This window comes from Liolophura sinensis, chromosome 6 (genome assembly GCF_032854445.1).
Source record: "Liolophura sinensis isolate JHLJ2023 chromosome 6, CUHK_Ljap_v2, whole genome shotgun sequence".
In the NCBI taxonomy this organism is placed as follows: Eukaryota; Metazoa; Mollusca; class Polyplacophora; order Chitonida; family Chitonidae; genus Liolophura; species Liolophura sinensis.
Genome location: NC_088300.1, coordinates 13723484 through 13855979, shown reverse-complemented (window position 1 = coordinate 13855979; position 132496 = coordinate 13723484). Strand labels below are relative to the sequence as shown.

General features: G+C 39.1%; 1 protein-coding gene across 1 annotated transcript; it reads left to right on the top strand.

The window, feature by feature from the left end:
* Nucleotides 1–22507: 22507 nt before the first annotated feature.
* On the top strand, nucleotides 22508–91335 carry LOC135466798 (B-cell lymphoma/leukemia 11A-like). The gene is made up of 3 exons (XM_064744490.1): nucleotides 22508–23120; nucleotides 59157–59588; nucleotides 87156–91335. The coding sequence occupies exons 1-3, from the start codon at nucleotides 23069–23071 to the stop codon at nucleotides 89174–89176; spliced, it is 2505 nt and encodes an 834-aa protein (XP_064600560.1). The 5' UTR covers nucleotides 22508–23068; the 3' UTR covers nucleotides 89177–91335.
* Nucleotides 91336–132496: the final 41161 nt, after the last annotated feature.

Below are 132496 nucleotides of genomic sequence, written 5' to 3'. Positions count from 1 at the left end.
TCTGGCTCTCTGAGCCCATCTGGTTCAGGTGGTTAAAGCTCTGGCTCTCTGAGCCCGGCTGGCTCAGGTGGTTAAAGTTCTGGATCTCTACGCCCCGCTGGTTCCTGTGGTTAAAGCTCTGGCTCTATGAGCCCCACTGGCTCCGGTGGTTAAAGCTCTGGCTATCTGAGCCCCGCCAGTTTCTTCCAGTCATAAACCTGCATGATCGCCGTCAAATAACGAGCAATTTTAGTGTCTTTGAACCACACAGTCTTCCGATTTACATATTCTTATGTATAAGCGGAAATTGCCTCCACAGAATATGTGGAGACAAACAGGATTTTACAAAAAATGAAATATTTAGCACTGCAAGTAAAAGTTGAAAGTTGCAATGTTTCTAAAGATATAATGCTTGCATATAGATTGGCCTTATAGGCAAGTTATGTAACTGTAAAAAATATATACAAATCTTTGATATACAGAACGTGCAATATGATAAGAGCAAGTGAGCACGTAACATTAGATGTCGAATTTATGTCAGATAAGCCACCTTTTAGCCACGTGCTTGTCACAAAAGGCCTTCGGAAAAGCACCGTGTCAAGGATATACAATATTCTACAATGTATATAATATACATGAAAAGAATTTCTCTTGTGCAATCACACGTAAAAGTGACTCTCGCCCATTCATTTTCGTTGCATTCGGCTTACAGTGTGAAGACAAGAAGAAAAAACGATAAAAAGGAAAAAAATGGCTATATGCATGTATAAATAGCGCTTTCCACATGAGATCAATGGAAGAAAACTTATGATTGCTATCGATCGGTTGTGTTTACGATATTGTGAAGTTGTTTTAGATAAGACAACAAGTGACACTATTTTGGGATGATTTTCTCCTTACATCTAACAAGTCAAGGTATTCAAGAGAAAAAAGGACAGCACGATGTATAGATTAGTTTTTGCCTTGTCCGTATTGATACAAATCGTTTTCTTTCCCGCACACACAGCCAGCGAATCTGTCTACACTGGCCGAACGCCTACCGTATGTCTGTACAGAAATGCAATAAAAAACTCACCTCCTGTTCATAACTTTTTTTAAAATGGTCATAAACTTATCTGTTTCACTATACAAGTATACATCTATGTTTAATGTATACAGTATTGAGCTTATATATACATTTATCCTGAAAATCAGATTGGTTAGGTGGATACCGTGATTTTTTGTGATTTTTGTGACGATAGGTAAAGTGATAATACTGAAGACGAGGACTGTCTGGTGACGTGAACAATGATGATATGTGATTATGGCTGTGGTAAAGTGACACCGTGTCTACTTGAATGGTGTGGTAATGGGCAAAGTGACACCGTGTCTACTTCAACGGTGTGGTAATGGGCAAAGTGACACCGTGTCTACGTGAACTGTGTGGTAATGGGCAAATTTGACACCGTGTCTACTTCAACGGTGTGGTAGGGGAAAGTGACACCGTGTCTACTTGAATGGTGTGTTAATAGGCAAAGTGACACCGTGTCTACTTGAATGGTGTGGTAATGGACAAAGTGGATACCGTGACTAGTTCAGGTGTGTGGCGATGGGTAAGTGGATGTCGGTGGAATGATACCGTGACTACTTGGGGTGTGTGGTGATGGATAGGATGATACCGTGACTACTTGGGGTGTGTGGTGATGGGTAGAATGATACCGTGACTACTTGGGTTGTGTGGTGATGGGTAAGATGATACCGTGACTACTTGGGGTGTGTGGTTATGGGTAGAATGATACCGTGACTACTTGGGCTGTGTGGTGATGGGTAGGATGATACTGTGACTACTTTGGGTGTGTGGTTATGGGTAGAATGATACCGTGACTACTTGGGCTGTGTGGTGATGGGTAGAATGATACCGTGACTACTTGGGGTATGTGGTTATGGGTAGAATGATACCGTGACTACCTGAGGTGCGTGTGATGCGTAGGATGATACCGTGACTACTTGGGGTGTGTGGTGACGGGTAGGATAATACTGTGACTACCTAGAGTGCGTGTAATGGGTAGGATGATACCGTGACTACTTGGGGTGTGTGGTGACGGGTAGGATGATACCGTGACTACTTGGGGTGTGTGGTGACGGGTAGGATGATACTGTGACTACTTGGGGTGTGTGGTTATGGGTAGAATGATACCGTGACTACTTGGGCTGTGTGGTGATGGGTGGAATGATACCGTGACTACTTGGGGTGTGTGGTGATGGGTGGAATGATACCGTGACTACTTGGGCTGTGTGGTTATGGGTAGAATGACACCGTGACTACTTGGGGTGTGTGGTGATGGGTAGAATGATACTGTGACTACTTGGGTTGTGTGGTGATGGGTAGAATGATACCGTGACTACTTGGGCTGTGTGGTTATGGGTAGAATGACACCGTGACTACTTGGGCTGTGTGGTTATGGGTAGAATGATACCGTGACTACTTGGGTTGTGTGGCGATGGGTAGAATGATACTGTGACTACTTGGGTTGTGTGGTGACGGGTAGGATGATACTGTGACTACCTGGAGTGCGTGTGATGCGTAGAATGATACCGTGCCTACTTGGGGTGTGTGGTTATGGGTAGAATGATACCGTGACTACTTGGGCTGTGTGGTTATGGGTAGAATGATACCGTGACTACTTGGGCTGTGTGGTGATGGGTAGAATGATACCGTGACTACTTGGGGTGTGTGGTGACGGGTAGGATGATACCGTGACTACTTGGGCTGTGTGGTGACGGGTAGGATGATACCGTGACTACTTGGGCTGTGTGGTGATGGGTGGAATGATACCGTGACTACTTGGGGTGTGTGGTGATGGGTGGAATGATACCGTGACTACTTGGGCTGTGTGGTTATGGGTAGAATGACACCGTGACTACTTGGGGTGTGTGGTTATGGGTAGAATGATACTGTGACTACTTGGGTTGTGTGGTGATGGGTAGAATGATACCGTGACTACTTGGGCTGTGTGGTTATGGGTAGAATGACACCGTGACTACTTGGGCTGTGTGGTTATGGGTAGAATGATACCGTGACTACTTGGGTTGTGTGGCGATGGGTAGAATGATACTGTGACTACTTGGGTTGTGTGGTGACGGGTAGGATGATACTGTGACTACCTGGAGTGCGTGTGATGCGTAGAATGATACCGTGCCTACTTGGGGTGTGTGGTTATGGGTAGAATGATACCGTGACTACTTGGGCTGTGTGGTTATGGGTAGAATGATACCGTGACTACTTGGGCTGTGTGGTGATGGGTAGAATGATACCGTGACTACTTGGGGTGTGTGGTGATGGGTAGAATGATACTGTGACTACTTGGGTTGTGTGGTGACGGGTAGGATGATACTGTGACTACCTGGAGTGCGTGTGATGCGTAGAATGATACCGTGCCTACTTGGGGTGTGTGGTTATGGGTAGAATGATACCGTGACTACTTGGGCTGTGTGGTTATGGGTAGAATGACACCGTGACTACCTGAGGTGTGTGGTGATGGGTAGAATGATACTGTGACTACTTGGGGTGTGTGGTGATGGGTAGAATGATACTGTGACTACTTGGGTTGTGTGGTGACGGGTAGGATGATACTGTGACTACCTGGAGTGCGTGTGATGCGTAGAATGATACCGTGCCTACTTGGGGTGTGTGGTTGTGGGTAGAATGATACCGTGACTACTTGGGCTGTGTGGTTATGGGTAGAATGATACCGTGACTACTTGGGCTGTGTGGTTATGGGTAGAATGATACCGTGACTACTTGGGGTGTGTGGTGATGGGTAGAATGATACTGTGACTACTTGGGTTGTGTGGTGACGGGTAGGATGATACTGTGACTACCTGGAGTGCGTGTGATGCGTAGAATGATACCGTGACTACTTGGGCTGTGTGGTTATGGGTAGAATGATACCGTGACTACTTGGGCTGTGTGGTGACAGGCAGAATGATACCGTGACTACTTGGGGCGTGTGGTTATGGGTAGGATGATACCGTGACTACTTGGGCTGTGTGGTGATGGGTAGAATGATACTGTGACTACTTGGGCTGTGTGGTTATGGGTAGAATGATACCGTGACTACTTGGGCTGTGTGGTTATGGGTAGAATGATACCGTGACTACTTGGGTTGTGTGGTGATGCGTAGAATGATACTGTGACTACTTGGGTTGTGTGGTGACGGGTAGGATGATACTGTGACTACCTGGGGTGCGTGTGATGCGTAGAATGATACCGTGACTACTTGGGGTGTGTGGTGATGGGTAGAATGATACTGTGACTACTTGGGTTGTGTGGTGACGGGTAGGATGATACTGTGACTACCTGGGGTGCGTGTGATGCGTAGAATGATACTGTGACTACTTGGGGTGTGTGGTGATGGGTGGAATGTTACCCTGACTACTTGGGGTGTGTGGTATTGACATAACGATACCGTGCCTACTTGGGCTGTGTGGTTATGGGTAGGATGATACCGTGACTACTTGGGCTGTGTGGTGACAGGCAGAATGATACCGTGACTACTTGGGGTGTGTGTTGATTGGTCTAATGATTCCGTGTCTACTTGAGCACTGTAGAGTGTGGACAAAAAGTGTCGTAGAACTTTTTGTCCATTGTGCTTTACATGATCGAGTAAAATTCCACAACTGAAAATAGATAAATTGACGTTTTCTTTCAAGTGGTTGGAGGTGGTTCGATACCTTGTAGCGTAAGGGTTTTTCCGCCAGATTCTGCCGTTTAATAATGAAGTCATCATAAATGTGACAAATGTTCTTAGGCACAGCATATAACACAAATCAAATGAACAAATAGAAATCAGTCGGGCATTTTTTTTTCTTTTCTTTTCTGCGTCATATTTGTTACAGTTGTACAAGCAGCACAATAACACCCATAGCCCCTAATGAATTCTGCACCACTACATGCTCAAAGTATATAAAATATGTACTATACATTAAATACACGATGTGTATAAAATATAGACTGTACCGGTATATAAAATATATACTGTAAAGGTGTATAAAATATATACTGTACCGGCATATAAAATATATATTGTACCAGTATATAAAATATATATTGTACCGGTATATAAAATATATATTGTACCGGTATATAAAATATAGACTGTACCGGTATATAAAATATATACTGTAAAGGTGTATAAAATATATACTCTACCGGCATATAAAATATATATTGTACCAGTATATAAAATATATATTGTACCGGTATATAAAATATATATTGTACCGGTATATAAAATATATATTGTACCGGTATATAAAATATGTACTGTACCGGTATATAAAATATATACTGTACCGGTATATAAAATATATGCTGTCAAATAAAGGGTATGACTTCAAATCCTTAACTTCACAAACGTCTTGAACAAACGCTACACAGCGTCAAGAAGGGACATAATACAAGAGCAAGTGCTATTCTACACTCAGGTGTGTTTGTGTTATTCTTACAAAAAAGGTGTTATATATGCACAGACCGGTAGCAACAACAGTTGACAACAGCAAGGTATTCTACATGTCATATGTCTGTGTGGTAATGTACCCGCCGTTGACTGGCCAGTCAAGCAGAACTGAGTTCCAGGAAGGGCTGTACATAGATGTACTGTTAACAACTGTGTAACAAGTATACACTTACATATAATGTATAGCCTTACACTGGCCAGCACCCGTCTTACATGCGCTATAACATGCTGTAAATATATATACAGGTATTAGAAAAAAGAAAATGACCAGGTATATTAAGCTCTCAAGTCATGCACTACTTGTCTCGCGGAGTTCCTAACGGGTCAGCACCGGTAACCTTTTCCCAGGCTATAGCCCCGTCTGTCTGAACAAGCCGACCAGTTGATTGGTGGAGATGTCACGCCAGGGGCAGACAGCCTGGTCCCCTTGTTCACACAGAGATTGCCCCCGGCTGGACGAGATTGGAGGGTCCGCTGCTTTGTAGCTTCTGTATGTTTATCTCAGAAATAACCTTACATATTATATGTGCGCTTATAAAATCACGGAAAGATAACTCTGTTAAGGATAGGCTAATATAATGGCGCTAATATACATGTATATCAGATCGAGAGACAGCGGAATGTCTTCATCAACTGGTCTGTTGAAATATGAAAGCTGTTTCCCTATTGATTTTCTGTTTACTTCTACAGTATTGCAGACATGGGTTTATTTTTAAGAAACCTTTACATTTTTACCATATTCGTCGAACACAACAGTAAACAGAACCAAGTCTAATGTCGTTTTTCCAATAAAAAACGTTTATAGGACTTCTGAATTTGAGTTCATAACTACTGTTATATACCGTATAAATTATTCTTTTCTTTTATGGGGCTTCAGCTGCTTGCAGTATTTCTACTTTACTTTTAAGTATTGGCCTGCGAGACCTGATACTGCGTGAGACCGTAATCAACGAATGGAGAGTTCGAATCCAGTTCTCGCTGGCAATACTGCTATACGCCAGGAGGATTGGTCATGAGATGAATATTACAGCTGTAGTGTATTCCCGATCACAGCCAGTCCTTAAGTCTGAAATATAAATAAAACACTTTTTGATACAGCGTATCTACATCAGTATTTCTAACTAAACACAGAGTCGGAGAGAGGACCATTCTTTTCAAATTTATTTAATTTAATTTTATCAGTTATTTGATTGTTGTCTATTGGTACCTTTCGAGTTTAAACCTATGTTTAAAACCATGATCAAATTTTAAAAAAAAAATAAGACGTTTAGTTTTCTGATGTAACAACTTACATGGGTGTGCGTATTTCCTACACGCGAAAGAACATGCATGTAACACATATAGTTCTGCAAAGAGCATATATGTTATATATGAAACATATTACAAACATTCACGAAAGTACACAAAAAAGATGAATTAGAAATAAATAGAGATATATAACATCTTGATAGATTCTACATACATGTGATTTTCCAACATATCAATATATAGAAATGAATTCTAAATCATTTCAAAAGCTTTCATAAATCGTGTTGAAAACTTCATGTTGTGGTGATTTTTGTATTTTTTTTCGGTTTCCTTTTTTTGTAGATGCATTTTTTTTTTGCTTTATTTTCTTTTACTTTCTTATATAAATCTATATTAAAGCAAATTCTTGAAGTATGCACACGCTGGGTCAGTTAAAGAAATCTGCGGCTGGGCCTAATCCCTATAAAAGCCTTGTATTAAGTGTTGAATACAGCAGTTTAGTTTTAAGAGTCTGTTATCATAAAAAATAAAATAAAAGGTGTTTATATTTTTACTTTAATGTGTTGACTCTATGATGTTCGGGTGGGGTGGGGGGGGGAGTGGCGACATTGCCAAAGATACAGTTGGTGTCACATAATATTATATAGTTTTCATTTGAGAGCTTGAAACGCTTGCAAGCCTTGCTGAAAATCCTTTATAAGCTGATAAAAAAATAAGACACTGTATTACATGTACATGTACAGGCTTTAAACAATAAACAGATCATTATTATATTTCATAATACTCTCAAAAAAGTAATCTCTTAAAATTAACAGAAAGTCTGTCATCTGGGTGATACTACAATGCATTCTGTTATTGCAGCAGATTATTCTGTCAAATATAACACACACAATCTACTAATCCAACATAAGGATTTTATTATAGGCTAACAGGATATAGTGTTGAATACGACACACTATTGTGTTATAACAGAATACATTCTATAGCATCACTTCGACAACAAACTTTCTGTTAAAATTAACAGATTATTTTTTTGAGTGTATGTTTCTTTATAAAATTCCATTTTAGAATTTCCAAAGAATATGTATATCTATATGTGCATACCTATACTTACTCGGTCATAATTGCGTATTTATAAATCTGTTTACATATTTTACTCATCGTGCACCATGCCTCTGTTATTCAAACAAGAACCACAAGAACAAAGGAACCGACTATCAGTAAAAGTTTACACAGTAAAAAAGAACCAAAAGCAATAGAAAACATACACGAATAAATTCAATCTGGGTTTGTTTTTGTTTTTTTTACACATTATATAATTTTAATACGTATGTATGGTTCAATCAAATCTTCATCTTTGGGAGTCCGGAACTGACACGAAATAAGCACTATATATATATATATATATATATATATATATATGTGTGTGTGTGTGTGTGTGTGTGTGTGTGTGTGTGTGTGTGTGTGTGTGTGTGTGTGTGTATGTGTGTAACGAAAAGTAACGAAATAAGTCAAACCAAATACAGGTAAATGTGGACATATAACAGTGCGTTTTTTACACAAGCGAAGTCATACACATATACAGGGTGATTCTGTCATCCTTCGGGAAAAATGGGCTTTGAAGTAGTATATGACAAACATACTTGCGTGTAAAATTTGCATGTTCTTCTGTATACATAATACTATACACATAATCTGTGAGTATATCCACAAGGGATCACAGGACCCCATTGTTCTCTTTGGTACTCAGCAATACCTGAAAAGTTAATCTCGTTCTGAAGGAAATACAGATTCCCAACGTTTTATAATTGACTGTTTTTGTACAACAGTGTTATATGACGGGAATGGCTGCGGAAATCACAGACTGAATAGGGTGGAAGGTTGAACAAGTTCAATGTAAATGTGGAATGTGTGATGTGCCATTCGTGTGCATTGGAACAAATGTCCTCTTTTTTTGAACTTTATGTAAATAAGGGTTTTAAATAATGCAACAGGAAAACATGCAGAGTGATTATGTACTAATAGGCCTTGCACACAGCTGTGTTATCCTGCAAACCGATTAATAAGCTTTATATTGTAAATTCATATTCATTATATATAGTGGCAAAATTTTGAGTATATATATATATATATATATATATTGAGTATATATATATATATATACTCAAAATTTTGCCACTATATATAATGAATATGAATTCACAATATATATATATATATATATATATATATATATATATATATATATATATATATATATATATATATATATATATATATATATATATATATATATATATATATATATATATATATATATATATATATATATATATATATATATATATATATATATATATATATATATACACACACACACACATGTGTGTATACCCTTGTAATTGACATAGGTTGCCCAACTGTGCACAAATATTAAAATGTCAACATTTCCTAAGTGTTAAAATGTGTTAAATTGTGAAATTGTAAATTGTAAAATATGATTGCCAACATCTTAGTATGATATACTGCGCTATATGAAACTTTATTAACATGCATTTATAACATTAAACGTTTCAAATCGGCGTTAAGCTGTTGTGTCAGATTACAGCATTTTAAAGCAGCATTTTGTAAACTGCTAAATTTCTAACCAGTATTAGATCGTGTAAATAGTGTATTAACTGATACCGGTTTTGTCATATTTAATGTCCATACAGGGAAACCAGGTACTCAGCAACGTTGTACAATACATAGACAAGTTTAGTTATCTTCAATATACTATTAGACATTTTGTACACTAATGATTACAGGACTATATTATTGTAATAAGACACAAAAATTATACTTTTGGACAGTCTCCCAAGAAACTGATAAACTTCTTTCGAAATATATTAAGTGATAGTGCCTTGAGCTATATAGCAATTCCGCCATCATATAACACTCAAGGTATGTATATATACTGTATATACAATGTATATATACGAGACAGGCATATAAGAGATTTTGCATGTCATAGCATGCATATCATGCGCAGATCATCATGTAACTGTACCATGAAACAAAAACGAAGTTAATTCCAAACACTTTACACGTAGTATGGATTACACAAACTCTTGCATATTCATGCAGTTGTATATTTGTTTATTAGGCAGTGGTGGTCGCAAAAGGGAACGTGTTGATATTTTATCTCTATTCACAGCTCTATGTATATTTGTAGAGCAAGGCTTACGTGTCTCAAATATATACGTTAAATAGAAATAGTTATATAGTGTTATGTGTATAAACTCTACTGTAAACAGTGTTGTGTAAAGTTGATGTGTTCAAAACTCAATTCAAGTATTTTGGCTTCAAACAAAAACACAGAAATGTATCCACCTTCATTGGAATTAGAGTGACTTTATGTACTCATAGTTTTGATGAAATGTCTTACATTGACCTTTATCTACACACTCCAAAAAATAATCTGTTAAATTTAACAAAGTCTGTTATCTGAGTGATGCTAGGATGTAATCTGTTATTAGAGCAGATTATTCTGTAAAATATAACACATGCATATATGTTTTATTAATTCAACATAACCATTCTATTAGACTATAAATAGGATATCATTTTAAATATGAATCAATGTTGTGTTATAATCATCACTAAGACAACAGATTTTCTGTTAAGTTTAACAGATTAATTTTTGGAGTTCATGCACAGAAGAAACTGTTGACTGCTGCTGTTGACACGAATTCTCTGATATAAGAGGGATCATTATAAATCGGGCATGTTATATATATGTTATTAACATATTACTGCATCTAATTCCGCTTAATTCAGCGTTCCGGGGTAACCTTGTATATATATGCACAACTGCATAGTCCGCAAAATCGCAGGGTGAACAATATTCGTATTTCACCCACGCATCTCTTTATATACGAAATTGATACCAGTACTCCAGTTCATGATCGTTTTGAATTTGATCTTCAGTTTACTGGTGGTTTCGCCTATCACAATATGTAAAAATATATCTCTTTACATATCATTGCCTATAGTTTGGGAACACCCCTGGCTTTTCTAGAATACGTTATTTACATTCACTCTGACAATTTAACATACCCGCAAAGCACAAGGTACACTGTATATGTAAATGTATAAGAAAATTTAGTACATTCATTATGTTTCCTGTTATCATTGAAATCATGCTTTCCTTCCACCTGGACAATTCATTTCGTATATGCTCTCTCTAACTGTCCATTTGGATGATTCCTACTGACTTAGTATCTCAACACGTTTGTGCTCTCTTTGTGAATTCCATTTGGATGATCTGTTTTGTTCTTTCTTATATTTGCACACATTCATGCTGTCTTCATATTAGGATACTTTCGCTATCCCTTTATATTTGGACACATTTATACTTTCTATATAGGATCCCAGCCCGATACACTGCACCAAGAGTCTCTCACTAATACAATGGCGATGAGTTCAAGTCCAGCTCATGCTGGCTTCCTCTCCGATCGTACATGAGAAGGTCTGCCAGCAACGTGCGGATGGTCGTGGGTTTCCCACGGACTGCATAATGCTCACCCCCGTCGTATATCTTTGAGTACAGCGTAAAACACCAATCAAATAAATCAATAAATTATGCTATCTTCATATTTGGATTCATAGGTGGTCACGCCTTTAGTTTTAAGCGAAATAAATTGAAAAAGGCCTCTGAGATATTTGACTGACATTTATATGTTACAGCTGTGTTATTAATGAAAAGAAATCAGTTTCATCGAATCTTGGCCACAAAACATCTGTTAATTTTAACAGAAAGTCTGTTGTTTGAGTGATACCACAGTGTATTCTGTTGAATGTGCATGTGTACCATATTTACAACAAAATAATCTGCTGCGATCATAGAATACATTCTAGCATCACCCAGATAACAGATTTTGTGTTAAATGTAACAGACTACTTTTCTGAGAGCATGACAATATGACTATGTTTCGGTCAAGCTCACGTGATCATTTGCGTTATGATTCTAATCATTACAAGTTGAATGTATTCATTAAAAAGTATATGGTTTGTTCGAAGTTCTTATAAGGAAGCTAGTCCATTCTCGGAACAGACAAGAAAGAAAACTTTCCTGCTCCCATTGCTCTCAGATCCGCCCTACAACAAAGAGACACATTACACGTACATACACTCTAAGGACTATTTCGGCGTTATATGACTGAAAAATCGTTAAGTACGACGTTAAACCCTAAACACTCACTCACTCACTCACTCACCGATTGCTCTCGGGGACTTGGGCACAAAAAGTGGTCAACGGCGCTCTCTTTACCGTGTGATCTTGCATATGGCGTTAAACAGCAATTAAATAAATGAATCAAATAAATATATCAAAGAAATAAATCAAATAAACAAATCAAATCACTGACAAATACCTAGCATGTATATATAAACGCGACATAACCGAATAATGAACAGCTTTGACTGCTTAATTCGTCTTGCCAACATGGGGAAAATGTATCTAAAAACTAAAAGTAAACATACCTGTGCGTATATAGGTATGTTTGACAACAATTAAATATAAATAATTTAAATAGGGCTTATATAGTGCACACTGTGCAACGGCCTCCAAAAATCATTGTGAGTGCATGGCAACATATCGCTATAGTGTTCTGTTATTAAGAGTGCACCATAGTATATCTTTAAAACCAATATAGTTTAACATCAAGCTCTCCAAGCATAAGCATAAGCTCATGAGCTCAGAAAATTCTCAAAATCTAATTCGCAAATTTGAAAATGCAAAATATTTTTTCTTTATACACTTTAAAAAGGTTTTTAATACAATAAACAGTAATGCCTCTATAATGTGAATATATAGCTTTGTTCATACAAAACAAATGGTTGTGGTAATTCTGACTTTGAAAACTATTTTTAACTGTACTATGACATTGACAACGTTGCGATCTACACCTGCAGGGACGTCCACGTAACTCTTCAAACAGAAATACAGAAGCGACATGCTGTAACAATGAACCGGTCCTCAGGCCAGTCCATTACAGCGCGTGCATTTTGATGTTGTCTGGTGCTTGAAAACGCCAATCTTTATTAGCCTGTTCGCTTATAGGCACATGGTGTTATTTCACTGAAGTCGTTTACAAAATTGGATTTTGCAGATTGTGCAGTTTGCAGTGGTACAGCTGCTGCATTAGTTGTGATTGCAACAAGCTTGATGAAACGTGTGCTCCAAGCGTGACTACAGTGCTTCACACATGCGTACATATAGGTCACAACACGTCCATGTATGAGGGTTGACAGGCAAGCCAGACTAACCATGCACACATATGTCGTATAATGGACAGCGGTTAATAGCCGCGGGACTCGTTTAAATACCTACATCATTTCTTAGTACGTCGAAATGACAAATATATTTATCAAAACATCCTAAACGTTTACAAAACAATCTGATACATGTCAATCTAATTCATGCCTGCAGTATTAATATGACTACTTAGTATGGTGCCCTTCTTGAGAGACTGAAAATGAACGAAGTCTAATGGAGAGAAGAGACATTTATGGCTCTATGGACGTAACTGGTGACAGCTATATGTGGCTGTGACAGCTATATGTGGCTGCGACAGCTATGTGTGGCTGTGACCTCAGTCTCCGGCTGTGACTTCCGGTTGTCGGAACAACGTGATGAACCGTGCATGTATGGAACGTGGTCATCTTAAATAATTCAAGAGTGATCCATTTATAGTATTATATTTCACCTTTATTGAACTCTCAAAAGGAACGCAGTCACGCAAATTATTATAAACCTCTCAAACTGGCATTAACTGACATACATGAAAATACTGTCCATAGCAAGGCTAGTCAACTTAAATGTATTTAACAAATGTATATATATAAATATATTTTCTCTTCATACAAGACTCTTAAACAGTTAAGGTATATGGCATACCCCAGTTAAGGTATTGCGGAATGGGATGTAGGGGTTCAGTATATATATATATATATATATATATATATATATATATATATCCTCTCTCTTTCTCATATACGATTTAGGCATAAATATATGTATGAGTCGCCTAAAATCCCGTGGGCACATTCTGAATATAATGGTGCAAAACAGGTTCATCCGAGAATTTGTAATTACTGTTGTATATTCCATCAATCACTTGCAATAATTTCTTCTGCTCTATGAAATACTTTTTGCCCGGTGTAAATGGGATGATGAAGTATAATGACAGAAGAAATCCAGGAGAGAAAACTTTAACATTCCATCAGATTCACGGGCTTTTTAAACTTTTTTATTCTTGTAAAAAGGGTCGTGTTTCCTTTTTACTGAGCTTTGATGTCAAAAGCCTTACATGCTTCCAGGTTCTAAGGTGTATGTTCTCACCTTGAGATATGCATGACTGAAATACTGCCAATGTAAATGGTTTTATATGACCTAACCATTCATTATTTGCATACATGTATATACACGTACATTTAATCTTTGTGGTCATGGTTGTTTTACCGTCTGCATTCTGATATGTCCCGGTGCCAGATTAAGAGATATAGAGAAACCCGATGTGCCTAGATTAAACCAACAAATGAATATACTCACGCTTGTAAGCGTAAAATGACTACCTTATTTATTGCCACAGACCTGCGTATATAAAAAATGGTCGATTTTTTAAATGTAAAAGGCAAATTTTCAAATCCCCTATTACAGATTGCGCTTAAATAATGGCTTCGATGGCTCTTATTTGCCCCATGTATATATATAGCTCTTACGTGCATGTATTTGTGCCATCTGCATTCCATGCATGCAGATAACTGAATTCAATATAGGTCAGCCCCAGTATAAAATTAACGCATCTTATTATTACCGCCTGTATTTCTGCACATTTCAGTGTTTTCAAAGAAACTGTCAAATGCGGTAAACACTTTGGTTCTTGATAAAGTCTGTCACCCTGAAATGGAGCTTCATGCATGGTTGTCCAAGGAATGCCATGTGTGTGAAGTCCATAGTCTGAAATGGTGCAATATGTACACAATATACACTGCACTTCAGGAACATACTTTGCACTCACTTGGGCAATCACCCCAATGCCGTTTTCTCTACATGAACACGAATCTTTTCTGACTTGCCCACCTCACCAAAAATGACCAAAAAAGAAGAAAATCAGCATCAATAACAAGTTAAAGAGACAATATTTGCCTTTATTTATTTCATTGATGAATGTAATGCTGTGTTAATCAATTATCAATGAGGAAAGCAGAAAATATAAAGCAAATCACAAGGAATTCTAATATTCCAAAATAGTAAGTATCTTATAATATGTTCAGCGTCTAAGGTTCTGGCTTTGCTTTGTTCATGAGTATGATGCTAAGCATTTTAAAACCCACCTTTTTGTTGCTACATCATGGATGTTCCAGCATGTAATCAGTCATAAAGTAATAAATTTATATACACATACCCTCATCTAGCTTTCTCTGCATGACACGTGTTGCACTTTTAAAACTTTTTAAACACTTTCTGGGAGGTTTTAGGCCCTTGTTTTTGTGCTAATGAATTGACTTTTGCCACTGGAAGTTACAAAAGGTGGCTGGTCACATGCAACATCAGTTCAACTGGAGGTTATTTTGAAACACGACATGTTACAAATCTGTAGGACATGTATCATCATAAGGTATTTGAGGTAATTTATAAACTAAGTAGTAGACATGCTAAAAAAAAAGGAAACAAGTATTCTATTATTATTGTATTGTATTACACATGTATGTATATCCTTTATGATCAGAGTATGATGCTTACTAAAGATAAGAATTAAACCCGGAGGTACATTCCTTTCGCAACCACTGCAAATGTTTTAATTTTAAGAAAGATGTCCTTTCAACAAGAATAATGTTTCAGCTTTAATTATTTTTTGGTTCTGAGCATGGACAAATTACTTAAAACCACAACTTTTTATTACTTCTCTTGAACAAGGCAAAATGTACATATATGTATTTTCATTTTTATAATAGTATCTCACTGACAAGATATTTAGCTTGGTGCAAGGTAATCTTAAACAATTGTCATTTTTCTCATTATATGTGATAAATTAAAATAATTAAATCTTTTCTGATCTGAAAACAGAAAAATGTATTCTCCGAATTCAGAAATTTCAAGAAATGTCAAGAATATGTGTAATATTTTTAGCTGTATAATTATTAAATTTATCATAAATAGAGATATCTATATTGGAGACCGGGCAAAGTTGAGCCAAGGGGTAAGATGAGGCACCCCAAGTATTAGGATGCACAACGTAAAACAAAAGCACCATATATATCGTCAAAAGCATATGTGGACCTTTTTCACCTAGTTACATAGTAGCATCTGTCAACATCACGGAAAATAAACAACAAAATCAGTTTTTTGTGACAAAAAATGAATACTGTTGAAACAGTTTGGAACTGCTATCTTGGAACTAATTTCACATCTAAAACCCTATACTTTAATCAGTTTTAGTATTACTAGTTTTGTAGCTCGCAAGAAAAAAGTACTTGTGTGGCCAGGTCGGATATGATGAGCCATGGAACAATTGGTCAGTATAGGCGTAACAAAAGCAAAGGGAAAAGGTGCTTATCAATATGCTTTCTTTCGGAGGCAACTGGGCGAATGAACATGGTTTTCTTTATCAACGGGAAACCTGTTTCATACATGATAACATTGCTAAAATTTCATTATATATAGACCTTATTGGAAAATGCGATAAACTGAGGATTAAAATATATACATGAAAGTGAACTACTTTTTCTTGGAAAAAATCGAATTTTACCTTTATCAAATAGCTAACTACCTTCACAAAAGTAAGCAGAAATACAGTCTTTAATAAGTATAACGGTATAAATATTTTAATGCGCTTTGTAAACGTAAACAGCATTAATAAAGTTGTATATTTTCTGTAATTTGAACTTTATTCTTGTATATGTCTTTAGTTCTTTTGCATATGCCGAAGGGTTGTTGAGTTATTTATTGGAATAAGTGTATGAAAAGGGAAATACCAAGACGAGATCGGAACATTATGTATTACGTATAATTATAACACTGTCCTATAATTTAATGGTTTTTATTATACAGTTATTTTACTGGAGTTGCATTTTGAGTACGTCTGTTGATAACCTCATGTATATCAGTTATATATAGACAAAGGTCGAAAAAGTCTTGCATTTATTCAGGAAAACCCAAATGTAGTAAACAAGGCTTGCATGATACACACATATAAAAAGTTATTCATTTAAAAGAGCTTACCATAATAAACGTAATCACATACACTATAAACACCATGTCACTGTCATTGTTATTTTGCGGATATTTTTTTATGTCTGCATGGTTGTTTTTATCACTTTCTGTAAATTCAGCAAAAGTCTTGACGAAGCATTCATGCATGGCAAAACAAACGATAACTCAATAGGAGCTCCAAATCGCTTTGCATGGTCAAGGATTACTTTACGAACAGTATATAGTATTCCAGCAGAACAAGTACACCCAGGTACTCAGGGAAATATTTATAATAACATGCAAGGGCCTCCGTGGCCCAGTGGAGCTTCCCACCAATGCGGTCGCTGTGAGTTCAAGCCTAGCTCATGCTGGCTTCCTCTCCGGTTGTACACGTTGGAAGGTCTTCCAGCAACCTGTGGATGGCCATGGCTTTCCTCTGGGTTCTGCCCGGTTTCCTCCCACCGTATAAGTGAAATATTCTTGAGACTGAGTAAAACACCCATCAAATAAATAAATAAAATAAAAAATAACATACACGATTGCAATATATAAATACGGACAGACAGAAAGAATGGTTACAAGCATTTTACATTAGACATGCCCATACACTGGAGCTGCATGAGAAGAAGACACTTTCGAGATCTTGTGGAGATAGCACGAGGAGCATTCCCTTAGATGTCTTAGATTCACAGCCAGGTGCCCAGTAATCCGTATCTGGAACCAGAGCCAAGACACAAGGAAATCCGTTATCTACCAGGTTTAACGGGATGATCAGACCAACTCGCCCGGTTATACTCACATGGACAAGAGCAAACCTGATGTCTTGGTGTGTGCAAGTGTACCTCGAAATTTGCTGAGCATTTAACACTTTGCTATGTAGCAAATGGCACAATCAGCAAGTTTTTTGTTGACCGATGCCTCGCACATATTCGATTATTACAGGCATAGGCTATGCAGACTTTGGCGCCATCTTGCAGGCACCTTTATAGTGGAAAACCAAGCCATTCAGAAACTATACATATGTATACAAAGAATAAATAAACGATTTAGAATTAAACCCTTACGATGATGCTTTTCATAGGATATCATACTTTACAACGGCGGCAGGCCTGAAAAATATGTAATATTCTTGAGATTCTATTTTGTTTTATACATACAATGTATAAATGTATATATCTAAACTATGTCTATAGCTCAGCCATAATGATTTGTTCATGAATTTCATTTCTTATGCACAACAAATGCATTCAACATAAACAATACAAATGCAGCACCTGGTTTGTTTTCGTATATTTCTAACATTACACAGGCCTTACATGCATGCGCAGAGCTGCAGTTCATGATTATATGCAGTTATTTATACTATGTTGTTTGTAGATAAATTAGATTACAATGCCATCAAAACAAGAACCTCTTTTCTCTTGCATATGGACTCGGCTAACCGATCGAGCTGAGGAGAAGTTTGAATATAGTCTTAACCCAACAAAAGAGTACTTCTGCCGTCAGAAAAATTGACAAAATAAGAAAGAAAAGTTTTATCATTATCTGACTATACACACCAAACCTCAGTCTGTAAACAAAAATAACTCGCGAAATACCGATATATATATTCTGGAAACGACTACACGTAGGAAACGACAACAAATAAGAAATGTTCATAAATTGTTTTTACAGAAAAAGAGACATTTGTCAATAGTTTCCACTGTTTCTGGTATGTCTTCATGGTATATGTGAGTGAGTGAAATTATAAATTTGGCGCTTTCCGAGCCCTGAAGATGGATGATGCACGCCACACTTAACTGCAAAAGTAAATCTATACTACATTACTAGAGATAACACTCAGATAAACGGGATGAGGGTTGGGGCGACTCAAAATCGCCATGAATTTACAATGAACTTCGCCACTTCATTGAAAACTTTAACTCTGTCTCGTGGGGTATACAGATCTGCCTGTAATATGTGCTGAAAAATACCATAATGTGATAGCTTTGGAAACATTGGAGTTCATTACTATATTATATCTGGGACATCTTAAAAGAAAATGTACTTCGGACTAATCTACATCACAAAAATCATACCAGCCAGTTGGGTGACATTTTATCTTGAAAAGGTAAAAAAAAAAAACAAAAAAAAAAAAAACAAAACAAACAAATAAAAAAAAACTAAAAAACTAAAAAAAACCAAACAAAAAACTAAAAAAAAAAAACGCACACACCCAAAATTTTTTTGTTTCTCGGGTCTCACAATGTGATTACATCATTAATTTCGCCCCAGCGAGAAATGTGAACAAAAGATCATACGTATACATGTTACAATGATGAACAGTTTGTATTCTGATCCCAATCTAGACAAAAGCATCCATATTTTGGCACAAATGATAACTGTGAAATGAAGATTGTGAAACAAACGTGGGTGCAGTTTATTTCTTCACAGAAAGATTTTCACAAACATATCATAATGGCGATGCAAACATAACAAAAAAACACGAATAGTTCAAGTTTAAAATGTTCGTATACATGTACGTTTTGAAGGCACCATGCAGAATATTCAGTTAAAATAGCCTTTATAATATTAGATTAACTGTGGTGCAAGAAAAGGTGTGTATTGCCTTCCTCATCCACACAAGACCACAGAATCTGCCTTTGTATGCATATATGGAGTGTTGAAGTTTGCATGAACTTGTTACTTATTGAATCCATTGTATACACATGCAATCAAATGTATATATTCGGGAAATAATTCTGGCTATTCTGTCCAATGAGCTTTAATTCGTAAAGTGAATAACAGAAGATAATCTAAAAATAGTTCTGTGTAACTAGCGTGGGTGTCCAATAAAAGAATCTTTCAGCTGAATAAATCTTGGGAGCATTCCGTCCAATGGAAATCAAATAAAACAGGTTGCACAATGTGCATGTTTCTCTGTTCGTGTTTTCGTGTTTTTTTTTTCAAGGTTTGCTTTGTTTCAATTTTGTTAACCTTATTCTGTTTTGTTTCTTCCTCCATTCATGGAAGGTTACAAATGTGACAAATTATATTTTGCACAAACGTTGCTACAACTAGACGTGTATGATGTCATTCATGCTGACTTTCTTAGGCTAACACCCAATATTCTCTTCAAAACAATATATGGACACAATTGTCAAAGTGACAAAAGCTGCATAGGGTCTGCTTGCATCGTTCAAAAAGTCAGGCAAATCATTGCATCTTGAAACATAGTACATATGGCATGTGATATATGTATTAGTGTGTGTCAGAACTTCTTTTGAAAGTGCGTTATTCTTTCAGATAATATAACGATATAAATATAAGACATCATAATTCTTCTAACTAAATAATTATTTATTTATATAAAGTATCTCACACAATAAGCATAAAATATTAAACCAACACAAGAAAATAAACAAACTATGTAGGCCTACTCTTACATAGCCCACTTGATATGCACATGTCGAGACATGCCTAAATATCAAACTATAGCAAATATAATCAGCCACGGCACCTTTCAATAATGTAATAAAATATTTGTAAAACTTTAAAATATTCGATTCGATTGTAATCTATGTATTGTTCCACTATACCCGTAGTAAATAGCTAAATCACTGTTATGAAAACCTTTATATAAAGGTGAGAGAGTATACAATTCACGCTTATGCAGTTACAGCTCTTCAATTCCAATGCTAAATGACTCAGTTCCTTTTGCCGGGGGGGGGGGGGGAGCTTTGTTTTCTTTCTTCTCCTTTTCTGTTTTCTGCATTTACTGACCATGACTCCTGTGTACGTACTGCAACCTGGTTACGGAGACAGTTAACATGCTTTAAACAGTTGCAGTTTGTCAGAAAGATCAGGCGTGCGTCAAGGTGACCAACTCGGTGGTGGACCTAAAATTACAAGATGCAGAACCTCACAGGGACGCAAATGCTCGACACAGAAACCGCAATGCGGATATGGCCCTGCTTGATTGATCCGCCAATTATAGTCATTTGTATACCCAGTAAACACGAGACCTGGCTTACATGATGGCCAATGAGGTGAGAACTTCAAATAAGATGCGGCAGTAACGGGATACGTAGTAATGGGTTAGCGACGACAGTCTTTCACAGACTGTGTATATACATGCTGAGGAATGAGGGAGTTTATTCTCCATCTCATACCCAAAACAGACTATGTATTTGCCTGTGTAGTCTGCTATTCGGTATACATGCCAAGTGACAAAACAACAATAAACTGGACAAAAAAACAAAAACAAAACAAAAATAAAAACAGAAGAAAACAAAAATGAGCACAGATGTAACCGTGCTTAATTTTGTTTCACTTGTAATTCTATCTTGGAAAGAAATACCAATAAAAGATGTTTTTCCCGCAGTTCTTGTGGAGGACATTGAGGCATATAACTTGTCCATTAAGGATTACACATCAAAAGACAGTAACTTATATTTGCAGAGTGGAGATCAGTGCAAAGTACTGTCATTTCTGTTGGTCAACGAAACCAATGTGATGGACACCGCCTTATCTCCCCTTACCAGTATCCATCCTCCCTATGTTACATTACATCAACTTAGCGTAACCCAAAAGCCAGGAGAGCACAGCAGTTAAGCTCTGGTCGTTTCGGTGAAGAAGAAGGAAAAAAGGGAGGTGAAAAAAACGATTTGGTTGCTCCAAAAATATCTGCTCTAGCCGACGAGGTGACCTTGGGAAACGGCCGGTCGAACATACTAGCACCGAGCCGTGTAGCCTTCCAGTAGAGTTAGTGTGAGTCACTGAAAAACGCGCCAAGCTTATGTATGGTCCAACTATAGCATCTAGACTGCTTCTATATGCGTGTCAGTGGAGAAAAAAACAGTAGAGCGCGTCTGGAGGGCGATGTGGTTTCAAGTAGCCCCCAGTTGTATATGGCAAGAATTCTCAGCTATTTCGTTACGTAATCGATCTAGCTGCTTGGGCTAACCTACTGCCAGCGGCTTTCCTCTCTGGGCGCTGGACAGCTCTCGCCTCTGCGCTCTTCGCAATATACACCAGTCTTGCATCTCACCGCCTATGCCATAAAGCTACTGGTCGGCGGACAGCCGCTATTTTTTTCGGTTCGCGGGTCTATAGTTGTCGATAGCTAGACTGGTGGTAAAAATCAAATATTCATCGAGTCATATTGAAGATCGGCTTGGAGGGTCCTTTATACGGGGTACTTAACAATAAATCTATCCCTTTCCTGCTCGTCAGTGAAAAGCCTCGAAATTAACGAGTCGTTAAACGAGTCGGTAATAGTTCAGTTGTAATAGACGTCTATAGACACACACACACACACATATGTATAGTGGCGGCCAGCTGGGGCGGCCGTAACAGTTGTAGAGGCGGCAGTGGCTGTACAGGCCATTGCTGGATGTGGCACGCCTGTTATGTCAGATCATGTCAGTTTAGCCAGGCAGCCTCTCTCCCCTTTCGCCGCTAATGGTCGGGCCCTGGCTGGAAGGTCAGTCTATCTGTGACTCGCCTTACGGGCCAGCGCACATCAGTTGACCGCAATCTCTCTTTGAGCTCAGACGAACTCAGTCGGCGCGAGTGTAATTTTTTTTTCAGTGTTATGTCAGTGTGTGTCACAAGCTTGTCACCTTTTTCGCTTTATTCCGCCGGCTTTTAAGCTAATCGAACTTTTCGATGTGTCGTCTGGCAGTGATCAGAGACTGGTCTCGGAGAGCCCGACCTCTCCGAAGTGTCGCATCGATAAATCAATGTGAAAGTGACTAGTTTTTAAAACGCTTTTTTGCTCGCCAGTCAGTAGCTATATAGAGTGGGGAGCCGTACGGTAGATAGACACTGGACATAGGCCGGGCTGCTCTCGCCGTCAGCTTACCTCCTCTTACACGTGTCCGGAGGGCCGAGTGACCATCCCGGGGCTCCAGTGGGTAAGCCCCGCCGTGACCTTGAATGAACTTGCGTGGCCAGACAGTTCGTGACCTGAGCGAGACGAAATAAAGCAGGCAGACAGGGCCCGGCTAGGCAGGTGCTCGCCGCACATCTCCCAGAATGCAGCTCTAGAGGCGGCCATCTTTGTTGTTATTCTTTGTCCAAATGTAAACCCAGGCGGAGAAGCTTTGATGATCGCTCTGGCACGATGTCACGGAGAAAGCAGGGAAAACCACAGCAACGAAAGACAATTGATTCACGTAAGTATTACACATGGTAAAATTTCAGCAAAGTCGGAGCGTCATGGTTGTTTTGAAGGTTTTTTAAAGCAACATGGGTCCTCAAGTAGCCCTGGTCAACCAGGCCACGGTCGAGAGCATGGCGAGTTTGGCCTATCGCATAACCTGACGTTTTAAATTACCGGCCGTTGCCTAACGTGCTTTATGACTTAGCCGAAACTCTGAGAAATGTTTGCTGTGAACTTTTGAAAAAAGAAAAGTCGCCTTTGAGAGGTCATCGAGGTGAAATGGCCAGCTAGGCGACTTCCGAACTAGTTGAACATAGTAGTAAAAGTTAAGCGTCGCACATTAAAAACTTAGTTTAATTTCCTGTCTCACTTAAAACGTGCGTGACCCTTCACCTAATTTCCTTGATGACTGTCACATTTTCTTCTTTCGGAGAACTTTTGCGCTTTTTCGTATTTGCGCGCTCCAAGGTAGGGAAAGTTCTTAATTGGATCTGGAATCGCGAACGTCGCGCGCTGGTATAAATGCGCCGAAGGAGCGGAGGCTGAAGATTGGCCAGTATATAAGTCGGGTGAGTAGCGGAATACAGCCCATGACCCTTCGTCTCCACAGTCGGAATTGGTTAGCCACCTTACATCCACCAGCCAAAGACGACAGTCCGGCTCTCATACACACTTCCAACACTGCTGAATTATTTATGGCTGGCAATTTGGGACGGGATTTGCTAGTCAGCACCTAGCGGGTGTTCTGAAGCCTCATCATTCGCGGGCTTCCAAGCGCCAGCTTGTTTTCATTGGATGCCGATTCCCCCATTGATGAATATCAGGAATGTTTATGGCATTTAGGATGAAAAATTTACAGTCTCTCAAAAGTCATGAAAATTTCACTTATTATTTTTTTTTTGTTTTTTTTTTGTGTATTTTGATGTTTAAAAATTTTTTAAAACAGGTTTTATACACTCTGTTGCCAATAATTACCATGCAAGCAGCAACAGGATACAATTGATTTACTTCGCTTCTTTTTACTTCTATTCATTGGTTTATTTTGTAGAATTTTCCATGATGTAAAAAACAAAAAAAAAAGAAAGGACGCAAGGCAACTTGCTACTATTTTTTAAAATTTATTTATAAGAAATAAAAGGCCTTAGGGTCAGAAAGAAAAATAACAACAAAACAGTCATAGTCATGTCATATATTTTTTTAACACAAGGGACATTTTAAAATTCCTTTGCTCTCTCATTGGTAAATGAAAAAAATCTGATTGCAATGGCAAAGTCAGCTTTTGTTTCAAGCATTTACTATGTTTAAAATAAACTGACTTCATTTCCTTTTGGAGATGGAAGTATGTGGTATTGTACATTGATTATCTACATGATTTGACATATAACATTAGTTAACTGCCTGTAGGACTGGTGACTGTGTAAATGACCAAATCTGGAAAAAAAGAAGAAGTGTGTGTGTTTAGGGCATGTCAAAAGCTGTATCCTGTTCACTGTTTAGGTAATTATTTTGAAGGCATTTGCTCAGTTCATATGGTGCAGTGGTGTAAGCCATTACACTGCTTTCACTGGTGTCAAATTCAAGATTTTACTGTATGCTTGTCACCTTGCAACAAAATTTTCCTCATCTTTTGTTGAAGCAGTATGTTTTTTGTTCAAGAATGTTTACTATGAAAAGAACCCTATTAGTTTTAATAAAGGCCTACTTTAGTTAATTAGCATAAGTTTTACGAATTTGACAACAAAAGCACTTGGTACTCCATCAATATAGTCTTTTTTATTTGAAGGCATTATTTTTGTAGAAAAAGCTTATAATATTATTGGTTAAAGTATTTAATAAGTTTTAACAGATTGTCATCTTTTGCTGTATGGATTATGAGCAATCAAAATCAGATCAGTTACTTGTGGCTTACCTGTTGATTGTGTCAGGTGGTGTGAAGGATCCCAGGAAGTGTGAATACAGAAGCTTAACTATGTCAATTGTAACACCCCTTCCCTTCTCTCTCACCCCCACCCCACCCCCACTTGATTTTCACTCAGGGGGTCAATTGGCCTTAATCAATGGACAGACAACATGACTGTGCTAGTTAATTGACTTTGCACCTGGTCAATAAAGCTCAAGTGGTAAGTTTATTTGATGCCAGTCTCCTGCCTTGTTTGTCCCCAACAATCTATGCCATGCAGTAAGGGCCTGTGACAGATCTTTGTGTAATGTTTGGGTGAGTGGGATTTATACCCTTACAGGGTGGACAGCGGAGGACAGTGGCCTATTTAAACCTGTCCCAATGAAATACCTAGTACCTGTTACATAACCCTATCTGGCTGCTTTCTACCCAGCCCAATAGCTCACACTCCAGTACACTATCACACATGCATGGCTTCCCTCACTTGCTCAGGCTTGTACATTTTTGTCCTCATCTTTAGAGCGCAGCAATGTTCAGCAGAGTGAGACTGTGTCCTTGTCTATGTCTGCCTTCCAGGAAATAAAGTGACCTTTTAATTAATGTCCAAATAAGGTAAATATAAACATACAGCACATTGCAAAAGTACATTTATATAATGAGGTAGTATTAGTTTATATATGGCAGGGCAGACAGTACATAAACAGTGATTATCTGTGCACCTTATGCTTATTCTTTGTTCTTTTATATTGTATGGCTTTTTTTTGACTCACAAGTTGAGTAGGTCATGGTGGCCAGTGAATTTTGGGCAAGGTAAGCATATGTTTAAAGTTCATCTCATAGTGTTAATTCGATTTCTAATTTTTTCTAAAATAAGAATAAAAAAACTGAAATAAATTTTTCACCTGTTTCTGAAATTTGCTTTGAATTGTCACTAGAAAATAGAGAATCATCCAAGATTGTGGTTTATATAGCCAAATATTTAATTCAACATAAACCACAATTTTATACATATTTATGTGTTCAAGTTTTCTCATCTCCTTAAAATATTATTGAGCGAAAATTTAGTCATGCTTATATACAAAGGTAAGAAGGCTACAAATGTTTGCTAGCTACTGAAAATCTTCATCTCTATATCAAAATGATGCCAAAATGATTCCTTTATGTCACTGGAAAGACGCAAGCTTTATAAAACAGTGCAAATTATTTCTCTGCATGCACCCCATAGTTGTTTCAGAATGTTTCATAATATTGGCTGCAGAGGCGGTTTAAAAGGTTGAGGAATTAGTGTACTCTGATTATTACAACAAACAAAAAGAAAGACATACCTAAGTGATATAGTACATAAGAAAAATGAGCCTGTTGATTCAAAAGAGAGCAGAATTTATTGACGTCATTCATAAATTGAGGATCATCATTTTATACTTGATTCAAGCACACTGAAGTCAAGTATAATGCTGGTAACTCTGTGTTGGATACTATAATGCGATTTCATGCCTTGGTCCTTGATTTAGGTATGTGGCCAACTTATCCAATATCTATGAAGACAAAATGTTGTCTTCAATTAGTAAAATGTTTTGTAGGCTGATAAAAATTTGTACCAAAAGGATGTTGCAGGCATTTAATCAGGGCTGTTTACCTGAGGTAATATTGCATATTTTTTAATAAAAGTGTGGTCCAATAAATGTCTACATTTCCTTTTACAATTAAGAATGAGGGTACTAACTTTTTCATGCATGTCGGTCCATATTCACACCTTTACGAAAGTGTGACATGATTAGTACTGGATTGAAATTGAATTTATGGTTTATGTTACTGAGATTAATTAGGAAAATATTTTAATTGCCCCAGATTATTAAAACAGCTGTTTTCTCTTTTCTCATATTCTTACAGACAAAACTTTGTTTCAATTTTCAAACTCAATTTATATCCAACATATGTTGCTGTTGTAAAATATTGAAATACCAGCACAAAAAATAGTGATGATCTGACACGTTTTGTACTCTTTCTTTATTTAATTTTTAGAAGTCTTGCTTGTTCTGCTTTGCAGAGGTTACATGTGTATACTCATAAGTTTGGACAGAGAAATGAAAATTTGTAGATGTGATATTTTAGGGTTGACAGAAAGCTAAAAGGCTAATTACTTTCCAATTTTTCCATACACCTGATGGGTATGTGCCACTCTTTAGAAATGGAAATATTGAAAATAGAGTGCATTCAAAACTATTTTAATAAAACCTTGAAAACTGAAGGTAGTGAAAACAAATACTAGAATTCAAATAGATTCATCCAAGGCTGGAAAAAAATAACTATAAAATGCAAGCCACATACCTTTTTGTGCTTTGTGAATGATGCCATTCAAAACTTCCTGCAAAAGTTTCTGGTTACAAATCTACATGAACTCAGGGAAGAAAGTCTTCCTGTTCCCTTTTTTTTTTTATAAGTGATAATACCCTTTCCTTTCAGGTTTTATTTCTTGAATTTTGTAAAGGGCGATTGTAACAATTACAAACAGGTGAAAAGCACCATCTCTTGAAGCGGCTATGCTTAAGATGAACTTTAAGTTCAGTATTCACCTGATAAATTCATAGAAATAAGAACTTTAAACATTGTTTCAAGGAAAAATAGAATATCTGTCAAGAATGGATTCTGAAAGAATCTTTTTGACATCAGGTGAAATTGTTACTGGTGAAGACTTTGTTAAATTTTGAGTGTGTATTACAGGTAAGTAGGAAGTGAATGTGTGGTGTTTCAGGTCTGCTATTTACAGCATTGCATACTTCAGTAGAAAACAGTTTTATGCAGCCAAGATGAGGAAATCTTATGTAGTTGTCATCCCATGTTTTATTAAAAAATATTTTTTCACTGAGAGTTCAGTATATTGTGGATTTTCACATAAATACAGATTATCGCTGTGGAAAAGATTGATTTTGGGAATCAAGATTTCAGTTTTTTATTTAAATTTCAAATGTGTGTATTGCTGCCATTTACAATGTAAACTATGAGCGTGAGTTTTTGTAGCATCTATGGGAGTGTTTCTGTATATGTCGCATCAAATAAACCTAGAAATGGGCAACGATGTATAAATATTAGTTATGAAATGGATTTTTTTTTTCACTTTGGAACATATTCATACTGTTGGATCGAAAACCAGGCGGAGCGAACTAAAAGTGTAAAAAAGTATGCTTATGGTATATTGTGTAGTACTAGTATTTTGTCAACTGGCTGTAGAGAAACTATAACTCTTGCAGTAGCTACTAGAAATATGGTAAACATTTTCTTTTTTTTTTTTATATGTTGATTGAATGACTTGATGGGGTTGTATCTAGCAGCTTTGGTGTATTGTAAAAGCTATTACCTATCCACCCATAGCTCCCTCGAGACACTGGATGCCCATGTATGCTGTTCAACAAATCATTTTTTATATATATCAGTAATGATTGGCTTATTACTACAGTAAGGTATTTTATGAACAGATTTGAAATGAAGAAAGACAAGAAAGATATAAATGAAGGAAGACTAGAGATAAGTTTTATAAATCTGCCATGGACATATTTATGTAAATGTAGGCTTCAAAACACACACATTTTGGTACAAAAGTGTACTTCACATAGGTTTACTAGAGATTTTCATTAAACTGTCGGACTGAACATTGAGTTATGTTTTTTTTACTCTGCGTGGATTGAGAGTATTGCCTGGCATTACTGGGTGTTAACTCTGATTGTGTGCTACAAATAAGTAGTGAGGTAATTGTGAACATACATCTGGTCAATGCATCAACAAAGTGTGGCCTAATATTTCATTGCAGTATAAGAGCAGTTGATGACATGTTTCAAGATTTGTACAACAATATAACATTTTTGTGTTTCGAAGATTTTTACTACATTATAACATTTTTGTGTGAAAATTCTTTTACTGCAATATGACATTATTGGTAATACAATTTGCGCTGCAATGCAATATTGTATCAAGACTTTTACTGCCATATGAGATGTTTGTATCCCAAGATGTTTACTGCAATGCAGCAATGTTGTGACAACAAAACAATTTGTACAACAATGTAACATTTTTGTTTATCAAGATTTGGGATGCATTAGGGTGACAACAATGTGTGTCAAGAGTTGTAAAACTTGAAAAAGCACAGTTCTCACACTAATTCTTTATTAAGTTACTAAGACCACATTGAGTTATTTTCATGGAAAGCACACAAGCTAGTTTGATTTATGTTGAAATTCCATCAGTTCTCTGACAAAGATGATTTTGTGCTGGTGAGGCATTTAAAGGCATGGGCTTAACATTTGATCAGGGTTGTAACAAAGTGGTTTGGTTGGATGAGTGAACTTCTGGTTGTGTAATGTTTTGAGATGATCTCTGATGAAGAGGGAAGCAGTGAGCATGGATGAAGGGCCATATGAGCACACGTGGCTGAAAACAAGCTGGCTCGGAAACGAAGACTTCACCAGTGTTTCCCACGACTCTGTTGGCATGGTGCAGCCCACTGATCACAGAGCTTGTCTAACTTGCCTCAGCAGTTTTCTTTCTCACTCTCAATGTACATGTAGACTGGGCAAGAAGGGAGGAAAAAAATATATCTGGGGGAAGAAAAAAAGTTTGGATGGAGATGGAGAGGTTTGAGCTAAGGCTGGAATGGCGTGCACAGTGGCAATAAGTCTAGCAGTCGGGTAGAAGTGAAACAAACTCTCCCAGAGCTGTTGTCTAGGTTAGGGTTTCCCTTGGACCTGTTGTGTCTGGGTAGGAGAGTTTAACACAGCCCTGGCCTGTTGCCCTTCCACCTGCAGCCTCCCTGGGCGGACAATGTCGTACCCACGGGGTAAGTACCCACCACTACCTCTACACCAAAGGGGGTAAAGTTCAACCCTATCGCACAATATTAAGGCTAAAAGTATTGGTCAGAAAGAGGCAGGTTAAATGAAAAATGATAACAAAAGAAGGATGATGAGGAGGCAGTGTCTGAAGAGAGCGTCATATAGAAAAGTGATAAAACGCAGTTTCTAAAGGAATTATTTTTGTATAGGCTGACATCTGAACGGATTCAGGAAGGTTTGACAAAGTGGTATTGATTGTGGTCGAATGACTATAAAACGTGTAAGAGCCTTTGTGACTGATGAAAAGAGAAACTTCAGATTATAAAACAGACAAATATACTCATTGTTTAATATGAGGGCAAGATGGAGCAGATGGTTTTTGTCCTGGTCTGCTGTAAGAACAGGGAAAAAGCCGGCCGTATGAGTCATGTATAGGCTGGCCAGGCTGTCCTGCCTTTGTCCAGTGCCCGCAGGCCATGTGTTAGGACAATACCGCCCCATGGTCCTGGGCCCAGGCCACCTTGCCACTCTTCAGTTGATTATGCACAAGTTGTGTAATCTTAGATAAGCCAGAGGTCATCTCAGTTGACCCTGCCAGATTTGTCCTAAATTGAACAGCAGGGCCTGTGTATGTGCCTAACCCCCCCACCCCCCACACACTGGCCTCTTGTCAGGTTACGCTCTGTGTTTTACAATCAGCTGGCCCACACAATGCCCACACTGCCTTTCTCTCGCTTTCCTGTGTTTCTTATAGCTTGTGGACAATACTGTCTCCACAGCTTTTTTTTCTTTTTTTTTTTGGTTCTGCTACGCACAGGGACAAGGCATATCACCTTTCCTTTTTTGTGACATTACAGAACATATTTTTTTGAACAAGTTCTTATATATATATATATAGATATAGATATAGATATATATATATATATATATATATATATATATATATATATATATATATATATATATGTATATATATATATATATTCAGATATATTTTTTTTTCAAGATTTCTAGTTTTTGTTGTCCCTTATCAAATCTCTCCACCTGACATTTACAGGATGTTAACCCTGAAGAATTTGGCTTTACATAACAAACGACTTCTATGACACAGGTCAGGACCCTACTATTCAATTACTGCACTGCTTAGGCCTATGATTCTATTGCCAATGTATGAATATCTCTGGCTATAAATGTAGACATATCACGTAAAGTATATACAGCTAGTACTAATGTCAGCATAATGAAGCGAATCTACTAACGTGCCTTTTTTGTCTGTTTTGGAAGGGTCAGATTAACACTGCCATAAAAAAAGGAGATCTCATAATGTGACAAGTATAGTAAAGTTTTAAGATTAGGCAGTTTTTTGGGATGGAAAACATTACTCTGATTTATGACTTAGCCTTGTGAGTTTTTTTAGTGAATTTGTCCCTATAACAAGGTAAATTCACAAGTTAAAAATTTACTTGTGGCAAATAGCTGAAACTATTAAGCTAAGTAACGAGTCAGGGAGTTAGTCAGAAATGTGAGATCATTATTGTTTGAGCAGCGAGTTCAGATTCCATTTTTTCCATGCCAGAACCTCCTAAAACAGAAATTCTAATAGCACTAATTTCTTTATTTCTCCCATCCATGTACTACATGATTCATCAGATCGGATTGGAAGTCAGTCATTGGTTTAGCTGATGAACCTATCACATGGCCACTGTAACATGGGGACAGATTTTATTACATGTCAAAAAGATTTTTTAAAATATAATGTCATTTTCTCTTACAGTAGCCCTCCAGTGATTTATTTATTTATTTGATTGGTGTTTATGCTGTGCTCAAGAATATTTCACTTGTACCACAGCAGCCAGCAAAGTGGTGGGAGGACACTGGGCAGAGCCCTAGAGAATCCCACGACTATCTGCAGGTTGCTTACAGACCTCCCCTCGTACGGCCAGAGTGCCAGCCAATTGAGGGAAGCTGAAATGAGGTCTTTTAGTGGCATTAGAACCTACACATGTTACAACTTGCTCTTGTCTTGTACACTTCAGTACACATACAATAAATGTATTTATAGCCAAAAGCCAACAGGCTATGAAATGAAGGTTTGTGTGAAGGTAACACAAAATTTTGATTGAAAATTAAATTAAAAATTTTTATCTGGCATGGAAAGAGACTTTCATTTAAATCCGTTTACTGAAGTTTGATAATGGTTCACATCCTCTAATGTATGTGTTGATCTGTATCATTTTGATTTTTGATGTATACAACTCTTTTACACACTCTCGGCAGATTTGGACGATTCCATTTTTTCTAAGATCGTCTGCATTATTTTCAACCTGTTACATGTGTGTTCAGAACAGGTAACTTTTTTTCCCTCCTCTCTTCTGCCTGATTTGTTCTTTTTCCTCTCTATTCATGTCCAAATCTATACAACATGGTATACAGTGCGTGAAACTAAGCATCAGGGCTGAGTAAGGCTTGGCAGGGGGAAGGCAGGGATTGAAAACTTTATTTCCAAGAAAGAAGTGCGAGAGATAACAGTATATACATATAAGAATAGCCGGCCTAGGTCGTCTGTTTGTTAGACTGTTTTTCAGTAGTAGTATTTAGCAGTTTTACGGTAGCATCCATAGTGACGAAGAGGTATGGCCTAGTTGTTCACTGACCACATTTCAGCGCATGTGGCTGGCCAGTGAAGTGTTGGTGCCTAGGTCTTACCTGATATGATGTGAGGTTATATATAGACCAGGTGTGGCGAGTCGTTAGGACTGCACGTAGCTCGCTGATCAGACCACAGGTCACTCTTATCGAGACACACTTTTTGTCCGGCCATAGACAAGTCACAGCTAGTCTGAGCACAGAAGTAGTGCTTTGATGCTAGAGGTGACTGTCCATACATTGTCAGTGTAATCATATATACATATCCTTGTACACTGTACTTGATGGGGAAATTAGGAATGCAGTTTTCATAAATTAAAGATTTCGTGGGTTTGTTTACTTGTGGGGGAGACAATGTGAGGTAATATCATATGATTTCACTACAGTTTGTGAGGGACTAAACCGAATTCATTGCAAGGTCTTCCAGTGTGTATTCACATAGATATATTTGAAGACAATGAAGCAGGCTGTAGCCCAGTAATGTATGAGGAGCTGGTTTAACTAGGGCTCCAGCCAATGTCTGGTGGTTTATTCCACAAACTGTGGTAGTTACTGGGGCGGACTTGGACTATTTTGGCGCGGGACTCTGAAGGCTAAGACCTCCAGCTGCCTGTGGCATGCTGAAATTACTCAAAGATGCCGCATGCCACTTTTTCTCCCCCTGTCAAATAACAGTTTAGAGATTTTCGCCATCGGTGTAAGAGGAAGAGAGGACTGTAGAAATGCCCTAGCTAGTGTTGTGTGCGGGGTCTGGTGAAAGAGGAACAGAAGGGGAAGCGGCAAAAAAAGAGAGCGAGTGAATAAAAAAGACCCATAGGCTTGACCTTTACTCAAGAGCATGATCACATGATCACGTGCAGAAGAGCTGAGCCTTGGTCAATGTTAGCAAAGCAGTTTCAGGTCAAGTCAGACCGCCTTCACTGTAGTGGACTTGCCTACGCAACAGACACATCATTATTGTGGAGGTGCGGCCAAGCCGTTGCCATGGCAGCGTACTTCTTGTCTGATGGCTTCCCTATACTAGCAGGGGCCACTTCGTCGGGCCAGTAAACTGTATTTCCTTTCCCAGCCCTAGTACCTTGGGCTGGCCACACACTGATACGCAGCAGACACTAGCAGGAATGTAACTTGTGCTCGAAAACAGAAAAAAAGACACAAGCAGAAAAGATCGCCTGTTTAAAAGTAACTTGTAAAGCATGTGGGTGTGTCTATACACCTTTAGATAGAAAATACTTTTTGTGCCTACTTGGACCTATACAGATCATTTGTCTTCTGTCCCACGGGCCTTCAAAACACAGCAACTTGAAACTCTGTCTCGATGAAGAAATTTAAGTGTAATTTTTTTGTCATCATGCTTTTTTTTTTTACCTGTCTGGCATTAGCACTTGAGATGTCGTGCTTTTAGCATGTGTTCATAGTTTTGTTCTCCTAGCTGAAGGAAATAAAGAATTTTTCCCTTGGGGTAGGATTAAAAGGAAAATTTCCCCTGACATGACTAGCTACCAGTGAAAGATGTTGATAGAGTCCGTGGAAGATTTTCCCTGCTGGCTACAAATTTAATCAGTCTAAGTATTATTTATGTAACAAACAGTAGTTCCTAATTACAAATCTAGCAAACAGATGAGACGAAGGTCAACTAAGATAATATGACTTTTGATGAGGACAAAATGGAGAGCATGGAGTTGTTGAATTCGCATTAACAAGTAAGAGCATTTTGCTCCTATCTATAGGTGAAGCCTAGAAAAGAGCACATAGACAGGGATGATTTTTCCTAGCAATATTAAATTAATTTGTTTAGACTCTCAGGGGGTATTTGCTAGATATTAGTAATTACTAAAATAAAACACAGTTTATCAAAATAATGGTTAATAATTTCTACCTTTTATATAACATATTAAGCGGTGATTGACACCCAATTACGCTATGCAAGGCAAAGCAGAAATAATAAATCAGTATAAAATATGCAGAAAAAAATACATTGTCTAAAGGCAGAGGTGGTGCTTGATCTCTAATAAGATGATTGACAGTATTTTTTGATGCCATAATGGCAGATAGCTTTGTGATGAGGCAATGCCAGACATCATTCTCATATGATGTGGTAAAAAATACCATTCTTTGATGACCTATTTTTAGTGAGTACCATTCTCTGATGACATACTAGAGAATCCCCTTCTTTGATTACTTTATAAGGAGTAACATTCTCAGATGACATAAATATGCAATACCGTTCTCTGATGACATAAATATGGAATACCATTCTCCAATGACATAATATGCAATACCGTTCTCTGATGACATAATATGCTATACCGTTCTCTGATGACATAAATATGGAATACCATTCTCTGATGACATAATATGGAATACCATTCTCTTATGACATAATATGAAATACCATTCTTTGATGACAGAATATGCTATACCATTCTCTGATGACATAATATGCAATACCATTCTCTGATGACATAATATGCTATACCATTCTCTGATGACATAAATATGGAATACCATTCTCTGATGACATAATATGCAATACCATTCTCTGATGACATGCAATACCATTCTCTGATGACATAATATGCAATACCATTCTCTATTGACATAATATGCAATACCATTCTCTGATGGCATAATATGCTATACCATTCTCTGATGACGTAAATATGGAATACCATTCTCTGATGACAATATGCTATACCATTCTCTGATGACATAATATGCTATACCATTCTCTGATGACATAATATGCAATACCATTCTCTGTTGACATAATATGCAATACCATTCTCTGATGGCATAATATGCTATACCATTCTCTGATGACATAATATGCTATACCATTCTCTGATGACATAAATATGCAATACCATTCTCTGATGACATAATATGCAATACCATTCCCTGATGACATAATATGCTATACCATTCTCTGATGACATAATATGCTATACCATTCTCTGATGACATAAATATGCAATACCATTCTCTGATGACATAATATGCAATACCATTCTCTGATGACATAATATGCAATACCATTCCCTGATGACATAATATGCTTTACCATTCTCTGATGACATAATATGCTATACCATTCTCTGATGACATAAATATGCAATACCATTCTCTGATGACATAATATGCAATACCATTCTCTGATGACATAATATGCTATATCATTCTCTGATGACATAATATGCTACATGTATAACATTCTCTGGTTTTATAACCGGGAATAACATTCTCTGATCACATAAAAATAGAATGACATTTTCGGATTACATTATATGCTACATGAATAACATTCTCTGATGACATGCCTTATAACACTCTAAATGACATGCTGTAAGATGTTCGTAGGATATTAAGTGTTAATATAATGTAATTGTAATTGCCTCTGATGATCTAATGTGACATCTGTGATCATTGCTGCTGACAATGCCACAGAACATTCGCTGATGAAGTATTAATTGCAACATGTATACTTGTATGTAACATGTTGGATAACTCTAAATCAGTTTTCTGCCACATCACAAATTATATCCTTACTTTTAGTGGTGAACTGCCTAATACTGTACCAGACATCAGAACATTCCCTGATAACCTAAGTAATATCTGCATCATGCTCCAGAAAGTATTGACTCATGACAAAATGCAATATCTTGATAGTATTGCCTGTACTGTGTGTAACACTGGATATTGTTGTGTGATAAAATACTGCACAGCAGTCTCTGTGAACTATGTTGAAATATTGTCTTAAAATATTTGTGACATAATAATGGGTACATTACCTGATGATATTATTCAGGGCATATCCACTGCTGTCCAGACTACTTTCTCTGGTGACATAATATTGGGTAACATTACCTGAGGGTGTAATTCAGGACACATTCACTACTGTCTAGACTACATTCTCTGGTGACATAATATTGGGTAACATTACCTGATGGTGTAATTCAGGACACATTCACTACTGTCCAGACTACATTCTCTGGTGACGTAATATTGGGTAACATTACCTGATGGTGTAATTCAGGACATATTCACTACTGTCTAGACTACATTCTCTGGTGACATAATATTGGGTAACATTACCTGAGGGTGTAATTCAGGACACATTCACTACTGTCCAGACTACATTTTCTGGTGACATAATATTGGGTAACATTACCTGAGGGTGTAATTCAGGACACATTCACTACTGTCTAGACTACATTCTCTGGTGACATAATATTGGGTAACATTACCCGAGGGTGTAATTCAGGACACATTCACTACTGTCCAGACTACATTTTCTGGTGACATAATATTGGGTAACATTACCTGAGGGTGTAATTCAGGACACATTCACTGCTGTCTAGACTACATTCTCTGGTGACATAATATTGGGTAACATTACCTGAGGGTGTAATTCAGGACACATTCACTACTGTCTAGACTACATTCTCTGGTGACATAATATTGGGTAACATTACCTGATGGTGTAATTCAGGACACATTCACTCCTGTCCAGACTACATTTTCTGGTGACATAATATTGGGTAACATTACCTGAGGGTGTAATTCAGGACACATTCACTGCTGTCTAGACTACATTTTCTGGTGACATAATATTGGGTAACATTATCTGAGGGTGTAATTCAGGACACATTCACTACTGTCTAGACTACATTCTCTGGTGACATAATATTGGGTAACATTACCTGATGGTGTAATTCAGGACACATTCACTACTGTCTAGACTACATTCTCTGGTGACATAATATTGGGTAACATTACCTGATGGTGTAATTCAGGACACATTCACTACTGTCTAGACTACATTCTCTGGTGACATAATATTGGGTAACATTACCTGATGGTGTAATTCAGGACACATTCACTACTGTCTAGACTACATTCTCTGGTGACATAATATTGGGTAACATTACCTGAGGGTGTAATTCAGGACACATTCACTACTGTCTAGACTACATTCTCTGGTGACATAATATTGGGTAACATTACCTGATGGTGTAATGCAGGACACATTCACTGCTGTCTAGACTACATTCTCTGGTGACATAATATTGGGTAATGTTACCTGAGGGTGTAATTCAGGATACATTCACTACTGTCCAGACTACATTTTCTGGTGACATAATATTGGGTAACATTACCTGAGGGTGTAATTCAGGACACATTCACTGCTGTCTAGACTACATTCTCTGGTGACATAATATTGGGTAACATTACCTGATGGTGTAATTCAGGACACATTCACTACTGTCTAGACTACATTCTCTGGTGACATAATATTGGGTAACATTACCTGATGGTGTAATTCAGGACACATTCACTACTGTCCAGACTACATTCTCTGGTGACATAATATTGGGTAACATTACCTGATGGTGTAATGCAGGACACATTCACTGCTGTCTAGACTACTTTCTCTTATGACATAATAATGAGTACATTACCTGATGATATTATTCAGGACATATTCACTACTGTCTAGACTACATTCTCTGGTGACATAATATTGGGTAACATTACCTGAGGGTGTAATTCAGGACATATTCACTACTGTCTAGACTACATTCTCTGGTGACATAATATTGGGTAACATTACCTGAGGGTGTAATTCAGGAAACATTCACATTAAACATTAAGATAGTATAATCTCATCATGCTGACCTAATACAGGGAAAATTTGCTACTTTCAAGAGTGCATTCCCTGATGATGCAGTATTGGATGACTTGGATTGTAATATGGTTTAGCATTTTCTTTAAAAATTACAAAGTTGAACTGATCATGAGAAAAATTGATGCCCTGTAAATCTTAGAGACAAGAAGCTATTGATTATTGCTGTAACAGTATGTATTGTCTGAAGTGTGTGTCTATTGACTGTGAAAAATATTTGCCACTGACATACACATTTATATTGTTGGGTGCAAGTGGTGGGTACTATAAATCTATTTGACAGTTGAGGTGATGAATAAGGGAATAAGGCTGATGTAAGATGTAGGAGCCTGTCTCCAGATGAACCACTGGTATTGAATATTGAATGGAAAGATTATGTAGGACAATGGATTACACAGAGATATGTTAGTTCTACATTCTTGTCATTGTACATCACATATTGGACATCATTTCAGAGGTAATACATCACCAGACATCTGTCATGAGATAGCATTCAACTTTCTCATGATTAAAATTTGTTTGATAAAATTACGCAATAAAATATTCATTTTGTGTCCAGAACTTGTTTCACACAGGATATTGGCCAGTGTCGGGCAGAGATTTTGTCTCTGATACTGGAGATGGGGTGTGTTAATGGGGTGAACATGGCTGACTTTATGACTTGTCTTCATCCTGGAATAGCACTATTTATATAGCTACCCAGCTAGCTGAATACCCTTAAGCAGGACAGGGAAGACCTTGCACATCTGTTCCTTTTATTAAATGTAGAATCAGTTACATACATGTAATTGTACCCAACATATTTGGTGTAATCAAGCTGTCACTACCTTAATTCCTTAACCTTTTCACATATGTAAGAGCAAATTTGAGTGGAATGTATGGACCGGTTATATTTGCATTTGGAGGCAAAAGTACATTTTTTGGGTTGGCCAATTTTAAGGCTTCACAAAAGATTACAGTTGTATGAGTATTGTTTTATTTCTTTTCGGTTTTATTTATTTATGTATTTATTTGATTGTTTTTTTTCTGCCATTATACTAAATTTCTAGATTTATATGATGACAGTCAGTTTTAGGGGTGGAAGACAACAGATTTGATACATGTATCAAACTAGAAAAGTTCCAGTGTAACCCTGCTATTGAATGGATAGAAGACTAATGACCAATTGATTCTGTAACCCTTGGGAACCATAAAACGGGGCGCTCTTCCATAGGTGAAATATTCTTTAGTATGGCGTAAACCTCTAGTCAAATAAATAAATGAAATAAGAACATGAGTGGAAATGCTCCGTTGTTTTTGTAAAGACTAGACAGTCCAGCAGACAAAGACTACATGCATGTTATAAATGTATTGTGATGTTGTGAGATTGTAGGTGTCTGTGTGTGTGTGTTTGTAAGGACAAGGTGCTGTCCTGTCTAACCCTGGTGTATACACAGGAGACCAGCCCCCCACAACAACCAGACACCCACACCACTGAAGCCTGGGAACGCTATTCTCTATCAGGCCTGAAATCACTGGTCTAGTTTTTGTTGTGGTAATCTAGGTCCTCCATGAAATGGTGTCCATTGATTATCAATAGGTTATGTAAGGCTGTGGAATACTGGCAGGGCTGGCCGGGTCAAGCAGACTTAAGGTCAGGCAAGCCTGGACAAAGCGTGAGCTGGGAACAGCTACACAAGTAGAATGCTGCCACACATATGCATGTGTGCTGTCGCCACACTGCTTCCCTACCCCCCTTGTCAGGTCGGCAGGCGGGCGGGCGGGCGTCATTACGTAAAGAAAGGCTGTAAGACAAGGCCCTGGACAGAGGGGAGCTGCCAGCCGGTGCTTATTGAGATATCTGAATAGCCCAACAATGGACCCGACAGAATATTTTATCTCCCAGCCAGAAATAAAAACTCACCTATATAGTCATACTGAATCAGTGAAGCAAGAATCAGCCAGCACAATGAAGGGCAGTCGGCTTTATTTCTCAGCTAGCATGACCAGTTCTTTTGAGCTAAGATTTTGTAATAGTTACACAGAAGGAAGGTGTCAGCAGACATTGACCCTTGGGGTGTGGCGAGTACAACTCAGCCTAGCCGCCAGGGATATGGTCTGTGCACACTCACTGATTCAGGAGAGTCCGCCACTGTAAACTATGAACTTACTGGTAATAAATAATACACTAGCAAGGAGGTCAGATATAGGTGTAATAATACAGTAAATCTTCTGAGTTTACCTGAAATGCGTGTGAGAGGAAGAAGGTTGTTTGGAAGAGTGAATAGTCGAGCAGTTGAGGTGAAAGGGGACGTGTTCTGTGCCGATATTTAAAAGTGCTTATCATGGTGTTGGCAGAGCTTGTACGAGTGTTGCGACACACATGTGATAAGATACATACATGTAGGAGTAATCCTACACACTGTAAAATTTTGATTTTCCACTTAGTTGGTGTTTATTGCCATACAAAAATCACATTAGTTATACCATGGTTGTCAGTTTTAAATATAAAAAAAGTGGGCAAGGGGTAAATGTAAAATAATGACAGACAAACTTGCGGAATCAGGACTTGAACTTGTCACCTCATCCACATGGTATTTTTAACATGGTGAACATTTTCAGTAGCACCACCTGAATCCTTGTTGCATTAGAGTACCTCTCTAAGTAGAAGAACAGTAGCAATGGATATTTGAGAAGCGATTCATCAATTCACAGGCAAATGCACTGATACATGTACTACCTGTAAATGCGTTATATCCAAGTTTAATAAATAAATAAAGTACAGAGTCATATTTAATCATTGTTTAGTCTGTAGTTGTGGATAAATATTGGCAGACGTTTTGTATGTAATACAGGTGGATGTTAGAGAGGAGTTTTTTGTTCTTGTTGTTCAATGAGTACAGGCCAGGAATGAAATGTTGCTTGTTTTCAAAAGTGTGGGATGCAATAATTCATGAAGGATGTATGTGCCTGCTGCTCTTTGTATTATATGTAAAATTGAAAAAAAAAACCTAAATAGATGAAATGTGTTTTGCTTTAGAGAGGCCGTCACCAGCTCCCTGAATTTGGTTTAGGGCTTATGGCTAGTGGTATTGTTAGCCATGTTGTAATATTACACACTATATCTTCATCAGGTTACATTATCCGCTGTTACATAGAGTTCCGACAGGCCAATTATCAGAGGTGTTAAAAGTGCTGCCAGAACAAGCCCTGCACCCAATCCTATCAAATTATGATGATAGGCATGCATGCTATATGACAGATAGTTGCTTGTCAACTGATGGACTGGGGGGTGATTACCAATGGACGGGGTGGGGAAGGTTATGTATTAATACAGGCTTTGGTACCCCCCTGCAGTCAATCGCAAGATCTAACCACTGGTACCACAAGAAGGCCACGGGGTATTGTGTAATCATAACTAAACCTGCAGTGATGTGCAGTTTATTATGGGAAAAAATGCAGCCATACATGTGCATGTAGTATGTCCTCAGCAATCCATTTCCATCCACTATTGACAGCCAGATTTTACAAATTCAGATTTTCTGCAGATGCTATTTTAAACATGAAATTTTTATTTTGAAATGGTTTGGCAGCAACCTGTGGATGGTCCTGGGTTACCCTTAGGCTCTGCTGAGTTTTCTCCCACTATAATGCTGGCCACTCAAGTGCTCTATGTCTCCAGCCCGACTGTATCTGTGGAGTAATGTTGGTGTGCCTTCTAGCTGCCAGGGCAATACAGGATTGTATAACTGAGTCTTGTGGCATTACCACACAGATCAACCTGTCCTCAAGATGGTACATTAAGCGTGCTGACTGTACACATGCCACCGATGTAGTATGATGCAGCCGTGGCACCAACTGTGACCAGGTGCATGACTGTGCTGAGTTCCATGTCAAACTACATTGTATGTAGGTGTACCATATTCCTCCAGCTAGAATAGCCTACAACTGAACTGCCAAAGTAACCTGTCACTGGGATGCTCTCCCTTTAAAACTGGAGCCGTGGCTAAAGTGTGCACCTGGAATCTGGTATTATCGGTGGCCCAGGTAGTGAAATATTACAGGGTTTAAATCTGTCAGCATCTTGCATGCACTGGTTACTTAGGCATGGACTAGGGGTAAAGACTCTATGTAAGTATAGCCAGACCTTCCATCTTCCCTGCTTCCTTATGTCGCACGTGCTCAATGCTGGACCTATTGTATATGGGTTGTGATGATGCAGCAACAGCTATACATATTACACTGTAGTATTGATCAATACTGGTCTGCCAACATGATATTATGTATTCATAAACCATACACCCACAGGTTTCCTACACAAGGTGACCTGAGAAGTTTTAGCCAGCCGTATTTTAACATGTCCGAAGTTAAAAAAAATAAGGAAAAAAAATACTAGGAAATCTGAAGATATATAGTTGACAAATGAGAATAATACAATCATAAGATGCATATGGTTATAGTTTATTATGTTTGTAGGTAGTGTAAATTATATACATATTTGGTAGTATGCAAAGGTATGTAGTAAGGCTGATTGGTGGCTGTTTGGTCTGTATCTTTATTTGGAGTGAGGAAAAGACGAAGCATTTGTATTCCATTTGTAGGTTCATTGTTTGACTAGCAGTACATCATCTCACACAAACTACTTTCCAGACACTCATTCTGTCTGCTTCATTGTACTGAATTAAATTGGATAAGATGAATTGTTTTTTTTTTTTTTTATGTATCCATGAGTTACATTAAGTTACAGGTTATAGTTAATTACAGATTAGGAGTTTGAGTTACACACGCTTTCCTTTGAATTAGAACTAAGGGATGTTTACAAAAGTTTTATTAAAAAATGGCTGTTATGATTTAATTGTGGGTAGTGCATTAATTAAACCTACTATAATCAAATTAGAGGAAAGGTACATATCATCTAACAGTTTCTAAAAAAAAACAGATATGGACTTCATGTAAGCTGACATGAAACCATTAATATTTAAATTCAGTACATGTTTATTTCTTCAGAAAAATACTGTTACCATTCTACATGTATAGGTTAGAGTCACCTGTTGAAATCATGTGTAGCATTGGATCTAGGGAAATTGTAGCAGTGGATTTAGGGATATGCATCTAGGTATAACCAAATCCAATTAGGAGATGAAACTTTTCTAAACAAAGTAGTGAATAACCTGAATAGTATATTGTTAAAGAACAGCACACTTTGATGTATTTGTCTGTAGTAATTAATAAGTGTAATTGATGCTTGCATGTTGCTATGGATTTTGGGTAAAAGTCTTCATTTTACTTGTGTTGCACATAATAGGGATGATGTTTTAGATATGAATATTGAGACCTTTTCATATTTAGGCCAGTTTAAACCTGGCATCATTTCGGGTAGAAGTTTGATGCTGAGAGCCCAGCTAGGACATTAAGCCTGTTATCATAGAATCATCCCAATGAGATGACCTGCGCGCTTGTCCAAGAGCTTCTGATGGATTACTCACACTCACGAAATGTATTAATATACCAAGAAATATTCCTAACAAGATTTGCCCCAGCCTTGGGTGTTGCCTAGTGTTAACTGTTAAGACCAGGTAAGGAGGCACACGTATGTAATATTATAATGAAGCCGTTGCTATATATAAACAACACTACAAGGTAGAAGATTGGACAAATGATGGCTGACTGTATTACACTTGGCTTCTTCTGTCTGCAGGAAGGAAAACTGTCATCGTTGATAAATTGGATTTAAAAAATGATCTTGCTTAAGCTGTAGCATGGACCTATTTCTGAACAGCTGGCTATTTATTTACTTGCCTGGCTACATAGTTTTGTAGGGTGCACTCCATGAGGAAGCCTGCTGGATCGTGGGAGGTTTGACATTCGTACACATTTGTACACATTATCCTTCATTTTATGTATTGTTTGTGTACACCTCTGTCAACACTTCCCGAAATTTGTTGACGGGTCTGCATGACTTAGTTTTGACGGAATAAGACACATATAAATCTACACTTCTTTGTGATCTCATAAAACTTATCATTGTCTGACATTCGTTGACACCTATTCTAAAATTTCTACATTCCCTTCTCATATAAAGAGACATGTAACTACAGTCACAAATTGTTCTGTTTTGTAACTTGCATTTTTTTTCTTAAACACCCTGACTGTTTACACTTCATGAACATCTCCACAATGGAGGTAATACATAAACCTGGTGGCCATCATCAATTCATTGACTTTATGAAGTAACCCATTTTGTTCATCAATTTTTAAACATTAATAATGTAAAGTAGCTTTATATGTACATGTAGCCTCTATTTGTCAAAAGCTGAACATATTTACCTGGAATGTGAAAATATCACTTAAACAGCAAAACAGATTTTGTGTTTGTTGTTGGATTGAATGTACTAGTAGGTACATGAAGGTGATGATAGCCAGTTAAAAGTGAAATGTTACATGGAATTTTTGTGTATGAGCAAGAGAGACATTTGGTATGCCCTGATCTTTGTATTGGAATGATTATGACTGAATGCAACTTGGGCAGATATTCAGCCATGTTGTTTTGGCTTAATATTTGAATATACATTTATCCCCATAATACACTTTTATCCCCATAATACCATATTTGTATATTCGGTCTATTAGTCAGAATGTTTTGCCTTGCCTTAATGGTTCAGTCAAATCTTGGAAAATCATGTTTTAAAGTTTGCTAACCTCTCGCTGTTCATTTCAAGTGATGCGTAGTGCAGTAGACCTCTGAGTTATATGTTTGTTATGCTGAATTACACCTACGGGTGTGCATCTACCCATGAGTAAACTGTTTCAAATAAGTTATACTGGCCAGTCAGCATGTCTGAACTGATTACTCCTCTAAGCAGTCAGTTGTGATGTGTGTACATGTAATGCTTGCAGTCAGCATTATACCTGTACACGTAGGCAGTTCAGGTCCTGTGCACTAAGATATGTTCTAAATATTTGCTTTTTGTTCCTGCTTAATCATCTTTTCCTATTTCGCATAAGGAAGCGCAGATTACCCTGTGTAACATTGCGTAGTGATGTAGTCACGGGCCAGCAGTTCCCAAGCTGGTGGGATTGGGAGGGCTGTCCCCGGCAGAACTGCCTGAGAGCGATGTCATGGTACACCGGACTTGCTGCGTCATGCTTGAATGGTTGCCTCAGGTATCCTGTCCAGGATGAGACTGGTCGGAGGTGTGGAGCCGAGAGCTGCTGAGTCAACAACATGTCATGTAGACACAGCATGGCAGTGATTCTCTGGTCCAACGCTGTCTTATCGCCATGGGACCGTAGCTGTTGCCTGGTGACAAAAAAAAAGGTGCCCTATATTACAAATCAGCGGCGTGGAACGGATGGACATGTGACCTGTTAGCTCATTTGGTGCGGAGATACAATTGTTGTTCCCAGGCCTCTTTTCGTTTTTTTTTTGTGTTTTTTTTTTTTACGAGCAAACATGGTTGTTTAGACTCTGCCAATGACCTGTTAATATTGCCTGTAATTAGTGAATAAGATCGTGATGTGGTGTCTGTGAATATTTAGCTGATAAACATGGGTAATAGACTGAAGGCGGTCACAGATCAGCTGGTTCAGGTTATATCACTTGTGTACTGATCATAACCCGGAATCCCGTGAAGAACCCGCTGGCCTCACGACATACCATCAGACATCATGTCACACTTCAGTCACTGCATACTCACTAACACTCAACCGGTGCAGGAAAAATGACCACAAGTTCCGTATGAAATTGCGTTGTTTGCCTTAAACCAATTAAGTAAGTTTCACATGAAAAGAATTGATTTGCATGAGTCAGTCCTAGAGTGATCCTTTGGTAATGGCAAGCTCATGCTCGATCGGAGAGAAAATGTGCATGTAGGTTTTTTCCAGGTCATGGAAAACAGCATCACGCATCAGTCAGCTAGATCATTTATCTGTTACACCATTTGCACTGGGTTAAAACGTTTGCCAATCGCACTCTTGTAACAAAGAACATGTTGTGCTCCTTGGGGGAAAAAATACAAAGTATAATATAAGTCATATTTCAGCCCTTTGAAAAAGTATGCTGAGTTATTTGAAGTAAACATATATATTTGATTTCCTGACAGTCCAAAGTGGACCTGAAGAACATGTATACTTTAAGTAGAGCATGTATGTTGATGGATTTACGTTTTTTTATCTCTGGTTATAATGAGAAAGTATAGATCGCGATCCAATGGTTAAGGTGCTTATCTATCAGTGGCAAGGTCACACAAGACATGGTTTCATTACCATTCTCAGATGGGGAATTTTGAAGATTCCTTGCGTTTATTATTTCTGGGCCTTGAAGACAATAAGATTAAACAATGCCTTGAGCCTCTTTGTGTAGTCTTACATAAAGTGTGCAGGAAATCACATGCCTTCCACCAATATGATATATGAATGAATGAATGAATGAACGCTTGGGTTTCAACGTCGTACTTAATTTGTCACCCATATGACAATGAAGAGTCACATTATACCGACACTGGTCCAGCCAGTCCTGTTTCCTTGCTCTAACCTCTCAGTGCTGAGCGCCAAGTGAGGCAGCAACAAGTACCATTGTTGAAGTCTTTGGTAAGACCTGACCCAGGTTTGATCCCGGGTCTCCCCGGGGCAGATGCTCTAACCATTAAGGAAACGAATAGGTCAATATGACATGTCACACATTTGGCCAGTATACATGTATAATGTAACTTCACAATGGTCACTGATTTACTTTGCTCATTTTCTCCAGCATCATATGTTTGAGTAATAGTTTTATAGTGAGGCGTTAAACAACAAGCAGAGTCATATCTCTTTGGATAATTATGGTTAAGAGGAAGCAGTGGTAATTAAGTGCAGATCGTGAGGGCTTGGCCAAAGATTAACCTTCAATCAAGATGAAACGTAAAACAAAAATGTTCAGATCTGGGGGCCTGCTGGAAGATAAGTGTAAAATAATCCTGTAAAAATAAGCTAACTGCTAGCGGCTTTAGTTTTTCTTTCTTTAAATTTTTTGTCCCATTTGCATACCTTTGCAATCAGGTCATCATGAAGACTGCGATCAATAGAGATAAATAACATTAAAGACAGTGACATGAAATTTGATTACCCTTGTTCAAAAGAACATTGCATTCTTTAACCAAAAGTCACATTAAATACTGATCATTTGTGAGTGATACAGTTGTTTGTTCATTGTTGCCATGGAAATAATAGATGATCAATGGCTTAATTTTATGACCCTCCTCACAGTGGTCAAGTTAACTGGATAGAATCAGCCTAACGAGATGTACAGCAGGGGGGATGTGTGTTGGTCGTCATAGGAGCTAGGATAATGGCCTCTCAGTGCTCCTCTTTTTCCATCTCCTACACTTGTCTTGTGGAGAACCTGGTCAGGTTACCGGCCATTTACCAATACATAAACCTGGCTGGATTTCTTGTGCCCATCTTTTATTGACCTTAGACTTCCAATGTAAAAAAATTAATAACCCTTCCTATTAGGGGTGTTAGTTGAAAATAGCCTGGGAGGGCCACTTAGGATAGGTTGGCCTTAAAGGAAATTATGAAGTAAACAGGCCACCCTGGAAAATGTTGGTATCTCCACATGAGCTGAATGTTTTTAGCTGGACATTTTCAGTTTTTAGCTGCATTGGACATGGTGAAACAAAATGAACGCGGTAAAGGTCACACAGAAAACTGCAAATATTTATCATTTAGTGTGCAGTACGTACTTGGTACAGATAGATCTACGTGTAATTAACATGTATGACCTTCTAAGTTGGTACATTGTTGTCTGGCCTTCTTCATACAATGTGATGACAGAGCGACACCACAAGCTGTCAGTTCGTTTTTTTTCAAGAATTTTCCAGGATAATGAAGTGTTTCTCATATAAAACAGATTTATTGTGTCATTTTTAGTCAACATAAAATTTATGATGTAACATCACATATTTTCCAAAAGGATTTCAATTATTTGTTTCAGGAAACTTTGGAGGCCTTTTTCATGTATGACATGTATCAAATATCCAACAAAGGCATTTCCTGTACAGTTTCCAAGTATAGTCAAGTCACAAGATTTTGGAAATAAGATACCCCAAAAGATTGGCAGATAATATTTTCTTTGGGCTTGGTTTCACACTTCATTTTAGACGTAAAAGTGTCTAATAACGAAGCTGTAACTTTTCATCATACTTTGCACACCATTGACTTTGTGTCCAAGTAACCGTTAAGGTCTAATTTTACTCTGCAATCCATGATTGTTTTATATTATTTATTTGATTGGTGTTTTGCACCATATTCAAGAATCTTTCATTTATATGATGGCAACCAGCATTATTGTGGGAGGAAACTGTGCAAAGCCCAGGGAATTGAGTGATCATCCACAGGTTGTTGGGTGGCCTTCCCATGTTCGACCAGAGAGGAAGCCAGCATGAGCTGGCAACCCATAAAGCTTACTGCCTTCACATAGGTAAAAAAAGTTTTTCAGGGACAGTTGAGCAATTAGGAGAATGTTGTAAATTCATCAGATTTGAAATATTAATTAATGTAAGAAGGAATATTATATTGCTTGTTGATGCCTTGTTTATTTCTTTGTTCATTATGCAGTTGTAAGTTGTAATCATTTGTGTTTATGTACTGGTAGTTGATTAACAAAACATGTTTAGTTGTACCAAAAGTAAGCAAAGTTAAATTTTCTGGGTCGTAGTATACTTGTTTAAATAGCAAAACAAATATATTTTGAGTTGCTTGCTTTCAGGAGAAAAGCTTTTATTATTTTAAGCAAAAAGGCAGAATTAAACATAAATGTGACATAACACTGCTTTGTCCAATTCTGTAACTTGAGGCCAAGGAAATCGATAACTCAGACTTTGTTTGAAGATAAATTATCTTGTAGGTGGTAATGATAAACAATTACTTGCTAAACTTGATGGCTGCTGATGCATTTCTTTCCTCAGCAAGCAAACAGAGCCATAAGAAAAAGAGTGTGTTAAGTCCTGAAGTCAGTTAAAACCACTGGAGAGGCATCAATACTGACTATTGTTGTATGTTTCTTGTCGGAGTTCGAAAATGGCATGACTGATGCAAAGAAACCTGCTAGTCTTTCTTCTGTAGACATCTCCAGAATACATATCACTTAATAGTACAAGAAAACGTGTAGCACCCGATCGGTAGAGGTGCCATCAATAAATGATAGTGTGTGTGAGATAGAGTGGTCAAATGTTTGTGTATTTTTTGATGGGAAACATTGGGTTGTTCGGAGTCTGGTGACATAAAGACGTCATTGCACAATAGTGGTCATTCAGGATTGTTTGTTGAGGTTTCAATAAAATTTGGTTGTGACACAATAGGTAAGTACTTGTCAAAATGTATCAGAGATGTGCATTGAAAAAAACTGGGTTAAGTCATGTCTGGTTCCATGTAAAGGTTTCTTTTTCAGAAGCACTTGTATTGAACTGTGCTATTGGACTCCTGTGATGGAACTTATGTAAGAGAGTAGCAGCCCTCATTGCTACTTGTGAGATAACAATGGCCATGGAACGAGGAGAAAGAGGGGGGATGATGGGCTTGAGTGGTTGACGTATCCTGAGAGTCCGTAGAATTGTACGGCCGAGTCCAGCTCGTGGGCATTTATCAATAAACGTAACCCAGATGCAAGGCCAGTACTGTCCTTCACCACTGGCTCGCTGCCACGGTGCAGAGATGAGAAAATCAATACGGCCATGTATATTACATAATGCTTGCACGGACTGGCGTAGACTTTCCAGGAAGAGATATCCCTCGGGAGGGTCCAGCGGAGGGGTCGGCCTGAGCTGCCAGCTTTTTTAAATTGCCTTTTATGGAAATGGCTAGGCTTAAACACTGGCAAGGTTGCGCACAGTGGGCTGTTTTGTATGCAAAATTAGATGGCATCATCTTCACCCACAGGAACAGTTAAAAGGTAGTAACACATGCTGAGTGTCAGGAAGGCAGGTTGTTTTTCTTGACTTTCACTTTTTTATAAATGCCTCGGATTGGAAAGCTTTGCAAAATGAAAGAGTAATTAGTTCTGCTACAGTGCAACTTCACAGTCCAAACTTTTTCTGCAGAATTAGACTTACATGATGACAGGAATTTAGATGTTCTTTCGTCTTTTTTTTTTTTTTTCTTTCTTTTGCTGATGAACTGTAGCCTTTGGACAAGAATCGGTTTATGATGTGTTTTATTTCTACTGTGTCACAGAACTGCTTTTGTTTTTTCTGCTCTGGTGTTAGTCCACACCAGTGCACATGTTGAAAAAATTGCTACTAACAGTGCATACATAAGATAGAAATAATTGAACCCATGGACTTGCAAGACGGAATTTTATATAGCCTGTAAGCTGTCGTTTTGGTTGTTCTAGAACTGATGTTTTATGGTCATTCTGTGCCTTTGTGCTTACAACCAAGTGAGATTTCAGACTAAACATGTGTTAGTTTTTGTTCTGAAGACATTACAAATGATGACGTAATCAAGTTTTCTCAGAAGTCTGTTTTCTTGTGTATAATATGGGTGATTTTAGTTTCTCAGTGCTAGATAGAATATGCTGTAATAGACCTGTAGCAGCCCATTTTGGGGCTTGATAAAAATTGGCTTTATCCTATTGTTTTTTACTTACAACGAAATAAGCTGTGGTTTTACTTTTAGGTAGAAGATTATCAGGATACTTCACTTTTGAAATATTAAAATGCATATTAAGATCTATTTTACCAACACTGTCACAAGTTGTCTAAAGAAACTTTCTTTTCTCACAATGGCAGCTTCTCTTCACCTTATGTATCATTAGCCCAAAGTTATCAAGATGCAAATTTAAAAAAAAAACATTTCTTGTTCCTTAACTGGATCAACTTCATGTGCTTGAGTGTATTTTTGTACCAAGTATTAATATGTGTGCATATTGATTATTACGACTTAACCTTCAACTGGTAGACAGTCAGTACAGCACACGTGTTTACCAGCTGATATCAGTTACACTATGATGTGCGATACAGTGTACAGTCTGTTTTTGAATTGGTTAATCATATTCGTATTGGCATCCCTTGATGAGCTGACTGGTTTTGTTTGAGAGTATTTATGTAATAGTACTGAACTAATTATCCTGCATGAATAAATACTGATAAATTTGGTGTGGCATGAGAAAGAGAATGAGTCACACAGTTACTGGTCATTTGTGAAAAGTTTCATCTCTTGCTTTAGAACTCTTTTCTTATCTGATTTCATAAGCAATTTGAAAAAAAAAATGAAGTTGTCAAAAAGAAATTTCCATAAAATGTAGGGCGACTTCGACTAGGTGACTTTAGCCAATTGAAGTAGGCTGCTACCTGTTAAGTGTTTTCAAAAAGTAGTGTAGCCTACAGGTACATATAGCTGGTAACCACCTTGTAATGGTCACGGCCTTATTAATGGTAACCACCTTATAATCAACCTTTTGAAAGTGTTAAAGATTTTATGTGCTTTCCACCATAAATTTATGTAGTATACTAGTATAATGTTTGACATTAGGATTCCACATTTTCCCAAACAGTCTTTATGGTTACATACATATATATATATCATTACAGATTTGTTGTATTAAATTATTTTATTGTATTGTTTGTAACCTTTGATTTAATGGAGAGTGTCATCTTCTTCAGTATTTACATAATCTATTGTTTTCACAGCAAGAGAGCTTGTAAATTTAATAAAAGACTAATTGAATGGGATTGTCAAGTGATTTCCATTGCTATCCACTTGTCAGCCTTGGAGGTCCATTTTAAGGTATGTACCTTGACCTTGTCACAGCCAGCTAAGAGTTGTTGCATGTATTTTTGGTGTTAAGTTTGAAGTCCGCGTTAAATGAGGCAAGCCAATCGGCCTGCTCCCATTGCCTACACCTCCTTGGAGGCCAGCAATCTAGATGTTAGTTTAACATGTATAATTCATGAGACATTTACAAGCTCATTGTGTCCCCACAGCTCATTAATATGCACTGATTAGGGTCCTGCATCTAACGATATTGTTTGAAATGTTACATAATGGGTTTTATTCGTTATGTTTACCTAACAACCAGACTCGGAGTGGGGGTCGTTAGCCCAGCAACAAAAAAAGTGCTGGTGAGTGGGAAGACTGGGTGAAAAGTTGAAATCAATTAGAAATTGATTAAATCGAGAATTCTGATAAAATACGGTTCTTAACACCTTTAACCGTTGATTACTTCATCGCAGGTAAAGAGCTCCAGTCGGCGTGTGTGCCTTTACTCCTTTCCTTCAGAGACCAAATCCATGGTTCAAGCTAGTGTGAAATCGTTATGGCTTTATTCCACATGTCAATCTTGAAGTTGGTTGGTTTCCTTTTGAATTTTTATTAAGCCTGACCTTTGGAGGAAATAAAATATATATGTGGATTTGTTATACTGGTTTTTTTTTTCTCCTTTTTTTTGAGCCTTGGTTATTGTATGGATTACTGATATTAATGGTTGGATAAGAACTCAAGCAGAAATTAGGGTTGATTGATACTGTACACAGCCCAGCTCCACATCTTGGAGACCATGGTAATAGCACATTACTGTGCCGTGAACATACTAGTATGTATAAGCCTTCACAACTTTAAAAGCAGTGGTGGGGAGGAATTTTAATTACCGCAAAATGACGTGTTGGATAAAAAAAAATAGGAATAAAAAAAAAAAAAAAGAGAATGCTGTTTCTGCGGGGTATAGTGGAAAGCCAAAAATTTTAGTTCGCTTTTCAGATCTTAGTTTGAAATAACAGAAGCTAATACTTGTGGAGAAATGTATTATGCATTTTACTAGTTAGTTATTTTTTTAGCGAATGATTTTAAGGAAAATTTCGGGATATAGGACGGAAATTGTCAATTGGTCATACTGTTCATACACATATATACCTACACGTAGCTCCTGCAGTAAATTTTGACTTTTTATTGTGATATCACAATTAAATATGTATAGTTCATGTGACTGATTTGATTAAAAGATTCAGATCAAGTTTTGCTGTGAAGTGATCTAGAAGTAACATATTCTAGTTCTGAGTTGAGAGCTTGTGGAGCTGGTGTGTCCTGGGAGAGAATATGTTACTACCTGAACTGCTTCTGTTCTTTCACATCATGAATATAGATGGTGAAGACTGGTACATTGTTCATTATGTAGTTCCGGAACCCCCAGCAGAGCCCCATATGTCTGGTTGGTGTTGACTTTCATTTAGTTCTACAAACAGGTTAAGAGAAGAGAGAATAAGTGGGATAGTTATTTGGGTATACCTCTTCTCTGGTCACATAGTCTGATCAGGCTGGAATCAGTTGTTAGTGCGACCAGCCAAAGTGACAAGACACCTGAACGGTTTACCTGACGACACAGCCAGCTGATAAACAATTAATAAATGCCTGTGATTGGTGGGTTTGAACATGGGCTGCTGGCTGTTGGCCATGTATGTGAACCAGTGTGAAAAGCTGTGTGGGAGTCGTTCAAGCGGAACCTCTCTTTACTCAGCCAGACTTGAATGCCCAGTCAGAGGTCCGGCTTCTCCATTACTGGGCTAAGCTGGGATCACAGTTTGATGTACTCCCACTCCCATGGCCTGGGCATAGTGAGTTTCTGGGGCAGTAATAAACTATATGCTAAACCTATGAGAAAACTACAAGTGTGTAACTGGTTATTTGGGGGGTTGTTTCTGGGCATGAAACTTCTGTGTGTTGGGGAGGTAGAGAGAGGTCCTCCCAAGGAGAGAGTGGGACATAGGCCAGACAGCAGGGCTGAGTAACAGAGAACTAGCTCCTGACCCTATTCCAGCTTGGACAGATGTCTAGAGGCTAAGCACTTGGTTGCAGATGGCCCTTTTGTCAAGCCACCAGCTCGCCCCTGTCTAGAGCCCGGAGCTAGCGTTCTATTGGTCAGCCAGTCAGAGACAGCTGTGTGCATTGCACTGTCCTGACCAGACCAGAAAGGGGCGGGACTTAAGCCGATTGTCCTACACAGCCTGCCCTCTGCGCCAGCCTATCACATCTGCAGCTGGTGAGGCGGTGTGTTAGGCCGGCCCATTTTTATCCCTGCTATGCTGGCTGTTCTCCTGACCTGTGATGACCTGTTGTCTAACCCCTGCACGATCTTACTGGGTGTTTACAGGACTGGCTGTGCCCCCCTCCCCCAGCCCCTAACCTCCCCGTCCATAAGGGTCTAGGCACCCCCCCCTCCACCCATCAGTCAGTCTGGATTCTACTCACTAGCAACCCTCGGCTAGCCCTAAGCAAAAGTGTTTCTCAGCTATGCTCAGTAACTGGAACATGTTGTGCAGGCATATAAATTATATACTAGTATACTTGTATTTGTCTGAGATCATATAAACTGGAGCAGTGTTCCCAGTGACATTGATAGCCTGTTGTGACTTAAGCCAATAGCTACTGGTAAGCGAATTGGTCAGTTGTTGACCGTGGATGGCTAACAGCCCTGGATATTGCATGTACATGTAATTGTCTGTGTACTCCCAAGAATGGTCACCTTTCTACAGAGTAAGATGCCGCTAATAATTCCCTGGCTTTGGAAGTACATGTTCAGCTGTGTGCCAGGTGTTATGGACCACTGAGTGGCTGTCTGACTTGTGACTATTTGTACCTATACACTAAACGTTAACGAGCTACCATGCCCAGGTGTGTCGACTCGGATGACATGATGGACCAACTGCGGGCAGGTAAGATGTGCTCTGGTTTAATCTAGACTTTCAGGCATTATCGTTGTGACGTCACTCTTCAGATCCACACATTTCCGCTCTGTTTACTCTCCTGTTTTCCTAAACAGTTTCCATCTGCAGTTGATTGATGTTTAAATGTGTGTGTTAAGTGAATAACAGTGACATAGACTATCCACAGGTCAGTATGTACAGGTGACAGTAACAGCCATTTAAGTAAATTTACTATATTACAGATTTTTGTTTATTTAGTTTTGGTAAGGAAGGAAGGAATTTTTTCTACTCAATCCCAGGAGTTTCATACTCTTGTGCTGTTTTTGTATAAATGTGTAATTTTGTTACAATTCAAGAACTGAATGAGTGCCCTTTTTGTAAACGTTAAATTGTCATGTGATACAATATCTCAAATACGTATATTGTATACATTTGCTGACTTTCCTATGATGTACTTGCAATGTTTTTATTAGAATAACAAAAATATCAGTGGAGTTTCATATTCCATATGTAATGCTGAATTTTTTTCGAATTTTCCTTGTATTTCTTCTCAATTGTGTACATATGATTTACATGCACATGAGAAAAACTCTATCATTTATTGGCTTCTGGCTAATACATAAATAATTATGACGAGCTATTGAGGACGTAAAGGTGTAGATTTCCAGCAGCACATGTTGGTGTGCAGACGTAGCTGGATGAATTTGCCTGTGTTACAGGTATCTCACAGCTGGTGTGTCTTATGTGTGCAAACACGAGAGATTAAGTGAAAGCCAAATCCTTGTCTTCAACAGACACAGAATGATTCGGAGATACCTTTTTTCTTATAAGCAGCGAAAGAAAACTTGTAAGTTTTTACATCAAAGGTTGGCTGGAAAAGTGCAGTGTTTGCTTAAAATATGCCAGTTTCCATGAAGACTTGAACTCCCAATCAAACACTGAAAAGGGATTAGCACAGATCAACTGTTCAGCCTGCCTTTTTATATCTAGGCGCGAGTAGTATGTTTTTTGTGCAAATGTAAACGTTAACAGATCCCTGGAAAAATTTAGGATATTCTTTCTGCAGCATGTTGAGATAGTTCAAATGATTGACCACTGCCATCTCTGTTATGAAGTACAGGCCTGGCAGAAGCTAAATCTACAGTATTCTGATGTCTTAATCTTTTTTTGTTAGCAGTATATCTTGATCATATTAAAGAGGTTCATTCAAAATTAATTCAAAACTTTCATTTATAAAAACTATGTTTTCAAAGTTTTAATAGTTCATTAACTTAATTTTTTCTTTTTCAAATGTGTGCAAAAGGAATGTGAAGTACATGTAGAGTGAAGATGGGACATGCTAATGGGAGCATCTTAGCTTTGATGAAGATTGCATAATCCATGCATGCATATCCAAGTGTGAATAGCTGTCAGAGTAAAGTGCCAACAGGTTTATATGTATGTTTGCATTTATCCATTTTATCCATCTTTATTAAAGTTTAATCTCTTTAAGAAAGAGTCAAGGATATCTATACCTGACAGTCACCTGAGGGGGTGGGGGGGGGGTGTAGGTGGTGAAGCGACAGTGACACATTTTGAAGTCGAGATAATTTTCTACTTAAACACTCACCCTACCCTTAGTTTAAAAGTACGTGCTAGGAAGACTTATAAAGTAAGCGGTTGGGAGTTTCATGCTGACTAACTTCTCCAATCACACAGCCAGTTAACTTGGGCTTTCTTCCCCTGTGGCCCCCGGCCATTTACCTGCCTCATTTCCTGTATTCATTGCCGGGAAAACAGGTTGCCATGACTACCAGTAGATAATATTCATATGCTATCCATTGTGATGTAAGAAAAGCTGAGCAGTCTGAAGATAGCATATTTTCATTGCTACATACTTTTAATATTACATTGTGATCAAGCTATTTTTAATCAATTTGGTTACACCTGTGCATGTTTTTATCATGTAATCTGATCTTATTCTTTTTGAAAATTATTCAGATACGGTAAGAATTTGATGGGTAGCCAGACACTTTTCTTCTCTGTGACCATATTGACCTGTCTGATTGACAGTATGTTAAAACTGAAACTAATATGTTGCCTGCATAATTTACTAGTTGCAATGGTTTCCAACTTGATAATTTTATCTGACATGCAATACAGCAATAATGTCAAGCAGTGTGTATATAAATATCATTGAGTTAAAACAAGGCACAAAAATCTACAAATACATATATATATATGTACATTTATCTGGTCCAGCATGACCTTATGTATTTAAATTTGGCTCTTGCTGCTTTCGTGTTGGCTTTATGTTGCGAAGGTGTTCATGTTTTTGGAGGGTGGTGGTACGTTTTGCCTTCCCTCTATAGCCTTTAGTCCACTGTCTGCCTTCCCACCAGATCACCATTCTGATTAACATGTTCGAGATAACTGACAGAAAGTTAAATACTGTTCATGCTTTATATAATTACATGTTCAGGTTTTGATTTTCCTGGAATATTAGGTATAACACAGTTTGCTTGGAAAATATATTTAAGGGTAGAACAATGAAATGATGAAAGTAGTGTGCACACTATGTTGTAATGCATCTGCGAGAAGAAATATGTCAGGGCAGTTTTGTTCAAAGTTCAAAAAAATTTGTCTCTGTAAATTACATTACTCGTGATCAGTGTCAAAATAAGGGCCTAGAATTTTTCGTCTTGTTTTCAGGTTTCTACTCTTATCAGTGATTCACTTAAAAGTTTCCAGGAATAAGCTGTGTCACCATGAATTTTTCAGTCTTATCTGTCTTGCGAAAGTGTCTGACAAGAATCTGAAATTTTCGTTAAAATCTGTGACACCTGCGGAAGCTCTGTGCATTTTTTTCTTGCACTGCTAAAGCAGTGGCAGAGCGTCCATATGGCAAATGGGCAAGGAGTGAGTCCTGGCCCAGCATTAATGGACCGGATATGTGGTGAAAGATTGGCCCTCACCTCTGCGGACAGTGAGCCAATAATGTTGTCATCTGATGAATTTAAGAGGAAACATAGCTGCCATGTTTCCAGAAAGGTTTAATATTGTAAAAATGTCACCCCCTCCTCACGCTTTATTCTGTGTGTGTGTGTGTGTGTTTTTTTTCCTTCTGTGCCAGTGGATATTATTACCATCAATAGATGGAGCCAGCAGTTGCGTCTGTTATATAGGCAAGAATGGCTCTGCCTCAGAAGCTGAAGGCCTTTAAATATTTACCTCAGGAAGGCTCTTATTAGTCTCCTTCTTAACAATTAAGTATAAGCTTCCTACAAGCCTAAGTCTCATGTTTAATACAAGCATGTATGTACAGTAATTTGCGACTTTAGCCACGAGGCGGAGCGCTCTTAAAAATTGCATCAGGAATTTCATACTTTGCTCTGTCTTGCAATCTGCTACAGTTGCAATAATAACTGGTGCAAGTTCTTTATATGATGCCTTTGCCTACAGTATATGCAAGAAGGACATCTTTATTTGCACAGGTCTGTCCATTGGTTTGTGAGATGTGTACAGCTATGCTGTCATCATCATTATGTCTTTTAGTTGTCTTTACATATGAAATCCAAATTTCGCACAGTGATTCGTATAGGGTAGTTGCCCTTGTGACCTGATTAAATTTGGAACTGTTAGACATTTATGAAGCATTTTTACAATATAATAAAGATTTTTTGTATGTCCTGTGGGAAAGTTAGTTAGTAGCTTGCCTAAGGTTGGTGGTTTACCCAAGGCACTACAGTGTCTTCCACCTTTCAGGCTGACTGCCATCATACACCGTAAGTGACAAATTTGTGAGTGTGGCATTAACAATAATTTAATAAATAAATAGATAAATAAATAAATAAATACATGTACAGAGATTTTGGATTTGCATTTTCTTGAAGTGTGTTTCTCAATGTTTCCATTGAACATTTTGTTTTCCAGTTAACAGAAGAAATGTACAAAGAACCATAATGTTGGAAAAGGAGTGAGAAAATGTAGTATCTGTGTATTTGGCAATGAGGGAAGTTTAAAGATGTGAATGAATTAGAGCAGAGAGAACATTGGCAGCACTGTCAGCACTGGCATCAAAATATAGCCTAGTTTCAACTGGGAATAGTCTTTGCAGGGTAGAGCAACCTGTTCTTACCTCAGTTATATTACATCATACATGTTTGTACGGTGTATAGGCAACAGTGGTATTTGTACATCCACCCTCTTACCTAGTGAGCTCAAGAGAGACGTTGATAGGATCTGATACCTAGATGTACAGCTATCTAGGGAGCCACATTTGCTAGACTGGTTCATTCAATATACTAAAGATGGTCATTTATTATTCATGCGTTTCGATTTTCTCCTCTTCTGGTTACAGTGGAAGATGAACTTGATCTGATAGTTTGTGGGGACTGCCAGACCAATTTCCCTCTCCAAGACATCGTCAAGTTTATCCATCACAAAATCCACAAGTGTAACAAGGAGAATGTGGTGCTTGTGGATGGGCCAGAGGAAGGGAGTGACCATCAGGACTCAGACACAGAGGAGGAAATGTCCGTCATCGGCTCGCGCACCCCCAGTATCACAGCCCCCATCGTGCGCAAGGAGAGCACTGAACTCCGTGAGTCCTCGAGGGTCATCACCCCACGCCATTTAGAGCCAATGAGGGACCGAAACAGCTTCGACAACATCGAAAACAAAGAAACAAAACAAGATGAAGATGTGAAGAAGGAACGGGTCCCTCCTGAACCTGACAAACTCCCTCTGAAACCAGAACATGTGGACGCGGAGTCAAACACTACTAACTCAGGTAGGCTGCTAACTTTCCTCACTTCGCAAAGTTTTTAGTTCATCTTTATTGCACTACAGTGATGAATTAACTGATACCTGATTAATTTTTGACAAGTTTATTATCACGTCCATGTGAGTGATGTACATGTATCTCAAAACAGCTATAAATCAAATATATCATGAACATTATTAACTTAAGTGCTCATTTAAGTGCAGAGTTAAGTGCAGAGGCCAGATAAATGCAGACTTAACTGAAGTGCTGAGTTGAATATAGACTTCATACTCATAAATATAGAAATCAACATTTTCAAGAAAGTTCTTGTGAAAGAGTGTTAGCTTCAAGGCAGTGCCTAAATAGATAAGAATAAATAGAAATGATTGCTGTATAACTAATCTCATAAATTATGATTTGTTACTACACGTATATACTCAAATTGATAGTGGAATATCTAGTGCTTCTGTGTTACCTTATATTGATGACAAATTAGTTGGTGCTCACAGATACCCACTTTATTGAGAAGTTGGTTATATGGCAATTTTGTCCTGTACCAAACACTTTTGATGTAGGACTTTGTCCTTGTCCAGCTGCTTATTTCCAGGCTTGTGGTGACGATATCAGTTTATGCACTTGCTGAACAGACTTCACATTCAGCTTATGTACTTTGTAGAGCGTGGTATATTTTTGTAATATACATGTAGACAAATGATTGCTCCTGAATCTGGTTTACAGAAAGATGACATGTATTAAACGTGTGAAGGATAGGGAGGTTAAGGGTTGTGATATGTGCATCCCATTGCTTAATCATAGGTGAATAGCTGTACAGCCCACTCTCAGTTTTCACTGGTGAGAAGTATGTGTGTACTTAGCGTAAGAGGTGAGAGTGAAGAGGCAGTGTTAGATCAGCCGAAGTGTCATGTGGGGAGGCCTGATGAACAGGCGAGGTAGAGACGGGCTTTTCTGAAGATTACAAGACCCTACACCCCGGGGACTAGAGTATTGTCAGAGGGTTGACTCGAAACCCTGCCGATTTCAAACTTACAAGACTTCACTATTGATTCCCGCAGCTAGAGTTACATCAATGTTGTTTCTTTGGATTGCGAAATGTTGGGAGGCCACTCAACCATCTTGTTGATCTTCTTGGGCAAACAGCACAAGGCGTAATTAGTTAGGTCTTGGAGGTTTCAGGGTTTCCGACGAGTGATCTTGAACAAATTGGGTTGTTGCAGAAGTACAGGCTATTATGTAAACATCAGACTCCCTCCGAGTCTCCAGTGCTCTACCACTATATTTGGAGTTCTGTGCAGCAAAAAGGATACGAAAGAGAAACAGGCTAAATGTACAGGAGTTCATTCACCTGTATTGTTGACCAGGTAGCTTGGTTTTGTTCCTAGGTGAATCACAAGATTTTCTGATTGATAGGATTGTGTTCCCAAATTTGAAATCAGGCCGTCTTGTTTCCAATTTTCTGCTATTTTCCCTATTAGTCTGGTGTTAATTTTGTCACAATAGGGCATCTGAAAGACGTTGGGACACCCCCCTGGCTAAACCTATGCTTTGGTTTGCCTTTCTCGTGCCAGTTGGTTGGTCAGTTTGATTGTGGTTCAGTAAATACCATTCATATATATTGGAACCACTGCACTGGTTGATTATGTTTATGTTATACTCTTTATAGGAACAGTAAGAATACCTGTTGTTGGTGTCAAGCTCTAGGCTTGTGTGATGAATTTGTTGTAATCGAAGACTTGATGTCAGGAACCATTAGTTTCTCGGACGCCAAGGCCCAGAGCTGTTACCGTTACCGTTTAGTAGATGTTAGGGTGTGTGGGCAGTATGAAGATGATTTATCCCTGGTGATCTGTTGTAATAGGTTTACACTGGAATCTTGTAAGCAGGTTTTGAGTGTGGAAAGTTGAGGCCATACCACCGTAGGGACAATAATCTGCTTAGCAGTATGTCAGCTTCATTCAACTCAGGTGGCTTCCACCACCATGGAGAGCTCGGCCATGTTTAATTTGAAAATTGGTTTTAGACATCTTGGTTGGCCAAGAAGATGAGTATTATCAACTCAGATAGGAGGGAATTATATCAGACTGCAGTAAGAGAGACAGGAAAAAATATGCTGTAATCTTTTTTTTTTTTTTTTTTTGTGTCACTTGGTTTTTTGCCCAACTCATTCAGTGCAAGATCTACTCAGAGGTATACCCAGTGAGCATGGAATGAGTGAGGTGGGCTTCAATTTCCTTCCCTTGCCTCTTTTCTCATCGCAGAAAATTGAATTCTCTGCACCGGTGTCCAATTTCACACTGCCACATGACATTGGCTTTTCTACCTAAAAATCCTGTACCACTCTCAGAGCAGTGCCTGTCAACCCCAAAGAGAAAGCTTTCTCTAGAAATAATCCAGGGGAAAATACTGTCCATGGGCTAAGCTGATTCTGGGTATCTATTAAGCTGGCCAATTGGAGAAAGTAAAAAAAAAAAAAAAAATAGGAGAGACAAGAGGCGTATGATTATGTTGAGAAGACCTGCAGTACGGACATGAAACTGGCTAGGCCCTGCAGGAATCATTACTTCATGGCCTATTGAACTCAAGGGGCTTGCTTGTGTAATTCTCTTCTTTGGGCGTTTCCGTTGTGAAGGTAAAAAAAACAGCACCTAGTTCATCAGCCTTGAAACTAAGGTGGTTTCTGAAGTAATTAGGCTTACAAGCAGGGGAGCTTTGTTGTCGAGAGGGGAAAAAACACCAAGTGAATTTGTTTGGCTTGACTATGTAACAAGGACCCAATTGACCAATCAAGGACAACTTCCTGGCCGAGATGATCTGTCAGAATTGTCCAAGAGTGAGGAATTGGACTTTGTTTATGGCTTGTCAGATGGGAAGGATCAACTTGTGAGAAGGCTTTTTTTTTCAGGTTGTCAGTGTTCTGAAAATGGGAAGTGTTCTGGTATGCCAAATGTGAAGGATTGTGCTATGAATGTACTTTTAGGTATGTGTGCAAGTTTTCATAGCATGTGGTATGTGAAGGATTATGTAATGATTGTGTGTGCAAGTTTGTGTCAGGTTTGTATCATTCATGTATCTGAAGAATTGTGTAATGATTATGGATATAGGTTTGTGAAATTTCATGTGTGAATGATTGTGTGTGCAAGTTTGTGGACTGTCGTACATCTGTGTGAAGGATGAATATGTATGTAAGTTGTGGATTATCATGTGTAATACAGTGAAGTCCTGATTGCGTGTGCAAATTTGGGGATTGTCATACATGTGTGTGAAGGATGGTGTTATGAATATGTCTGCAAATTTTGGATTATCATATGTAATACAGTTATCAAATGTAATATAGTAAAGACATGATTGTGTGTGCAAATTTGGGGATTGTTATGGATGGTGTTACGAATATGTGTTCAAGTTTGAAATACTGTGCAATGAATAAGTGTTCAGTTTGCGAATTGTGTGATGAGATACACAGCCATCTCCACTTGGTTTAACTGAGTTTGCCAGTCAGTTTTTTTCTGTAAAAATAAATAGAAGTACTAACATTCATGCTGTGGACAGTGGTGACTTGTGGGGTCATTGGAGTAAGTGGGTTTAGCCAGCGCACAGCTGTAATAGATTGTGTGAATAGATAATTCTGCTGTAGCCAGATAGCCTACACTTACAATGCCAGTGGCTAGGCGGAGAGTGGGTGCATGTTGTGAATAATGACCAGATGGACATTGGTCAATCATGACAGAATGCACAGGTATTAGCAGCTGTACAGCCATTTACAAAGAAAGCAGGACAAAAATTGATCTGAAGAACAAAAGCATATTTAAAAGTAGAATGTTGGCCAACATTCACGTTGGCCTAGTGATTTCCTGCATCAGCCATTTGATAATATGTATGTGTGCACAGCCATATGGTTGTGTGTTTGGTTTAATATGTAAAGCTTTGCTACTTCACCTTGAACATAGTATTCAGACTTCACTTTTTGGTGGTATTGATACAGTAGTCTCGTATCATTTATTAATTGTCGTACTGACATTGTTTCACAGAATGGTACATTTGTGAATTGTTCAGTGAATAATGGCTTTGTGATGGAATCCTAGAACAACAGCTGGTATTTTAATTTACCTGTGTGGAAAATAGCTAGATGAGGTGTAAAAAATGTACTTGGATATATTTAATAAGCTGTTTGTGTAAAAAAAATGGCAGTAATACCTTTTGGGCTGTTGTAAATGGGTTGAAAGACAGTCGCACCCTCACCGCTTAAATATGGCATTCTTTTTTTTTTCATTCTTTTCAGACACGGGTAAAGCTAGAGAGGTGGGGCATATCATAAGTAATGTGTACGTCTTTTTTATGTACATAAATATATAGAAGTATAGAGACGATTTAAACTACTTATGCCTATGATTAAATAAGGACATTTTGACTTATTGCAATCAGACCCTTGTATATTTCTGCAAAATTTTACCACCACAACTTGACTGGACTCTATTTAAAGTGCAATCCTGGTCATTGAATGCCTTTTATTACCCAGTATGACAAAAGTTTCTTATTTTTGTAAATCAAAAGAGCCAAATATTCAGTTGGACATAAACACCCACCATGAATAGATTCTCTCTGGTATTGCCACATTGAACATAATTCAGTTAAAGCAGTTTAGAGGGGTCATCTTGGGGGCATTCAGTTTGCCACGTAGCCTCCATAAGGTGGTTTTTGTGTGTATATGGAAATCTATCACAAAAACTTACTCCACCTTTGAGAGGAGAACACTGATGTAATTGATTTTCCTTTCACAGTGACCTCAGGTTTGAGTGAGATGACAGGGTTGGTTTAGAGGCGGCCACATCGGCCAGGATCTTGTCTTTTGTCGACATTTGTAAGACGTCTCCGCTGACTGCACACCAACATGTCATAACAAGCTTACAATACATGATGTGCTTCTCATTGATTTCAGGTGGTAACACGATCAAATTTTTCTCAAAGGTTACATCAAAGGTTGCTGTACGGGGACATTTGACTAGCTTGCAGTAGTCAGAAGCTGACTGCCTTTATCTGGAGATGCACACAGTGGCTTTGAGGGGTTAGCTTTTCTGTGATTTACATCCAACCTCTAATCAGAGCAAATCAACAGCTTCCTATTCAATATCGTATGAAATTGGCCGAAGCATACACAATATAATATAAAAGAACAACTGTTGTCTGAAAGAATGAAAATTCAGGACTACATCCTGCCTGTTCTAACACAGCCCTGTTTTTCACTAATAACTTTGTTTCGTAGTGGCTCTTCACATTGTGTGACTTTGTCTTTGATCTTTCCTGGTCTTGCTCGGTCCATGTCCATGAGAAGTTTGATCCCTTTATCTGGAGATTATAGGAATATTTCACTTAGTTCGCCCAATGTTCAAGAACAGGTCTTCTTTCAGGCACTTCATTGGACCTAGTGAAAGGGATAATTACAAGAAATGATATCTCTTGGTTATTTGTTTATTGAAAATGTGCGGGTAATTTTGAAAGCCCCTTGGTCACTCATTATGTTCATCAGTAAGACTTAATCGTTTTGTTGCATTTTGTCATCATTGCTCATGCTTTTGTGGTCACTTGGAGCTTTGTTTGTATTCTCTGGCTATTTATGTGATGTGTAATGCCACTCTGTTATCACTGATCAGCAAAGAAGGTAGCGATCCCCATTTCATTGGCCTGCTTGTGTTATCATAGAACTGATGTTGACAGAAGTAGAACTGGTTGCTTATCCCTAAAGTTTCTGATCTAGATGCTCTCGTCCCTTAATTGGCAGATAGCGGAGTTGCCTTGAGCCCCTGTCACCTCCACCTGCTGATCTATCTATTAAACTCCCATGTTTACCCGTATTTGTAGGGGGAAGACAATGTTTGCTACAGAACCCGGCTTCCTCTGGGAGCCCTGAGGTAGAAGCACTGATATCTGTTGTCTGCCCCTAGCAGTGGCTTGTAAACGGGAAGGGTAAAGTGTCAGATTATGTAATAGTGGTGGTGGAAATTGGCAGGATTGTGTTACAGTGTTAACAGTTCTCTGTGTGCTTTTAACTCCTTTCACACCTGGCTTGTTGTATTGCCTATACCTGTATTGATATGTCTGTCACAGGTGAAAATGTCTGGGCTCTTACAAACATGCCTCATTTCCTCAATGTTAAGAGAAGATTGCACACAGTATTTCAAACTGTATACACAACTGCAATGTTGCAACCCCTTCTTCTGATTAAGGTTTTTTTCACTTATAATAAGAGAGATGTATTTTGAAAGGTTTTTTTTTTAACTCTAGATTCATTCTCATTTTTAAGATAAAATAACAACATTCAACCTTATAATGCCAATGTGTTTTATTTTCTAAAAAAAATTTGCAGGTAAATAAATAGGATTCATAGGTACATCTATAGGTAGACATAAATAGGTGAATAATTGTGGTAAAGTGTGAAAAGTAAAATTTCAGTTATTGATTCAAAAGAAAACAAATGTTGTTATGAGTAGTTATGTAAGTACAGGTCTTGTAGATATTAAAGTTCTCCATGGACAGAAAGTTTGGAAATAAGGCTATGAAAACCAGATTTTTGAGATGAAATGAATCTGGAAAAAGGGTTTAGCATTTGTCCAGAAGCCTGTGGTGTTGACCTGCATCCTGCTGCCTTCAGCTGCCTGAAGCCTGTTTCCCACGAATAGGTAAAAAAAAAAAAAAAAAAAAATGGAGGGAAAAAGACAAGAGATGAAGCAAACAAGGTAAGAAGGTGAAAAAAAGGAGGGCTGAAATTTTGTCCCAAAGGTTGAGCTTTCCCAGGCCAGATCACCAGCTGCTTGACCCAACTGCCTCAATAATGTATACTGAAGCTAGCGGCCTTCTTTGTCCAGTTGACAGTATTATTTACCAAGGGTCAGAGTTTCTAAGGCCAGTTGCAGGTCATTGCTTGACCAGAGTGGACATGGGCGTAGGTGAGCTTTTGTCTGGGTGGGTCCCGCACGGCTAGAGCAGGTGTGGCTCGTACTGGCCATTACTTACTGATCTACCTGGCATATTCCACTGGTGACAAGTTCCCAGATCAGAGCCAGCGGAGCGTGAAGTTTTGAGGTGACCCTCTCCTTGTGGGCAGAGACATTCTGAAACTCTGACATGATTGAGTGGAATTGAACAGAGGGGCAAAGAAAAGCCATTTAGCTAGTGTAGTGATGTGAAGTGGCAGGCTAGAGGGTGGGATAAGGTTGTGAGAAAATACTGGCCACCATCCACCAGAGTGCCCCCTGAGATGGATGGGCTTTTTACAGGGACCCACAAAAAAACGCGCACAGCAATTACTCTACCACAGGTCGGCACAGACAAAAGGTGCAAAGACATTAAAGAGCGACAACATAACCAGCGGAGAAAAAAGCTTCACATGTTAACCCCCTGATTTACAACCAATATAACGTGCATGTCTGATGGCTTGGCAATTGATTGATGATATCCTGCTAGTTTTGTGGTACAACTCACTGACCACAGGTATTTTATCTTCTCAACAGGCTTTGGATTTTCATTTCACGTTCTCACTCTCCCCTAATGCACCCCTCAATCCCCTGTGAACCTGCTTCAACGACATGTTTTCAACGTCTAGCCACATATTATACCATTTTAAATGGTACTGTAATTTTTCAACATTTTCGCGTGTTTACAAGGTGTTTATTCAAGCATATTCTGAAGGCATTATTCTGTGTGGACTAATAAAATTATGATTTGAAATTGGCCAATCCAACCGATGTAGTTTTGTCTCCAAAATCTAATTACAAATTTCTAAATTGCACTGAAAGCTGCTCTTCCATATTCAAAAAGGTTGAGGAATTAGGGTACATGTTGAGAAATTCTGGGGTTTGATTTTAATAGAAGGAAATGCCCAATTTGAGAGACAAGTTTACACTAAGTTTATAGCTTCATGTAGGCATCAAACTCCTTGGAATCTGAGTGGGAAAAAAAAGCTTCGTGGATTGAACAGATGGATAAAACCTCCTATAGTTGTATGTAGATAAGGTTAATTCACATGGTAGAGCTCGTGTTTCATGTTTTTTGTCAAGAGGAGTTGCTTGCTTCCTGTCTTTGTTTTTATCTCAGGTTTTATCAGTCCGGTAACTGAGATCATGCTTAAGACTAGGAATATGAGGAGAACAACAGCAGGACATTCCACCCCCCTACCCCACCAAAAAAATGGGAATGAGGAAAAACCATTTCTTAGATTGGATAGAAACTTTATATGGGTGGTTTGAGGAATTTGAGACCAGCAACAGAAGGGAGGACTCATTTCCGATCTAATGTTGTTATAGAACGGAGAGCTTAATTGGTCAGGACAAATTCTAATTGAACTGCAGGGGCCAAGAGGCATAACCCTGGTCAGTTTTTTAAAGCGTCTGGAAAGAGGTGGCCGGACTGAAAGGGCCTCGGAGTTTAATGAGTAATATTAGGTTGGAGCTGGCCGAGGCAGTCAATAAAAAAGCTTAATTAGAAAAAAATGCCGTAGTGGATGGCGAGATGTTGGGTAAAAAGCACGGCCAAAGCTCAGTGGGGATTTCCTCAGGTCCATCTGGACCAGGGTCAACCGTAATGTGAAGTGTGCTCTGCTGAAAAAGAGACCGTTCCTCTCTTTACAGAAAAAGCAAATTGGGTAAAATTGAAGTGTTGAAGAAGGGAAGCTTGCGAGGGAGCAGAAAGCAGTAGGACAAAAGGGAGTTAGATAGTAATTGTTCATGGGTTTGAATAGGCAGTGGATGGGGGTCAGTCATGTCCAGTCGGATGGCACGTGGCCGGAGTGAAATCAAAGAACAGTGCAGAGGTGAACTGGACAAAAGTATAGACTTTAATATATGCTGCCTTTGTGTGTGACCAAGGTTTGATATAGGTCAGCTGATCACCTGCTACCTGGCTAACTCACACAAAGGTTTTCTCAGACGTCCGACATAAAGACATGGAAATATGAATAGACTGCAGCAATATGACAGAAGCTTGGAGGCTAATATGAATGTGAGCGTGTCACGCGCCAGTCTGTGACGTGGCTTAGGGTTTTGTTAGGCTGTACTGTTTGTGCTGTTCTCTTCACACATAACATGTATGAACAGCAGATTATTGGGTAGTTTTTTTTCTCCCAATAAGGATAGCATAGAATACATGGTAAAAACATCACATGTACATATTGAGTTATATTTTATTTGTGAAAATGTTGTACATTTTGGTTATTGAGATTTTGTCATCTTCAAAAGTCTGCAAATGCCAACCTTTACAGTGCAGTTTTATTCAACCCAAGTGGCTTTCAACATATTTAGTGTATGAAGGGCATGTTCATTGGTGTTCTTGAGAAACTTCATTTCATTAGTCTTGAAACAAACAGGGAAGAAAATATTTCACATTTTCCACAGTTTTTGTTGCATAGGATGAAAAACTGTGGAAAAAGGCGTGACCACAAAAATTAGTCTAGTGAAAATAAGGATTAGCTTGGTGTTTAGATTGTGTTGTGAGGGTGTTAATTGTTTGTTGATTTACTGCCGGCTTTTTTACAAACTGACTAGTGATGTGGTCAGGAAGTGTGGACGGCACACTCTGTCCATTGGCCTCAGGCCATCCCAGCCAAACTGCGGTCAGTTGTTGTCCATGGTGTACTCTTGACGCCCCTAAGCTTACATGCTTCACCGCTTTCATTCAGCGATTACACCCAGTGAGTAACTTGGGACCGTTCAGATTGCTACGGTCAAGCACACCACCCCCCACCTCCCAATAATAGCGAGCGGTAATCATTGAAGTTGTTGGCTATTGTATCAAGTTATTCACAATGGTTCTGTTGTTGTAAAGATTTGTCTGCACAAAATGAAGTCCGAGGCTGTATAAAGTGGCTGAAGTGAACGGCCTTTAACAAGGACGCTGCTGGAAAACGAGTGTCGCCTTTACCACTATTTATTTTATTTTTCTTCAGTAAAACAGCTTTGAGAGTCATTCATGTGTAGAAGCAGCTTTAAGACTTTATTTGACTTTCATGAGCTTTTCCAACTTGAGCTATAAAGTGGACACTCCACTGCCTGGTAGAAGCCCCAAAATGTCAGTAGGTTTAAACTTTCCAGACAGATCTCATTGACAGCGTAGAAGCCTGCATCTTCTGCTTCATTAAACTTCATTTTGAGTACCTAGTATAGTTTTGTATATTGTGAGACTCGTGGAGCAACACCTCAGACCTTGCTGTCAACAAAGTCACTTTTACAATACTTTTTTCTTAAAGGCAGATTGGATAATTTGTTAATAAATAAGTGTAATTTGTTAATAAATAAAATGTTTTATTGGAAGATAAAAATCCTTAACATGTCCTGTCTTACAGGGGTTGTTCATAACATACTTTAAAATGTTGATTATGCAAAGCAACATACTGTTATTGTGCTGGTTTTAACTGAAGATTTTAATTGCTAATACTTAACCAATGTTCTCTTCAAACATGCATTTTCAGAAGAAAAACCAGTAGATTAACACATTGCCTTGTATGTCCCAAGTACACATTTTCGGGTGAAAAACTTGCTTGAATAAAATGACATAATTAATTGATTCTAAAATTTTGTTAGTTCCCAGACATTGGTAAATATTAAGATGTTAGTGTGAATTTTTCAGAAACATGAAATTGTTACCATGGAGCTATTGACAAATATGGAAATTGTGGGACATAATTTACATAGCACAGTGAAGCGTTGAAGAAGGAAAAATCAGATTGGAGCACATAAAGGACAGTCATGTATAATAATGTCATGGCCAGTGCAGTTGCAGAAAGCATGTGCAGGGCATGGTAACCGCATTGGGGAATGAAGGCGGCAGTAAAGTGCAATCCATGTTTTGTTGCCCATTTGTCTTCTGCATGCGTCGGGATGGCGCTGCATTTTTTGCAAGGCGATGTAATCAGCTGATCTCTTAATTTAAAGTCAAGAGGACACAAAAGGGAATCTGGTCATGGCATATGAGTGGTGTGAAATCAACATGGCTGATGCAGTCGTGAAGACTGTTAAATACTTCATTAGGAAATTACATCAGACAACAAGGACAAGTTGTGGCATAAATCTAATGACTTGAAGGGGCGATGGTCAGATTCTCTTTGACAGTTTTACGGCATGGTAATTTTCACCCCAATAAAACAGAACTATTGAAAAAGCCATCCAACAAAGATTCCCAAACACACAGGCAATGTCCCTAATGGGAGGTTTAGTTTAATTGTCCACAAGAATCTGTGGTCACAGATGACAGAAACTTAAAAAATGACATTAAGCAAGGTTGATTTCAGAATTTGCAGGAATAAAATGAAGTCTTGTAAAGCAAATATACTGTATGTGCTCTACAATCCTTCGTTAAACACGTGTTTAAAAAATTTTTTGAAAGAATTCAAGGATCAACCAAGGAAGTTTATTATCGTTACATGTATGTAAAACTGACCTGCAATTTGGCAAAAGTGCCTGAATTCATTTTTGAAGTTAATACACTGTAAAATAAACTTACTCGTGAGGCTAAGCAAGCTACTGGAGGACTTTCATACGATGTTCCCTCCAACTACAGTTTCTTCAGTTTTCCCAAGTATTGATTATTTGATGATATTTGTCCGTATTGAGCTTGCCTGCTGTGGAAGCTGAATTGATGTATAATCTGTTATGCAAGGATCCAAACACAAACAGCTGAGATTTGCGACTTGGTCCGTCATGCTGGCTTCAGTGATCTCACCCATCAGTGCCAGAGCCATGCAAGAGGATCGTTGGGAGAGAGAGAGAGAACAAAGATTTTCGTTAATGTACAAGCAGTGATGGAGAGTTGAGTATATAGTAAGGATAGGGCACATCATTGTGGAATGCCTGTGTTTGCCTGCCATCAGTTTTCTGTCCACAACTAGACGGAATTGCCTCATTTTCTTGTTGTCTTTGTCAGCCTGCTATCTTATTTGTGGCAAACACGAGGTAAGCCAAGTTAAACTGTCCCGAAATTATCTAATCTTCTGTCAGCCCTATCAAGCAATTATTGCCTGTTGGTGCTGGTGCTGTGACCAAACATGCACTTTCTAGCATGTCAGCTCTATTGATGGTTGACCCTTCTCCCCCTCTCCCTTATGGGCACTCCTCTTATCAAATCAAAGGTTTTGCGTGCACTGAAGATGAAGACAAGCCTTTCAGCTGTCTTTGCGTGACTGGTATTCTCGATTATGGAAAAGATTTCAGAAATTGCTTAGAATCTCTTGGTTTTTTTTCGTCAGAAAATTTAACTATTTATTTTTGAATCTTGCCCTGAGGCTAACATAACTCTGTGGCACTTTATGCCATCTTGGTTTGACAATTTCTCAATCTCTCTCAAACTGTCCATTTCAATTTCTGCAAACAGTGGCTGTAATAATAGTGTTTACTGAGACACTGCAACCATAACTGCTGAAAATCTGACTGCACTTATTCATTTTTGGAAAATCATTGTTAGGAATTGCTTTTTAGAGTAAAGAAATTCCCAGTGCTTTGTTTGCTTAGTTGTACTTGTTCCACAAACTGATGATAATTGTTTATGATTAATTTAAAACAAGTTTCTGGATGCTTCCACTTTAGCCTTGGAATGTCTGCATAGTTTATTTAGTGGTCACTCACCACTTAATGAGGAGCATGGAAATGGTAAATTGAATCATTTTTGGAGAAGTGAGAACTATATTAGTAATATGGCCACTGTTGATTTCTGAGTGTTTGTACATTGAGCGGTCCTGCAAACAGTGGTGCTCCTAGAGTTACCCTTATACCCTCCCCCATGAGCGTTGTCGATAGCCTCGATGTGGATCAATGGCAGTGTTACTGCGCTGTGTCCAAAACTTGTATTTGATCTGCGATTGTTAGCAGTCTAACTGAGAGACACACATTGTGGTGACTGTGTCAACAGACATATTAGACGGGTCTTTATTAAATTCACAGCCAGTCTTGTTTACTCTACCTGTCCCCGGCAGCATGAGGGGGCAGCCGAAACACGTAACTCTCCAATCGGGGACCCGTAATTGCCGCAGTTCACGCAAGAACTTGATCATATGCCCCCATGAAGAACGTCATCTTAAATATTAATTTAGATGGAAACATGTGGATGACAATGCAAAGGGTCATTTTCGAACGTGAGGAACATCACAAATTTGACAGTTCATCAGAAATATTTGAAACATATTATTGAATTTGCATTTTTTTCTATATTGTCCTGTGCATTGTACATCATATGTTTGTTTAGTCTGCTAAACTGTTTTTTCGGGTTTTTTTCTGGTGCCTCGTTCCTGCAACATTGATTTAGCTGTTGGTGGCATTCCATTCATTGTAGCAAATCAGCAATAGACAAGAAAAGTGGACTGAACGTGGTAAGCGTGAGAATAATGACAGTTCAGCAGCATATTTCCCTTTGCCCTTGTCACTTTTCTGTGGCCCAAACACTTCATTACATCACATTCCTTCACTTTAGGGAATAGCAGCTGAGTAGAGATATTGGTGAATTTCCAGATGTGTTGGAGAGAAAAATATTTCATTTCATCATGGTGAAGAGAAAGTTTTCTCCATGAATAAGTCTCTTGGGAGGCGAATCTGAAAATATCAAACTTAAATGCTTCTGCTAAAACCTTCTCACAATTCTGTAATGCGCGGTTCAACACAGGAAGTTTTACTGTAGATACATTCATTTAGACGTTTAATAAAATTCTGGCATGAGACATTGTTGAATCAGGATTAGTTTATGTTTCCAGACAGGATTGTGTCAGGAAAAGTTGGTTTATTTTTTTATCAACAAATATCACAAAATACAACATACAAGAAAATGAAAACCTGCCTAAAAAACAAGTTTAATGTATATTTAGCCAATTATTGATGAACTAATATTGATTTATACTAATAGTAGATGTACTTGTCGTTGTTGCATTCATAATAATAGAACACATTTGGAGATTTGCACACAGTATCGGTTTTACCTAGCAGCTATTTTTGCATTGTTTTTTATCTCCATTAGTCCAAGAAAGTGACTGCCGTCATGGAAGTGAAATATTATTGAGTATTGCATTAAAACACCAACCAATCAGTAAATCCATTGCTGCTTTGTTTTTCAAATAAAATTTTTTACAATAATTAAACTGATGATATTCTGTGTATTTCTAAAATAAACCATCAACAAGGAATGTAGGAACACAAGGATTAATAAGAAACATACCAATGGCAAATACTACACTTTTAGCATGTTAAACACCTGTGAAATGAGGAGGACTGCATAAGACTGTTTGCCATCATCCATTGCCATAATCAGGTAAACATACATTAGTGAAAATGTGAGAAATAGAAGAGAAGAGTTGAAGGATAGAATGCCGGGTACAAGACAGTTTGTGTCTCGGGTTGTTACATCTCTTGACTGATCATCAGCAGGACTGAGCCGTGTCGCCATCGCGTTCAGCAGGGATAAATGCAGGTTTCCGCTGACGGCATTCCACAGGTGATCTCTGCTGAGCAATGACACAGTTGGTGATTTCACCCCAGCTGAGAACCTTCCCTATTACGTACATGTTGGGTCTAGCCCGGGGTGACTGCTAGCTCTTTACTGTTTGATCTCCGCTTCTCCATTTCTGCCCAAATACACTGAAAATCCTGATGTCCGAACAGCTGTGAGGAAGGGTCTGGTGCGGAGGTGGCTAGGGCCGTATGGACAACTCTTAAGTCAGCAGTTGCGGATCACGTAAGCTTAGCACTGAGTCACCAGCTTTTGTTGTGTCATGGCTACACCGCTCCGTTGTCCTTCTCACAAATCCTTTACTGTAAGTGTCACCCCTGACAAGGAGAGTACTTCCTGAACATGACGAGGTTACATAAATACCTGCTGACGACCCTAGTTTGTCCAAGCCCTTTTCACTCCGCTTGCTTTACCTGACTTCAGTGGGGAAATACACCGGCCCTCCGCAAACGAAATACTTGTATTGCTGTTAATCTTAGTTACACAGCCCGAAACTATAGCACTTTGCCTGCCCTATGCAGCTGCCTAAATCTCCAGCACTTGCATATGTGTGTTGATAAAGCTTGCAGCTTAAAATTTCTAATAATTCATACTTGGCCAAAACTCTTGCCCTTCATCAGTTTACTTTACTCATAACCTTGCCAGATTCAGACTTTTTGTATTTTAAAGCTAGAGTAGTTCAAATTAAATTCAGCTTAATTTTTAGATGTATTATACTCGTTTCAGTGATGAAGAGGAAATCAATATTCACTTTGTACGATCAGTGTACTTGTCTATTACAAGTAGTTTTTCAGTACATATACATGTAGCATACAATATAAGGAAAGTTGATTTGAAGAAATGCCATGTTACAGTTGTCGCCACATTATGAAAGCCTGCATAACCTTAAATTTTAATTGATGTTCTAATTTGATGTGGTTGGTAGTCTTTCATCTTTAATATGTGGTGGTAAAACATTTCAGAGTTTATTTCTCTAGAAATCCCAAGGAAAAACCTGTGACCTTGAGCAAAGAACAGGTGGCTTCCTGGCTGTGCTTGAACACACCAGGAAGAGGTGGACTTGAATTGGTGCCAAAGCTTGCCAGTCTTCTGTGGTCAGTGTCAACAGGGCAGATAGGTTTGATATTGCTAAACAACAGTGTCATTACATAACAATAAATGTAAGAGCATAATTTGATTTTGATAGGTGTATGATATATGTGGCTATAGTGAATGGTGATTGCCTTGGTCCAATTTTAATTCATGTGAAATAGATTTTATACTGGTTCCATTATTCCAATATGCTTCTTCAGTAATGTTTGTATTGTCACGGTGAAAAAAAAAAAGTTAAAATTTAAATAGCTGGCCGAAGTTGCATGTAATTATTTTAAGAATGCCTTTACTCCTACATGTACATGTTGACAGTTATAGTGTTATTTGTGTGTTGAAGGGAAGAGTTTTAAATCGAAAATGCTATAGTAGGGTCAATTGAAGATAGGGCTGTCAGGACATGATTTCTAGTGGAGAAATGACCTTTGTTTAATTAATTAGATAAACTTCCAAGTGATGGGGTAGTCAATAACTTCTTCCTGCTGCTGTTCCAGACATTTTGTCATGTAATGATGCTGCTCGGCGGCATTTAGGGAGGGTACAAACAGAAGCCTGTCTGATCTCTGATTTCCTCGATCAGTCCTGAAGGTCATTAGGGGTTTCGATGAACTCTCTGTCCTATACTCTTGTGCTTTTTGAATTTTAATTAGTTTAATTAACCACTAGATAGCCATGGGAATGTAAAATAGCAGACAGAAAATTCAGGTTAACACTTAGAATGAGGAACTGTTTTTGTTTTTTTTTTTGTTTTTTTTGGGGCCTTGTTTAAATTTTTGTCTCAAGCTACTGTTTACCTGTAAATGTCTTTAATAGCATGGATTTAGTGTTTTTGATTATAACGTCATCTGTAACATAGGCTGAATACTGTTTTAACATGATGTAAAAGTTTTGTTTAGAATTCAGGAATTCAGAATTTTATAATTCTTATATGTTTGAAGTTTGTCATGCTCAAAGAATCTCTACAGATTCTGTACATCTGTATAGTTTTTGTCCAGCGTGTCCAGCTATGAAAAGGCTGAGTGATCAGCTATGAACTGGTCACTTGGTGGGAGTTGACCAGTGTTTTGTGTCAGGTAACACTGTCAGATGAATAAGCGTGATCCAGAAGCCTGTTGGTCGATCAGCTCTTAAGCAGGCTCAGCATGTGTAACAGCAATCCCTGTTATTGAACCACTTAACAGGACGAGTCATATCTCTGGCCGTCTTTGTATCAGCCTGAGGTAGAATAGCAGATACTCTGCAAGCATTGCTTCCCTTGTGTGTAGCCTCTCCTGAAGTGGAGATAGTATTATGTCATACCTGTAAGCATGCATTACCCCATAAATTGCCAGACCCCCCCCCCCCCCCTCCCCGTCATGTCCATTTCCCTGAATACACTTGCAGGGGATTGATTTGTGAGTGGTGAGTGTTGTTGACCTAAGCCTGGCCTGAATCCCACTGTTGTTGGGTCATCTGTATGAGGTAACTGTCTTCTCTCTGGCAGGGCTCTATCCATGCCTAATGACAAGTATGGATTATGTGTAGGTGTGTAGCAGGGCTAAGTGAACAGCAAACAGATACATTTATAAGTCTACATATATAGTGTACATTTCCAGTTGTGCCTTGCTTGTACATATTTACCTTCAGCTCGAAATCTTTTGGAATCTAAACATTAGCTTATTCCCAAATAACAAGACTTGTAGCATTGGCTCAGAAACGAAGAATTAAAGGTGCAAGTTTTATCTTAAGATTGTAAGATCACACTTCCTTAAGCTGTTCTTCTGCTTTCTTCTTCACACAAACTTTTTTCTTGAAGACATAATGTTTTCTCAAGCTATTTTACATGTATATAATTTTTTTTGCTGTTTGCACTAAGTTTGAACAGACAGCAAGTTTTATAGTATTTTAAATGGGACAAAATTCAGGCTTGTAAACTGTAAAGTGTTAGGAGAACAAGGCTTGAACATCATATGTAAAATCTGTTGTCTTCGTTATCGGATATATTTACAGTTCATTGTCATGAAGAGCAAGAACGCTGACAGAATGCATAAATGAATGATTTAACAATTACGATTTAAAGCCATCAAGGTCATCAGGGTATTTAGTAAGGCCACAGATGATAGTTTTTGTGCTCTTGTATAGTGAAATGCTGAATTTGTCTTTTGAATGGGGCCAGTAAACTGAAAGATGAAGCTAATTGCTTGGGTAGTATTTGCCCATGGGGTGCCATGGATACCACAACAAGTCCTCCTGATAAACGTTCACCAGGGAATTTAAGTCATTACACAAATAATCGCTAACAAATTGTGTCACAGCACTTTTGCTGATTGGTTGTTCTGGCTACGTCTACTTTCAATCTGTACAATTCTGATAGAGATGTTACTGAGGATAAGGATTACCAAAAAAAAAGATATGGTATTAAGAAAATAACTTTCAGCAGCTTTACTTTATTTTGGTTCACGTGTCCATCCGAAACAGCAATTCCAATCAGTTTTAATTTAAGCTGTGAATGTAAGCTGAAAACCACAATCAGTTTACCACTGGTAGTTTTATTCATGTTAATTTGATGGAAACTTTATGTTAGCAGATGGTAGGTGGCAAAGAGTGTTGGTGGTATAGTACTGCTCAGATTTGTGGTAACAGGTCTCAAAAAACGACAGTTTTGTTATGCATTGCAATATGCCTATGTTTGTTGGAGCTAAGGATAAGTTACAGTCTGGCTTCTGTAGGTCATCAATTAATGATTACTGCTATGTCCTTGGTTGGACTGCCGGACTCATATAGTTAGGTCAGGCCCAAGAGACTTTTTTCTTCATATTGGTTTTGCTTCAGTGTCTGCCACTATGTTTCATTGTCTGGATTTCTGTTGCTGGATTTTCTGGCACTCGTTTGTACTTTTATCTGGCACTCAGTTGCTTCTGGGACTCGGTGTGTTTGGTTGTCTGACACTATGTTACTTCATTGCCTGGCACTGCATTGTTTCATTGTCTACAAAGAGAAAAAGAAATAAAAAGGCTTCAGAAAATACAAATTAAGTTGCCTTTTGAAATTATACCAATAAAGCCAAATGTACATGTATTTCAAGAACATTGACAGTAAGTTGACTCAACAGCTCGTGGATTGATATGCCAGGACCTACATGTCAAGGTGTAAATTTATCTTACTTTTCCAGGTATAAATTTGCATAACCCAGTTTGATGAGTTATACTTGTACTTGTTTTAATTTGAGTGTGGCCTATACGGTTGATGTTTGGAGCATAGCCTATGGCCATTGCTTTGCTACTGATCATGCCTGTACGCCATTTGTCTTGTCAAGCCTGACAGGATATTTGTAACAGTTTAAAAAAATGCCCCTGACAGTCATTGCACATCCAGATCAATATATTGGCCATGGTGGGATGTTTTGTATGGGAACTGTCCACCTTGGCAGAAGAGCATTAGTGAAGTAGCTGAAATGTAGCATCCTACATTTCTGGAAGGAGGGTAGAGATTACCTGTGCTCCCAACTGAAAGCCAGGTGTGGCCAATCCTAATGAGACATTGATTAAGACCGCACATTTGATGTATTTGTCCTTGATACTAAAGGCTTTGCTGTGCAAGCTATAATGGTTATCTTAAATCATATACATATATCGGATAGCCAATTATGTTTGGGAGCAACTCTATTCTCATTATTTCCGATTAAATCACAATGACATGGCTAATATGTAAAGAGATTCAGTGTTGTTCCTGGTGGGATCACAGTGAAACCATCAGGGACTACTGGACGTCTAAGGTCAGAATACTGAACATTACAGCTGCAGGCTCATGCAGACACAGTTGTTGTAAGGCAGTGTCAATGCCGTATGCATTAATGACCATGCACAAGCAAATAATAGATAATCAATCTTTATAATCCTTGACCTACTATGAATGTGAGTGAGTATCTCAGTTTCCGGTTACTCAAACACAAAGGTTTTCCATGGCTTATTGTTTAACCACAGGCTTTTCACGGTTCTGGTTGCGAGTTCAAATCCAGTTCTTGTGAGTTTGGCTGTTGTAAGATGCAGTGTTTTTTTTTGTTTTTGTTTTTTTTGCTGGGCTCCACTACTCTTCTCAGCCCAGAAATCTAAATACCACACTGTACAACTTTATATAACAAATAAATACAGAAAATAGATCATAACTAGATATATATAAAGTAACCGTATGTCATTGTGTTGTTCTGTCACATACATGTATATCAATGTCAATCACCTGTTTAGGAGTGATTACTGATGTATAATGTCACAAACAAGGCAGAAACAGTGTCATACACCATTAGATGAACCTGTATCACTGGCTTATACCCCAGGTACACACACACTGAAACCTGACATCTCAGAGAGAATATGTACAGGTGTGGTATCATGCCTGAGATACATGCTCACTGCTCAAAGTGTGTGGGTGAAAGTGTGTTTGTGAAGTACAACTGCAGAATTGTAAAACGTACGGTTTGTAGGATATATCTGCCATCTGAATATGATCACACTTATCGTCAGACTGCTCAGTTAGTACTGTCAACTTTTCGTTGCATGTACACATGTGCTGGATGAAGCCTTCAGTACAACATATTGGATGTTGGCTGAAATCCTCTTACTCTGGCAATGAAGTCATATATATATTTATATATATATATGATACCATATTTAATAGAACACCAGCCCCCAAGCATTGTAACATCTCTCTCCAATGAAAATTCAACTTTTTGTTCAGTTTTTGCCTACCTATATGTGCACCTGTTGTGTGCAGTTGTCAATGTAGCTATCTTCCAGACTGTCTTTGCCATACAGACTACATCTACATGTTTATGCACATGCAGCCAAACTTCACTTAAAACTAGACGCTGTCTGTCACATTGTTAATTTTTGTTTTGACTTTAGGGGGCTTCCATGATCAAGTGTTTTGTGTGCTAGCGAAGCACTAATGACTGATTAATAAATTTAAGGATAAGGATACATATTAAATAGTGTAAACTGGAATTCTATTATGCACTTTTTAAGTACAGAGACTGTGGTTGGGTGAAAGTTTGCTGCTCTCTGACATTCACCCAAACTGTCAGATGGCCATTCTCTAGCTCTCCCCAGAAGCTATACAATAAGGTCTTGTGCACAGAATGGTCAAAACAAGAGGAAAATACAAGGTGACATTTACTGATCTAGCGAGATTACCACAACAAATTTTGACATGTATTGTGTGCTAATTAGAGGGACTAATTGTTTGTGTCTGCTCTGTTAATTATGTCTGGGGGTGAGGAGTGAAGTTAGCCACACTGTACAGTTGTGGTCACATGTCAAGGGTCAGCGTCTAGTAAATACTAATGATTATTGGCTAACCAGCTCAACCCTATTCCATATACCAAATTGCCAGCCAGATAGTAGTGCCCTAGGGCCTCCTACACAGGGAATGGGGGTAGACTGGGGATCATCAGCACATGGGCAATGACATTCTCTGTAAAAGCAAAACTGTAGGGCAATCTGGTTATTAGCAAGATAATGGAAGCTAAATTTATGGGACACTTAGGTGTGAAAGTGTCCAGCAGCCAGCTACCTCCGATACATATGCATGTATTAAATTTTTGCCTTGGCATTTTGAAACTTGACAAGTCACACATTGATGCAGCAGAATGGAGTGATATGGAGGGTTTGAGATAACCCTCATTAGTTTTGCGCTCTTCAAAACAGAAGTCAGAAAAGGTGCAAAATATTACTGTGGAGGGCAAAATTTATCTCTAGATCAAATTGAGTCACACTGTAGAATTTCTCCCCTTGTGGAATGCAGGACATATTTTCAGGGAAGCTAATTGTTTAAGGAACCTTGAAATGGAAAGTTCACACTAAATTATTATGCTTGTAATGTGGTCAGTGTTCAGGGTGGGAAGAAAGCTTTGTCTTTGAGAGGTATTATACATTGATTTTACCTGGAATATTACGCCTCTGTCTTGCAATTTGTCACTTTTGTAATCTAATTTTCCCCATTGCTTGACAGAAGAAGTGAATGCAAGCAACAACCACATATGCACAATATTTTCAATTTTAGCTAAAGTTGTTCAGTGGACAACAAATTTATTTAAGGTGCAAGGATATGAGCAATTTCAGAAATCTGTCTCAGATTATTGTTCTCCTGAAGCTTCTTTTTAAGCAGATTTGTAATATTTCATCTCTAAAGCTTGTCTCTATTCCACACAATCGTTAAACACTCTCTTATTAATATCAAAGATGTCTTTTAGACAGTCAACCTTTCCTACTTTTAGTTTTTTCTCTGAAGAATGCGTTTCCAGAGTTTCTGTTGAAACTCATTCACTATTCAATCAATATCCGTTGACTATCCATTTGGAGCAGTTACTATGATGCATATATTCATACTCGCCCTTCTTGTGATGTGCCAACCTGTGTAACCCAGAAAACCTGTGTTTGGGATTTGATGAAAACCAGTCCTGTTGAGATGTCTAGTCAACTAGGTAATGATGTGGAGCCTGTTGTGGAGAGGCTTGTAAACAGGTTATTCAGAAGGCTTATGTCCACTTAGTGAGGATAAGACGGATGTTTGGAGGGGTGGCCAGGAAGCTGGGTATAGTTAGACAGCCTGTGTTATGTCATAGCTGTCCCCAGATGGCCCTAAGCTAGCTGGACTGGCAGATTTGACCAAGCCTGGGTGAGTCATCCCAGGACAACTGTTAATGGCCCTCACCCACTCCTAATAGGGCAGTATTTAACTAGTAATGGGCAATGCTGTAACAGGTCAGCCTATTGGCCTCCATTAGTTACATAACAGCGAGGTCAACCCTAAGCCAGCTTGTCTGGGTCACCCGAGGACGCAGGCCAAGCCTTGCTGCTCAGGGCATAGGCTACTTGAGGACAACGCTGCCCATCAGTTACCCCCACTACATACGCGTGAAGTTGTGCTGTGTTACTAAAATTTAGTGTAATGTGTGGAATAGATTAAATTTTGCAAGGCCTAAGCTTAGCAGCATTTTTTAACTGGAAAGCCACAAAGTGTATACAGAATACTAGGTAACTTAAGGAACAGCAGTCACTGAAGAATCTTAAATTTTAAGAAGTTGAATGACAGAAGAAATAATTTCCTAAGTGGCATGGTATATGAACAGTGTGTTGTAACCTGAGGAAAACATTTGTCAATATTATTAAATATTGAGCTAAAGTTGAATGATAGAAATGTTATATGAATTTGAAGTGCCATGTATTGCCTTTTACAAAATTTTCATATGTTGACAAATCTGTATCACCCATTGCTATACTTGGCCACGAGACAGTGCAGCAAGATTTGGGAAGTGACCTGTAGACTCTCTCTGCACCACTGCAAAGATCTACAATATATTGCCAGACAAATGTTCCACCTTTCCTGTGCTTATCAACTCATTTTAATGGACTTTACCTTTACCATAAAATTTGACCTGTGGATTTTTATGAAGTTTTTAAGCTTAATTCAGTGTGATATTTATTTATTAGTTTAGTGGATCAATATTCACTTGCTTAGTGCGAGGAATAATTTAGTTTTAGTGGAACAGTAATGGATTTCTGTCATAAACTGGGTCTATCTATGTAGGTATTATTGACAGCAGGCTCTAATACGGAACACTGCGCCAATCTGAAAACTATTTAAAAATTTGATGTGCCTGAAAGTCAACCCCTGGTATAGCTGTTTATCTTGGCTAAATAATTTAGGGTACTGTAGGAAATGTTAAATACATGTAGAAATGAAATAATGAAAATGTCAGTGTATCATGTGGTTAATGCATACTTGTAAAATTGTATCTGTAGATGGCCTATCAGCATCTTGTCAATAAAGTTCCTTACTGCAGAAGAAATGGCCAGCACAGGAGAAACCTTCTGACAGAATATTGGGGACATTAGGCCTACTGTAATTTAAATAATTAAAAAGATGTTGTCAGAGGATATGCTTTTTGTATTATGTGGATGTCTGATAAGCTGTCATGGTGCATATAGGAAACTGCGTGGGGTGATGGTGATAACCTTGATGTGAAAGGCGTAAAGGATGGCCTGTCAGGCTGTAGAACAGCAGCAGTATGGACAGAACCGATGGTCACGTCACAGGTGACTTAGCTTGATGTAATATTTAGCTCTGCTGGCATGAGGGATGCTTGACTGGGCTGTTTACATCATTGGGTTGCAGCTGGGAGATTATGGTGGGTTTGTGGCCACCAGACCAGTGTCTGGGAGAATCAGCTATATAAATGTGTATATCTTCATGAAACCCCCTAGTGACATCTGCCCCTAAGCTTCCCCAAGAAGTGTAAATATGCTGTAAACAATATTGATAGCACCAGTCTAGCTAGAGCAAACAGGAGCCCTTTCCAAAACAATTTGACTTTAATTCTTGGAATAAAGCAGAAGCTGTTTCTAGTTTGTCTGTGAGCATATTTCAGATGGGTTAAGAATAACGCTGGGCTGTTTAGAGAATGCTGACAACGGTTTTCCCAGGTCAACGTTAGCTCGCTATCCTGCAGGGGATTTCAACGCGGCTGTAGGTGTTACGCCACACCATCGCCACCAGGTGGAACGTCATAGTCAGCGGAAATAGCCAGCGAATTACTGTACATGTATGCAAGGATTTGCAGAAACTTTTGCGACTTGTTGCATTCTGTGAAGATTATTGCTGGCCATTTCTACCTTTCCTGAACAGCTCGCAGGCTAGTCTCTGGAAACTCCAGCAGAGATTTCCCAGCAAGCTTTTCATTGGTAGACAGACATAGTATTGTGTCAGGCACTGGAATTCCTCACTCTCAAGCAACAATCTATTTGTCTGATTGTGAACTACCTAATTCTAAGGCCTTTTAAACCACCACTGCAACCAATATATTGAAACATTCCTAGATAACTATGGCGTGTCGAGAAATAATTTGAACAGTTTTATAAAGCTTGCATCTTTAGTGACACAGACAAATCATTTTTGGTGTCATTTTTATAATAATTGTATGCATAATTTCCACTGAAAAAACTGCTTTAAAGGTCTAAACGGTTGATTTACAATAACCCTGGAAGAGGTCTTTTGGTACAGTTCTGTCTATGTAAAGACTGTAATTTGTATGTGTACTTAACAATTAGAATCTTTCCAAATTGAGGTCATTTATTTGTTAGTATAATGTTAGTATTTCACACTACTTTAGTGGATCATGGTTTGACTTCCCAGCCCTAATTTAAACAGGCTCTGTTGACACAAGTTGTTGAAGATCCAAACATTTCTGAATAAGACTAGTCTGTGTGTAGTTAGAATTGAAGATTTGGTTTAATTTGCTGTGTTTGCCTGCTTAATAGGCCTGATAGAAAGTGTTAATTCTCTCACTTCTGCTGACAGGTCTGCCTGTAAATTCCTGCCTAAGCTCTCTGTCAGTGGGCTGTTTGAGGATAGTTGTTGTGGTTGTTTGTAGTCTCAGTTGACCATGTCTGCATTGGGGGTCCTGTCTCCACTGGCCACAGCCAGCCACTGGTCATACAGCAGGAAGTCCACGGGAAGTCTACGACATGAGTTGAGTGTTGAAAATGGGATGTCTCCGCTCCACTTTTGCTCACAACATTGACATTTTCTATTTAAACGTAACAATCAAATCTAAAGAGGCTTGAAGGGAATGACAGGGCTGTTTGTCAATCCCATATCTCTTGTTGTCCCAGGCTGAGAGGTGCATTGTGCGCGGTAAGCCAGTGTTGACCAGTCCCTGTACGAGAGACGGTGCTCTGGCTTTCCTATCCAAGCTCTCCTTAAGCTATTTAAGATACTCTATACACAAGTTGCCAGCACCTTCAAGGGAGATCATCCTGCTAGTACCTCTACAAAAATACATCATATTCTGTTTAACCGAAATGCAGGCAGCTGGGGTCTTGCCTTGCCATACCTTAATTTCTTCAAGCCAACGTTCTTGTCTGTTTGTGTCTGTCAGTCCAACAGACTGTAGTGTCTTCACTCAGTGGTTTTGCCAAATTTAATTGAAAACGATGTGCTGTTTCGGAGAGACCAGCCAACATTCCAGTGTGAAAGCTAGCAGACATCTACTGTAGATACGCTCCTCTTCGTCCATCTGCTTGAGGTTGTGCCAGCAACTCTATGCTGGGCTGTCAGTGTACAGCACTTTGCCCTTACAACCTATGCCTCCCAACAGCCGTGTTCAGAAAAAAAAGTTAACAAGAAAAACTCCAACAAGTCTTGGTTACTAAGTTAGAATAAATATATGTAGGTGTTTGGAGTTAAGGAAGATGTCTGAGTATGACAATGAGTGCAGTGTAGCCAGATTGCCGATATAGTATCTCTCTGTTCAAGGTCTGATTTGCTCCTCTCTTTCTCAGTACTCCTCCTTCCACCAGCTGACATTCATAAATAATACTCACAGAGTGCAATAATTTTTTTTTCTGAAATAAAGAAAACCCGGTTTTAAAGGGGAGAGGGTACATTTCCTCTGAGGTGTCCTGTCCCCAAATCTGATTGGTGGGACTGGGTGGTTCGGTTCTGGCCTGGTCCACTAGGAGGCTAGTGGTGATAAGGGAAACAGTGATAGACCAGCATGTGTTACGGATCACCCGGCTAGTCGGGGAAAGAAAACCCTGTTGGCACTTTAAAGGCTAGAACAGATGCCTCCTGCCTTGTGACCGCATAACTCGACATACTTCCCCCACTGGCCAGAAAATAGACACAGACAGAACATTTGAGAGGGGTTTGTGGATGGACATATTGCAACAGGATTGCTTCCTGGCTCTGGCTAACCCCTACATGAAGTGTGGGTGGGGGATCATGCTGTAATACTATTACCGGTGGAACTTTCTACCCCTTAGGCTGAGTTGTTGTTGAAAATTACAACAGCCAGGAATAGGATGATATTGTTGAGTGACCTCATGAAATACTACTGAAGCTGTGATTGTTTATTACAGTTCCTTAGGCAAGATTTTCTCTGTATTCGTACAGCTTGTAATATTATCCTACTGAAGTATGGGATGACACTATGAAATATATTTATGAAAAGACTAATTAAAAACAGTGGATGGACTGTTCCAGCATGCCGAGCTTTATTAGAAAATGCTTAGCTCTCAAAAACATAATGTATTACAATCAGATTGGGACTGTATAAAACAAGATCATTTAGTCTTCCTCTGGCGGCCCATCCAGTTACTGATGACCCAGACAAGATGACTCCTAAAACAACATGGTAGATCCAGGCAAGGTTACCAGGAGTGACAAACAGCCACCACACTTTATAAAGCATTTCACCATGTCTGCCAGAAAAGTGCTTCTTCGTTCACCTATACACCTGTCAGTCTCAATGAAGCAGACATAATAACACCCAGGTTTTAACCTCATGTAGTTATGGTCATAAATATTGTAATTTTAAGCTAAAGGTACATCAGCTCATTATTTTACTTTACCCAATTTTCTTAATCTATTCACTCTTCACCCTACCGGAAACTTTTGTGCATACATGTATACATATGTTTTACTTATCTATAAACTCATCTGTACTAAACTTCAATTTAATAACCAATGCATGTATTGCATTAAATTGAATCTTTTTCCTCATTTAAAGTAAAGAATTGTGATTCTCTTTCTTTTTGAATGGGATCTCCTAAGGAGTAATTCACATTGAAAAAGTACAGAATATACGAACGCACACAGTTGAGTTTTAATATTTAATTATTTTATTATTTTGTAGCATATTTAGTGTTAGTGTTTGTTCATTAACATCTGAATCTATAACCTTGTTAAATCTTAATATCAAATGAACAACATGTTATCGCCTCATTATTTTTGATGGTGTATATTCATATGGGTGTATAGTTGTTCTGTTTCATCTTTAACTTTTTAGATCTAATGTAAAGCATACTATTCAAAGTTTGCAGGAATATCATTTCCTTAATCTAGTTTTTCACCATCAATGTGTGGCATTTAAGTTGAATTTATAGTTCTGTTGCCAAGTATAAATATGTTTTCAATTTCAGCTTTTTGTTTATTGATGACAACGAGAACTCACTTGTTCTTTCCCTGTTTTTGTCTTTACAGAGCCTTCTAAGTTTTTATGTGGAACCTGCAAACAGACGTTTAACTCTGCCTGGTTCCTGCTGCAGCATGCTCAGACCGCCCATGGCATGAAGATCTACATCCAGCAGCCTCAGACCAGCCCAGCTGTATCCAGAGATGCTACCCCCAAACCCCAGGCCCACACCCCATCAAGCCCTCCTCCACAGATTGTGGGCCACCCGAACACCTCCCCACATAACCCCTTCATGTTTCGCCTCCCCTCTGGCCTTCACGAAGTGTCACAGGCTTGCTCCCCGGTCAGCCCTTTCAACCGTCCACCAGGGCACTCCAATATACGTTTTGATCTGGTAATGCAGAATGATCCTTTCCATAGAATTGTTGGCATGCCTGGATTTGAACCGCATCATGCTCCGCATCATCCATTTCACAATCCATACGTTGAGCGGCCACAGCTACCCCTGGGTGTGGGGTTAGACTATTCACAACGACTGCGTGAATTGGTCACCTTAACAACTCCTTCACCCAGTAAGAAACCTCCTCAGTCTTTCTCTCCAGCTCTCTCCCCTATTAGCGTAGGACCCAGCACTGGATCCTTTCCCCCAGAAGATATGTCACAGAAACAAGGGGGTCCTCTGTCGCCTGGCAAGATGAACTTAAAGTCGTGTGAATTCTGCGGTAAATGTTTCAGATTTCAAAGCAATTTAATTGTACACAGACGGTCTCACACGGGTGAAAAACCGTTCAAGTGCCACCTGTGTCCCCATGCGTGCACACAGGCCAGCAAGCTCAAGCGACACATGAAGACGCACAGCAGCAAGTCTCCTTTATCTGGCGCATCGCAGGCCTCCAACACTTCGATCCACTCGGAAGGAAGCATTGGGTCTTGCGACAGTCCGTCAGACTCCCACAAGAAAGGGGAGTTCGGGGAGGAGCTGGAGGAAGAAGAGGATATGGAGGAAGACGAGGATGAGCTGGAGGAAGAGGAGGAGGAACCTGAGGAAGAGGAGCTTGAGGGAATGGATGGAGTGGACAGCATGGATAGGCTGGAAAACATGGATGAGCGGGAGTCTGAGGCAGACTCCAACGAGAACGGTGGCAGATCTCTCCTTGTTGACCAGAAGGATAGAACAAACCTGTCTCCAAATGCAACATCCCCATCCAACCATACTAGAAAAGCCGTGGACTTCAGTCTCAACTCTATTTCCCGACACAAGCCGTCGCTTCTAAGAGATGTCATGACTGGCTCAGGCCTAGGCGACATACAACAATACAGCGAGGCTTTCCAACAGGCTCTTGCAGAAAACTGCACAGATGTCAAGCGCTCTACTGAAGGAGAACTTTCCCAAAACGGTATTAAGGATGAACAGCGACATCTAGCCGACTCTGTATCGCCCAGTCGCCAACATCGTGACATCGACATCGATGAAGATAACCAACCCAATCGCATAAAGCGAGAACCCCAAGAGAGAATGCCGCAAAGTGTGGAAGCATTTTACGCAGCGACCAGTATGTGGTACCCCCCTGCAGTGCCTCATCCACGGAATTTCTTCTTGGGTCACCACCAGGCAATGCCTTTCCAGGACCGTGAGACGAATCATAACTCATACTTATCAAAACCACCAGAGAGTGCCTTGAAAACTATATCCTGTATTGCAACACCTGGAACAAGCAATAGTGCCCATAATGGTGGAACACCTATACGGCGGAACGACAAGAGGAATGATACCTGTGAATTTTGCGGTAAAATTTTTAAGAACTGCAGCAACCTGACCGTTCACAGGCGCAGTCATACCGGTGAAAAGCCCTACAAGTGCGAGTTGTGCAGCTATGCGTGTGCCCAGTCCAGCAAACTCACACGCCACATGAAGACCCATGGTCGACAAGGCAAGGATGTCTATAGATGCAAATTCTGTGGGATGCCGTTCTCTGTGGCCAGCACATTGGAGAAGCATATGAGGAAGTGCATGGAGAACCACACCGGCACCCGGGGCTTGCCAGATCCGGATACCGACACAAACAGCACCACAGCCTCCAACTTATAGCTCGACCAGCGTGTAGAGGGCGCTGTTTTCGGGCTGAGCGGCGAGGCTGGCCCTGGCATATCGCTCCATCTAATGGCTGGGTAAAAATATGGCAGATGACAAAAAGCTCACCTTTAAAAAAAAAGACTTGTAAATGTTGTGAATTTATCCTTGTGTTTAATCTAACAACCGTCTGTGTTACACTAGCGCGGGTGGTACATGTTTTCTACACGTTGTTACTAGTAGGTATACCTTCAGTTAAAGTTAAAACTATAGACATGTAAAGGTAGTTGACTAACTGTACTGTTTGCGAACTAATACTCAAATATTGTGAGAGCTCTAGGAGAGGAACGTAACATCAAGCAGATTGCACAAGAGACATTATATATAAACTTTCTCCCCCTGGCGAACAAATGGAAACAAAAGGGAGAGAACTGGACCGGTGGTCTCATGACTGGCAATCATATCAGATGGGTTGACACGGTTGTTGTTTGTCAATACCACATTGTACATACATATATAGGGATACACATGGTTTGGTGCTTGGCATCGTGGGAGCTAACATAACACACATTTTTAATGTACAGATAACTATTGTTGTAGAGAGAGTTTTAGGAAACTTCAGGATGTTTTTCCCATACAGTTAGAGTTAACGTTATTGAAGAATTTTTGCACAGCCTTTTTTTTTCCTCATTGGAATACTGTATGGATTTCATCATCTCGAGCACTATGCACATCGTTCATAATCATTACCGGGTCCTCATGACATACGCCTACAAAGAACACATAACTATTATTATTATTACTACTATTATTATGGTGCCACTAGAATGTCATCGTTAAGGAGTTATCATTTCAGAAGGAGAAGTGGCACTGAAATGCTGTGATAGTGCCATTGGGGAAACCGACAGATTGACCCTTTTTGAAAACCTGATTGAATTTTGCTACCTGAATGTCTCATGGACAACACATGCCATGGGGAACTGGCTTCAATGATATTCATTGAGTGACATTGTCAGATCCACAGAAAGATCAGGTGCTACATCATACTGGGGACACAAATGCATCCACAGATCCTCAGAGGACGCATACAAGATGTTTTCCATTATGGGGAATTGGCTTTCAAATCGGGTCATTCTTTATTGTATAGAGAAGGTTCTTGTTTTTTTGTGTGTACAAAATGCTGTATAAAGTTTTTGTTTTCTTAGTGCTTGTGAAAAAATGTTGGATAGATGCTTATATTTCCAAATTGTCTCAAGTTTGAAAAACTTTTAGGGCGTGTTTTTTTTTTTTGTTTTTTTGAATTAGTGCTGTGTTTTGCAAGCTTATCTGTGTCTTGCAGTTGAATAGGATAAGTATTCTTCATAGTTTTAGCTATGGCGGATTAAAACAGTAGACAGGCTTGCCCATGGGCAATGTTTGATTAACAGAAGCTAAGGAAAGTGCTGTTGAGCCATGTCGTACTGAGGTCTCTTGAGTTCTCTGCTTTTCTGTGGTACTAGTTGAATACCACTATTCCAAATACAGGTAGGTTGCAGAGGCAATGTAATGCCTGTACTGAGATGTAGGGGGCCTGTGAAGTGTCAGATGCTAGTGTTATGGAACATCTGGTCACTATGGCTCTGCTGACTGACCAGAACATGTTTACGCTTTCTAAGAATTGTGCTTTGTTGTGGCATGGTTAATTGTGGGTAATGGAGGAAACTCCAGTGACAAGTGCTATTGTAGGAATAACCCTCTTTCTCCCTTTTGTGTCCTTAACTTGCACGAAAAACATTGGGCCAGTGCTGAATCATGGTGGCCATTTTGTTGCTAATATCTCAACCATGCAGAATTGTAATTCTCCTCAGCCAACTGATCAACATAAAATGTTCAATGGAGAAAAGAGTGTAATCAGAGCTCAGAACATTTCACCCTGTCCCAGTCATTCCTTGTATCCAAGCTTGGAGCAAAACACAACAAACAAAAACAAACGTTGTTTTAAAACCGGTCACTTGAAAGCAGTTTAACTGTTCTTGGGATGCCTTAAAAACATGGATGAGTTTAAAAGAAAACCATTTTTGTTGTCCTCTGCGATAAGTGCAGTGACTACAGGAGAAATAGTTAATACTTATTTCAGAAAGCAGGAAAAAGTACCGCGGGTGTTTTAAAACAAAATATATATGTATATTGAAAATATATGTATATATATTCTAGGCAGCAATGACAGCTATCTCCACATGTATATTAAAAGTGTATGGATTACACTACATGTCAGTGGATAGAAAGGGACGGGAATGGGTTTCTCCCTATAGCAGATGTTAAGGGAATAGCTCTGTGGATATGACGTTAAGGGTGCTCTTCCAATTTCTATATTTTCTTAAGTATCTGGTAAATTGTTAAGCCATAGAATGCTGCTAATTTCAAATAGCCATGTTTGCTTCGTTGAGGGGCATAGCACTTTGTAACATTGCTTACCGCTTTTAAAGCACATCTCGCAGCTATTATTACATATATAAATATTATATCTATAAAATATATATCTTATCGGTCATTAATGTTGTTAAGTATAAACCGCTTCTTAGAAGCACTGGACATGTCTATCCAATGTTCGCTGAAGGACAGTTTTGGTAACACTTCTTACCTGGAACACCTTTTGCTGGTGACCGTCGTTAGAGGGCGCTGTCGGAATATGCATAATGTCACTTTCGGTATTCATCCAAATGGTTGCACCTCGCTCAAAATACCCGGTGTGCGCCCTCGTGACGGTACGTTCTGGAGTTGATGGCTGTCGCACTTTAATCTCTGTACTGTGGCGCTTTTTAACTTGCGGTGGATTAGGCCGATGGTGTGTTTCCAAGTTTGTCTATGACTTAAGTACTTCACCTACATCACGCTTTTACGCACCGTTACGATGATAAAATTCAAGTATTGTTTATTTTTTATTAATCGCTTAGATGCTTTTAGTATAGCAGACTGTTATTAAGCTAAGGGATTGTTCTTACCGATTTCATGTGTCATCAAGTGTACATGGGAGGGGGGAGGGTAGTCGAATTTACCGTTCGGAACCGGTGAAGATTTTATCTAGGCGTATTTTTCCATTCGAAATTCTACATGTCAGAGTTTCCTTTTTTTTAAACAACAGTAGGTAATCAAGTAATAAATCCTGTTATTTAAAGGCAATGCTGGATATGAGAACCGGATAGCTGCCATGTTTTAAGTGCTAGAAAATTTGTCACATTTTTAACCATATTTGTTCTGTTTATATCGAAGCCGTGTCTATTAGTATACATATACATTGTATATCATTGGAGTTTTCATTTACAAATCTTACCCCATGCAGTTGTTTAAAAAAGACAAAGCATACTGAGTGTCCGAGACCTCAATGGGCCAGCCAAGACAAGGCCAATGTTTTTTTTTTGTTTTTTTTGCCAATTCTTAATTTCGATGGAAGAAACCATGTTGGGAGATAGGCGCAAATCGCCACGGCCCTGGCTCTAGGAACCAATCGCACAATTGAATCCTGTGTTTTTACTCGATTATATAATATGAAATATCCTTTTGTAAATGGTGCCTACTTTGAAGAAACTGTTCATACAAAATGCAAAACAATCGTTTTTCCCTGGATTGTAAAGTTAAGGGATGGGAAGCCCCTCTAAGTAGCGACTGCATAGCGGTCGCGTCCTTTATACGTACAGTCAAACTGTATATAGTTTAATAAAACCACGTGATCTGGTGCCTATAGAATAAGAGAGAGACTACACGTTCAACAGGAGGAATTTAAAATACTATTTATATTATCTTGTATATGTACATACATAGTCGTATCCGAGTCACTAATGACATGGTCCGACATACTGTTTTATTAGCGAACTGGTTATTTCATGCAGTGCTATTTTCCTTTGTGCCATATTTGTCTGATGGGGGTTTATTTATTTACGGTTTCACTTTTAGCGTAATAGACGATCGGCAAACTCTACCGATCTAAAACAAATCGTAGGAAATATCCTTGGGGGAATTCTAAGACGGGCTGGTTTTCTGTTGCAAATCTGTAGTCGGTAAAGCATGCTTTTTGTCAACCAAGTCGATAGTACTAAACTGTTCCCTCGCAGTCTAAAGTTATGGGGTTTTTTTCTTGCTGTTTCTTTTGTGTCACTGAGATGTGCAATACCACAGCTGTTGCATAGTATGATTAACCAATTAATACGACGTTGAAAAGGGTTATTTTGCAAGGTAAAACTGCCGGTGGCGCGATTCTTCCTCTAGCTATACCTTTAATAGAATTCCAGGTTTTGGATATACATGTGTAATGAAATGCATTAACTGGGGATAAATAAATTTCCCTCCTTTTTTGTCTTAGTGATTGTATGGTGTGGAATGGCCATCATGTTATGGATGGCAAGAAGATTTCCAATATCCACTTCACTTCAGAAAGTGTTAGCGTATGTTGTAAAGTTTAACTCTTGTTATAGTTTGGCTGCAATGTCCTGTCTTACACACGTCTCCAGTCTAACCAGCGGGGTTTTGTACTTCGCAGGTCGCTGGAAGATCCGTGTATAGGCTAGCTTTTACTTTATAACCTTAATTATTTGCAGTGTTTACAACTGCATCCTTTTAACAGTGTTTTTCTTCAAATTGTAACATTATACCTTAATCCTTCCTTGTGGTATTTTAACTGGTGTCCTCTTTTTAGTTTCCATCTACCTGATATTACATTTGTCTCGCTGTCGAAACTTTGGATTTTTTAACTTGCCAAATCTCTTGTTGGTATTCAGACATATAATTGTAGATTCTTATCTATAGTTCTCTGCGGTTCATCAACTTTTACACTATTGTCTCGTATCTTACCATTCCTCTGGTACCTCGTCATGATTTTATTGTAGCAGAGATTTTTGTACGGTGATTATCATCATAAAGCCACCTTTTGTTTGTCTTATCCCCTTTATTCATTTCGTTTTCCGGTGCTTCATTATTGTATTGTTTTGTAATAAAAGTGCTATTAATTATGGTTAAATAACATGTCATATTTTTGTAAGCTTTCATCTTGCGTTTGTTTTATGATTACAAAGTTAACTTGTATAAATTTGTTATATAAATTTATCGGCCTGTTTGAGTCGTGTCAGTCTCAATGTTATAGTATAGAGCGGGTCGAATATATGGCAGATATGCTGCCCGACATTTTTTTTTATAGGCACACCACTGGCTTGTACAACAACAATTAACAGGGGCGCAAAAGTCAGTTGGTTTCTTCCAGACATTGTTTTCGTCATTTTGTTTAACATCAGTGGTAAAAGAAGCTCTAGTTCAACAATAACAATTGTTATATGTTTGACTAAATTCTGTTTTGTTTTGTTTTTAACAAATTTTTTTTTGTTTACAATAAACACGGTAAAAGTCACAAAATATGGTTTTGTCCGTACTGAACATGCAGTATGGCCATCTAGGTTGTTGTAACCTGTAACTGTTGTGGCCGGTTCGTACTCTTCATATGCAATGTTTCAGTCCGTTATGTGCAGAGTCTAGATCCTGGTGAATGTACTGTCTAGGCAGAAAAAATCTGGCACTTTAAATCATTGTTATATCATGGAAAGGCCAAGCCTGTTATAGTAATAAGTAGACTCCACAACTACAACTACAACAACAACGAAACATGGGTGACTTGAATGTGAATATGTCATTGCATACAATTAAGCCCCTGTTGTACATGGTTAGTTTTCTATGACTATACTACGTGTTCTTTTACTGTATGGTGTACTTGAAATCGAAGTTCTTTCGATGTTTGTACAATTACTTCAAGCTATAGAGTGGTATAACTACACCAACCTGTATTTCTACTGAATGAACCATCTTCTTTATTACCATTCTCATAATGTTGTCTCTGACTTCATTTCTTATTCTTTCTCTACGGTTTTTTGCGTACTGAAGGGTCGAAATCAACCAATGGAAACACGTTGTTGCAGCTGAATATTGGCGTGCTGTTTTGTAGCTACATGATTTCTGCTGTCTTCCTGCATTGTAGACCAGATATGTATACCTCTGGTACACAATCTGTGTGTATATATATGCGTCGAAACAGACATTCGTATATCAGCCGTCAACCAAAATGGACATTTCGAATCGCAAGACCCATTCCCAAAATGACATTCAACACAAACCACAAAAAAAAAAAAGAGCTAAGAAAGTATAAGTGCCACAGCATGTGAATTGCTCGGACACCTGCGGCAATTTCTACTGTTCCGTTCATAACAGCTAGGTTGCTGTTCCTCTTTTAACTTCTGACTCAGAATTGAATAACTCACAGGAGAACTGCCAACTACATTTGGTAGGCGAGAAAACATCTTCACGCACTTGGTTCTAAAGGTTCCATGGAAAGCAGGCGCTTATGTAAATTTTGACGAACCCTGGATAAAGTTTATTTCTTCTCTGATTCCAGCTTATGCATGCTGGATGAACTGTGGATTGATGTTGAAGTTTTTTGGATAGTCTTGAAAGTGGGTTTGTTTATAATGGTCCAGTGGACATTTCAGGGGTCTCGTGAGTTCATGTAGATATAAGCGAAACAAAGTTGGGGCTCTCGCAAACCATAACATAGTAAAAGGCGTGATTTCATATTAGTTCCGAGGTTTAAATATACATGTCTGTCGACCCAATGGCGACGTTGACACGCACTAAAATCACGTGTTTTAGGCACGTTAATTTGCGAGAGCCCCCATGATTTTCATTGTTTATAGTCTTCCGTTTATATTTCATTGACGTGGACAGACGAGATGCGGGTTCAAATCCTTGGAATACAGAGAATTTGTAGTTTCCCCAACTCTCATTGTCCGTGGTGGTCTTGGCGACAATAAGCGGTCAATGGCGCTTATGTGACAGTTTGTGCAGTCTCGCATGCCATCGTCCCGCCAAATAAGGGATGGATATATATGTATATCTGTATGTCAAACGTTGTAAAGTTCATCTGTGACTTGCCAAAGTTCAGTGGTTTACTCCGTGGACTCCGGTTTTCTTTACCCTACAGACTAACAGAAATCATTATAGTGAAAAAGTCGCGAGTATGGCGTTAAATCAATCAAACTGCCGTCAGTTTGATTAACGGTAAGTGAATAACACTATAAATATGAACAGAAAACTTTGTTTTCATAATTATTCACATATATATAGGTTGATATCGGATCATGCAGCTGACGACCGATTGCCTGCTCGCTGGCAAACTGGGCGAGCAATTGCCTGTGATAAGGAATATATGTAAGCCTACTACATCCGTACATGACACGTGTCACAACTCTGCACCTACAGCGATTGCGTGCCGATATACCTTTTGTGAATTCGGTGAATTTTTTACTTCTTCATCTCCTCTTAACTCTCTGTTGAAACATTCAACAAAATTCGAGGTTGTATATGGCCTTAGGTTGTATATGTACTTACTTGAAAATATCGCCAAACTAAATCGTTTCTCACGTATACCTGTGGTTTACTTCTGGCACCCTATTTTCCTCGACTCAAAACTAGGTACGGTTTTAAACACCAAGTTTATATTTCCAAGTACTCCACCAAATGATTCATGTAGGCCCCTATATCGGACTACCAGAACCACAGACACAATGTAACTTTTGTTCGACAGGTCAAGAATATTCGCATACCGAGTTTTATAGATATGGCTTTGCATTACCTGTGTGAGAATGAATCAATACTACGTAACATGACTATACCAAGGATGAAAAGCATCTGGTTCGCATGATAAAGACTGGTTAATATATAATCTGCTTGTCATATCAGAATGAAAATACGTTTTTAGTGACGATTCATTAGATGCGGTGGGTTTGCATACCATTAATGACAGAAGAGGCTCACAAACTGTAAGGGCTATCTCAATCCGTATGTCTGGACCATTATCGGGAAACTTGCAAGATACAACGATTCCCTCCACCCATTATAGTGTAAACGGTAAGAAGTCAAAAAGCGAAATGTTTTTTTCAGTATGAACGGTAAAACGCTCATAAAATATAAGAATATACTAATGACAGTAAAACGATTAAGACTGGTCATTCACCTAAACGCTAGGCCTGACTGCGTAGGCCTGAAAAGAATAGACAGCACCAAACCAGATATATGCATCGATAAAGTTTCCCTTAAAAAAGCATACCTTTTTTTATTTTGTGATGATGCATAACCGAGATATCGCAGTTCAAAATAAGCAAATTCGCTCACATTGCCAAAATCGAAAGGCCCATACATATCAGTTTTAGCCATTGAGGTGCGAGTTATTTCTAGAAGCGTAGTTTATTCCGCTGCCCTCACGCAAACTCTTTTTATAGCCACATGCGCGTGGGGTAATAGTGACGTGAAATCGCGTTTTCCGCGTTTCTCTATCATGGTGTATACTAGGTTTTATTTATATTCAGCTGATACAGCTGTATGACCTATCGTCACCAACTCGGAAAGAATATAAGGTGGCGTAGCTGCATTAACTTCATAGGGTGCTAAAATTAAAAATAAAAACCAGCAGAGATCTGCCCTGTATGGACCATAGAACAGGAGGTTATGCATCTATGGGGGCCATGTAAAACACCACATACAGTCAATCAGCTAGATGGGAACTATTGCACAGCCTGTGGGGATCCATTTACAATCGTAAAATCTAGTAACCTGAACCATCTCAGTGGAAAGCTATATGCGCTGACCACTTGCGCAGGACACAGATGAGAATGACGCCGTTTAATTGCCAGGCACACTTGGGAGCAGGTAATTGCTGTAACGGGTTGAGATAGATGGCTCTGCGCATGTCGGACCAGATAGACCCCGGCGACTTCTCTTTTGTTGACAAAATCTGCAGACAACAAAACAGAACGTTCCCAGATCTAAGTGGCCATTTAGGACAGGTGGTGAATTTTTCATGGTAACGATAATTTTTAAAAAATCTGGCACCAGTGAAACATATATATACATCTATAAAATATTGATACATGCAGGCTTTACACCGGCTATATACCTTACTGTGTAAGGCATATATTATATTGTGGTGGTGGACTGCAGATGCTCACATATATAACGTCATCCAAATATGCATATATGCATATACATAACATGTATCTCCAAAACACCACCTAGTAACTTGTACCTTACGATATAGAGTAAAGGTGATTTGTCTGCATGGCTAATTAATTTATTGATTTTATTGGTAGCCTGATTTGGCGAATGATTATAACAGACAAGTCATTTGTCTGCTTTATATTTGGGCACATACCTATATATCCTAAGGCTTAGTTGGTTTGCGCACTAGCGCAGCGTAATGACCCGGAAGCCTCTCACCAATGCGGTCGCTGTGAGTTCATGTCCAGCTCATACTGGCTTCCTCTCTGGTCGTACGTGGGAAGGTCTTCCAACAACCTGTATATGGTCGCGGGTTTCCTCCGGGTTCTGCCCGGTTTCCTCCCACCATAATGCTGGTTGGTGTCGTATAAGTGAAATATTCTTTAATACGGCGTAAGACACCAATCAAATAAATAAATAAATATATATCCTAAGCACGTAGGCGAGCCACATGACAGAAACCGCTTAAAAGTCTTGGCGACAACAATTGTGATCAAATATAGGTATATTACCCTCGGACTTTTTGTCGCGTCATCAACGTTAATAAGCTGAGGTGTTTTTATCTCTCGATGCCATTTGTGATGGGGGTGAAGCCAGGTTCTAGATGTGACGTGTTAAGTCTCAGCTCTGAGAGTCTATGCGCTTATTTCAGACAGAGTATAAGTGGCACAGTTACGGCCTACAAACCGGAAGGGTTTTATGAAAGACATGGTGTATCCGAAAGTAGGCTAAAGCGACTTTAGGTTTGTCCGCGCCCCGTGGCCATTATGGCCGTGTTTAATAACTCCGGAGTATATATGACCGCGTAGCCTACATGAGTAAGTGTACGCCCAGTGGTTCCCACGGGTATTGCTCCCTTATTACGCCTATTCAGCGCGTCATATCAAAACGCTTACTGCTACAATTATGGCCGGAGAGAATGGCCTCACCGGCTAACGTTGAATGACCACTACTGACCGTTTAACTTTTTCAGCTCCGGCCAGGAACAGAGGCCGTGATCTACTGGTCACGTCAACAACAATGCCAGCGCTTTCACAATCACCCAGCTCTTTTGTGTTAGAGGTCTGTTTTGTGGGCTGTTTCTCAATGACGCAGGTGCGCTTGCAGCCGCCATGTTGTTGTTTGTCACCAGGGATAAAAGATGGGAAATTTCTTGGCTCAAGACACTGACACGATTCAGGTCCTTCAGGGTCAACTCGGTCGTGATTTTCAAAAAACTGCAACTCTTTTTTTCACACTGGACAAAGCTCTCTTTTCAGACTTTACACCATTCGACTTCAGGCCTAAGGAAAAAAATGAAAAAAAAAATTAAATATCATACAATCAGACTGGAAAAAAGCGGCATGTATTCGCACTAGAAATACTTTCCGAACACAGGCCTTTTTGTGACACTTGTATACGTTTCTGCTCTTACCAAGCTTGTACAAGGGTGTCCTGAAGGAGAGCCAACTGTCGGCAAACACGGAATCTTAAGTACACTATATAGACATTATGCCATGGTTTGAGGCGAAATAATTAGATTAATCTGAACGACAAAAGTAAATAAAAGATGCCGATTACATTTAGTAAATCAACAGCAGCGTAATAGCTTTTGCGGCACATGGATTAAAAGAGATTCTATATCGTGATCAAAACGTGTATATATCTGGAAAACTGGACTCACATAGGAAAATACGTGTTAGTGGTGTCGTTTCTCAAACATTTTTCTGACTCAAATCAACAAACATGGGTGGAGATTTTTTTCAGAAAAAACTTTAATGTTCTGAAATTCAGGTAAAATCGCATTTAAAACACACATGGTCCTCATATTGTTGCTTACCCTTATGCTCGAAAGACTTTTGCCTTCTACATTTAACATAATCTTTAAACATTCATCCCTAACGTAATATGACGGCAAGTCAGGAGCAGAGTTTTCTTGTGTAACATAAACCAAATTTACCTTGATCTGAGTGGATGGGGTCATTGCCGATTCTTATAGGTTTAGCGTCACATATATATACCTAAATGGATCAACCGCCCAAGCTTTAATTGTGATATTCGTATATTACGGGCCAATCGCTCTGAGGCGTTCCTAGTCGTTAAGAAACTGGCCTCATGTCCAAGGGAACCAACCTTAATGACATATGGGAAACACGAATGAGTGAAAATGTTTTGATCACCCCTCAAGGACTTTAAACAGTTAACGTTATATGGATTGGGTATTCTGCGTGATTATGAACTGCTATATCATATACACACAAATAACCTGTAACAATACACCTCAAAATGCTTAACGGAGAATTCAAAGGTGAAGGGCTTTTTCACCACTTGCTTGTTTCTTTTAAGCTATATGCTTGCAGTTTTACTTAACTTTCAATACTTTGCTGTCCAGATTGCATACCATATATTTAGAGGTTACTCATGCGCAGTTGGGTCCAAGATTTGCCTCCGAACTGATTTAAGAATAAAGCAGCTTTGATTGGATAATACTGCGACACAGTATTTTAGATTGTTCATACATTATAAATTTCTGCACTGCTATTTTGCACCTATAGTTTTCTTTGTCTGGAACTGTAAACTTTATTACCCACGCCTAGGAGGCAACCAAGGTGAAAAAATGCTATGACTTAATTTCCAGCAACCATAGCTCAATAAATAGTGGTCATGCTAGGTTAATTTGTGCAAGCTGCATGCGCGAATGTTGGGCGATATATATTTTAAAGGTTGAAGTTGATAAATTTACTACATAAATAGTAAAAAAATCAACGCACACGTGTAACGTATAGTGCAATTGAACTGAAACGCCGTACCGTAGGCACCATGGAAATGATCCCCCATCCACCCATCCCCCCATCCCCGACGACAAACTTGTCAGGGCAAGCAACTTGCAACAACCAGCACAAGCCGTAGTATGTGTAATGATGGGTGTGTAAGTTAAGGTTCGTTATCATTTTACTTGGGATGCTCTTACTCGTTATTTCATAGCTACATGTATGGTCACAGGCGGCGGTGTAAAGAATCATTCGTCATCCCGCATTCACCTCGCCCCCCTCCAATAAAAAAAAAAATAAAAAAAATTATAAATCCTGACAACTGTGAAGAGATCTAATACATTGAATATCATTACACATAAACAAAGGCATTTGGCACTGTTTTTTACCGTCCGTTTACGCAAATATGCAGTTGAGATATAAAAAATAGCGCCATAACCGATTAAAATTTTCACACTACTTAACACATCTTCAGATTACATTTCCATGTACCAATTCACTGATACGTGCAAAGGTTGTATCCTTACTGTACGAAAACATATACAGCTCGTATAAAACGCCAGTGAGGTAGAAGGTCCAACCTTGAGTCAATTCTAATACATGTAATCAAAAATACAAAACAAAAGATTTTTTTTTAAAAATACCGCATCACAAGGTCCGGCTTTGTTTCAGGAGAAGTGCCTCAACGTAGACGAAACTGAGTATACATGCATGAATAGAGCAATATAAGAAAATATCCGGAACGTTGCAATACAAGAAAACCTATGCATACATCTATGCTATCTCCGCAACTATAACAACTGGTTTACATAAATATATTTTTAATTGTTTCCTTCAGTCTGAAGAATCACAGACAAAGGGATAAAAAATCTATCGTGTAGGTCATGATAAAATAAGTCCCAAATCAGCTTCGTGACTATAAGAAATAGCATTTCTTTGGTAATACATAAACACCGTAGGCAATTTATACGAACTTATTTTGTATCCAAGGTGAACATTGCAGGTTGCTTTGATATAGTGTTAAGAATGACCAGAAAGCCGATTTTGATTTCTTATTTTTCCAAACTATTTCTACTCTCTAAATAAAGCGTATAACTGAACGTGTAGACTTGTTGGCTTTGCTCGCACGCTGTCGAATAGAAAATGTCACGTGGAAGTAACAATAGAAATAGACATATCGCGTGCGGGTATTTCGGGGGGCAGCATTTACGGCCTGGTGTGTCCGATACGTTTCTGCTCGACCAGGGCACAAGCTGTCAAAATATCCCCATGATATACGATACATCACTGCCACAACCTTGGGGTGTTTGGCGCACATTTCACTCGGAAAGCGGTCAGCCTGTAATCGAAAAAACCTGCGAAAATTTCTCACTATCTTTAGAGCGGCAATGACTGTATATCCAAGCTTAGATATATGTAGGTCAACGCTAGCCAATGACACGTTTATGATGTATTAAAATATACAGTAAGGGCAGAGGCCACAGCTGGACATACGAGAGGTGAAAGCAGTCCAGCTGTCCTTGTCTGTCGGTCAGTGCTAGCACAAACTTCACACCCATCTGTTGTAAACCCCATATAGCTACAATCTCATCTCCGCTTCACATATGAAGCATGTGTTTTCAAGTCCTTTCAACTTTAAAACGAGAGGAAAAAATTCTCCTTCAGTAAAAGCTTTTGCTCATCCGTTATAAAATTTATAAAGCTGTACTGATCAAACAAAATGCACATACTCCTGAATGTGTTCAACAGACCTCTGCATAGCAGTCAACACAAAGGGCTAAATCATGAACGGAAGCATTAATGCGATTTGCTCTGATGGATGCGTTTTCCAGTTTGTGCCAGAACGATCTGCTATGGTGAAACCTGATGCGCAGGGCTAGGGTGTGAGGTTTATTAGGATTTCATTTAATGTTTTTATTAATTTTCGTCCTTTTTTGGATATGTAGGCCTAAATATGTAAAGATCACCAATTCTGGTGATTCTTATTAATATCACAGACTACACCATATAGTAAAACCGGAGTTGTGGCGACAGTGTGATAGCTGTCAAATGGATCACACGTAACCAGTGAAATATTGTCTCAGAGCGATACTTTAACTGTTCATGTAAATGTTTCAACTGCAGCAACTTACACACCCCTTAGTACCATGGCCTAAGCAGGATTAGATAAAAAAAGACGCAGTGATGTTAATTGTAATTTATTACACTGGTGTAGAACTACTCAAGATGCTGTGTTGTCATTGCATTTAACGTATAAAAACATTAAAGCAATACATTAAAACAGTGACCAGATCTCGGGGATGCTTAGTCCACCAGCAGAATTCATTGTTTATGCAGGGAATACAATGTAAAATTTCATTGAAATAGTGAGAAACGGAATTCAAACAACATTAACCATTTTGAATGAAGCCTATAACTATAGCCTATATCAGCGTATAGCCTATACGTAGTCATATGGAAACAGTGAGCAGAATGTTTTTTGTCCCATGGAAATAATGGACAGAAAGTTGCTTAGCACGAAAGCATCATACAATAAGTTTGACCTTGACATACTGGCAAGTTTAGAATTAACTTTGGATGTGTCTTACACTGTACCTTTCCAAAAGCTGTGGAAGGACTTTAGGCTAGATGACCAGACTAAATGGGTTGGCAAAAATTAAGCTTTGTCAAACGAATTACTTACAAATGATAATTTGGTGAACAAACGCCGAATGGCATCCTGCCACCAACTGAGTAGGTTAGCATGAATAGTATTTAGGTAAAGCGGTCAGTGTAGACAAGGTTAGTACGGGTAGACCGAGCCGGAGCAACAGCTAACACATGTGCATGGACGGTCCAGTTTCTGTAAGCTTAACATCGTGATAGTCCGGTAAGTTCCGCCATATATTCTCTGCTGCAGGAGTTATATGAGCGTTACGCTACAGGTTATCCCGTTCACGCTGATGTGTGTCAAGTATTATTGCACATCTCCGAACGACCGTCGGACCTTTCCGAAAGTCCTTCCGCTCCAAATGAGTAAGGACATTCCAGCTAGGTTATCGGTCATTTGAGGTCAGTTATTGCACATCTGAAGGCTCTCTCTGTCCAGCGGTGTTTGCTTGACCCCATTCTCTCGTGCTCTGTGCTGTATAAATAACTGCTTGACTATTTAGACTGGTATGTCCAGTACCCACCTCCCAGTGTCGGACGAGAGAGGCTCTCTTGGGGGTCATGGACCAAAAGTAGAGTAGTAGGTCATGTTTGCGGTGGTCACTGCTTAAGGGACGACAAACGAAGAGAAAAAAAGAACAACATAACGGGGACAAAAAGCAAATTTGGACAGAAAACTGGTCAGTGATGGACAACGAAACGTGTTTGAAGGGCAGATAGTGTTGTTTAACGTGTGGCCAAAGTGGTCAAGGAATAAGCAAACCATTGACCTGAGGTGTTTGATTAAACTGGACAGGACAAAAAAGGCTTTGAAAGAGCACGGCCTTTGTTATGCATCTCTGTGCATTTCTAGGCTCAAATGAAGACTATACATGTCGTTAAATTTATTGTATTTTTGGCCAGATCACGTGCGATTTGAGTTGCTGTGGCCAAAGCACGGCGAGAGGGACGGAGAAAATGCAGGTTCCGGAAGACGAAAGACCGGACGTTCGTAAGGCTCATGAAATACTCATCCACCATCTCACGGTTTATGGTCAATGTCACACATTTTCACTGGACATCAAACAAAATAATGTACGGGCCTTTTTTATAAAATCGTTTGGACTTGCACTGTCTGGTCACGAAAGTCCTAGCCCGCTCGCTATCTCTTCTGGGTGAATCATCATGGATTTTTTATGTATTTTACGTGGACGTTGACACATTTTACATTTAATTATGATATAAGCTTCTAATTATTTAGATTTCATTTAACAAACGTGTACTTGCATTTAACAAACGTGTACATGAGCATGCGTCATGGCTTCACCTTTCGTCATGTGTTTTTTTTTTCGGGACATTGATATTTTAAGCACTTGCAAGAACGCAATACAGTAAGTTTTATAAACCTGTTTTACTCTAGGTCAGTTGCATTAAAATGGTGCTAAAACTTTGACTTTCTCACAGAACAGATTGCTGCGTGGGGACTGTGTAGTGTCAAAATGCCTGTGGTGGAAAGAACTAGGTATAAGCGTATGTGGTTGGCGGGTCGCTTGTAAGTCACTCCTGCGCCCTGTCGTCTATGTCAAACAGGTCCACACACGTGGTGACAATCAAGCCATTTCTGCCCATATTTTGTTATAACGGGGCTTAGTTTCAGGATACGGTGGACTCGGCTGGTGCGCACCTTAGTCATCTGGAACATGGTCCGTAAGGTCATTCCCTACCGCCTAACGCACGCGCCATTTTCCACCAATGAAAACTTGCTCTCTTTGCATCGGTAACGAGTTTGCCAGTCCCACTGTGGCCAAATAACATTTACGTTGCAAAACTAACCTTTTTGGCCAAAGTTTGGCAACCTCTGGTGCTTTAGCTACTTTGTATCCTAAAACAGTTGACATTTAAGGAATTTCTGAAGGTCATATTCAAGGCTTTTAACTGACCATGCATGTTTGCGAACAAAAACAAACCCCAATCTTACATTAACGTTCGCCCCTTGGCCAAGCATTGACATTTATCTACCTGTATTAGTTTCGTTTGTTCTTTTTGAGAAATTGATAGATAATCAGTTCATTACAATAAATACAATGAATGTTTACTATCGCCATTTTACAAGCTCTACTGGTATGTTTGTCGTTATATACGGTCAGTGAGGATCCATCAGTTACAATAATTTACTACAATTTATTACAGAGAATATAATAACCCCAAAAGGCGACCGGTCTAAAACGACATGTCAGCGAAGCGAAATTTTGAATTTACATAAACAGTTTTTATATATAATCCTATGTAACTCTGATAATCTGACAAGGGGTGGGATTTCACCTTTTCTATTAAAATGACTGTAAATAGCATTTTTTAATTAGTGTTAATTATACATACTTGAGATAAAGACATTTATACGCTTGATACATCGCCCCTGAAGAGTAGATTGTTCTTCCTCACACAAGGTTTTGTTCGTGTGGATATTGAAATGCGATGCCCTTCCCCGGTTTGTGTTTGTTTACTTTTGCACGTCTGTCCATTATGTGATTAGCTGGACAGAGGCTTTGCGGCAGTGTAAACCTGGGCCGAGGCAAAGGCCGTCTCAGAATGTCAAGCATGGTCCGGCCACATGCCCAGTCCACTGAAATTCCGCGACGGATGAAAAGTTGAGGCGTAAACAAACAGACTCCCGGCTCAGGAGAAACAGGTGGCTTATGTCAATTTCATGGGGGCGTGAATTCCGGGCTTTGAAGACCACGCGCGGATAACGCCGTGTGTTTGATTGGCACCGTCCACTCTTGTCAATCATTCTTGGCCGACCTGACCGATCAGACGATGATTTACCTTATCGCCATTGGCTGGTGCGAGATTCAGTTCTGGCCACTAAAACAGCCTCATGGTCAAACGCTGACCACTGGCCGAACAAGGAGCAGTCAAGCAACGCCCACGGACTGATGGGATCTCAGTGAAGGCTCAGAATTGCCAGTGCCCTTGGCATCTATAAGTGGGGTAATATTAAGGACCACAAGCGTGCACTTTTATGTGTAGAACATTTTTTGTGTAATTTCGTAGACAGAAATCCAAGCGCGTTGTGTAAGTAAACCGTTGTTATATTAAGCAATACACACATGTATTTGTCAACATTTATACTAGAGTTCAAACCTGATACACAACTGAAGTCACATATCGTCATACCTTATCAACAGAATGGGATAGCTTATGTAACTATACATCAGAGAAGGTCAAAGCCTGATTAGATTTTGTGAATAAATAATAAAGGTTCCGTAGTTATTTAAAGATGGCGCCAGGCATAAGAGTTTACATCGACACCCAATTAGTAACTGTCAATTAATAAACCATTATCATGAATACATCCCTCGATGAACGACATCCAAATTAACAAATTCGTATGGAAATAGTGTGGGAAAATGTGAAAGACGTTCAGTTCCGCAAGAAGAATTTTCGTCCGCTTCAACACTCGATATATGTCAGGTATAGAAAATAATCTTAGTTTTACATAACTGTCTAAAAGCCTCAGTCTATAGGCCCTGTACAGAGCCTCGATTCGAGCCCACTGCTTTGTACGTGAGTGACTTACACTGTGATGGCGAAGTGTGTACAGCGTCCGCCTCGTATACTGCGGAGTACCGGAGTTTAAACCCTAATTGTGTCATGTAGCACAAAAAATATATTGTCATATTTGCTGTTTGTTGTCTTTAGCAATTAAAAAGACATGTTTCACAAGGACATAGTAAACTGTGAGTAACGTTTTCATCACATGACGTGCTATGGTATAGTATATAAGCCCACTTCCCGCAGCCTATAACCAGCTAAAATGTCAGATGTGTTTTAGTCATCCAGGGCTATATAGGGCTATATCTGATTCTCATCAACCACAGGTCATTTCTTCACCTTGGATCTGTGATCACGATAATGAAAATCAATTCTTTGTCAACTGGGTTTCAATGGGAGTAAGTCTCTTTATGTAAACTCGCCATAGGGTGATCGATGTCCCCACAGTGTGACGGGCTGCATGTTTGTCTGTCCACTTCTGTTGACCATTATCTGATACCCGACCTATATAAACTATATTGACTATTATAGCATACCTCACAACGGCAGCTTAAATCAGAATCCTGCTCTAATAACTCTATCACTAAAATCGGCTTAAACTAACGTCACGTAAAAGTAGACGATGCAGGGGAGAGTAATGAATGCAAAGCCAGACCATGCTGTAGGTCGCGGGACCTAGATAGCTGTATGACGCATGGAAACAGTGCATTCAAGTTCAGATGACCACAACTGATTTAGCATGCAGTTGCTAAATAGAGACACTGCGTCGAGGGTTTCCCACCATAATGCTGGCCACCACCGTATAAGTGAAATATTACTGAGTACGGTGTAAAACAGATAAATAAATAAATAAATAAACATCTGTGCTAGATAGCATATAGCAGGAGTTCTGGAGGCCAATCTGCAGTGCCCTACATAAATATTTAAACTAACTTGGCGTCAGGTTCTAGCGAGATATTCGTTATTTTATCTATATGAATGGTGTGTATATTGCAAAATCTGTCTTGCAGGTATTTCCATGTAGAACGCACCATTTCCCGGATGGTCTTTCTGCAGGCGTTTGTAGAGGCGCATGGGTGTCTATAATGAAGATACATACACACGCACACTACACAGTGCAGTGTCTGATCTCATCATACCATACAGCTATACGGTCTGCGTCAGTTTCTCGCTCTATATACCACACTTGAGCACACGTGTGTCTACCAGCCATATACTCACAACTAATCAATGGAAAGCTGTCCATTTCTGTAGGAGAGAGAGAGAGAGAGAAAAAACTAAATCCTGTAATTAGGTCAGGGTGTCTGATATGCATGTCTGCGGTATGTGAAGTTAAGGACCACTCGCGCATTCCTCTGCGCATGCGCTGTTAATAGAAAGTCTGCCAACATAACCAAGGCGCGGTGGAGACTGACTGAATGTCTGATTGCATGGCTGGACACATTTTGACGGTCTTATTAATATCGTAATTAAGGCGGCACGGGAAGCGCGTAACACTATGCTCAGTTATACAAAACTTCCAGAATCGTATAAGTGCTATCCCAACCGCTAGTCGTAAGTGTATGTGCATGGCAACGGTTAAGAAAAAGTCAAAATCAAAGTCAATTTGTCGGATTCGAACCCATCCCGCTGAAAGCATGGTTCGTTTGTTTAGGATTCACGACAGTGTTAAGATGCCTTAGAAACTTAAAGATCAAAAACGCAAAATAGTCACGTTTGTGACTTTTGAGTGCATGTACTAGTATTTGACGGGTTTCATCGAGCTGCAACCAATCGTGTGGAAATCGGACAGCTCGATTTGTCGGGCGTCCCTGCTTGGGCTTGTTCGAAATTCTCTCGCAAAACATCGCCTACATGTGCTACATGCGCGCCATTTGGTCATGAGCGAGATCCTGATCAAAGAATCTGAGTACAAGTAAAGTAGGCCTACAACAGCAAATCGGCTTGACAGCGTCGTCTGCGAATTCTGAATGGCTTCTAGTCATTTCATAACTACCCAGACGTATCTGGTTGCATATACACAATAACAAGCTACCTGATATGTGTAAGGCAACAGGCCTACCAAACCTAACTTTATGATCTTTTTAAGAAAAATTTTTTATTTATTTATTTTTTATTTTGTTTTATTTTTTTCAATGCAGGTCACTGTCAGACCGGCTATCCGATGCATGAAAGGCAATGCGGGAACGTGTATGCCGTGTTATACTGTGTGACGTAAAGTATGCTAAGCTATATACGCATTTCCAGATCACTTATTCCTCTGTCTTGTCTCACTGTCCACATGTTACGCCTAACGTATAAACATGCTAAGAAATAGATCAGCACCAAGAAGCACTAGTACAAAATCTTCACATTCGCTCTCATGTACGTTTAATTATAGAAAGAACCAGTAGATACATTTGTCTTCCTGAACCTCGTGGTTTGCTGGATAGGAACTTTGTCCCGTCGGCCGGAGTGGACCAGCGGCTTTTTAAGTGAGGCTTTCGTTTGTCCCTCAACTATACACATATACTTATAGGCCAGACTATACGGTTGTCAGACATATGCATAAAGTATTATAATATCGGGAAACATATAGAGCAGAAACTGCCCGCAGCTAGGTTTTCTAGACAATCCAGGTCAGCGCTTGGGACTATTCCCAGCATAATATTACATAGGCAATAAATACAACACACATGTTTGACCAAAGGGGCTCCGATAGGGGCTACTGTTACTGTCGACCCAAACTCCTCTTTAAGTTACAGAGTTGGCGCTGAGTTGTTTGTCACGCAGCACTCAAAAGTAGAGGTCAGTGATTGAATCGGGCCTCGTCGACGACATAGGAAATGCTGCAGACACAGCCCGCGACCTTCCCGTGCAACCCTCCATGGACACTAATTGACTGTCCGACATTAAGTAACATTATCTAGCTGCCGGCGGGGGCACAAGGGGGCCGAGTCCACAGAGGTGGATAGGGGGGATCACGCTGGCCAGTGCGCGGGATATAGGGTTACATCGGGTGTATTTGGACACGAGGTGGGGTAAGCAGTCCGAGTCAAGCTAGGGAATCTAGCGACACAAAGAATCTTCGTTTTGCGAACACATCAGTTCTTTAACTGTTTTAACATGCGTCCGAGTAGAGCAACTGTTTGTTTGAACTTCATTTTAATGGCATATTTTACACCCTAAAGCTTTGGTACCCCACAAAGTGACCGTTGACCCATTGTTTTATCTGGACTGGTTTTGCTTTAGGACGGTGCACGTCTGGCTACAGGAATTCACACGATGCCTGTAAAGCCATGTGTTTCTACTGGTAATGAAATCTTACCCGCGCATTCATTAATCAGCGCAACGCATTTATCACAATTCACTCGTATTTGAAGAACGGCAGGTGACGCTTAGAGCAAACCTTGTTTCTACCACAGCGATTATATCAGCTGAGCGGGCTATCAACATCGTGGGAAATGTATTTGGGAAGAGCAGAAAGTTACTGGACAGCATTTTTAACCATGTCGAGATATATGTACAACTTATAACGCATAAACCTACAGGCAGTAAACCTAAGCGCAAAACAATGTAAAGGGAGACAACCGTGTTGAATACTCTGGCCCTGTTGGCCTCTTGGGAGCGTAAATATTTAACTGTTAATTGTTTAAAAAATTTACGACTGATTGATTCGTGTTTTATGTGGCAGCTGGTAGTAGCTCAACTGGACTATCACACTGGTCAAGGTTTACTGGTGCCGGGAACAGTCAATGATTTTAGAAGCACACACATGTGAAACATTATCTGTTCTTGATGATGTTAGATGGAAGAATGAATGAACGTAACGCAGTGTACTTGACACAACAATGTAGCTCGCATGGGAGTCTGTCATGGGACCATTAGCTAGTTTACACTGCTTATCGTTGTGGCCCACACAGATTCAAATTATACCAATGAATGCATGCATCAATAAACTGGGACACCTTAGCAAGTCAATGGTGTGGTCATCAGGCAATGAAATTAACCTTCATAAAAAATCTCCAGCAAATCAGCTGAGGAGCTCACCTTACTTATTATTATGATCAATGATGGGCATATTGTTCAGGTATGTACTTTGTGATATTTGTTTCATGAAAGCCTGTCAGGTCATACAAGTCATTATTTTTAGGTAATTGATCTATACTGAATGAACATTAGAGAGGGTTCGACGATTGCCTCGTTGTCTGTTTCATCCTTCATCCCGCTCCAGAATATATGATCACGCAAATGCGGTGTATAAACTTTAAATATGTATTCGAAGTGTTGTAAAAATACATCATTTTTAAATGCAAAAGAAATTGATATATGCACTGAATGGTGTTTAAATAACGATAATGTTTCACAAGCTTCGCAGGCCTTGATTTATTTATTTATTTATTTACACGGCTACGGCCAGTTGTCGGAGCTGGAGCGGTGATAACGCGTGTAGCGGTGTCCCACTTGCCGAGCGGATCGGAGCGATAGTACTTGACACGCCGTTGGCGAAGGTTGTCTGTTCAAAGCCATGAAACTTCCTATATAAGCGACATAAATTATGTTCTTATGGAATCGAAGTGGGGTATACCTTATCCCGTGCAATGGCCTGCGACTCTGATTTGAGCTCAAACGTCATCGCAGAAGGATCCTTACTGAAATGCAACCAGGTATATATACGTTGCGTGGACGTGGATAGTTGCTCTCCATATGCGTTTACAATTGCTACATAACAACGTTAAATACAGCAAGTTGTGGTATTACAAGAAAATGAGAACATAGCTTATACTGGCTTCCTCAAAATGAGTATGTCAAAAGCGTCATCGTTTGGTAGCCTTTTCCATATTTCTTTTAATGTATGTCGATATATATCGGCAGAGATAATTCCAGATAACTTTGATAAAGTGGGATGCAGCTCATTTCTGTTGTCTTGCTTTCCATAAAACTGACAGTTGGTTTGGTTAATTCCACATGAATGCGGTGTCATTTCCGCTATATTTGTGGTTCACTCGAGCCCCATGGTTAAGACACCAGAATAGATGGTTTGCAATGGCAGCCATCTTTGAGGTAAGTTTGTGTGTTGCTCACGGGTGTCTATTGATAAAGGTGTCATAAGCTGGGCAGAGGCCGTTGCCTGGTAAGGGCATAAAATGGGCAGTATACACAAATTTACCTCAATGATGGCTGCCATTGCAAAAAAACTATTGACACTTTACCAACTTTAAGAACAGCGACTTGGGGTAAACCAGTGCATTATTGCTTCACATGCACACGACACCAGAAATTTTACCATTTCGTTTCTGTTGATTTCTTTTGCTGTCACTTTTACAAGCCGTCACTTATCTTGACGGCATTAACAACTTGTAAAGCTATATGGGTCCATTGTAAGTTTAAAATACGGTTGCTTTAATGCTGGGCTTATATATAGTTGAACTGCTTGTTATTGTACAAAAATGGAACTTAATGTAGAAAAATCTGAGTGCAAATATATAAACAAGCATGGATGTCAACTTTTTAGCTGAATGGCCAGATTATGCGGCAAACTCGACATTCTGAAAGCATCAATTCTGTTGTATGTTTTTCACATAACTATTTTATGAGAGCAAAGTGGATTTTGGTTCATCTGCCCAGCAGTGCGTCCCTTCCATTGTCGACATCTAACACACAGGAATAATTTGTCTGTGCAACACAGTGCTATTGACATTACGTTGCCGGGGAAAAATGGCCATCCAAATTGGACAAATGAAAACAGATCGGCCTAGGTTGGCGATCGGTGGAATTCTAACAATATTTGTGCCGACATAAAATGACATCAACGACCATGTTTTACCGTTATCGAAACAGATATGAAATAAAAATGGTGTTATTTCCATCCCACTTCCATTGCAGCGTCGGATTTCCTCGCCAGCTCAGAGATTTGAGGGGCGCTGAAAGGTACGCTCAAAACTCCAGTGCTTTCAAAATTATTATCAACCAAAAAAAGAAGTGAAAAAAGAAAAAAATAACAATCACGCACAGGATTTTTCCAATTCGAAATTATTTAACGTTTTTTTTAAGCTCGGAGACTAGCTAGGCAAAGTGCTGATACATCACATCAGCTACAATGCCAAGGCTCTCATTATTTCATCTTTACTGTATAAAATGCATCTAGTCAGTGGCAACGTAAGCCCAAGATGCTCCTGCTTGTTATCATGGTAACTAGAGGTGTTGGTCTATAGGGAGGAGGTATAGGACTTACAGGAACCACAGGAAACTGACAAATCAACACTAGATATTTTTATTACATGCCTTAATCGTTCATGCTGAATGTGAAACTTGGTTCACAATTAGCCAACATGTTTCGGTGAGATTATGTAATAATCTGCGTACATTTCATCTGTTGCCTTCCACGAAACATATTTGAGGATAATTTTCCTTACTTTATATATACTATAAATATCTAGAGACTACATTTTGGATTTATTTTTTTATTTGATCTTTGCTTACAATGTCATACTTAAGAATTGTCATTTATACTTGATGGAGGTCAGTTGTATGGACTGCCCAGGGTAGATCACCGATCTTTGGCACGTTGCAGATATGCACATCATGATGGTGGAAGACACGTAGTCTTACACAAAGGTTAGACCTCTCACACGCCCACTGGAGCGTCACACGCTTATTGTCTCCAAGGCACCTCATGGGCGAGAGCGTGGAAATCTACAGCAATGTTTGCATTTTCATTCAATATATATTTGATATGGGTAGGGTATATTGTAGGTGTGAATAAGTTGTTATTTGACTGTAACATGGAGCAGTTTATAATTACAATTCCTGATAGATGCTATACTTCTCGGGTGTGGACTGAATCACAAGTCGATTATAATTTAAAAACCGCTGAGATTTTTGGCAAACATTTATGAGGTCATATCCAATGGAATATTTTCTATTAATTTATAAAACGGCCCAAATAATCACGTTTCACAAAATATCAATCTCGTCTGTGCACGTTTTACCGTTCAAAATCGGCAATAAAGGTAAGGCGGGATTCGGTCCCTGTGCAATAAACTGTGTACCTCAAGAAGCGAAACTGATTATAGCTGTAAGTGACAGCTGCTGACACACCCCTGGTAAGTCTAATTCTTTTTGTCAGATCTGTTTTACTCTTCTGTTCCGGTTATATGGCATGCATGCAACCTATAAGGCTCCAAACATGCACTGAAACAATGGTTAGGCCATAAAATCGAAAAACTGTAGCCTGCTCCAGTTACACTGAAATATCTTTCTCTTTCTGGTATTAGACACTGTAGAATGGGGAATATCACTGGACAGCAAATGTAACTTTCTGAGAAATTCTTGAGCACGCAGTTATGCACCGATCAATTAATTACATATATAACAAATTTTCAATCTTCTACTTCCACTACGCATAACATTTTATGCTTTCAACCAGGATTCACAGATGATTTCGCTATAATTGCCACACATTACGTAACACCATAGTTTAACAATTATCCATTCTGATTCAAGATAACACTTAATGAATGCAATATCTTCACTCACAAAAAAAAACATGTAGCCAAAAAAACAAACAAAAAAACAAAACAAACAAAAACAAAAAAACAAAAAAAAAAGAAAAAAAGAAAGAAAGAAAGAAAAAAAGAAAGAAATTCAAAGTTTCGAACTCTTCATCAACTTGCAACTTTTTCTCCATAGTGACTTCGCTAGCTCATTGTATTGTGAAGGATACTACTATGGCAGAAATACGGATTTCAAAATTGCCAAAATATAACAAACTGATCACATTATAAAGTTGGGGCCTCCGTGGCTCAGTTTGTTAGCGCGCTAGCACAGCGTAATGACCCAGGAGTCTCTCACCAATGCGGTCGATGTGAGTTCAAGTCCAGCTCATGCTGGCTTTCTCTCTGGCCGTATGTGGGAAGGTGTGTCAGCATCCTGCGGATGGTCGTGGGTTTCCCCCGGGCTCTGCCCGATTTCCGCCCACCATAATGCTGGCCGCCGTCGTATAAGTGAAATATTCTTGAGTACGGCATAAAACACCATTTAAAAAATAAAAATAAAAAATAAAACATTATAAAGTTCATTCTTTACACATGACGACAAACGTTAACCAAAATGAAACTTTGACAGCACGATGAAATATACACATGAAAGTTTCAGTAGAGATATTTTCTGGTTAACGTTGATCGTCTTACTGTGAATTAAAGACACATTGCCTCGTTTGAACGAAAAATTGGCGTTTCTGATCGAGTGCATTTTCGGCGGGTTATTACTAAGAAACCATCTCTGTTACGGCCATGTAACTTTTGTGGGTGATTCGACCAACTTTTATTCTTCTGATTTGGAAATTTACAGAATTGTGTGTGTGATTTTGAAATTTGCACTTTCTTATCGTACCTCTCTGGGGCCAGGTCCTTTTCTAAAATTTAAACAGCGGGTCGCATTGTAACTGTTTGCAAACTTTAGAATCGTATTAACACCGTAAATAGTACAGGTACAAGTGGGATATTTACTGCAAACAATGATGTGATCTATTCGTAGTAAATACAGAAAAACTGATTTAGTCAGTGAATATGTTATATGGAGACTTGATTTTTGGTTCACAGTAAATGTTTTATGGTAGACAATGGACATTTCATGCAGGACTCATGCGAGTTGTCCCTTGATTGCGCCAATATCTATTGATGATTTGTCCCATTCAAGTCGTGGGTGTTCCTTTCATCTGATATCTAATGACGATTTGTCCCATTCAAGTCGCGGATGTTCTTTTGATCTGATATCTATTGACGATTTGTCCCTTTCAAGTCGTGGATGTCCCTTTGATCCGATATCTCTATTGACGATATTTCCAGTGCATGTTCCTTTGTTCTGATATCTAATGAAGATTTGTCCTATTCAAATCGTAGATGTCCCTTTAATCGATCTGGTATCTATAATGTCAGGATTTAATGCCAACATTCAGTGAGACTTGCATGCATGTATTCACATTCAAATGTGTGTGGTATTCACATAGTAATGAAAAGGTAGTGGCATAAAGGTATTCACATTTGTGACATTATCTATCGCTTCATGAGCTAGTTACCAATCAAAATACTGTTTTCACGTATCCCTAGCCGTTAACTGACGAAGCTACCTCGCAACCAAAACTTCCCACCACTCCAGACATTATTTCAAACCATTGCATCTTTGTACAAAAACTTTTGAATTCCTGTAAGGCAGGGATTTGATGTCAGTCCGGGCTCCACATGAAAACTTCTCCGTGTCTGAAAATTACTTTCACCATTTAGTAACACAATATATTGGGCATGCCCCCACTCGTGACTGAATCCATGCCTAAAGCTTAGGAAGCTGATGTTTTAACCACTAAGCGAAAGTTTGCTTCTAAAGTTTAAATAATCTAAACCCATGATTATATCATTTAGGCTTACTTGATTTTACGCTGCATCCAAGATTATTTCACCGTGTTTGGAGCTTTGAGGTAAAACCCATCAAAAGAAAAAAAAAAGAAACAACTTTGGATGTCCAAATTCAAGCCAGCGTATATTAGTCTAGCTGTACCTCACAAACAGACCGAAACATCTCCTCACAAACATGTCATGGCATTCGAACACACGGAACATGTGGACACGGAAGTTAATGATTTAGACTAGATCCAGCCTTAAACATCATACCTTTGTGCTTAAATATTGCATAACATATACATGAAATTGAAGAGGCCGCGTTCTGACATGTTAACGACATGTACACGTGAAATTTTCGGTCCAGCGGTTGGTATTGGCTATAAACGCTTCTGATGGTGGAAAATGATACTAACTGTTTATACGTAAATAACGTTAACTCAGGGGCGTCGTAAAGGACATTAAAGCATCTCCCTAATGACTTCGATCGGAAATCACCTCGGCAGTCACTAGAATAAGGTAAGCGAAATGACCAATCAGATAGGAGCTTTTCATCTCCAAAGATGGAGTAATGGCGGAAGTGGTGGGCTTGCTAATTTGATCCAGACAGACCCGGAATAGGACGAATTTTCATGAAAAAAAAGGCAAATGGATATAACTGTATAATGCTACTTTGGAATTCCGAAGTGTCTGTACAGAGGTTAGTGTTTTGCAATACGTTGAGGGGACCCTCAAGGTGCACGTGTACTTACCTATGTACCTTCCATCAGATGAACCGTGAAGACACGCATACAAAACCTTCGACTTATCAAAGGCGTAATCAGTTTATGATAATGAAGGTGTTTCTAAAATTATGCAGTCAGTGCCTGAATTTAAACAGAGCAAAACTGATGTTGCATTAATTATACTGGCGCAAAATAAGCTAGCTTATGTACGATACGCTGGAGCAATGTTATACAAGAGTCGTTATGGAGCAACAACAGTCTTAAACCAGAAAGAGCAGATGGCTGATGCGTTTTACTTTGATGCAGGAGAGCTATCGTAAATTTGTGCACACATAATTATATATCATATTTATTTGAATTGGAGGTGTTGTTTGTAGACTTAGGAACACTTTTCTGTCAAAACTGAATGCGGAAATACACGAATAAAAAGGTATCGTCAGCTAGATGCATTCGAAAACGTGCCCATGCTTATGGGAACTGTATACTCAATTAACCGAGCACGTGTTAAAGAGAGTCATATATATATATATATATATATAGATATATAGATATATGCATAGAAAGCTAGATGTCACATAGTCACTAATTCAGTGGCTTGTAGAATTGATAAAATCCTGGACTTTGCCAAATCGAATAGTGCATGTTGACCATGCTTAAAACGGCTATATATACCTATTCAAACATATAGCACCTCTATGAATTTTGGAAAATATGTAAAGTGCAATATATCTGTTTTATTTGGTATATTTCCTGTGACAGTTCAACAATCAAAAAGCGAATACGTTTGATTTTACCCGGTGGAAAGGGAAATCATCAGCAGGAGGACACATTCCAGGGCCAGATTATCCTCACCATCAAGAGCGGTCATCTTTCCGAAGAGACCACTCTCCAACGTTGATGAATGCTTCAGAGAAACTACAGGGACAGCATTAAAAAAGAACCGATACCCTACAGAGCTATTCGCATTAAAAAGCCCGCGCTAAATCATCCCATTTGGCTCCATGTAGCGATTAGCTTCCAGCACGGGCGCCTACGTATGATTTTTAACTCCAGTTGAAATTTAGTACGTGGTGTACCGCTGGCTGTATTCAAAACTATATATGCCTATGGTGCAGATTTGACGACACTTGGATTTGTTATGTGTCTCCATTTATATGCTTTTAAATACAATAGAGACGTTGTCTAATATATCATACATGGTTTACAACAATGTATAAAACCTATACTTGTACAAAATATTTTGCTTTATTTTACGACGATAGACTTTACTGGTAAAATTTTACAAAAGCAAATGGAGTAAATTTATAAAACAAAATTATTCTACAAATACAAGTTGTTGTTGTAGCCTTACACTATTTTCTTGTGCTAGCAAATTACACTCATTTTATCTCTAACTTCATTTACATTATGTCAGTGTGTACATGACTGGCGCTCGTATACATTTACAGCAGTCTGGTTGCAAAACCTTAGACAATGTAGTGCTTTTAGAGCACATTGCCTATGCATGTAACTACAGAAAAATGGACTGCAGCCTAAACTGACAGATAATTTTAGCGGAAAAATACAGCGTGTGTTATTACAATGGGTTTCTCGGTGTCTTTGCGATATTTAATCTAGTGGAAAGATGTTAGTTTGCAGCGTATGGTTCTATGTTGACTTCACGTTCTGGGACTTCTGGGACATTTTCTGTCTTAAATGTCAGTCAGAAAGCTGTAAATCGGCCCAAGTTTCTCCTGGGACAATCCTCAGAATGCTGAGCGTGGGTTCCATTTCCCATAACATTTAGCTACACGACAACAGTGTACATCCAAACTGACAACCACTATCTCACTGGCTCAGAAATTAACGCGTGCCCTTCACCAACAAGGTCGAGTGTTCGAATCTAGCTTTGTGTGTTTTGGCTGCTGCGCCCAGTCATGAGGTATGTCACGTATCTCGGAAAGGTCAGTGTTTCATTTGTTCCTCTTCGGTTTCCTCCACCTACGCACCTGACAGTTGTCATATATGGGGAAAAATCGTCAGCAAAACGTTAAACGCCAATCAATCAGCTATGTCAACCGATAAAACAATATGGTGTTTACCAGGCCTCTATGACCCATTTGTCAGATTATCAGGTATCTTGAGAATGTTACCGATTCTGTACTACCATAATAAATAAGTACATTCGCCCAAACTATATCCTTCAGGAACATATTACTCTGCCATTATACTGACGTAACAGATTGAATGTGGCGTCACCTTGTGTTGAAATCTTAACCATTGGATATGAGCTCTTCAGCGAGGTATCATGGGTGAACAAATAAAACACGTCATCTCAGTTAACAATAATTAAATTCTACGGGAAATAGCCAATAGGAAATGAATATCAGTGGACAATGTCGTGGAATTTGGCCATTTTTCGGACAGATTCTCACATCCAGTTCATCTTGCGGTAGTCCATAGAGCAGTTATCTACAGCAAGGTACGGTGATCCAGTAAGAGCAGGGAGTTAGGTTTGTGTAGTGTCCGCACAATCCCAGATTCCCAGATTCCAGTGGCCTTGACTTGACTTGGAAAGCTTGACTCCATGTAGCAAGAGTTACGTTTTCCTGTGCAATGGCAACAACCACTCACGTTAACAGTTTGGCCACAACTGTTTATCCTAATATACAGCCTTTACCCGAATGACTTTATGCAGGAACGTTTCCAGTTGTACAGTTCACTTGATCCTTTATTTTTTTTATTACGCCATATTCACAAATATTTATCTTATTTGCTTAGGATCAATTTAATGGGTAGAGGAAAGCCTCGTAGCCCTCGTTAATCACCTGAAAACCGTCTGACAATGTTCTGACGACGGAGGGAGCTGGAGTTGAACTCGTACCCTTATTTATGATAGACTTACGCTTTTATCCGAGAATAATGTCGTTTTACTGAAGAAGCTGCAGGGTGCCTGTCTGTTTAGACTGATGAGTATTGACAAGATTTCAACAGTTTTCAAGCTGATTAGCATATAAATGGCAGTGCACACAATGGTGATGTACGAAAAGCAATATGTCTGTACGCGTGTGGCAACAAGGGACACTTAACGGCCTTGATCCGAATTTTGTGTTATTTATGTGAATATAAGAAAGGGAGTAAAAGAAGAAGAAGAAAAAAAGAAATATTTCACCCAATATGGCTTCACGAAATAGCGGAAATTTGCTCCAAGCGATATCAGTTTAAAATGATCCATGTCTACCATGTCTTCATCAGACTGCGGAACTTTGCCAGCAGGTCTTGAATAATGAACACACGATATTGTTTTTTTTGTGTTTAACATCGGATAAAATCTATGCTAGTAGGTCAGTTCATTCCAGCCTCCAAGAGTTTACGCCCACGTAGCATTACCTTATATGGTGTTCCTGGAGTGCGGATCTCACGTTCGCGATTTCATTTCCACATACTTCATTTTAACTATTGATTTTCGCTGTTGTGGGTGGGTGACCGACCGGTCAGCGTAGTGAGGCATCGCTGTGGGCAGCTGTGTGCAAGCCAGGGTTCCACAGTGTCCGCGCAATCTGCATCCCAGATTCCAGTGTAGCAAGGTTACAGCATATATAGGCGGATAATGAACACACGTAACGCGCAACCACCGCATTTACTCACATCCAGCTTCCAAGCATATCTATGTTAAGACGTTTTCATATACACACATGGTATGAATAAACACGGATATTTTCAAATCCCATACTATTTGCAGAGCTTTATAGGCGAAGGAAATTGAAGAGTTATATTTACATTTATTCGGTACATCGTCTTTGGATTTTGTCTTGATAGAGGGTCACACTGGTACTTCCAAGCATCACGTTCAGCATACATCAAGCTGTAAACTAGGCTGTATTCAGTGTCCAAAAGCACGCAAGAGGTCGTTTTAAAGGACAGGAGTTAGATAAAAGATGAATGAAGGAAATACCAAACGTAATAATGTATGACAAAATTGGTTACTGGATTGTAAGATCAAACAGCGTTTTGGTTTGTCCTGAAACTTTGATTTATAGACGAATTAATTGGCGAGGACATGGCTGTGAATAAAGGATAACTAGTAAAATTGATTTTCGGGAGGACCCATAAACAATTGGTTTTCCGTGACTTTAGGCCTAATTGGTCACACCCTATAATGTACAGAGAGACTCGGGATGACATATGTTGCCTCGTCTTGGCCTTGGTCCCTGTAGCTTTGTTTTAAACCAAAGCCAAACAGGCGAGTTTTAAGCAAAGAAAGACGAGTATCATTTTTACAAACAAATCCGTCAGCAGCCTGCGGATGATGGTCGGTTTCTCTCGTTCCCTCTCCAGTTTCCTCCAACCATATAATGTCGGCCGCCGTCGTATAGGTTAAATATCCTTGAGTACCTCGTAAAACACAAATAAATAAATCAAAATGCAGATCATGATTCAGTAAGGCGAAATCCCGCTTTAGAGAGGGGTGTGCATGTATCAGATAGTTTCATATTTATGAGTCAGTCCCATCGTTTTGAGAGAAATTCTTGTTGAGTAACGGGATGTAGCTTTACAAGTACTGTATCCGGACCTCTGGCAAATAACAATATACATCCTATAGAGCTATATTTGGACGAAAAGTATACAACGATTTAATCGTGGCCATTGCCTATAATAATATATCGCATGCTGGACTTAATCTAGTGGACGCATGTGTGCGCCGACACGCCAATAGGTAGTCTCGTTCACGGGAGCTATCGTTGTGAATTCTGGCATGAAATTCATGTAAACCGAAATCAAGCTTTAAAGCGAGATTTACAAGCAATCAGATAAGACCAACACATTCTCAGGAGCCTATACTTGCAGAATATTCACTCTGATAAGTGGAATTTCGCGTATTTTATTATTTATTTATTTATTTATTTGGGTGGCGTTTTAGGCTCTACCCAAGAATATTCCTATCGAGTAGAACCGTCGCGGGTAGAGCCGTCATAGCTGACAATATGTCAATGTCCACAACGAAACAATAACGACCATATAATTTGTTTTCGACAATGTACGAAACGTCTCGAAATGTCCAGGTGAAGCCATGTACCAAATTTCAATTACAAAGGACGAACACATGAAAAAGAGTCATATAGCTACACGACCAGTTGCTTTATTCACCATAAACATGAAATATATGAAATATGTGTGAAAAAGTATATTATGAAAGCAATTACCTACCATGTAAACGTATGGTAATAATTCAAAGCCATTTTTGATGTGACATTTTTAATCATCAAGTGTTGAGAGAGTGGCTGTATGGTAGCTGGCGATTTTACATCTATGTGGTTGGTAATTGCGTTCAAATGATGCTCTTTCACATTGAATTTGATGTATCCCATGTTTATAGATGTTAAGGCAACTAGTGATGTGGGTAGAGGGGAAAATGACATCTCTTAAAATGGATATGTTGGGAAATGTGTGCTCTTTACTGTGGCCTGAAAGTCCTAAACAAGAGAAAATAGCCATCTAAATTGGAAATGGATGAAACGCCCTGAAATTGTAACATGATCTGTATACTTTAATTTATTTATCTGATTGGTGTTTACGCCGTTTTCGTAAACCTGTCATGGTGTAGTCATGCATAAAAAATATTCAAGAAAACTGTTTCATGGCGGTTTCACACAGGCTCTACCGGTACCGACGATGTTTGGCAAAATATCAGTAGGTATACATGTGTTTCTGTCAAAATCGGGAGTGAAGTTCCTAAAATTAATAAAGCGGGTCACAAGCGATCAAACATAAGAATCCTTTGAACACAGTAAATATTACAGGTACGGGTCTTGTATTTACAGAAGCCAATAGATTTGATCTGTTATTGATAAATACAAAAAAAATATTTGATTATTGATTATGGATTTTTGCTTAAAAGCTGCGACAGAGCTTCTTTAATTACAAGGACAGCCGCAGAGTCCAAATAACCAAATACGTTTGTGTACCGTGTAAGATAGAAAGCGTTCTGCATGCAGGTAGGAATTACTAGCAGGGAATATAAATAAAAGGAATCTTTCTTTGTTCTTAACGAGGTGAGAGGTGCTTATTGGATAACATAGCAAGGTATGTAAACATTCCAGCTAGAAATATCCTTGACTTTCCTCACCCCTCCCCTCACAGACGTAAGGGTCCATCTTAACTTACAATTACTTCAAAGACCACTGGTGTATATAGAGGGCTCATGTAGGCGTTTCCTTACGCCAGAACACAAGGGGGGCTTTCAGCTACTGAAATCCTCTTACCGTTTCCTCATCTCCGTGCATAATTAAGGAAGCTTTAGGCTAGCTTTCTGGGGTTCGTTTTCGTGGTCAGTGAGTCGTTTACAGGCGCCGTGCAGTTTTCCTGACCAATTAAAATCGGACTTCGTTACACAGGTGGAATGTTGACAAGTGGGGCGTTAAACAAGCGACAAAGAACGTCAGAACTCATTGAAATGAAATTAAAGACAGGAACACAGTTGAAAGAAGGTCTATTTTCGCCTTTTTCCTCATAGAGCAGTGTTTTGCAAAAGGTGGGTAATCATCTTGATGTACGAGAGATTACGCAATTATCTGTTGCTGCAAATATTGGTGAGAGCTCTGGAAGAATGAAGCCAGAGGCGATTCGTTTTCTTTTTGCAGGCTGATTTCTCCATTTAGAACTACCCCTTGTGCAATGCAGTCGTCAGCGGGTTAATTGGTAAGGATGTTAGATGGAGGAACTCTCAAGCGGACTTATAAAGCAATGGAACTGTGAATAAGGATGAGATTGTGCGTAAAACCAGCCTTTAGCTAGAATATTAACTAATATAATAACGTCTGGTATGTGACAATCCTATTAAATATCGTGTGAAAAGTTTCCCTGATTGTTTGAAGTGTGCATGCAGGCATCTGGGATGATCCGGATCCAAGAGCTCTACGCCAAATGGTGTGTTGGGATAGAATAAAGCTGGAATTATTTCAACAATTCCCAGGCAAAGAAGAAGCTAAGGAAAAGTATATCTTTGTTGAATGACCATTAAACACTGTCCATAAAAATAGTTCGATTTATTTTTATCAGATTTTTTTTCAATGTAGTTAAATGCATTTGAGACTTTGGAATCTACGATGGCCTTTCCAGGCCATATTGGGACCGATGATGTCACATCAGGTTTCGAAATTGTACACACACAGATCGCTAAATTTCATCACTTAAAATGCACATACATGCAGAAATGTGCGTGCATTCCTCGACTGGACCTTGATACGAACTATTTCAAGCCAAAAGTATGGATGTGACGTCACTGATAAAGTTAAAAACACGGATAACTTTCATACGTGATGGAATTAGAATTGTCTGCAACGGAACTGTGACAAGCAAAAATAAAGTGAAGGGTAAAAAGGGATTGTCGGAATCTGGATTTGAATCGAATAACTGCATGCATATATGTTGTAGTTTCTGTTAAAACCAGCAAATCAACTCTTTCTAGCGAGTAATATAATGCCAACTACAAAAAAAGATTCCTGAAAATATATCTAATACCAAGCAGACATCGTCGAAGAAACATACTGTTATATTTAACCAATTTAAGAAATAACATGAAACGCGGCAGTTGATGACATTGCGTAGCAAGACAAATATTGTTATATCTGTGACAATCGCTAACCCAGAACCTATCCTTCTTCATTTGTCCTATTTGCTTCGTCCATTTACTGTAGGGAGTAATATCATCAGCAGGCATTTGTAAAGTAACGACACGGCGAGTAGGGCGCTATACCATTTAACTTACTCTTTGAGAATCACCAGATGGAAATCAGACACGAGATTAATGGCTTCCAAATATTGATATGAGGTGCATGGTGTTTTTCGTTTTAAAGAAGAGCTTCTCCTAAACCTTGCTTAAGATTAAAGTTTTGCCCGACAGGCTGAGGCAGCGGTGCGGCTGTACGTTAATACAGAACATGAGGATTTAGTCTTCCGAATAGAATACCTCAGGCTTGGGACAGACACGACTATTCGCTCTATACACAGAGATTTCATCCTTTTTCAGTTTTTTCAACATTTGCGTAACCACATTTCAACAAATAAATCCAAACTGGATCTGGGTGTAATTTTTTTCATACCACTTGAAGAATTTCCTAGCCAATTCGGTAAACTGGCTTTTCAAAAGTAATAGCTTTTTTCAGTTTATCTCAACTGGAGGATAACATTGGTTAATGGCCTAGCCTTCGGCTATAGAAAACAACCTCGCCATGGGTTTGAGTTTCGGAAATTTCATCATGTATTGTTAGAAGACCGTATTAAAAAGTGCACGGTCTTTCTTATGCCTCTGGTTCGTACATGTAAGTAGTATGAGAAACAGAATGTATCCAAAGTTTGCTTTTAAATTAATTCATTAATGGATATATATAGACACACACACCAAAAAAGGATAGAAAATCAAAGATAGAAAATATAAAAAAAAGTGAGAAAAAGAAAAGCAAAAAACGAAATAATTATGTGTAAATCATGGCAAATAACAACGATTTGTTCAAAAGGCAGTCTGCTTTTAAGTTTTAATCACGAGGCTAGACATATGGAAATCAGTATGTGTTAGTTAAGTTCAAATATTTTTGAGCCACTTCATAACTAGAACACCGATGTCATATGTACGTATGTATGCATGGGTTTTTTACATCGTACTGAACAATTTTTCGGCCATATGACGACGAAGAGTCATTAGGTGGTATGTACTGTCTTCTGGCAGTGTGAGTCCCTGCCGCCAAAGTGCAGCCGCCACTGAAGTATCATGCTGAAGACACCATACATGACGCCCTACCCAGTCACATTATACTGATACTGGGCCAATCAGTCCTGTTTCAATGCTCTCACCTATCAGTGCTCAGTGCCAAGCGAGGCAGGAACAAGTACCATTTTAAAAGTGTTTGGTTTGACCCTACCCGGGTTTGATCCCGAGTATCCCGACTTATTTATGTATCCTGATTTATTTATATATTTTATTTCATTGCTGTTTTACGCCGTACTCAAGAATATTTCACTTATACCATCCAGCATTATGGTGGGAGGAAACCGGGCAGAGCCCGGGGAAACCCACGACCATCCGTAGGTTGCTGGAAGGCTTCCCTCGTGAGCGTGAGAGTGAGCTGGACTTGAATTCACACCGACCGCATTAGGAGGAGGCTCCTGGGCCATTGGGCCGCGTTAGCTTGCTAACCCCCTTGGTCACGGTATCCTCTCCATATTTTGAGGCGGACACTCCAACCATTAGGTCATCGAAGAGGTCATTTGAATGGAATCTTTCTGGCACCATTGAAAATTGCTAACTGACTGCTTCTCTTCATTTCTATGTAATTTATAACTTCATGTACTTACATAATGTTTTTTGTTGAACGTTCTCCATTAAATGGCACCGGCCCAGATAGCACAGTTGGTAGAGCGTCCGCTTCGGGACCGGTAGATCCAGGAGCAATCCTTGATCGAGTCACACCTAAGACTTTAAAAGAGGGAGTTGTAACTTCCTCGCTTGGCGTTCAGCATGAAGGGGATAGTGCAACAACTGGTTGACCCGTATCAGTATAATGGCTCGGGCGGGGCGGCTTACTTGCCTTCGGTAAGTCGTCTCAGTGAAGCAGCACTAAATAAAAGAGCGGTGGAAATCCGTCGTCCAACAAGGAGGCACATTACACGTACATGCACCCTAAAGATTCCTTCGTCGTCATATGACTGAAAAATTGTTGAGTATGACGTTAAACCCCAAGCACTCACTCACTCACTCCATTAAATGGCTGACGATTGGTATACAAGTGTCGGTTACGACGTCAAGCGTCATATTGTCATCGGCCTTCGTCAATTACTGCCGGACGTCACTGCAAAACCGACAGGCCGTGAAGTGTGTCCCTTGATCTCAATAGAGCAAATGAGCCAATAGAGAAAAACCAGTTAATAAACAAAACAAACCAACAGACCCACAAATGTCTGCTGTGGTCGGCTTGTACTGTGACAACATGCGTAGAACTGTCTGCTGTACAGCCTATGCAGAGATGACATAACCAGAACTGTCTGCTAAAGTCAGCTTGTACAGTGAGGACAGACCCAGAAATGTCTGCTTTACTCAACTTGTACAGCGACAACATACCCAGAAATGTCTTCTGTTGTCAGTTTGTACAATGAGGACAGACCCTGAGCTGTCTGTTGTAGTCAGCTTGTACAGACAGGAGATTCCGAGAACTGTCCACTGTTTTCAGCTGGTACACAGAGAGACCCAGAAATGTCTGTTTTCAGCATGTGGAGAGATGACATACCCAGACATGATTAAGAAGTTTGTTATGTTTCCTAGCTGTTTATAGGTGTTACGTTACATACCTGGTTACAGGTGTTATGATACCTAGCTGGTTACAAGTGTTATGTTATCTAGCAAGTTACAGGTGTTATGTTACCTAGAAGGTTACAGTTGTTATGTTACCTAGCTGATTATAGGTGTTATGTTACCTAGAAGGTTATAGGTGTTATGTTATCTAGATGATTACGGGTGTTATGTTATCTACCTGGTTACAGGTGTTGTGTAACCTAGCTGATTACAGGTGTTATGTTACCCAGCTGGTTACAGGTGTTATGTTATCTAGCTGATTGCCCCCGGGCTCTGCCCGGTTTCCACCCACCATAATGCTGACCGCCGTCATATAAGTGAAATATTCTTGAGTACGGCGTAAAACACCAATCAAATAAATAAATAAATAAATCTAGCTGATTGCAGGTGTTATGTTACCTAGCTGGTTATAGGAGTTATGGTGCCTAGCTGGTTACAGGTGTTATGTTACCTAGCTGATTATAGGTGTTATGTTACCTAGAAGGTTACAGGTGTTATGTTACCGAGCTGGTTATAGGTGTTATGGTGCCTAGCTGGTTACAGGTGTTATGTTACCTGGCTGGTTATAGGAAAACACAATTTTTAGATTATCAGGATTTCCTCAATCGAAAACCTGGGGTTACCCTCATGTTCGGGGGCAGAAAATATAATTAAGAACAGCGTAAAACACAAGTGGATACTACGATAACCGAAATGGTCTGAAACAGGACAAATATTTAGAATTACCAGGCCGTGATTCATCGATAGAGAGTCCGCCTAATAGCTCGAGGCCAGACAAGAGAAAGGACGCACTTTGTCCAAAATTAGATGACTTCCGATAAATTACCACTTTCCATCTGCTTCCGTGTTACATTAAGTGTAAAGGAGTAAAACTAATAGATTGTTAGAACAAGTGAATTAATACCAATGGAGGGAAGGATTTCCCGGGGGAACATTTCCGGCCATTTTGATAAAATACGTGAACATTTCTATTTCTACGTGTGATAACGACGATTCTTTTCATTTATCATAGACACAATTATTGCCTTTTTTTTGGAGTAATTTCAAGATTTACTTCGATGCCTTGTAATTCTAATGCTCTGAAGATTATTTCTCTGGCAAGAAAACTGCACTATTTCTCTTCATAAGTATTGCTGCTGTCGAACCAGGGGATTATCATACACCTGAGCAATACGGACATCCCCAGTAAAGCATGTCAAGGCAAGGTTTCTATACTTTCATCTGGAAAACACGTACCTTACGATTACAACTCTACTGCATGTTCAGAGCGCCACAGGCAGCATGGGGACGCCCACATGCCTTAAAAGCATCTATTCCTTTATTGATTTGTATTTCAGTGGTGTTAAACACCGTGTACACAATTTGTAGTGACAGTGGTCAGGTTTATGGGTTATTCTCACCAGGCAGTCCAAGGCCTTCGGACTACGTGATGGCTGATAGATTAAAATGATCTGATACGGAGACAGTAGTTTATCGGTGTAGCAAACTGGAAAGACCACAGTAAAACACTGGCCTTCGTGTGATAAGTGATCTAAAGCCGCATCAAATCAGCGAGAGCTGGATTCGAGCCTGCCACATCAAGCCTCAGTCAGGAATATGACTGCCTGTGGATGAACACGGCTTAGTGACTGAACCATCAAGACTGAACGTCTCCTGATTAGCGCCTTCTTAAGGCCCTTTTCACTCATAGTTTGGTCCCAAGCTTCCGTTTTGAAGATAATAATTCTGACGCACAGAATATCTGCACGAAAAAAAAATACTGTTCGGCCGTAAGTGGGAAGGTCTTCCAGCAGACTGCGGATGATCGTGGGTTTGCCCCGGGCTCTGCCCGATTGCCTCCCACCATAATGCTGGCCGCCGTCGTATAAGTGAAATATTCTTGAGTACGGCGTAAAACACTAATCAAATAAATAAATAAATAAGAATACTGTTTATACGTGTGTCTGTAGTAACTAAGCCTTTGTTTACCGCTTATACTTGATAAGATGTCAGTTCCAACGGAAATTCCCACTTCCAACTTTCCGTGACTTTACGGGCCTGAGAATACACGAGTCAATACACTAAAGTGACCTAATAATTTGAGTGTAACCGTCTATCTTGTAGACAGCTTTTATACAGACCAGCATGCCATGTGTAACATCATAGGTGGCGCCCCTTGTAGTATGAGATCCTTACATATTAACAGGAAAGACGTAATCGCCCGTTACTTTTGAATCACAATCTCTTCGCTTAAGGTCTGTAACACTCGTCATTTTCGAACTGTAGCTAATACCGCTTAACCTGGGGCTAGGGGCCGTAAAGGCAGCCATGCTCATTATTAATTTCTTACATACCTTGGTCTTTGGGTGCTAGTGTTGTTTTGGGAATGGATCTTGCGATTATTGACTTGGAACGTCCTCTACGGACTACGAATGGTATACGCATGTCAGACTTGACGCTTATATTTAATAAGAACTCATGAGTGTCCTCGGTGTTTGTTTTACAGGTGTTTGTTTCATTGTTTCTTTCTACGATTTGAACATGAACTCAGTGATATCACTAAATGGTGGAATCAAGGTAACAGTGCCTGGATGAAGGAATTCGGATAGCGTTACCTGGATCATAGATGGCGACAGACGTGGTGTCTGGATCCTGAACGGCGGCATGCGTGGGATGGCGGTGTTTGGATCATGGATGGCGACATGCGTGGGATGGCGGTGTCTCAATCATGGATGACGGCATGCGTGGGATGGCAGTGTCTGAATCATGGATAGCGGCATATTTATTGTGGATGGAGGGATTTGGATCAAGAATGACGGCATATGGATAGCGGTATTTACTTTCATCTGGAAAACACGTGGATGACGGTATCTGGATGCCATCAACATTATCACCTTTAGTGATTTTCCTATAACAACATCACAACAATGATAAGACTGGTCCCTTTCTCGCACAGCCCGCTAGAATTATCATTTTGACCACTGTAGTCTTTCACCAAGTAAGTCCTGCGTTCGAATCCAGTCTCCGTTGGCTAATTTCAGACATCATTCAGGAGGTTTGTCCAAAACCTGACCACAGTCAATCAAGTGAACATTCAGGAATACAGCGCAGAACGTTAATCAAGTACGTCAATAACAAGAAATTAACGATTCGTCCCACAATGTCTGTAATACTCTTGGGGAAGCACCACGCAAAGCAAGAAGTGTTATTTCAATAGCCTTTGCATCAGATTTAACACATGCCTCTCATATTTATTTCATACGGGCTTAATGAGATTCATGTGACCACAAATATATAAGAACACCGAGCCAGATTACACAAATCCAGTTATCGCTGAAATCAAAATCTGAAATAGGATTTGAAACCTTATTTTTTCCACAGTTTGAGTTAAAATTAGGAATTTGTATTAACTGGTACTTTGAGGGAAATGAATTCCTTGAGCCACAAAATCAGTATTACATCAAATGTTTCTAATTCTTACTGCGCAACACCACCAACGTGGTCTAGAAAATCCACGAGACTTTAAATGCTTTTAATTATATTCAGGAGACTTAATAAAACATAGTTTAAAAAGAGACTAATGAATTTCATGTTCTTTGTTAATGGAATATTTTGTCCTCTCGTCTTGGAGTGTAACAGTTGCAGTAATGTCATTGCACATTCAGCAATGTAGCATCTATTCACTCTTTCGACCTGATTTATTATTTCTTGACGTTCGCCATAAAATTGGACTTCATCCTGATGTTGTCATAATGTAAACTCAGATTTTTTCAAATGCCCTCTTCTAACCTACACTCTCTTCTAGACAGCAGCATGCAGATTGACTGCCCATACAAACACAAGGCGGAAGTATATTTCAACGTGTTTTTATTGACCAAAAATTGCAGTAATACACATCTTTGGATTCGCGTTTATATAAATGTCATTTATTTGTAGACAGGCGCAATCTTCGATGCTTTCATTTATAGTTCAAACTTGACAACAACACACAACTGGGCCTCATAAAAAGTAAGCAATATAAATTCTTGTCCTTGTCGATGTCTATAAAAAAAAGAAAGCATTTTTTCAAACCAATAGACATTGGTTTTGACACCCGGATCCACTTTCGTCAAGGATTCATTCATATATGGCAATCACCAATTTACCACCGTGCTCAAGTGTCTGCACTATTGGGAACACATTTAGGAAACTTCGCCAGTTTTCTTAACTTTTTCTTACGTAAATCGCATCGGCTTGTGTTATTTAATATGTAACCCAGACAAGGTCATTTCAAACAGAAGTTCCGAAAAAATTCAAATACTGAGTTTTGTCAGAGTGGCCCTTTGTGAATTTCAAGGCCACAATGAGTCGGTGCAATAAGTTGACCAGTGAAGCGCTTACATAAGAAGAAACCGCCACAAGTCAATTCAATTTAGTCCGATACAATAATCCCAGGAATTCTGTACACCATACTTTGGCTATTATGACACGACTACTCGTCCCAAACGTGAACATATTTCACATGAGTATTTCACATAATGACAAGTTGTTCGTTTCCAAGTGACTTCTTTGCACAGTAATGTTCCCATTTCTTTCATGTTATACATAGGTTATTGAAAAAAGCTGAATAACAATGACAATAACGTTTATTAAAGCTTAATTCATTTCCGAGTAAAATCACAAATTTATTTATTTATACGCTTTATGTTTTACGCCGTACTCTGGAATACTTCATTTTTACGACAGCGGCCAGAATTATGGTTGGTGCAAATCGACTATCATCCGCAGGTTTTTGGCAGAGGAAGTCGGCATGAGCTGGACTTGAACTCACAGCGATCGCATTGGTAAGAGGCTCCTGGGTCATTGCGCCGCGCTGGTTAGCTAACCACTAGGCCACGAAAATCAAAAATATTTTACACCCACAGAATGACATTTATTTATTTGATTGGTATTGTATG

Excerpts from the sequence above, each read along its gene's own strand:
- LOC135466798 (XM_064744490.1), top strand. The coding sequence starts at position 23,069 with ATGTCACGGAGAAAGCAGGGAAAACCACAGCAACGAAAGACAATTGAT. Across the intron at positions 23,121-59,156 it reads ACGAAAGACAATTGATTCAC|TGGAAGATGAACTTGATCTG; the intron begins GTAAGTATTACA and ends TTCTGGTTACAG. Across the intron at positions 59,589-87,155 it reads GTCAAACACTACTAACTCAG|AGCCTTCTAAGTTTTTATGT; the intron begins GTAGGCTGCTAA and ends TTGTCTTTACAG.